This window comes from Oppia nitens, unplaced genomic scaffold, assembly GCF_028296485.1.
Source record: "Oppia nitens isolate AA-2021 unplaced genomic scaffold, nextdenovo-longstitch-racon4-pilon3 scaffold6_pilon_pilon_pilon, whole genome shotgun sequence".
In the NCBI taxonomy this organism is placed as follows: Eukaryota; Metazoa; Arthropoda; class Arachnida; order Sarcoptiformes; family Oppiidae; genus Oppia; species Oppia nitens.
Window position 1 is genome coordinate 2,664,807 of NW_026533250.1, and position 120,380 is coordinate 2,785,186.

Below are 120,380 nucleotides of genomic sequence, written 5' to 3' on the forward strand. Positions count from 1 at the left end.
ATATAATATAATATAAACAAGCTATGTTATAAAAGTTAAAAATTATATTACTTTTCAAAAATAATGTCGCAATTTAATATTTAATTAATTTTATAATTATTAAAAATTTGTTTTTAATTTTCATGAACTGTTTTATAGGATTTATACTAAATTATTTATCATTTGACAAATTTATTATATAATATTATTAATTATATATTATTTATTAATTCAAATGTTCTATAAATATGCATTTTTTAATTATAATTTTTTGTAAAACAATATATGACTTAATTGACATATTTGCACAATTCTTGCTTAAAATTACAGAATTCATATAAATAATAACAACAATAAATAATACAAATAAAATAGATAAATATATAATTATTTAAAACTAATCCAATAATATGTAATATGCAATAAATAATATGTAATTAATATATTATAATTAAAAAGACAGTAAATTGATTTAGAAATGTAATATATTATATAAATACTACAAATAAAAATACTTTAATAATTTTATTCTTTATTGCTTTAATATATCTAAATATATAAACCAATTTTAGTGCAAATTTAGTGCAATTTAGATATAATACTTTTGAGTCAAATGACTTAATCGATAAAATTACTATCATTTCATTCAAATACATTTAATACAATAATTTTTTATTTTCATTATATTATATATACTGAGTATACTGAATATATTGTTGCATATAAATAATAATTGATAATTAATAATATAATAAATAATTATGACGATAAACAGTGATCTTTTTATTAGTTAAGTTATAATTAATGATATTCTGTACAATGTATATGTATGAGTGTACTGTACTGTACTGTATAATACATTGTATAATATTATATGAATAAAAACAGTAGTCGACAATAAATTTGAGCCCAAATTATGAATTTGAAGGTCATATTGATTTTGTCTGCATTTTTGGCGACAATCGATATATATTGGGGTTTGGCTTTTAGCACATCTCAGGTATTATGATAACTGATTATAACATTTAAATTATATAAACAAAAAACTGTTTTTTATTTTCTACTATTTTTTTATTATTTTAGTGACACTAAATGTACTAATCATTAACAGTATTTGTAAAATTTGTCTAATAGTAAACAATATACAGTAATTTATCAAATTAAATATTAATTTTTTCTTTCACTGAGACTTATACTATAAATTAAATTTTATATATTATTTGTCTTTAATTGTTGATTAGATTTGTTGTTGATTTGTTATAAATAAATAAATAACTTATAATAGTAACCTATCAAATAAAATTAAGTACAATTATACAGTTGAAACTTTTGCATTTAAACTATCTTATTAAATTTAATTTGTAAATATTTAAAATATAACATAGCATTAACTGCATTTATATTAATGGTAATTATCATATTATATAGTCATCATATGTATTATATCATTAAATACAACTATAACTTAAATTAGATCAATAAAACTGTTTATTCAATGTTACTCTCATGACTTATAATGCGATAACTTTAACATTAAAATAATATCTAAATAATTACATCTTTTTATATTAAAATAATTTATTATCAATAAAAAATAAAATATATTAAATTTAACAAATTTATACATTAATATAAATAACTATTAATGAGTGCGTCCATTGCGTTCTTGATCTTCATTGGTTAACATAAATGCCGGCCAATAGTAAGTACAGCCGGAATGGGAAATAAATTTCAGTAATGGATTTGGAGTCGTATTGTTAGTCGAACCGATCGATGTATAACCGCAATCATATAACGAACAGTAAGGCACGCGATTGTCGCGAAGGAAACACCAAATTTGGCCGTAAGACCAGTCAAGTAGTGGACATATTCTAAGAAATTGAGGCCAATCCGGATCAGTCATTTGGCACTCCTTAATCATCACATGCTTAGGCACATCACTAATACGAGTTCCCATAAATATAGACCTTATCTTAGTTTCCGTATTTAACTTTTTTAAAGCAAGTTTAAAGTTAGATTCGCTATAAGATATTAAATTCAAATTATATCTTTCAACCGATTGTTGTACAAAGTTATCCAACAGAGGAAATATATCGGGAATTGATATAAAAAAGACATTCAATAAATTGTTCGGATATTTTGTTATGAAAATAGTGTAAACCAAATGTAATAAAGCCGTACAATCTTTACCACCATTAAAGGCAACGCAAATCTCTTCAGGTTTGTAATCGTCTAAAGATTTGTTAATCAAATCGAAACTATGTCTAACATAATCATTATCTGAACAATACTTCATAAGAGTATCAACACTTTGCCTTGAATTCGGTGAATATCTTGAGGTCAATACATTGGCAGGTAATAAGTTACGAAAGATGGCATCAGATTTTGACGTTACAGACTCACTACTTGAAGACAATGTCACTTCAAACATATTGACGGATCCATCAATTGGTGTCATTTTAACTGATATTGAGGGACATTCTTCGCATGTCTTCTCAATAATTGTATTTAAATCCAATTTATCACAGTTTACGTCTAAACTAACTCTAAATGAAGCCATTCTGTCAAATAAATAAATTACTTCATTAGTAACAATCAAATAAAATTAAATTAAGAAAATAATCAAAAAGTGAAATCAGGTGAAGAAATAAACTAATCATTAATCGGCGGGATATTTACAAAATATCTAACAGATCATTGAATTGTCATAAATGTCATCATTTCTAAGTAAACAAAATCATAATTAGATCATAACTTACTATTTAATCTATGATCACAAGATTCAGGTAATTGCAACAAATTTCTGCAAAATATATGAAATCAAACAATAGTTAATCAAATCAATCACATTTAGTTAATAATTATTTTAAAAATAAATATCAGGTGAAGAAAAATAATCACAAAATGGCGGGATATTAGTAATATCTTTATATCATTTGTCCCTATCTTTGTTTGTCATCCTTTAAACAAATTTAATCAAATATTACAAACAATTCATACACACCTTTGATAAAATTGTGAGTATAACCTGAAATTAAACAAAAAAAATATAATTACAAACAAAGACAACAAATATAATTTAACTAAACAATCAAATATAATAAATCAGATGAAGAAAAATAATCATATATTTCGGCGGGATATCTATATATCACTCATTTGTCCCTATCTATAGTCTCATCACTTTTCTTAATAGTTTATAAAATCAAACAATACTTACTCTTAGTGTCACTAAATGCCAACTAAACCACAATTGCTGTCCACATAAGTATTAAAATAACTGAAAAACAATAAAAAAGTAATTATAAGTTTATTAATTTATTGCATTAAACTAATTAAATAATAAATTTATTTCAGTTAATTAATGGAACGGTTGTTAATTTTCATTGGTTTCATCAATTGGCAAAATAAATCATCATTTAATAAATACCATATCATAAAATAATGTTAAAAACTTACAATTATGGTTGCATTCAATCGTTATCTATTTTTAAAATAAAAAATACAATACTTTAGATAAATTAAATTATAAAACTTAAAAAATACTTAATATAATAACATCAGTTAATTTAATTGCTTTTATTATCATTATACAAATCAATGAGATTCCCACTGAGCAAACAATTCATCATTTTATTAAATTAAAAAATAAATTTTAAAAACTACACACCTTTTTGGTAGTACACACCCATCCAGACATTGATACAAAAGGAAAACGGTATTTAACTATATTATGATAATTAAATAAATTACTACAAAATTTATAACAATATATATATATATAAGTAAATTTCAATTAATAGTCAGATAGAGCTAAATAGATAATCATTGTATTGCTCAGAGATCTTGGTGGTAAACAAGAAATATATATGTCATCATTAAATATATCAATATATAATAAAACAAATTGTATTATCAAATCAAATAAATACCTTAAAATATTTAGAAAAATACATCAATTAATGATCACATTGTCTGTAAATTATTAAAACAAAAAATTAATATTCAATTTCAAACATATATAATGACAACTATTCATTAAATTAGTCATCAGTAAGGCTGATATATTTCCTTCACAATCAATAGGTTATAATATTTGGGAAGTCTATATCGTTTTCATCATATATTTAGTAATTTATATATAATTTTCATAAATAATTACCTAAATTACAAAATTGATCAAGTCCATTTGTTCCATGTGGATCATCCACACCAATATCATATGACTTATCCTATATTTGTAATAATATAATCAATTAAATTTGGTCACCAATTATTGAAAACATGTGCTAATGATAATCATCATCAGATAGGGGTGAAAGACAATGGTTTTAGTTATTATCATTGTATTTATCAGTTGAACTATAAAATCATCATTAGATCTTAAGTTACAAATTATATAAATGTTATTATGTAATACATACCAATAATTAATAGGATATATAATATGAAATCTGAAAAATTGCAGAAAAAATAAATATTAGTTAATTAATCAATTGTTTAACGTTTATATGAAAATTAATTAACATTAATGTCTGTAATATCAGTGAACACGTGGTGTTAGTTGTCGTCAAAGAGAAACTCAAGAGTAGCAAATAGTAGTCATCATTACAGACATTATAGTCATTACAGATATCATTCAATTTACTTCAGATAATATCTTTAATTACCATTACTTACAATTAAGTGGTCAACACGTCATACGAGTTCATCAAAACGTGTCCTTTCATATCAAATGATACTTTTCTTAACACAATTATAACAATCAGTTTTAATTTGAAGTAATTATTAATTAAAACTATAATAATCTACTAATAAATACAATTTATAACAAATAATGATAAATAGATAATAAATTAATAAATAATTTTAAACTAATTAATGTAAAACATATTAAATATAGTTAAGTTATAATCATTTATTTGAAGACATGCTTTCATTTAGTGATTGAATTGATAGAGACTTCCGTTGACTAAAAATCATTGCTTTTATAGCCATAGTCTGTATTAAGACATGCGCTCAGTATATGCTATGAGTCTATGACTGATATCAGCACTCAATACTAAATACTAAATATACCGGTATTTGCTTTAGTTATTAATAATAATAAGTCAACTGTACTGTACTTCTCCACAGAATATTTAGAATTAAATTAATCCCTAAACCACTTGTCTTAACATTAGTTGACATTTGATCCGTTTGGACAAAGAACAGGTCAACACAGGTTTAAAGCGTTAATCATTTACTGTAATTATATGGTTATTAAGTATTATCACCACTATTGACACTAATGGCTATATCGATGATAACTTTATAAAACTTTTATTAAATTAAACTAAAATATACTAAACTTTTATTTGAATATAATTTAGAGATATTAAAAAAAATGATTTACTTAAAACAATATTTTGAATGAAATGGATATTTAAATGAAGATAATTTCATAAAAGTTGTCTTAATGTCGATCATTTGACTGAATCAACAAGAATTGGGATAATAGTGTTGCGATTGTTAAGGACATGAAAAGGCAAGGATTGGCAAAATGTTAACATTTTCATCGAGACATCTGATACTTGAAATACTAATGAGAAGTACTCTTGTTTTGGCAAATGTGATGATCTGCCACTTCGGGGCATTGAATTGTGTGAGTTTGTTGGCCACAACTGTCCACACTTTAAACTCTTTGTCAATAGAGCTGGCAGTGACCCGAACCGTGTATTTAAATTTTTGATTGCTATGTATATAGAAACTGATAGATGAGGTGATGATAGGTTGTGCCAAATGAATGATTAGTTGAGATTCAGTGTTGAAATGAAATTCACTGCAAATATTGTTATACTTTTTGAACTCAAACTCGTAATCGTTGATCATTTTGGCGTCTTTACAAAAATTGCCATTAATGATAACGACGGCTCCCTTTCTCTTGGACGCCATATTCTCTTGTGGTTCCCATAAGCCGTTCATCAATTTAATAGGTGTTTGTATGAGACCACACATGAATGAGACAATTGTAAAGTAAAGAGTATTTGAGAAAAATAGTTTTTCACTCGATTTGGTTCCCATTATTCGCACAAATTTTACTAATCGTTGATCAAAACAAATGGTTTGCCACGACCTACAAGAGTATTGGCGATAGTCGGCAACAATATCCCATTGATTGCTAGTGGCCGACAACTGAACGAAGTAACTATAATGTCGTTTAGGATCGGTATCCAAAAGACGAAACCGAATAATATTGATGAGGACAGGGATATGAAATCTTATGATAATTCCCTTTGAATTGACTTCAATTTTGTGTTTTGTTAATGACTTTTCGTCGCAATTGTTTTTGTCGACAAACAATTTTTCTGGATTTATGCCTTCAATAGCAACAGCCGTTCCCAAACCAATGTTTTCAAACCCTGAATGAGAGCTCAGATCTTTAGTTTGGACACTCTTTTGAGTATTGTTTTGCTTTTTAATGTTCTGAAGTTCATCCAAATCTAGTTTCTGTAATTGTTTTTCAATTATTGTAGAAGTTTTAGCGTTAGGTTCAAGAAGTGCTTCAGTCAATCGTTTGATTTCATATTTGAGAGCCAATGACAATAACTCTTCAATGTCTTTATCATCGACACCGATAAGCGACAACTTTCCCGTATAGATATATTTGATGAAACTTTTGAAAGACAGGGCCGAACAGTCTTTGATGTGTATCTCTCGCTTACAGTTTGTGAGAACAGTTTGATTGAAAAACATATCCTTAAATATGGGACTTCTTGCTGACAACACTGCCTTATGGCCCGCAATATGTTTGTTGTCGACTATGAACACCACATCACTTAACTTCTCATTTAGGAACAGTCGGCTCAAGTCCTCTAAGACATCTGTGCTATGATTTATTTCTTTCATTTTAATATTACTTATGATATTATATAAAAATGATTTAATATTAATAACTACTAATTTTATGAACCCATTAACTGTCTAAAAATATGGTTGAATATATAAATTAAAATTTTGTTTTTATATTCAATATCTCGTATAACAATCTCGTGTATCAATAAATAGCAATTTTAATATACTTTAGTTAACTAAATTCGTAAATATTATATACAGTTTTTACATGTATTTTATGAATTTAAAGTATAAAATTGTAAACTTTTATAAAAGCATAAAATATTTATAAATATAATAAAAATGATTTTATGTACCGGTAATTATTTTTAAATATAAGATTATTTATGTTTACCACTCTTCTAGTTTTGTTTTATTTTTTGGTGTTTTATAACTCGTTTTTATCGTTTTTCTGTCTTCAGTGAACCGACATTTTGAGATAAACAATAAAATAATAGCAAACAGACCACTGATGAAAGTGTTTAAAGATATAAAATTACGTATTTATTTAATTGAATTAAAAACAAAACAAAACATATTTAAAATTAATATATTTATAGATAAAATGACAACAATTTTTGTGTCTTTAGAAGAAACGTTAGCTTTTGTGATATTATTTGTTGATTGAGTTGTGATATCATTATCTGGATTCTCGTTCTCATCTTCTTCTTTAGGGTTGTCGAGTGATTGACTTAATTGAAAGGGATGTTCAATAATATCTGACTTATAATAGACTTTGATGTCGGCGACAAACTTTTGCCACGAATTGATATCAGATGTTTTTATCTTTTTGTATTAACCATTTTCATCGACAAATGCCGCGTCCAAATCATTGTGAAGATTATGACTTTTCAGTTTATGATTACAATAACAATTTATAACATTAAAGCAATTATTATATTCATATTGTATTTGCTTTACTTTCAATAATTAATTTTAAGTTTCTATTATTTTCAGTGATATTAGTTATACTGTATACTGTTATACTAACTTATATATGTTGTTACTAATAGATAGATCTCGATGTGTAATAAAATGTAAATCAATAGTTAGCTTTACACGTGTATATTGTTTGCGTGATCAACATATAAACAAACATTTCTAAATAATTAATTATTATATACTGTAGTAATATAGTATAGAACTATACTATAGATACCTGTAACATACCAGTATACTGTTTTAGTTTTATGCAACATTTATGTATAATGTTAAAGTATAATGGTCAATTATCTATAATCAATAATATACTCTTAAAAAATTATAAATTTTTATTTATCATAATTTTATATTATTAAAAAACTAACATTTTAAAAATCAATCTCAGTATAAAATAAATATATTTTTGAATTTGGACTAAATTTCAATATCTAGTATGTTATACAGTACAGTAAATTCATATCAGTAATAAATTTGTTAGTTTTATATTTTCATTTAAAAAAAAATTGTGTATTTTTAATTTATAAATATCAAAATCCTAAATTCTCAATTTAAAATACATTGCAATTTAATCAGATAAAGTGTTTATTTATTATTTAAAAACTATTATTATTATTATACTATTTTTGTTAAATGACATGAATGACACCCACATGTCATCAATAAGTTTACGCTTTATATAAAAAAGTTGTTTTATAAATGTGTTTATTGTATTTATAGTCCATTAAATAGAAACACTATTTTAAAACCTTATTTTTTATCAAACAATTAATAATTGAATATTTATAATAATAAATTAATAATAGTTTGTAAAACAACTTGAAGTTTACTTTTGCATAATTATTAAATATTTTTTATTATTATTAATTATAATATTTGGGTCATTTGATGAACTTATCTTTTATTAGAAATTTTATCAATACTTATCTTTTAAAAAACATTATTAATAATATATCAAATGATGTACTGGATATATGATGAGAGATCAATACACTTTCAGCAATTTTTAATGATTCAAAAAAATTAATGTCACTCTCGTTTTAATTCACTGATTGTTTAATATCTTAAAAAGAGATGTCAAATAGTATATTATATTTATTTCTAACTAATCATTTCATACAAACACATCGTACAAATAACTTATTTTTTTTAGATAAAAAAACATTAGAAATAATGTTAAAATTATTGATTATTTTAATTTGTTATGTAAGTAAATTTAATAACTATTAATTTTAATTAATTAAGTTTTTTATTTTAATTATATTTTGATAAATATATAAAAGATGCTAAATGTGAGTGCATTGGAGAGTACTATAGGTGGTGGTATACCATACCTGAGCAATGGTCACAACTCTTACTATTCAAACAAATTTCAACGCGCTTTTGAAAGCATCGGAAGTTCGCTCAGCAATCAGGGATCCAAAGAGTTAGACATCAAGTAATCTAATTATCTTTTTATTGGTATAGCTATTATTAATTTCTACAATATATTTATATATAGAGATCAGATATATCCCAAATCTGAACCATCGATCGATGGCAAAGAATATGAAGCGCAGACTGACAGCAACTTTAATGTAGAAGACAATCAAAGACGTGTAATACAAGTACAAGAAGGCAATGATTCCGACAGATTTAGGCAACAGTTTTGGAGTGAAATGTTTAAAAAGCATGACATTCAACGACAACAGAAAATTCAATTACAATCGGATTTACAATCAAAACTGTTTGATAAAAATAATGAAAATATTCAACAAAACTCTGGACAACATATTGTTCAAAATGAAGAGCAAATTAAGACCAATCCAATTGAAATACCTGTTGTAACCACTCCGACAGCTCTTTTTGTTATCAATGCACCAAATTATGATAATAAAGATAATGTTTGGAACATTAATAATCATAAACAAGAACAACATCACCAACAAAGCCAACAACAATATGCAGAAATTGATAATAAAAGTAGACAAGAGTTGAATAAAGATTATCAAAAAAGTCGTATATATCCGCAGTCACCGGTTTTAGCCAAACCTAAAATACAGACCATTGAAGCCAAATGTTCAAAGGATACAATTCACGTCAGAATAACATATGACCGACCATTTGATGGTTTAATTTATACTAAAGACCATTACAATGATAAGATGTGTCATTTTGTTAAACCACGATCGGGACAAATGAAGTTTGAATTTGCATTAGAGCTCAACCATTGCGGAACAACACTTCAAGATTCACCAAAAGGAGAAACAATTTTAGAAAATACAATAATCTTTCAAAACGAGCCCGTCTTTCAAGAAATATGGGATTCGGTCAGACATTTGAGATGTGCCTGGAGTGGTGTCTTCGACAAAACGGTTCAGACATCAATCAATGTCGAAGTTCATGACATGCAAACTATTACATATAGAGGCGATTCAGTTGAAAGTGTTATGGATGTCCAATATGGTCACGGACTTCATGCAGAACCAGTTCAAGGGTTTGTCAGAATTGGTGATGATTTAACACTTTTAGTCTCATTGATCGGATCTGATGCCAACAATTTTGACATTCGTGTCAAAGATTGTATTGCACACAACGGAGACGTCAAAAATTCAGTTCAATTAACAGATGAAAATGGATGTGTTGTTAAAAAGAAATTATTGGGTAATTTCCAGAAGGAGAGGAATGCTGATGAATCAACTGTCACTGCATTCTCTTATATGCAGGCCTTCAGGTTTCCAGAAAAGACTGAAGTGTACTTTGAATGCAATATTGAAATTTGTAAATATGAGTGTCAAAACTCATGTCCTGAATTGGGTGATGTCCTCATTAGAAGCCAAAGTCAACAAATTGATGAATCAGTTAAATCTCGGGCCAAGAGATCTATTAACGGAAAACATAAGAATGAGACTCAAGTGGAACCGATTCGACTTCTTCGTGGAATTCGTGTAGTCGTTCCCAACGATGTCGACTATATTGATCCACAAAATCTGAGCGCTGTTTCTAAAAATGAATATCTATTGCAAAGTAATGACAACTTTTGTCTCTCAATCAGTAGTTTTACATTAAGTTTATTCATAGTATTCATTGCCTTAATTACAATGTCTATCATATCATGTGTTTTATGTTTTAAATTTTCTAATTTTAAACATATATCTTATAAGTCTTCTCGTTTATACAAATAAATTTATAAATATTAATAATTAGTATATAATATATAAAATAATTTACATTCACGTATTTAAAAAATTTGTCAATTGTATAATTAGTTATATTATCTTATTATATAAAAATTTTAAGTATGAAATAAATATACACCTATAATGAACACTAGCGTATAAATTGTATAGCAATACAATTCTTTGATAATAACTGTTTCAAAGATTAACCGGTTAACTAGTGTTGGATATGTCCATAAAATATGCAAATATACTGTATATATAATTTTTAATTAAAAATAAATTTATCATTTAAAAAATCTTAAAATAGTTTACTGTATACATTAATTTTAACATAAATTTTGAAACTTAAATAGAGGCAAACAACTAATAATTAATAATATTTAAAATATTACTCGTATTATCTGTAAATTTAAGTTATATCAATAGCTAATTAACTGTTATATAATATATTTAAGATTAATGTATCAATAGTTGATATTAATTATTGTTAATGTAATTGCAAGGAGTGTCTATGCATAGCACCTACTTCCGAGCTAACTGGGCTTAAAGTTGTTTTTTCAATTTACTAATAAAATTAAAATAATAAGTCAAATATACAGTATATTACAGTACAGTAGATTAAATCTAATGATACAAAATATTAATAGGAAATCATAGGATGTGTTACTCTATTAATAAAAAATAAATAGTTTTTATAAGTTGAGTGATTGTGTGTTGACTGCAATAAAAACTACATTTACTTTAAATACACGATTCAAGTGTTTGTTGTTATTGTAATGCATGTCATATGCGATACATTTGGTTAATGTTTTGATGTAAAAACAAAATCAAAATATTTAGTGAATTATTCAATGAATTGATTCATATGGTGACCACCGATGGCAACAAATTATGAGACAATTGAACGACAAAAGGATGAATTGAGTGCTTTAAAGGCTATATTTGGTTCAGATCTTAAGGATTTGCGACAATCGGTCAAACATATGAATGGCGGCGACATCGGTGATGACAAGTGGTCACCGATTGAAGTGATGATTACATTAAAGCCAATGGTATCGATGTCTGAACTGAATCACGAACCATATGTCCAAACAGACCTATATGTCAAATGTGGCAAAAGGTATCCCAATGTGATTCCCGAAGATATTTGTCTCAAAAATGTCAAACGATTGCCTTTAAGTGTTTGTCAACAAATCAAAGACGAGTTATACGTATTGGCCAAAAGTCTTAAGGGAGAAGTCATGATATTTGCGTTTACAGATCACGTGCGACAATCACTACACACTCACAATAAGCCACCGATTCAGTCGTTTTATGACCAAATGATTTCACACAAAACCAAACTTGAATACGAAAAAAATCTTGAAGTTGAGAAACAATTGGAGACCAATAGACGTAAGGATGAAATGAAAAGAAAACAATTAGAGGAAGAAATGAAAAGAAGACATTTGGCTTTTCTTCAGGAATCACGGCTCAGGAGAGAGTCGCGCGAAGATATTGGACAAACTTTGTTTAATTGTGTTACTTCTTGTGACATAAGATGTGATATAAATCATGAATTTGTTTGTTTGACATTTGATGTCAACGGATTTGAAAGACAAATACAAAGAGGAAAATGTCTTTTTCACAACAATTTTAAGCATAGCGTTGAATATTTAGCAATTGATATGAAAAATGGTCAAACATTTGTCATCAGCGAATGGGTTCTTAACGTTGATAGTTATCGTAATAATAGTTTTGATGAATATCAACCAAATGATAGCACAACTATTGATGATATCGTTGATCGGATAACAAAAGTGGAGACATTTTTCAACACAAAACTTAAAAGTCTGAATCATAAGAATTTAATCCGTTATCTTGGGATGACTTATACTGTGAGAGATGGATCTGTTGTCATTGATTTACTTCAAGAGCACATTAACGCCAATTCATTACATAGTTTAGCAAATGTTATGAAAGGACATCCATTTAATTTATCTCTAATTAATTATTATTCAAAAGAAATTCTAGAAATTCTAGACTTCCTTTCTAAGCACAACTGTCCGCACGGAGATCTCAAACCAACAAATATTTTTATAGATAGCATTACCGGTGAGATTAAAATTAGTGGCTATTATTTAGAGAAACAATTTTACGATATATTCTGTGATTTAAACTCTATTGATGTCCGCACCGGTAATTCAAATAGTATTTCAACAAATATTAATCGATTAAAAATGAAAGACATTTATGACTTTGGACTCATTGTTTTTGCCATAAGTAATGACTGGAATTTCGTTAATGATATTAATGGTCAAGAATTGATGCAAAGATTAAAGCAAATGAAATCAAACGATAATTTAAGAAATTTTTTAGATAAATGTCTTGATATTGAAGAGCCCGCTCGTTGGCCTCCCGAGAAATTACTTAATCATTCATTTATTTCATACAAAAAGCCTCTGATGGCAACTATAGACAATAGGAATGATATTGTTGTACAACAAATTGTTTCAATTAATGACAAACCGGAACAATCAGATGATATTAAAAATGATAGAAATATTGAGTCAAACATTTTATTTAATTCAATTGTCTCGTCGTCAGTCTTTTCTAGACTTAACGAGTTTGAAGTATTGGATGAACTCGGAAAAGGTTATTATTATTATTATTTATAAAAACAATTTCAAACATTTGCTTTTTACACATTAGGTGGATTCGGACAGGTATTTAAAGTGAAGAATATTCTGGACGGTAGGTGTTATGCACTCAAGAAGATACACATAAACTCATCAAATAATTCTCTTTACGAGAAAATTAAGAGAGAAGTGAATTTACTTTCTCGACTTAACCACGAAAATGTTGTCCGATATTTTACATCTTGGATTGAAACTGAAGATCATTTAGACACTGATGACAGTGAAATTAGTTCCACTACTAAAACCAGTGATTTGAATCAAATTAGTACTAAAAATAACTCGAAAATTGATAAAAAATCAAAATCTACTGAAAGTAAAGATAAAGCAGATTCTAACGACACTTCTAATGATTCATCGGACACTTCGACAGAAGAAGTAGATTTTGAAGCTGAAGAAGATATATTTGGCACTTCTTTTTTTATTGAAATACCGCAAAAAATGAACACTAATTCATCTGATTCACAATATGTTGTCTTTGAAAGAAGTAATTCTCAACAAACATCCGAAGAAGAAGTGACAGAAGCAGATAATAAACAATCGACTGAAGATCTCGTATTACGAAAGCCTATTTGCCGACAGTATATGTATATTCAAATGGAATTGTGTGAGAAAAGTACTTTGAGAGATGCCATCGATGGTGGACTTTATAATGAAGGACACAGAAAAAGGCGACTTTTTAGAGAAATAATTGAAGGTTTAGTACATATCCACGAACAGGGAGTGATTCACAGAGACCTTAAACCAGGAAATATATTCCTCGACGTCAACGATCACGTGAAGATTGGAGACTTTGGTTTAGCCAAAGAAATTTATTTTATCACCGGTAAGGATGAGAAATCTACAAATACTAACACTGGATCACAAATGAATCCATTGCCAGAAGCGGATCAATTTAAATTGACCGGTAAAATAGGAACTCCATTTTATGTAGCGCCTGAACTAACTGATAATTTAAATATTAATTCAAACAAAATATATTACACACAAAAAGTAGACATTTATTCCTTAGGAGTTATATTCTTTGAAATGTCTTATCCATTTCAAACATTAATGGAGAGAACAAAAGTTGTGATTAATTTAAGAAATAAAAACATTATTTTACCCCTCGATGTCAACGAACACTTCACTGGCAATGAAATTGAAATTTTAAAGAATTTATTACAACACGATTATACCATAAGACCATCTTCTGCTGAATTATTAGCTTTAGATTACTTACCGGCGCCTGAAATGGAGGAAAAGGAGGAACAGAATGTCATTAGACGTGCCGTTCAAAACACGCGAACAAAAATTAATAAATATATGTTAAATATGTTGTTTCAAAAAGATATGTCAGAAATTGAAGATTATGTCTTTGATATCAATGATCAACAATTCGGTACAATATTTAGTTTCAAAAGTGATTTGTATTCATTTTGTACAAAACAACGAGTCTTTCAATATGTTTATTCACAGTTAGAGTATATAATGCAAAGCCATTGTGGAGTTTATGTCTCACTGCCAACACTTTTACCAAAATATTCGACACAAATATATCAGACCAACGATACACTTACCGATGTGTTCTATGCTATTGACAACAATGGATCAGTTATCTCATTACTACATAACTTAAGAGTACCATTTGCTAGATATATAGCTCGTAATAAAATATCTCATTTAAGACGATATTCAATTGAAAAAGTTTATCGACAGAGACGTCCTAAAGGATATCATCCGAAAGAGTTATGGGAATGTGTTTTTGATATCGTCACCCCTAAGCCCACAGATATTCATAACAGTCATATTATGCCCGACTCTGAAGTGTTAAGTGTTTTAAATCATGTGATAAATCAGTTTCCAATGTTAAGTACAACTAAACTAACTCTTAGAGTAAATCACATAAAACTTATTAAAGCCATTCTTGAGTATTGCGATATCGAAGAGGAAATGCATAAAAAAATTATAGGACTTATGGGTGAATGCAACTCAAAATTGAATCAAAACTTAGCCAAAGAGTCTAACGATCCTTTGATTCAAAAGAAAAGTATTTTAGAGAAATGTATTGAAGAAACAAAAATAAATAATTTTTTACAATTAATAAATTTAGAACAGGACTCAGTTAAGAAATTATTGGCTAATATTAAGACACAAATGAGAAAAAAGAGTTCAAAACAACAAAATGCTCTTCAAATGGCTAAAAGTGCTCTTAAAGAGTTAGATCTAATACTTAAATGCGCCGAAAGATTAGGAAGTTTAAGCAAAATGACAATTAAATTATCGCCATCTTTTGTTATGACCGGTTCCTCGTCTGTCTTATATTCGGGGATTATCTTTCAGTTGGAAAGAGAGATCAAACGTAAAAAGTCTACACAACGCAGCGTTTTAGCTGTTGGAGGACGTTATGATGATTTGGTCACCACTTTTGATAATATCAATAAAAATAACGATAAAATTTATGAACCGAAAGGATGTGTTGGACTGAGTATTGAATTGGAAAAAATTATGAAATGTGTTTTGGAAGAAGAAACTAAAGAAAAAACTATTTTCGGACAACTCATTGATGTTGTTGTCTGTTCACTGACTAATGAAAACACAGATTCAGTACTTAAAGAGTTATGTTTTGTGACCAAAGAGTTTTGGAACTCTGGAGTCAAAGTGTTTTGTTTTCCCGAAGATTTACCGAAAAATATCGATGATTTGCACGCTTTCTGTTTAGATAATAGCGTTAGATATGCTGTGGCTCTCAAAGAAGCTTACGATTCGAGTCAATCAAACTTTTATCAAATAATGGCTAAATTATTTGCTTATGAAAAGGAAAGGTATATCGATAAGAAAGGGGGAAATGTTTGCGATATCGTTGAATATGTTATCAGAAGTATAGCGTCAGTCAAAACTGAGTTAAACACTGTTTATAGTAATACTAGTTTAGAGTCGACACCAATCACAAGGAGTGATAGCAATAAATTAATTAATAGTCAATTAATGTATTCAAATGAAGTTAATTACAGTCAGTCATCATCTATTGGTTCAAATATTAAGGTTAGTTTCATAACTGGAGAAAAACTTCAATCAATTATTAGGAAACGACAGGAAAACACTATTATCTCTCATTTGTCGAGCGCTCTGTCATTTGTGACGAACAATATAATCATTGAAGTAATTGCTGTTGACTTACCATTCAAAGTAATTAAGACTATTTGTGCCGAAATAGAGTTGGATGAGGAAAATGAAGTAAAAGATACAAAAACAACATTTGAAAAAAGCAAACTATCTATTATTGAAAAACATTTGCGTCATCGCAAACACATCACACAAATAATTGATACAATATTTGACCTCAAGATTGAAAAGAAATGTCCACTTTTATGTATAATCAGCACAATTGATAACATGAAATACAAAATATTGAGCTAATTATCATTAATTTGGTTTATATTATGACAATTAAAACTGCGATTATAACAGCACGTGATTCTCGTGATTACTTCATTAGTTTCAAAGCACTTCATTTCAGGGCTAAGATTCAAAGTCTTCCTATTTCTGGGTCTTATCATTCAATTTATACTAATATTTAATTGTTTATATTATTATTCATTTACATATCTATATATATATATATATATTAATGGTTAAACATTTTCTCACCAATTAATTTACATATTAATTAATTTTGTTATTTAAATAAATATTTTTGTAAAAAGTTTGTTGAAATTTTAAATAAATTAAGAATTTAAATTAAATAATTTTTAGAAAAACTGTATATTGTATATAATATTTGCGTTATATAAAACTGATTAAAGTTATAGATATTTGAACTATAAGTGATTTAAATCATAAGTCCAGTCAGTGTTTGAATTAAGAATTTGATACACATTTTAATTATTAATATTAAATATATAAACAAGGTTAAATTATGATACTAAACACATTTTTCAAATTTACTAAAGTATAAGCATCTTATAGTATAAATTTATGTTATTTTATAAATATTATTATTTATTAAAATCAATTAATCTTTTGGTCTATAAAGCAATAGTTTTTGTATATTTTCCATAAAAGCTTAATAATTAACCGAAAGGGTAGATAAGTTTGCATAAGATTTTATTTTTATTAACTTTAAAAATTAATTAATAAAAAATGATTGTTATTTATAATTTAATAAAATGGCAAATTAATGGATCATTTATTCAATTGGGTCGCAAATAAGATTTTCTTTGTTCTGAACTATAAGTTATATATAATTTGATAACAAAGAGATGACTTGAGTTTTCACAACTTTGTTTTGAAAGTAATACCGAAATAACAATTATCTTATACTAAGTGTTGTTGTAATCACAATATAATTGGTGTTAAGTATTTAATATTGACATCAAATATCAATTTGAATACTTTGAGCTAAACATAACAAAAAAAATTGTTAATAAATTGTGATTTGATTAGATAGTGAAACACTTGAGTTTCGTTAATCTCAAACAATTGTACACAATGTAGGCATCAGATGAACAATCGCTTAAAAATATTCACATAAATAGTTTTTTACACTTTTCTTATAACTGTTTGTCGAAATGCATTTCATTATTAAATTATGTTTTAGGTTTCAATTAATTTTGTTAATTTATGTCATATTTCAAGTTCAACTAATTTCAAGTTCATATCCAAAATGTATGTCTCATCAAACTATATATTAATACTTTAAAAAATTGTGAGTTTACTTAACAATAGATCGGAAAATAATAAAATCATTTATTTAATTTTACTGATATATTAGATTACATAAGCAATTATTGTGGTATATTGAAGGGGTCGACCATTAACTTGGGTATGCCTTCCACAGAGAAAACAACTTATGCTTTATTTAAACTGAAACGGGAAACATATAAACCTAATATGGACTGTAATGTCACTATAAAAGCGCCGCCAAATTACGGTGTCATCGCTTACGTGAAGAGAGTTAAACTAAGAAAACTGTATTCACTTGAAGACTCTTTGGAAGTGATCTCAGATTATAATATGACTTCTTATCAATGGTTGGGAACAAATGAAGAGCTATTACCAAAAGTGAATGTAGTGTCGAGTGCTTCCAAAGGAGAGATTTATGTGATATTCCGATCGGAAAACTTTGCCCTTTCTTTGTATAGCAAAGGATTCAAAATTATTTTGACTTTATTTACACGTATGGCTTATTATATGACAATTATTATATTAATAATATTATTGATAAATAATTAATAAAAATTATAAAATAACATTACATTTATTTAGTAGTCAATTCTAATGGCATTTGTGGTCACAATTCATCGCTTAGGTTTAATTGTAATAATAAGATATGCATTGATAATATGTTAGGTAAGACTTAAAATTAGTTTTTAGACTTTTTTGGGATTAATTTTTAATTAATTTGTATGCAATATATACAGAATGTGATGGTATTAACAACTGTATCAACTCATTTGATGAGCAAAGTTGCAGTAAATTATTTTTATTTGCAAATAATATAATATTTTGTTAATTAATTATAATTTCATTAATGATTAGGCGCTACATCTGAATCAATGATAGGTTTAATTGTGTTTAGTCTAACGCTTTTAATTATGGCTATACTAGTGATTGTGTTTTTATGCAAAACTGATAAACAAAAGCGCGAAGATATGGCCCGAAGATTCTCAAAGGTCTGTATTAATAGTGGAAGAAGACTATCGACAATATTTTTGAATGAAAGAAGACACGCGACAACCAATTCAGTGACACTCAATAGATTAGATTCTAACGATGGAAGTAATGTCTACAGAAGTGTTCCCATTGTTTATGAATCCAACCAAAACAAAGAGAGTAATCAGCAAAACGTTAAGTTTGTCACCAAAATTAGGCACTCCTCGAGTGATAATCTTAATAAATCTAATGGATCCAATGGATCCACATATTATAATAATATTTAGTAATAGTTAACGAATTTTAATAACAATTGCATTTATTTAACTTTGTTTTCAAAATACATTTCATTAATTGCTTGAATTATAATTTATCAAATAATGATTTTTAATAAAATATATTAAATATTACTCTAAAAATTATGAAAACTTTTGTTAATTATACAATATATTTATGTATAATAAGCTTACAATAATTTCAATATATAATTGTAGACATAAATTATTGATTTAATTAATAATTAGATTTGTCATAATAAGAATTTGATTTTATTGTATCTAAGATATAATATTATATTGTTTTATCATATATATGTAAATAAATTTACTGGCAATATATTAAAAGATAGTTATACAGTATAGTAAATCTATAATTATTCACATTAAAGTTAACAATTTTTAAACTGAATATGTTTATCGTGTATTGTGTTAATTGTATTAATTCTAATAAATTATTATATATTTTATATAATTGATTGAAAATGTTAATTTAAGAGATTATTTTTATTAAAAATTTTTAATTAAAAGATAATAGTATAATAGAGTATAATTTATTAAATTATTATTAAAACATTATCCCATTCTATTGTATTATAGCCTATAAGTTATAAGTTATAACTTATAACTAATAACTTAGAATAATCACATTATATCATATGATAATATATCTGTTGTTAGGTTAGCATAAATATGCTATAAATTAATTAAAAATTATTTAATGAATAATCTAAAATAATTAACAATGTTTATTCTAATATTGCCTAACCAATTTTGAGGCAATAAATTTTTTAATTAAAATTTTTTTTTATATATATAATTGCTATATGTTACAAACAAATTGGCTTTTATTTATAGCACCAATAAGTCCAAGTTTGGTCAAATAGTCCTGGAGGGTGTGGGGGTCAGATTGCTTAAAAAGATAAGTAGAGGTAAATATATGGAATACAATATTATAATTATTATAAATTATTAATATAAATATTATAACCAAATAAAATATATTCATAAATATAAAGAAATTCTATATTGAGTTAATATATTTTATTCATTGACATTAGTTATTGGTTACAAAACATTGCTATTATATGCTATTCTACACAATTTAAAAGTTTAATAACACATTTAGAGATATAGACACACATAACAAATAGAGATTAAGTATAATAGTTGATGATTGTCAAGCATTTAGTTAACTTATATTTAAATCAGGGTTGCTAAAGGGGGGGTAGGGTGTAAGACCTCTCATCCCCCTGAGATGGAGAAATCTTGGATCTTACCCTCCCCTGTCCTAAAGTCAAAAATTTATGGCCCCCCTAGCAATTTTCGGCGCCGAAAGCAATTATACAAAATAAATAGATAAAAATACTTAATTACATCTATTTAACATTTTTTACACTAATTAATATCGTAATATATGTAACAAAACAATAAAAACTTACAGTTTTTATAATTAAACTTAAAAAATCATTTTTTATTTCTAATAAACGAAAAATATATTTTAAAATACTAAATATTATATTAAATAAATATTACATATGTATAGTTCGGGAATTTATTGGGAATTTAGTCAAATTTGGCAAGAATTGTCGTTTAAAAATGCAATAAAAAATTTAAAAAATTATAAATCTAATGAATTTTTGTACTCATATACTCGTTTTGATATAAGTATAGCATTTTTATACTGTATAATATATATATATATAACTTATACACAGTAATTAGTGTTGAAATAAAAAAAATTATAAAATAATAGACAAATTTCTAGAAAGTTTCTAAAAGAAATTTCTATCTAGGTCTTACCAGTTCAGCATTAGTAATACCAAATGAAATATTAAAATATGATTTAATTGACATTAAACCTACATTTACTGTATATTTACTGTATATTTACTGTATTAATTATGAAATAAAAATTACTATAATTACGATGATATTACAAAATAGATCTAAAAATGTTTAATATATTTTAATTAAAATACACACTATTGTTATAAAAATACAAATATAACACGTTATCAGACAAGTTATTACATTAGAAATCAAAATTAAGATATGATTACCAATACATGAAATTAAGGTTTTATTTTTTAAAACATGATATACAATTAATATTAATATACTTTAATTTATATAATAAATATTTTTTAACGTTTATCTAAAGTAAATCGTTTATAATAAACAATAAATTAAAAATTTTAAATATAATATAATTAAATTACAACATATTAGTTTAACACTATATCAAAAATATAGAAATTACAATTATGAAAAATTTAACAAAAATAATTTGATGTAACTTGAATTATTAATAAAATAATGTGATAGATGTCCAATATGTGTAATTATAATTTGATAATAGTTTAGCATGGACACAAACATTTAATACAATTACAAGGGGCACATAATATTTTTCCGCATAACCATTGGGCTAAACAGCATATTAAACATATACCGACGATAACAGCGGCAACAACTGCGCCCACAATAATGCCAATTGTGGTTAAATCCATCAATTAATGTGTCGTCCAATTTCTATACTAAACTTTATGACAGTATTATTAGTCACACAAATGTTAGTCAATTACTTGACTTTTGCCTATACCTTGTTATATAAGAGCAGACAAGTAATGATTATTACTGAAAGTACTTCACATTATTATTAAGAGACTCTTTGTTGTAATTGAATTGTTTGGTCGCAGAGAAACCATTTGTGATATCAATATTTATTAGGATATCATAACTATATTAATACTCTAATCACTAATCGTATTCATTGTAGTCAAAGAAACAGTTAAACTATTAATGTATTAAATTGTTTTATTTATTGACCTGAAACTCATTGTAAAACAGTATAAAAATCTTTTACACTATACTATGTGTGTATGCATTAAATTATGTTTCAATTAAATGTAGAAATTGAAGATAAATGTCATTAAAACTATAAATAATATTATAATAATGCAATTTGTTATCACTAATCAAAAAAAAGATGAATAATAACATTGGTATTGCAGAAACATTGGCAAACAGTTTAAAAACTCAAGTAATTAATACAAACTTCAAATAAATGGTAATTTATTGAAAACACAATCATAATTATAATTGAAACTCACTTTAGATATTTAAATAAATTGTCGCAATTACTCTAATCTATACTACTGTGCTGTATATTATTATTTACAATTTTTAATTTAACACATCAAGTCATGCATTGCATTTAAAATAATTTATATCATATTACCATAGTATGTAATAAATGTAACAAAATATTAATATTAATTATTTTTATAAATATAGGCACAAAATGGATTTTCAATACAAAAATATTAAATAATTATTATTAAAAAAAACCATTACATAATTTATAAAATTAAAAAAAGCTATTAATAAAAATAAATAGCAGTATGTATTTGTGTTAATATTTTATAAAATATTTGACATTAATTAACCATTAAAAAATTACAATAAATGGAGATATAATATATTAATATATAAATTAAATAATATAATAAATTAATATATATTACGATATAATTAAAAAAAATATCATATATCTGTTAAATAAGTACTGACTTGTTATTTATAATTATGATATCTTAAGACTTAAAATATTTAAGATATACTGAACTTTAAATAATAGCTGTAAACGTGACAATAGACAACAAATTGGTCCCAAAAGTCACTTTATTTCATGTCCTCTTCAAAAGACAGATTTATTAGTTATGTTTAATCCTATTGTTTGCAATATAACACTTTTGGTCACTCAAGTTATGCCATCCAATGGGTCCGATATCACACTCAGCACAGGCCAAGTACTTCACATCTTTGACATTCTTACTGAACGCCATATTCTCGAACTGAAACATATCTGAAACCAACCAAAAATCCGACAATAATTCCGATTGGTTTGTGTCTTCACTTCGGCTCATCACTGATGGTAACTCTTTCTAAACAATCAAACCATTCCGTTAATAAAAGTTTAGTTTTGAAAACATTAATAACTTTACCTCAATCTTAACATATAAACCAATGTTTGGTCTCAAGAGAAGACAATTACAGTGAAGACACGACAAGTTCTTTGAGTTTTTGCCTTCGCTGTCAACGAGTGACGAAATGCTAGAATCGATAGAGTTTACGGTCACTAACTCAGTGGTCACCAATTCTGTGGTGGTTTGCGACAACTCTTCTTCTTTTAATTGACTCATTTAAATATCAATTAATTGATCCGATGAAGTGTTTTGAGTGTTAATGTTGTTGTTGTTGTTGTTGTTGTTGTTGTTGTTGTTGTTGTTGTTGTGTTCACGCAATCATTACTTCACTAATAATACAAAACTCTAAATCAAAACATTTTCTCTGTTTTTACAATAATTTTCTATTGTATTTCATATAAGGAGTCATTCATATAAATCGTTAATAAAAATTGTTTTTATTATAATTTTATTTAATTAAACATAAAATTAATAATTTTTTATAAGACATGTAAACATAAAAAATATCAAAAATAACAATTAGTTTATTGACAAACATTAGTGTAAATTAATATTACAATTAATTATAACATAAATAAAACAATATTAATATATAAAGTAATAGTAATGTAATGTAATATATTGATCGTCCAAATAATTAAATGAATGACTGATTTTAAGACATTCAATACAGACATGAATTGAAATCAACAAAAAAATATTGAATTTTATTATTAATTATTGATTTATATAAAAATAATTACATTATTATCAATAATAATAATAAAATCATTATTTAATATCATTTACGACACCACAAGACAGCACATCCAACAATGAGTAACAGTAATGTACCGAAGGGTTTATCGTTTGTTTCTGAGACACAACTCGATGAACGGCGTAAACGAAGACAAGAAGATTATGAGAAGACTCGCACTGAAGACATGCCTTTAGGTTGAGTTTGAGATCACTTTGTGTTTGATTTGAATATATTTAATGTTTTGATTTTCATATGAGTACAGAAGCACCTGAAGAGGAATATGATCCGCGAACTCTTTATGAAAGACTCAAAGAACAAAAGGACAGAAAACAAGAGGAATATGAAGAAACACATAAATTGAAGAATTTGATTAAAAGTTTGGACAGCGATGAGGTTTCCTTTCTTGAAATGGTTGATAATCAGAAAATAGAGATCCAAACACAACGTCTTAAAGAGGAAAAGCAAACGATCGAAGAGTTTAAGAGAGCGGTCTCTCATTTCAAGAATGAAGAGGAAGAAAAACGATTGAATGAAAAAAAGTCAAACTTTTTTATTCAAAATAACACAAACAATAAAACGATGAAAAAGAGCTCACAATCGGCACTATTGGCAAATGTGGTCAGAAAGAGGACACAATCAGATAGTGAAGACAAATCGTCTAAGAAATTATGCACTAATAATAGTAACGATAATAATGAATCCAATACAGCAACCAATGAAACACCAAATAAATCAAACACCGATTCAAATGAAAAAGTGGTGACAAATAATTCAACCGTTGAGTGCATTGGAGTCCTTCCCGGACTCGGCAACTATGACGACAGTGATAGCAGTGATAGTGAAAACTCTTCGAGCAGTGATATGGAGAAAGTGGACTTTAAATTAATAGTTAGACATAAACGACTCAACATTGCTTCAGAAGCGAAGAGTGTTGCTGGCAATCAACCATCTGCTTAATGGATCAAATCATTTATCTATAAATATGTAAAAGTCTGAAAATATCGACATTTTGTTATTTGCTAATTATTATTTCAAATTTAATAATATCTATACATTTAATTTATATATTTGTTTTTTTTTTGAATTAAAACTAAATTATTTTCACACAATTGCTAACAATATATCGTTGGATTCAATGAGTGGCAGCTTTGAGGTCTTCGAGAGCTTTGCCGGGATTTCCCTTTTCCCACATTTCGATGTACTCTTTCTTTCTTTGCTCTCGTTTAGCGAAATAATAAGGATATCTTGCCTTTTCTAATGGATGCCAATGGTCTAAATGCCAGTCCGGGTAATCGGCGTATCGCTCGAAACAGACACCTCCGGGACTGAACGTAAAATAACGCGGAGACGGATGAATATTTTTGAACAAATATCTCTCTCCTTCGTCGAGCAGCGATCGGGCCAATCGCATGTCCTTCACGTGTCGGTGTTTCTCAAACTCCGCCCGAATTATAGTAAGTCTGTAGCGGATTTCATGTCTGCAAATGAAACAAAATGTATTGAAAACAAACCAATAGATGAAACTATTGTCAGACCTCTCGAGAAGCCAAGACTCTTCATTACGACAAATCCTTTTGTAAATATTCTGCACCCGACGGGTGTGTGTCGTCAGCTCGCGCTTCAAGTAAGAGGCAAACTCTGTAATGGGACGACCAGTAGTACAGGCCATCACTTGTTACCGATTTTGACCACCGATTCAATCAAACTAATCAATCGATTGTTTATAACTTTAATGTTTTGATGACTCCATTAGAGTCTATACTAAGGGATCGTTCATTAATTTACATCACTTGACTGTGACATTCAATAGCTTTAACTACAGTACAGTATATTTGATAAATAAATTACAGTTTGAGTTATTTATTGTATAAAAGATAACAATTATATTAATAACATTTACTTATAGTATTAATATGTTTTGCTAATGTATTTGTTTTAATTGTATTTACTTTTATATATTATTTTTTTAATTAAATAACATATAATTTATATGATATAAATAATGTTAGATTTTTTTAGATTTTACTAAAACTTATAGTAGAGTTATACTGAAGTTAAAAATATGATTGCATTGAATTTGGTATTAATAAATAGTATACAGTATTATGTTTTGCATAAATTAGTGATTTATTTATATTAATAACAAGTCTTACTTTAATAAAATATACAGTTATTATCACTTGTTATGTCTAATGATTGCTTATTAAGACAATTGATGTCCAGACAGCCTTTTTTCAGGACATTCAACTCACTTAAGTATTGTAAATAAAAAAACAGTTTTTAAAAGAGTTGACTGTTTTATCACACTTTTAGTAATCACTTTAAAACGAGACAATAGTTTTTGAAAAATTGATAAAATATTAACACTAAATATATAATCGATTCATATAATTGTTATTATTAAAAAAATTTTTAAACTGTTTTATTAATTGGTTGTTCACTATAAATGATATCAATTAATATGTAATAGTATTAGTACTGTATATTGATATGTCTTATACAGTATAAGTTGTATGTCCTGTAGTATAGACTGTATATTACTGTATGTGTGAGTGGGAGGGGATGTGAAACCCGTTTAGCTTTACATACATTGACTGTTGTGTTGTGTTTGTGCTATAGCTATGTGTTTGTCAATAGTCTATAGCATTGCATTCATAGCATTCAATAAGTCAATTGACGACTAAAAAAGTGACTCAAATGTAAGCCACAAATAAAACAATTAGTTGTTTGACATCAATAGCTAATTGTTGAGTAAATTGGCCGCACATTCAATAGTGATTGACTAACTGTTTGTTTAATTGTTTGGTCACACAAACGAAAATGTCGACCAAAGGGTCGCTCACTAAAGAGCTCAGCGGTAAGTCATGTCATCAATTGATAGATATATACAGCCATTGATGGCATCAATGGTTTTATCAAATGTTTCCGTATTTGTTATCATATGTTAAGTCTGTGGCAAACCTGTACTTCCCATACATTAGTGTATTGTTTATGACATTATAATTATAGTGTTTGTCTCATATAAGTTATAGACTATAACATAATGTAAAGCATTTAATTGATTCAACGTTTAGTTTACTATTATTTTCCCTTTAATTTCAAATGAATAGCATTTTTGTGACATTTTTTTAAAAAAAAGGAAACAAATGTTTGTTTGCATTGAATTGTTAAGCAATTAGTTATAAATTATTCACTAATTAATGCTTACATGAGTGTCACTAATACAGTCATACAGTGTATGACAAATAATATTAATTATTAGCAATTGATTGATATATTATTATTATTTTAATTATTCAATATTTTAATCATAATATCAATGCTTTTGTTGTTCTCATTAATTCATTTGCATTACTTGTGTCACAAATATGTGCTAAAAATTATTTTAAAAACTAATTTTTTATAGTAAATATAGTAAATATTTAATTTATATATAAAACGATTAGTAATATATTGACAATGAATTCAATTGAATTGATGTCATTAGAGAGTGTGTCAACACTTCTGGGCCAAAGTGTGAAGATATCGTTGAAATGTTTGGTCAAAATGGAGATCAAGAACGACAAGACAGAGAACAAGATCTTAGCGTTCAGTGCCTGTCGTCTCTTCATTTTGACGGCTAAAGTGACGACAAAGATTGAACATTCATTTCATTATCTCGACATTAACTCAATTGAAAGCAAACGCAAGAATCAGTTGACTATTGGTGTCACTTCCGAAAACAAATGTTATACTTTTTATTCAATTGATGCTAATAATGGCGAAGAGATTAATTTAATGGTAATTCAATTGGGAACAGCACTCAAGACTATATTTCCATACATTTCTCTTGACTCCTTCATTCGTCGTCTTGAAGTGGAACCGATCTCTCGATTGCAGTCAATGATTGAGTACAACCAAAGTGTTGAGCAAAGAGCGACTCTAAACACGATTGAGAGTCCGTGCGGAGGATTCTCCACACAATACGCATGTCTTTGTGATTACTTTAATGCCGTATATCGTGAGGAAGTGGTTTGGGATGTGGACACCATATACTCGACGCACAACAATCAAGAGTTTTCTCTTCTCGATTTTGAACACTTGGATCACAAAGACTTTATTCCAATAATAGCTGCCCTTTCATACAATGGTTGGTTCACTCGTTTTAGAGCCAGTAATATAAAAGTGTTCGGACATGTCATGCCTGATGTTTCCGAACAAATCTTTAATTTGGTTAAGAGGTCCACTGTTTTGGAAGAAATATATTTAGATAATACTGGACTTAAAGCTGATTCTGTAAATAAACTTTTTATGGCTATTCTGACAAATAGTCAAACTGTTATTCATTACATTGATTTGTCAAACAATGTGATTGAAGACAAAGGTCTTAAGTATTTGAATGGTTTTGTCGCTAAATCTTTTCTCAACAATGGTGTTAGCGATGAGTCGATTGTTAGTAGTATTTCATTGAGACTTAATAAAGGTTTAACTCATCTGAATTTAAGCCACACATCCATAACAAGTAAAGGAGTCTCAGATCTCTCGGATTCGCTTTTTCTCAACAAATCTATTTCACAATCACTGACTCATCTTAATATTAGTGATAATCTTCTTAAAGATGATGTAAACGTAAGTTATATTAAGAATAATACATATAATATTCAATTTGTAATTATTATTATTTTTTATTTATTTTTTGCTTGAATATAGAAATTATACAATTTCTTAGCCAATCCTAATTGTATTACACATTTGGATCTTTCGGGAACTGAATGTCTATTAGAAACAATATTTGCTGCACTGTTAAGAGGTTGCACTCAAAAATTAGTTCATTTAAATCTTGCACGCAATCAGTTCAATAACAAGAAGAGTCATAAAGATGTGAACCCTCCGCCGTCTTTTAAAACCTTTTTTTCGTCCACCATTGCGCTCAAGACTTTAAATTTGTCGTCTAATCGATTGCCTGCCGAAGCACTCAAAGCCATGCTATTAGGGTTTGCTTGCAATGAAATCGCATCCGATGTTCGCATAAATTTAAGTTCAAATGAATTCAAGTCGAGCGGAGCCACAGTTCTGGAGTTTGCCTTAGGAGGTATTCGATGTATTAGTGGATTAGATTTGAGTGATAATAGCTTCGATGTCGATGTTATGAATGTCATTAACTCTGTGGGTAAAAATAAATCGATTAAATATTTATCAATCGGAAAAAACTTTGCAAATATTAAACCAAAGTATGATTTTATTATTTTTTAAAATTAGATTATTTATTAATTATTTTGAAAATTTTCTTATCGGTAGACATATTCCTCGAGTTCTTGAATCTCTCGTTCATTTACTACAAGATGAAGATTCTGTATTGGAATCACTTTCATTGGTTGACTCTAAGCTTAGGAATGATACTTGTCTTGTGATAAATGCTTTGGGTTCTAACCAATCTCTTGTCAATATTGATGTGACGGGTAATATGATGGGACTGCCAGGGGCTCGAACTCTGGCTAAAGCTCTTCAAGTAAATTCAAAATTGGAAACAATTTATTTGGACCGCAATTTGATACCAACCGCTGGTTTTGTAGATATTGCGTATTCTCTCGAAAGAAATTATACACTGAAATACATGCCGGTGCCGGTACAGGACGTTCAACAAGCAATGGTTAAAATGGCTGAACGCACTGAAGCTGCTATAACTAAAATACAAGAACTTTTGCGACGAAATCATTTGCCACAAACAATATTAAAGAACAGTCGTCTGCATAACCATCACATGCAGATTGACTCTAATGTCTATCATTCAGTCGATAAACTAACAATTAATTTGACTGATATATTGAATAATAGTTCCATAAATGAGAACAATAAGTCTGTATTTGAATTAAATGCCAAAGACGAAGAAGTATTGAGAGCTGAAAGCTATTTGAAAGACGCCGCAAATGCCAAACACTTATTAACTCATTTGAATCAAAAGTTGATATTTCCTGAAATTACAGAAAGTGGTCGCCGTTTGTCTACACTTTCCATTTGTCGGCCAATTGAGGCCAAACTTATAGAGACATCCGTAGAGTTGAAGAAAACATTTGAAGCGCACATAAATAGTGTCATCGCATCAATGATTGAAACAATTCAAGAACAGTGTCCACATGTTATTGCTGACAGTGAACGTCTTCAAAGTGAATTAAATCGTATATTCAATAATACAAAAAATTCTCCATTACTTCCTTCGCTTAACTTTTTTCAAAGTTGTCTCAGCGATAGTGTCGGTGCTTTACTTACCACTAAAATCGAAGAAATACTTCTGGGAATTGCGGCTCAAATTTGTGATAAAGTTTTAGTTGAAGTGAATGATTGTCTTGTTATGAGTCAAAGAGCACTTACAGGACAGGAACCCATCAAGTCTTTAAGTCAACGGAGTTCTACACCCGATGTCTTAAGGAGTAGGACTTGGATTGAAGATTCTCGAGAATCATCTTCTGAAGCAATACTTTCCAGTGATGGACATAATGAGGAACCGACTGATGTGAGTATAGTTTATTTATTTATAAATTATTTAATACTAAAACTTAATATTAACTGACTATTACTATCAATCATTATTATGCTGCCAGTGGTTAGCGTGGCTTAACTTAGTGAGTCTTTCAATAATACTCTGTATTTCCCTTTTGTTAATAAATGATATTATATTTTGTCGGAATTACAGCAATATTTACACATCATTTCAATAATAAAATCCTTTATATAATGTAAAGTATTACTGTATATGAACTTTATATATAAATTAGTATTGTATTAAATACATACCGTAATGTGTAAATGTATAATATGTACAATATTTATATAATAATACAAATATTATTACTTCCCGTTTGTACAGCATTTACATAACTAATCATTTAGTAATACATTGATTTAACATTTTTAGATCAATTTAACAGAGCAATTGATTGCATCGTAATATTTAGTAAAAATAGTATAATAGTATAAATAGTATAGTAAACAAGTGATTATCAATAGTTATTTTTGATAATGTTTGAATTTTTGATAAATTGCTTTAATTCCTACAATGTAATTATCATATTAATAATTTTGATTTTTAATTTAAATTTATATTATTTTGAAATAGCATTATTTAATTTAATTAATTTTATGTATTTTTTTAACTATATTTAGGCGACGCCTAAACAATCAAATCAAAAGAGACAAAGTCTTTATGTCCGTAGATTAAGACCACAATCAGTGATGGACGGCATCAGTCCCGACGAGATTCCCGATCTGTTACCAAAAGCTGACAGTTCTAAGAGTGGCTTAATTTCAATAGATTCTAGTATTTTGAAATCAACGAGTAGTGATAGGTTAGAGCATTTGGCAAAGACTAGACCTAAGAAACCCAAGACTCGAGCACCAACTCGAGTCACTACTAATACACAGTTAGTTAAGACTGAGACTATTAATCCAAACGCTCAACAAAGTGGTGATAGAGTTGAGAAATTAGATGAAGGGTTGGATTCATTTTTTACGAAAACAACTACTTCTGAACTGATAAACAAACCACAGGTTCAGCCCAGAGTTGGTCTCTTTAAAAAGCTTTACACCAAACCATTGGACACTTCAAAGCCTAATTCAAGTGACAAAAGTGGTCTAAACAACGAATCTAATGTAAGCATAGGTTGTGCTCCAACTTCCCTGTTGTCAGCCCGTATAGATGAAGTGACCCGTTCCCGATCTTCACCTAATTTGGTGAAAAAGACCTCCCATTCCATACCAATTTCTCGAAACAACTCTCCCGGTGCTGAAGAGATAACTAATATTCTTGATTCAAATGAACGAACAACAAGTCCTTTGCCTACTGAGCGCTCAGATCTTTTGGCAGAGATGAAGGCCAAACAGGGAAGGCGTTCATTAGCACCTACTCCTACCACACCTCCACTTTCCATAGTTGATTCAAATCCTTTAATTAACAATTCTAATAATGGATTACAAGGTGTCAAACTAAGAGCCACTGTTTTCGGTGACATTTTGAAATCTCCAAACAAAATACCCAACACTGCCATTGAAGACACGCCTTCTATGAGTATATCACTGACTGATACAAATCGCTCTTCAATACGACAATCACTTCCTCCGCCATTAAAGCAAAGACCAAAATCGGTTGTCGGTATGATTGGCGCCAAATTCGAGTTATCTCTTAATAGTAAAGATGAGAACATCGATTCCGACATCGATGGTAAACACAATTCAGAATCAATTAAAGGCGACAGAAGTGGAGCCAAAAAGTCGTCCATTTTGTCTAAGTCTCGCTCCAACTCTTCTTCTTCAAATTCTTCACTACAAAAATGATAAATTTATTTGAAGTCATTTTAAATTGATTGCATTCATTCATTGTGTAATTCATTTTTGTGCCAATCATTTAATATTTTTGGTTTCATTGTTTTTAATTATTATTTGTTATAATTTTATTGTGTTTTTAATTTATTTGGAAAATTGTATATTTATTTTATATATATATAATTGTAGATTTCAATTATAATCATTTGATACATTAATCTTTTAAAATCTATGCATTTTATTGAGAAAATTATATTACAAATATAACAACAATTAAAATATATTATAAAAGTATATAAATAAATATTTGAGATAAATGTTTATTTAATAAATTTATAAACAAAACAATGTCTTTCATTAGTCACTTGAATGAAAATTTATTGAAACTTTTATTAGAGATTGGATTAGAAAGAGAGTCTCAAAAACCGAACCAAAAGCTGTATTTGATTACAAATACAAAAATTATTACAAAAATATATTTTTAAAAGATTTATAATATTTCTCAAAACTCTCAAAAATATAATTCCGTTTTCGGTTCGGATTTTTGTTAATTGTTTGCAAACCGAGAAAAGGTTTATTCAATGGTTGAGTTAACATTTGGTACATTAATTTTACTATAAATATACAGTAATATCATTAAAAGTTATGAATTTTCAAAATAAATATTACAAAATATAGTGAAATATGTGATAAAATAAAGTCTAATAAAGTTTTACTAAATTTATATGAATTAAACTAAACCTTTAAGAATAGCAGTCTATAAATGAGTGAATCAGTGAATAAACTTTTTGTTGAAACTATAGTATTGTTAACACATTAGAGACAGACAGACAAGACATGCGCTAAAAATGAGTGAAATGAGTGAATGAGCTCTTAATCTATTGAATTGATGTCTCATTTGAATAACACTTCAAACAAACAAATATTTGATTTTAAATTAATAATACATTTGTTGACTATTTTACTAATTTTTTGGTCACATATTTGACATCAGCTATGAGTTTACAACTATTAATATTTATGATCAAACTTTTATCGCAACTTTTGATTTGACTTAACATTTGTTTATTAAACCAAAAGTTTATGTCAAGCTATTGTTGTAATCATTATATGATATATTAATCACAATTAAATTGAATTGAATTGAAGTCAATACACAAGTGTTTGCAAAATGAATGAAATGATGAAAAGGATGTCTTTAACTAAACTTAAAGAAAGACTAAACAGAAAGTCAAAGAAGAAGAGATGCAAAAATCGCACCGAAGATAACAAACAAATGGATGACTTAAAAGATGACGACTTCGATGACGATAATCACACCAAACATGAGTTTGATATCACTTACGATCGATTGTCAACCAATTCAGACAACAATAATTCAATTATAGACTCAGAAACCAATCATTTAATGAAATTTCCGACAGTTTTATTGCAATCTTTTCGCAAAAAATTTAAGAAAAATAAAAACAAACAAAAAACTTATCAAATCTCTGATTTCAAGCCATCAAAAGCTGAGTTTGGTTACGAAGAGACAAAAGATGACTATAATTGTAAACTAAATGAAGTGGACTTAAGTGAAGAATTTAATGAAGGAATAGCAACTTTGGTCGACACTAGTGATGGACAACAAAATCAAAGTACTCCGCTTAAGACAAGTCTTATTAAAATTGACTCACTTTCAGAAGACTCGCAATCTTTGTCGTGTCTTTCAAATCAATTGTCAATTGATGACAAAAGTCTTGAAAACAGGGGTTCATCTAAAAGAAATGCAACCGAAAAGAAATTTAGTTTAGTTGAAGAGATTGACCGAATTGTACGCAACGGTTGGTATTGGGGACCAATTACTAGACGAGAAGCTGAAGAAAAACTTCGCGACCAAATGGACGGATCATTCTTAGTGCGCGACAGTTCTGATAATCACTATTTGTTTAGTCTTAGCTTTCGATCATTTGGTCGGACACTTCATACACGTATTGAATACTCAAACGGAATGTTTAGTTTTTATTCCAACGGTTCCAGTGATGGAAACTCGTCGCTCATTGATTTGATTGAAGAGTCATTGTCTAACTCGGAGAAAGGGATATTCTGTTATTCGAGAGGTCGTTCGCCAGTTTCGCCATCATTTCCAGTGCGACTGACGCGTCCGATCTCCCGATTTAGCGAAGTCCGGTCATTACAATATTTATGCAAATTTGTTATCCGACGGACCACTAGTTTCTCTCAAATTCAATCACTTCCGCTCCCGAAGAGTATTAAAGGTTTTATTGAAAATTCTATTTTTTAGTGAAGACATTGATTGTTGTTTTTATCATTTAATTTCATTATATTTATTATAATTTTTATAAATTTTATAATCATTTTTTAGAAAGAAGTTTACAATTTGTAATATAATTTTAAGATTTTCTGAATCAAATATAATAAACTATTTGTGTGCCTTATTGCTTGATTTTGACTAATAAAAGTGTTATTATTTAAATAAATATATATATAATTATTAATCGCTATTTTAAATAAATCTAAAAAATATAAAAATTTAATTAAAATTATGAAGTTTTGATGAGTATTACAACAGATGTACACTAAATGTAGGCGTTTGTCATAAAAAAAATATTATTGAAAACACGAGACAAGAAATGGCTAATAGTCTAACATTAATAATATGAATGCAATTCCATTGATATTGTTTTATCATTTGATCTCTCATCTGATGATAGGATAACTCAAAAATAAATTCAAAGATATTTTTTAGTTAATTGTATGCAATATTTATTTACAAATAAATTAGTTTAGTGTTTAATGAATTCAATGAATATGAAAGAAAAATTTAAAGCTTTAAAGTCGCAAATCGGGTGTCGATTATCGCAACAATTATACGATTGTTTTGTAATTTATTTAAGACCGGTAACCACTAAGACCAGAAAGTCACCGCCGAAGAAGCTATTAATTAGTGAAATGTGGCAAACAATGAAACTGAAGCAAAATGCAAGCTATAAATCAATTCACAAAAAGTTTCGTAATTGGAGTAAACGTATGCAATATTTAACAAATGGTTCACTAATACACAGACCAACAAAACTGGTCATAATTCCCGAGAATTGTTTTCGTAAAACAATTAAATTGATTCACGAGTCCAGTGATGGCCAACATCTAAATCTTTCGCAAACAGTTCGACAAATTAAATCACTCTTTACTTGGAGTTCAAAGAACTTTGGAATGAATTTAATTGATGTCTTAGAAGTGTTAATGAATTGTCAAAACCAATGCTGTCATCAAAAGGCTTCAGAAGTCTATGAAAAGTTTGTTTACAATAACAGCGATTCTAATTTGAAAACAAACCATCAAATTATTGCAAAGTCAAGTGATAATCACCACATGTTAACTGATAAATCAAACAATCAGTTTAATAATAACAATTATAACCTCTTAAGTCAACAATTTCTTGAATTATTTGATGAATTGGTTTTCGGAATTTCATTTATTAAAATACCGATTGAATTAACAAAAGTCTATAAATTTAGAAAAAACAAAACTTTGAAAGAAAGTAAGTTTGATTAATAGATTTTTAATTATTTTTGTATCATATTTTTTGAAACGATAATTATATGTTTAATACTTTCTCTCTGTTTTATATTTAATTTTATAGTTTTATTCTCAGATTTGGTTGTTTGCGAACAATTGGTTAATCAATTGAAGTACTGTTTATCAAACTATTCTTTTAATTTATAACTTACTAATTAAAAAATTTTATGTCAATTATATTTTTTATATTTTATTGTATTATTTAAGAGTATATAACAGTAAATCGTTAATACGATTTGATAACAATTTTTAAAAATTTATAGATTTTATTACAATTAAAAAAATTATTTTTTAACTTTATAATCATCGTATCCGTATCTATCATATCCATAAGGTCTGTATCCATAATAATCATTATATGGAGAATAACCTCCATATCCACCATAAGGTCTGTGTCCATATCTATCATATCTATGAGGTCTAAATCCTTTAAGTTTTGCCTTAACTTTCAAAACAATCTTTGATCTAAGTTTGTCGTAACCGATTCCTTGATGTCCTAAACCATATCCTCCTACGAGACCGTGATCACCATATCCTCCGAGACCATAACCACCATATCCTCCTAATCCAGAACCTCCATATCCTCCTAGTCCATAACCTTTATATGATTCATATCTCTTGTATTTATCTGTCAATTAATATAAAATAAAAATTAAGCAAAAATATTCAATTTTAAAATAATTTATATCAATAACTCACCAGCAAAAACATGTATTACTACAACCAATATCAGTGATGAAATGAACTAATATTATAAATACATTATAATAAATTACTAAATTTTTAAACAAAAAAAAACATAATAAATTTATATAAAACTTACAAATATTTTCATTTTTAAAATATTTTCCAAACAAATTGTATAAAAGACAATATATACAACAGTATTAAGATTAATATACAAACAAATGCAAAGATATTGAAAAACTTTTACTTTCATCAGCTTTTATATACCTGTTTCATGTGTTGTGACCCTTAAAGTGACACAAATTATATGAGTATTGCATAAAGTTTTGCAAACTCATTGTAATCAATGGGTTTCCCAAAAAACTATGTATTGACCCTCAAAATATGGTTTAATTTATTTTGCAAATTGTTTAATATTATTTACTTTCTTATAATATATTTATATAAAAAATTTTATATTATCTAATATACCTAAATAACAATTAATTAATAAATATACCGTATATGTCGTTAACAGCGATAGTTTGCAATTTTAATATTGCATACTGTGTTGTAGATAATTTAGGTTTCATCGGTATTATATGCTGTCTAATGGGTATTATTTATACAGTAATTTTAACTTACATCACCTAATAAAGTTTTAACATTATCTAATATTTATTTATTTTATAATTATTTAAAATACATACCTTTTAATATAATGGCTTTAATTTATATAATGGTTTTATAAATAAAACTCAATTAGTTATTTTAATAAATATCTTATTTATAAATATATTTAATAAATATATTAGTTATTTAATAAATATTTATAAATATAAATTTTTATCTATTAATAATATAAATAATAATAATATAAGATAAATACACTATAGAAATGTTATAAAACTTATTATAGAAATATATTATTAATATCATATTATTATTTGAATTTTACAGCAAAATACTATTATATTAAAAATAATTGTTGCCAGAATTGATCAGGGCACTTTTTAAAAGTAAATACTTGGTATAATTTATAAACATTGATGTACTATAAGTAGTTTACTACAAAACTAAATTACTCAAATAGCCATAGATATGATTTAATAGAAATCAGATAACAATTTTTATTTTAACCAACTTTATAATATAATATTAATAAATTATAACCTTAACTTATAATAATATTGTTTTTATAAATATTTATTGATGGATGTTATTTAATTATCCAGCATCTTATATAAAATTTAATAAAAAATAAATCATTATTATATTATTGTAAAAACAATTAAAGTTAACATTCAATGCTATAAAAAAAGTAATTATATATAAAGTTAAAAACAAGGCTTAAACTTTGTGTAATAGTTTTATATCACGAAAACATCTTTATATTATAATACAGGTATAAAACTACTGTATATTGTGTATAAGTATATGTTTTTACTATATATACATATTATTAAATTAATAATAGTAATTATTAACTTAATATAAATATTATACATGTTAATTCAATAAACAAATATATTTATTTATTTTAAATTACTAATTAAATTTTAATAATGTCAAAAATGTCATTCACATCCTTTAAATCAATAACTTTACTTTTAAAACAATAACAAATCAATTAATAATGACTTTGAATAATATATCAGATATAAGAAATATAATTTTTAAGACACTCTCATCAATTGAAATCATTTCCGGACCACAAATATATAAATATAACAAAAATTTGCATAAATATTATACATTGCAAAAAAGTGTTAAATTTTATTATATTAATATAAATTTTAAATTATAAAAAATACAATCATGAAATCAATGGTATTATAAAATTGTGATTTTGTTTTTGTGATTTTTAAATTATATTATCATTATTTTAAAAAAAACAGTTTTACATTCTACTGATGATCATTGCATTATTCAATGTATCGTTGGCCACATATTACAGTGGATATGGAAGCTATGGTGGGTATGGAGGTTATGGAGGTTATGGAGGTTATGGAGGTTATGGTGGCTATGGATATGGAAAATACTATAGCGGTTATGGACACGATTACTATTCAGACTACGATGACTATTATAATTATTATGATCTCTATTATAAATGTTCAGGTAAAAACAAACAGATTTAATTTTAATTGACCATGATAATTTAATCATTTTTACAATTAACATGTTTTTAGATTATTACAAAACTGGTAGTTATTACAAATACGGATCTTATACTTATGGAAATTATGGAAAATATTATTATCCCTGTTATAAGTATTATGGACAATATAACAAATATTATTATTAAATTTAATAAAATAGTCAACTATTGAGTAATTTAAAAAATTATTTACTAGTATTATTTGTAAAGATTTTTACATTTATTAATTTACAAAATTTCTTTTTTATATTTTTTCCAAAGAAATAAATACAATAATTTAGTACTTAATTAAGATCACAAATTTTAAGAAAATTATTTTGTCTAGTTTTAAAAATTATACAATAATTTAAACTGTATATATAAATAAATATATATATTGTTATTTTTAAATTGTATATAACTTTAATTGCAAATAAGTTATAATAAAATAATTATGTAGTATAAGACAATAATTTAAAAATTAACATTAAAATCAAAAATTTAAATTTCTTAAAGCCATAAACTGATCGACCATTTCGTCGGTTACTTTTTTACGATTTTCCTGATGTTGTGACACTATTTTTTGAATTATACCAATCAGTTCTTTCTTGAGATCACCTGTCAATAGTTGTCCGCTGCTATAATCAGTTCTATATTGTTCCAAACGATTGTCATCCTCGAGGAAAAACTTGAGATATTGAAACGCTATGTCAATATCACAGTTGCCTCCATTTGCCCGGTGCTCATCAATAGTGGCACCGCCTCCAGAAAAAGCATATCTATTGATTTTATTTTTGATTTGGTTTGCACTGTCTGTGAGGAAAATCGAGTTGTTTGGGTCAGAGGCACTCATTTTGGTCTGAGCACCGGTCAGTGCAGGTAAAAATGTCGAATGAATTAATGCCGGCTTCGGTTTCGACAGTTTCGGTGCCACGTCTCGAGTCATACGGAAGTACGGGTCCTGATCTATAGCACACGGTATCAGAACCGGTATGTCCTTCTTTTCTTTAAAAATAAAAGGAAACGATGAGCTAAATGAAGGCGCGGCCTGAATGGCCGGAAATCCAATTTTGCCGATACAGTCACTGTCGCCGAAACCAAATATTCCCTTAACCTGATTGAAGGTTACACTCCTCTGAACTTTAATTATGTTTTCATAAAAAGCCGGACATTTGCTGTAAATAAAAATAATAAATATTAAGATATTTATCTTTAAATGAGTTTTTAGTAAAAATAAACAAAATTTATATAATATATCATAAGTTATATTAATATAAAAATAAAAACAAACCCAATAAAAGAGAGGTCGGAAAAGATAAATGTTTTATTGACATCAAAACCCATTGCAATGATGTCTTTGATGTTTTCTTTGGTCGCTTTCTTGATCTCATCGATAGACAATCCTTTCCATAAATATTTCTCGTCGTCAGTCATTTGTATGACAAGCGGTACATTGAAGGTCTCCTGAAGCCATTTAGTGAATATAAATGGTATCAAATGTCCCAAATGTAAAGCTGAAGATGAAGGACCTCTTCCTGTGTACAAAAAGAATGGCTGTTTCTCTTCATATCGTTTTAAAATCACGTGAAGATCGCGATGAGAGAAGAATATCTTTCTTCGCAAGAAGTGATGTACCCTTTGGTTTGTCAGTGTTTCCATTCTTTGGAGAATATCATCCGTTAGTTTACTGCAACCAAATCGTACTAAAAGACAAATTAAATGATAAGTATTCATTGGATCCAATTGTCTTCATTATTATTATTACCGATCAGTTTGTCGTAGTCGACACCCGTCGCTGAATTGGAGCACACATTCCACGGATCAACTTTGTCTTCGTCTCCGTTCACGTCATTATTAACTTCTTTACTTAACTTTTGATCACCCAATTGGTCACTAATAACCTCAATGTTGTTCACTTCAGACATCATTTATTTGTTTCGACAATTAATGACAATATGTTTGCCTCTAATATCAATCAGTGCTTCAAATAAGTGATAATAAATTGAAAACAATATATGAAAACGTGTTTTAATGACTTATCAGTTGAATAACACTATAATTATTAGAAATTGAATTCCAATTGATTAATAAAAATGTATGAAATATATAGATATTAAATGAGTTAAACATTCACTCAATTGACGGCTATTTCACATCCAATGCATTAAAATAATGATTAAACTGTTGTGTAATGCAATCACTGCTATAATACTGTACTAAATGTGATGTCAATGATGTGCCACATGTTTGCACACAAATACCGTATAAATTGTTTGTTTCGTTTACTTTATCATTCAATTCACACACACTGTATGTCTGTCTGTACTATATGTGTAATGCATTAAAACTGCAATACTATTAATATTAATACAATGTAGTGATAAAAACTTTTTAATATTTATTGCAAATTCATTAGAAAACTTGTGAGACATACAACTGATAGATAAAAGACATCCTTTATATTACAGTATAATTAATTAACATTTTATCATAAGTTAAAAAAGTTTTTATAACATTTAATACATTTAATACAATTAGAGTTGAGGTAACTTTCAATTATACCATAGTATAATAAAGTATTGAATAGCAAACTTTTATTAAGTATTTACTTATTTTTTAAATTAATTATTATTAATAATATTTAAATGTGTTTTAAAACAAAATTTAAGTCTAATCTATTTTTAAAATAATTTCTTTATAATCAATAAAAAAAACTTACAGAAAATTTTTAAGAAAGTTAGGACTTTCCTAAAATATTTTTTAAAACTTTTCATAGAAATAGTCAAAAATTGGTTAATATTGTACATTAATATCTACATTATAAAGTAGACTTTATTATAAAATTTTAAGAAAATAAGCTGAAAATTTTATGAATAAACTGTCAATAAATATAATAAAATATATAAACTTAAATTTATATACCGGTAATTGAAATTAATCATTAGTTGTGTTTATCAAATTAATTATATAAAATTTTATTAAATAAATTAAAAATTTAATACAACTTTGAAGTAACAAAAATAACTGTATTTTTGATAACAGAATATTCTGCAACTGTTTTGTCTCTCAAATGTCTATTTACGTCACTTATTGATAACATATTATATAATATGTTTGACATTACTATAGAAATCTGTGAAATATTTGTTAAATGCATTGAATTATCGTTTGGAGACAACATTAGCGCTAAAACAGACAAACAGTGCGTTAAAGAGCTGTTCCTATGGTTTGTAACGATAGATGTCGTTAACAATGGATTCTTGGAATATATAAAACCCAATTGATGTGATAATTGTAGTTATTTGCGGTCAAGTGATTGGTTATGTATCGGTAAAATTGTAATCAAATCATCAAACAGATAAACGGATCAAATGAATGCCAAACAAGTGTTTGAATGCTTGTTATGGTTATGTATCACTCAATTGGTCTCAATTGGTAGCAATCGGGTGATTGAGTTGAACGAGCGCTTCCTCGAAGTATTGAACCGGGAGGGCGAGTGGCGATCGTTTTTAGTATTGTTTTATGCACCATGGTGCTATCATTGTCAACAACTAGAACCAGTTTGGGGTCAAGTGGCACAACAGATCCACAATGAAGATAAGGAAATTTATGTGGGAAGAGTTGATTGCACCAAATATACCACACTTTCCACTCACTTCAACATTAAAGGCTTTCCAACCATTTTATACATTAATAAAGATAAACGATTTGAATTTCGAGGCGAAAGAACTAAGAAGGAAATGATTGACTTTGCCCTCCGAGTCAATGGTCCGCCCGTCAGACATATCACCGATTGCTCGCATATCGACGCTCTCAGACAAACACACGATGTCTTGTTTGTTAACTTTGATTCCACTGTTAATGAAAATTACACTAAAATTGCAACCAATTATCAAAGCATTGATTGGTTTTATTATTCTTCACTCAAATGCAATCCATTTTCTGACGGAATTTATTCATTAAAAGCCAAAAACTATTATAAAAAATTTGGTAACAAATGAAACAATTAGTCGAAATATTTTTATTATTAAAAAATATATAATTTGTTATTTAACTATTAGATGAAAATGAAGCCCAACTGGAGGAATGGATAAAATTACAACGATTTGCACAATTTGTTAGGATTACTAACAGTAACTTCAATTTACTTCTTCAAACTCGTCAGTATATTAATTGTTATCATAGTTTAAAGTCTATAATATATTAATTACCGGTAATTGTTGATAAAAATAGGAAAATATTTAGTGATTGCTTTAATTGAAGAATACAAGTCATCCAATAAAGTGAATCCAAAGCACAAATGGTTTTATGATTTGATGGAATCAATTGCTTATAGTTATCCCAATATCAATGATCTCATAATTGGTTGGACTCCAGATGTGGCCACAATTAATTCGATAGCAATTCGTACGATAACACCATTGCCTAACATTATTGTCATCAATTCAACTACACTTCAATATTACTTAATTGATGGCCAACTAAACAGTCAAAATATTATATCGTTTTTGGATAATTTAACAAACGATTCGTCCAAAATAAATGTAATTTTTTATTATTTTTTTTAATTACTGTTAACTAAAAAATAACACCCGTTTGTTGTGATAGGCTTTGGGTGGCGATAGGTTTTGGCATCGAATTCAGAGAATGGCTTTCGACACCATTACCTCATTTGTTAGTATGTATTACGGAAACCCTGTCCTAACAATTCTACTTTTTGGAGTTCCCGGCGCTTTCTTGTCAATCATTATATATACAACTTGTTGTTCCGATATTTTTGACGCTAAAGATGAAGACAACGATGAAGACGATGATGAACATGAAAAACAAGAATAAGAAACATTTTATACATTTGTCTACCCTTTAAATATTTGTTTGTTTTATTTTGTTGTAAACTTTTTATTTATTAATTTACAGTACTGTAAGTCGTATTTTAAAATTTATGTATAATATGATTGTTTGTATTATAAGTTTTGTGAATATATTTTTTAAAAACGAAATGAAATTAAAATAATTTAATATTTCGTAAGACTAGTGTTTTTGAGAATTATTTTAAGTCAATTACAATCAATGATATATCGTCTCTAAAATTACGGACCACTGATTGCGGAAGAGTTAGATAAGTGACAAGCCGTGTGTGTCGTTGCAATTGTTGCTGATATTGATCTAAATTAGTATCATTTGAAGGGATGTCACCCAATGATGTCCTAATTAGATGTGTGGCACAGTTTGTGTCTTCAATTAAGTCATCGTCTCGAGTGATTGTGTCAAATGAATTAATGACAGGCTTTGCTCTGTCCTTCAAGAGGTCACATATATTACTAAGTAATGTGTTTTCTTTAAAACTAATTTTATCATTATTAGAGTCACTTGACTTTTGTTTATCCAATCTTTTCATATATTTTTTAACACATTTGACTACTTTTCTATTGGCCTCAAAGTGTTCCCAAAGACCATCCGTGGCTAATACGATAAATTTTTTATCGTATTCTTCAATCTCTTTGAGTTGTAATACTTCAACATCAGGTTTACAGGTCAGATAAGGAGGTGTCATATAATAAGATGGTATGATATGTGAGCCAAAAGCACGGGTCAGACCTAATCTTTTAAGTTTATCAATACTCCATTTAAAGCTAAAGTCACCGAAAGCTCTTAATGGCATTAATTGCCCCAAAAGTCTCTCATTTCTAATAATATTATTTTGTTCACTCTTTGGATGTTCTGAAAAGACTCGTTTTAGTTCAGAAATGTTGTCACTGTTATGCTCTTTAGATAAATCAATTGTCTTCACCGTTGGTTTTCCGGTTGATAAACCAGAAGTTAGACCAAGAACTGCTCGACAATCGCCTAAAATATTAATAATCTAATTAATAAATATTAATTAAATATTAACAATCATCAAAGTTTAGATCAGAGACCAACCGGTGGATGCAATGTAAACAATATTGTTATGAATAAGAATAAGAGTAACACAACAACCACTGACAGCAAGAGATAGATAATAATGAAGTAAAGTGTTAGACGAAGAACACAACAAATTGTGTTCAATTTCATCGCTTAAATCACTGTCACATCTGAGGAAAGCAGTTTCCAAAGCACTCGATATATCATCTCTTGGCTTAAAATCTTTTGTAAATTTATCTAAAATTCTTTGTTCTGATTCTAAGAGATGTTTCTTTAAATATTCAGCCGCTCTGTCCTCATATTTGTGAGTTATATTATGGTAAGGATTGGGACAATAGAAAAGATCTTCAACCAAATGATTCAATTGATTTAAGTCAATTGATTCTGTCTTTGCATTTAATGCCAAAGCTATATAATGAAAGAGTCGACGAGATATTATGTCAGCACAAGAACCACCTCCGTGTCCATCAAATACTGCCATAACTATAGAATCTGAAAGACGGCATTCATTGCTATTGCTATGTATTCTTGATATTCTTAGTCGATCTTCAATCGGATGATTTGAAGCCAATTGATTGCATTCAATAAGTTTAACGTTTGAAACGCTTTTCTCAATTCTCGTCTCATTTGTCCTCAATATTGTGTTCACCTGTTTATCAATCAATCCGTTTATTAATCAATTTATTGAGTATTATATGATAAAAAATATATTTGTTTATGTAATCCACTAATTAAGTGACAAATGACTAAAATAGTTATCTTATAGAATATAATACCTGTTGAGGACTGAGATCAGGTGGCGGTTCATCAGTTTGACCACCGATTGCACTGAAATAAGATTCAACCTTTTTGTCGCTATATCTGTAGACTTGGATGGCTTGGATTGCATTTAATTGTCTCACTTTGGACACTGTCTTTAAAGACAGTAATGTTTGATTTAATTTCAACAACATTTGCAGTTAATTATCACTTAAATGACATTAAATTGGTGTAAAAGGACATGAAATTGTTTACTATTGAAAACACATTTATTTCATCATAGATCAGCTGACTTTCACCACATGAGTGGCAAAGGAGATGGTTGTAGAGCACTGTTATGCGCATCCCTTCCCACAACACTAACGATCAGACTCTCAGTGAAGACTCTGAGGCACTCATCATCTCATTGGTAGTCATGTGAAGCCTTACTTAACGAGTTTGTCGGCATTTATTTGGTCCTTGAATTGTGTCTTATCTTTTAAATTTATTTGATATTTGCATTCATTAAACAACTCTTATAATAGCATTGGTTTGATAGCAACAAAGTTACCACAAATTGTCTCTAAGAATGTCAATTGTCAGCACTTTCTGTAGAAGTCGTCTCTGGAAAACAAATGTAAATCAAGTGATAAAAGTTTTGTCCAATACTTATAAATTACACAACAATTACAATTTGGCTGCCAATCAACAGATCAGACTTTTGTCAGGTATTAATAATTATTGATTTGTAATACTAATAATTAGTGACTATAAGTGTGGGCATTGATAGCAAATATTATAACAAGTGGTCAATAATTTGAAAATTATAAAGTTATTTAAAATTATTATTAAACTAACATAACATGTAACCTACAGTTATATAAATTATACAAATTGTATGTAAATTATACACTGTATACTGTAATATACAATATATTTTTAAAAATAAGTAATACTTTAATAAACTTTAATTGCCTTTAATTTTTGACCACAAATAATATCTTATATATTGTATATATCTGTATACATAACACCAATCCATTACCGATAATTCAATTTTTAATAATTTTTTATTTCATTTAGATCTTCGTTACAGTGATAAACACGAATGGGTTTCATTAGACTCAACCAAAAAGGTAGGAACCGTCGGAATCTCAAAGTATGCCGAAGAAGCACTCGGAGATGTAGTGTACGTACAACTGCCAGATGTGGACACAAGTTATGATCAAAATGGTTGGACTTTTTTTAATAAAAAAATACCGGTTTTAAGTAACATTTGAATAAAATATCAATTATATCTTTGTAGATGAAGTGGGAGCCGTCGAGAGTGTTAAGGCCGCGTCAGAGATATTCACTCCCGTTTCCGGTCGTATCGTTCAAATCAATGAAAAACTGGAAGACAAACCGGGTTTGATATTGTTTGCGATTGTAATCAAATAATTGTTAATTAATAAATGTTATTTGAATTGAAGGTATGGTCAATACTTCGTGTTATGACGAGGGATGGCTTTTTAAAATTGAATTGTCTAAACCTCAAGAAATAGACAAACTTATGGACGAACAATCATATCAAAAGTTCTTAGAGTCTATTCGTGAGGAATAGTTATCATTTCATAATTACATGTAATCAATAAATGGATATAAAAAAATTGGATTTTAGTATAAATAAAGTATTAACAGTTATTAATCTCAGTAATAATTGAATTATTTAATAAATGATTATTTAAAAATAATTTTCGCCAAAATATTCACACAAAAAACTAAATTTATAAATACAGAAAACTAATAAAAACCAAGATTTTAGGCGTTGGACTCGTTTGGATTGATTACTGTTATCAACACATAGTCCTTATCTGTTTAAATAAAAAATATTGAGTATTAAATATCTAACAGTATATTAAAATTAAATAGAAATAAAAAATAATATCAATAAATATTTCCTATAAATATTAAACATAAGGTACATAAAACTTAAACATAACATAAAACTTAAGGTACAATTAAACATTGAAATCCCAAAATGTCTTCAATTTTTACAATAATTATTAAAGAGTCAATTTTGGGTAAAATTGTCCAATGAATCCAAAAGTAAAATCAAAATTATTGTAAACGATAATTAAAATTTCAGTTGTTTTTAAAGACTACCGTAAGTGCAAAGTTGTAAAAACTAATAATTAATTTTAATGTCGATTCGTTAATATATTTTTTGATTTAAATTTTGGTTTCAATGTTTAATTTGACATAATATTTGAAAATTGTTATTAAATAAATCATGTATTAAAATGAGTGTTAATTTTACGAGTAATAACTAAAACCAATACCGGGAACGACAATGAATTCATGTTTTTTGGTCTTAATCTTGAGGAATGTCAGCTCATCGTTGTCTTTGAGGGCCTGTTTAGCCCTATCGACCATTTGACTGATTGTCACTCCATATAATTGTTGGATGTCTGGACTATCAGGTATTGTTGCCTTTATGACGACACCCTCCGAGTCGACCACAATCGTCCCAATCACACCTTTATGTGACGCCTGGATCCGCTTCAATATCTCATCTGTGTCTGCCTATAATTAGTTAAATTATAAATCTTGTGGTTAATTATCATCAAAGATATATCAATCATAGATTATCGGCGATAAAAACAAAAATTGTTATTCAAATAAAAATTAAGAAAACAAATCACTTTTAAAAGTTATTAATACAAAAATCATTGACAATTGTCGAGACATACCATAATTATTGATGTGAGAAGTGGTGAAAGTTTTGTCGACAAATGGTTTGAGACGTCAACTGATTTGTCGGACAATAATTGAGAAGTGGTTTGAATGCAAACAAACAACAAATGATTGTTTGAGTGATCGACGCATGCGTTCAACCAATTGGTGTATCGCTTGTCTACTTTGGGATCACCTCTTCATGAGATCATAAATACGTCAAACATTGACCACTCATGTCGTCATCGAATTCAAGTCGAAACCGTCGGTCACACAATAGAAAGGACAGTCGTGTCGATGAAGATAACAATACCAAGAAAACAGGTTTCGACTCAAAACTGGTTGAAGCCATTAAACATTACAATACATTGTATTTTTAAAGATATTTGTTTATAAATTGATGTCAACTATAGATGTCATTGTTTTATATCAATAGTTACGAAGCGCCGCCACCGGGTTTTATCAAAGAGGAAGAGGAACGACCCGAAGATTGCATTCCAGATCTGCCCGAGAATTCGGCCGCCCGTGACTTCTTAGCTCACGCACCGAAAAAAGGTCTTTGGATGCCATTAGGCAAAGAGGTTAAGGTTATGAAGTGCTGGAGATGTAAGACTTATGGACATCGAACCGGAGATAAAGAATGTCCATTGTTTTTGAGTGGCAATAAAGAATCGGAACAATTCAGATATATACACGAAGACCCAATGTATGATTATATCAAACAAAATGAAGATAAAGAAAAACAATTATCAAAAGTGGAACAATTGAAGGCATTACTCGATGAAAAATCATCCACTAGTAGTTCCAGTAGTGATACTAATAGTTCATCCACTTCATCATCATCTTCTTCTTCATCGAGACATAAAAAAAGAAAAAGATCGACACATAAAAAGAAACGAAAGAGTAATCACAAGAGTAATCATAAAAAGGACAATAAAAGAAAACAAAGAAGAAAATAATTTATAATAAATTTTGTTTTTGAAATTATTGATTAATTTAATAATGATTTTAAAAATAAATATAATTGTAATTATAATTAAATTTTATTTTATTATTTTATATGACCGATAACTTAATTTACAGTATAAATAAATTACATAACATAAGACATATGGTTTAATAAAAAAAATAATTTACAGAAAATTAAATATACAAATGAATACAAGTTGTATTATACAACTAAAAATTTTATTAATAATATTTCAGGTAATTTTAGTTTTTTAACTAATATTAAGAATATTTTTGTTATAAATTTAGTGTATTATTAATTTAATATTTACAAATGATTATCAATTAATTAATAAAATATTAAATATAAAATACTGTATATTAAGTGATTGTAATGTATTAACAATAATTGCAATCCAAGTGCAATGTATTGAATATTAATAATATTATTATAGAATAATATGAATGAATATACAATGTATAGTAAATTTAAATGTTTTGTTTGAAGTCATCGTTAGAGGCATTACTGTAGTGACTGTTAAGCACTGCTTATGTCTCAGTCGTCAGTCTGTCCTTGACTTCAAACTTGAGATCAATTTTTTTGATAACTATTTCAGTAAATATCAAATAAATTGCTTTCAATTGAGTCTATACTTGTCTTAACTATTGAGACAAACTGTTTGTTGAAAACTTTCCACACATTTGACACAATTGATTGTCTCATTTGTCCGCAAAGTCAACCAAACGCTCAGTTATGGCAACTCTGAAGTTAGTGTCGAATATGAATACAAGAATATCGTTGGCAGCGATAACACCGACTGTCAATCTGGTCAGACATCAACAGTAAGTAGTAACACATTGAATGACAAGTTTTGGTTTATAAAATGATAATAAATATCTAATTGATTAGCTGTTGGTGGTCTCACGTCGAGATGGGTCCGCCCGATGCCATTCTTGGTGTTACTGAGACTTACAAGAAAGATACCAATCCTAAGAAAATCAATTTAGGTGTCGGTGCTTATAGAGATGATAATAGTAAACCATATCTATTGCCATCTGTTCTGAAAGCAGAAGAAATATTAAAAAGTAAAAATTTGGACAAAGAGTATTTGCCGATCAGTGGTTTGGCTGAATTTACTGCCGCAGCGGCCAAACTAGCCTTTGGAGAAAATAGTCGAGTTATTAAAGAAGGATTGGTATGTTGTTTGACATTTCATAATTGATTGACTAAAAGTAGTTAATATCTTAATATCTCAAGAATGCTACAGTTCAAGGCATCTCTGGAACCGGTTCTTTAATGTTAGGCGCAAACTTTCTAAGAGATTTCCACAACGGACCCAAAGAGGTCTATATGCCGACCCCAACGTGGGGTAATCACATCCCATTGTTTAAAAAAGCGGGATTTGCAGTCAAACAATATCGATATTATGACCCGAAGACATGTGGATTTGATTTTAACGGTGCACTTCAAGATATGGCTAAAATACCCGAAAAATCTGTTGTTCTTTTGCATGCATGTGCTCACAATCCGACGGGAGTCGATCCAAAAGTGTGTATAAATATTGTATTTATTGGTAACTATTAATGAATTAAATTTGATGAAAAGCCGGAACAATGGAGAGAGATATCCAAAGTTATGAAACAGAGAAATCTGTTTCCATTCATAGATATGGCTTATCAGGGATTTGCCACCGGAGACATTGATAGAGATGCCACTGCTTTGCGACAGTTCATTGATGACGGACACCAAATAGCTTTGGCTCAATCTTTTGCTAAGAATATGGGTTTATATGCTGAAAGAGTAGGTGCCTTCAGTTTGGTTACGGCATCTAAAGAGGAAAAGGAAAAAGTGATGTCTCAGATCAAAATCATTATTAGACCGGTATTTACATCTGATAAACAATTTGATATAATTATGATTATTATGGGTTTCCTTAACAGTTATATTCAAACCCTCCCATTCACGGCGCAAGAATAGCAGCACTTGTTATGAATGATCCCGAACTTAGAGCTCAATGGCTTAAGGATGTCAAAGGAATGGCTGATCGTATAATTTCGGTCCGAACTAAACTTAGAGACGGACTCAAGAGAGAGGGCTCGACAAAGAATTGGCAGCACATTACCGACCAAATTGGTATGTTTTGCTTTACAGGTATGGATAAGGATCAAGTGGAACGCCTTACCAAAGAGTTCAGTGTTTACCTGACTAAAGATGGACGTATAAGTATGGCAGGAGTTACTTCAGGAAATGTAGATTATTTAGCACATGGTATGCATAGCGTCACTAAATAGGTTCATGTATTAGAATTAATCTAATAATATATATATCAGTTATTTAAAATAATGATATGATTTGCGAGTAATTAATATGCAATATAAAAAGTAATTCATTTTACCGGTAGTTTTAAAAATCATGTTTTCAATACACAATTGTTATGTTTTTTAGAACTAAATAAAATGTATTATAATAATACAATATAATTAAATTTTATGGTAATAGAAATGAACCATCGGTTGTATTGATAAATCAAATCAATGTACCGGTAATTTGCAATGAAATTATTTAATGACTAATTTGTAAGTTTGTGTCAATAACTTATATAATGTATTTAATTATACTATAAATTAAATGTTAATATTACCACAAAGTAATAAACTTTCTTCAAATCAAATATTGACATAAAATTAACGAATTTTAGCGATTTTAGCCTTTTTAGTGGCTTTGGCCGCCGCTAAGGCTGCCTTACGCTCTGCTTCTGTCTCTTCAAATATAATGGTCGGCGAATCAAATGATTGTAAATCTTTATCATAAAGATCTTCAGGAAGCTCTTCATTACTATGTTCGGCATAATATGTGGGAAATGGCGGCGAATTTTCTGCCGTTAATTCTCTATTCAATAAAATATTTTTAAAAATAAATAAAATTAAATACTAATATATTTTTTATATTACTTGTCTGGGATTCGTGAATCATATAAGTAGACCCATCCATGACAAGGACCAGGTATAGCAGGTCCGTGAATCCAAATAACATTATGTTTAGTATTAATTCTCCAAATTTTTAACCCTTTAAGAACCCGTCGTTCATTGCCCATATGTCCAGGCATTTTACGGCCCTTCAAAACCATCAATTTTCTGCTTCTTCCTATAGAACCAATTCTTCTGTGAGCTTTGGTGACACCTCTATATTTGTCTTGTCCTTTGAAACCCCACCTAACTATAACCCCTTGAAAGCCTCGATCTATGGTTTTGCCCCAAACATCCACATAATCGCCGACCCGATAGTGCATTGCTGTTAAAGAAGTTCCCGGCGCCAGCTTTGCATTTGGTGTGACAAAGAATCGGGACAGTCGTGACTTAGGCATAACACCGGCCTCAGTAAATAATCCTCTATAAGCAGCGGTAAAATTTCGGGGATCAGTACTTTCGGCACCGACTATACAAACACCCATTCCAAAGTTGCGATGATATTTATAAAATGATCGACTATTTTGCTCCCATTCCTCAGGACTGTAGTATTTAATTACATGATTATCCACTATTTGTACAACAGTGGTGAGCAATCGTTTGCCACTCTTTGTCCACATCGGGTAGTGACCAATCTTTCGGGCAATAACTCCACATCTTTGTGATTCTTCAGTCCATTCTTCTCGTTTCAAATCGATTCCTTTGAGTGGGCTTTCAGTTGAATCAATTCCATATTTATCTTTGATATACTCGTCGACAAACTTTTGATTTTCATGAGTGATATTAGTTTTAAAAGGAAAGTCAGTTCTTCGTCTAACTCTTGGCCACCAATGAAAGGGATGTGTTTTGCGTCTCTTCACAGTCTTTGCATTTTTAAAAGCATTTCTTTTCTGTTCAATAGTGACCATCGATGGTAACAAATATGTTTGTCTCGTTATTTGCCAAACATTTCTTATTAGTTGTGAATTTAATCCCAAAACAGATGAAAATAATGACATTTTGTCGGCTTTTATATCAAACTCTTGAATATTAATATTAAAATAACTTTTGAAAGCATTTGTTGACGTTTTGCACGCAATTCAAGCATTGCTTTCTATAAACAAATACAACTAATTGTAAAACACGTGACTTTGTTTTGGTTTTGTTTACATTTTCTCACATTTAGTGTTCATTTGAAATCTTATGAAGTCTTCAGACTGAAGATGTCTTTAAATCAAAAGAACAGATTGTATGAGAAAACCAATGAAGATGTTAGCATTTGTGACCAAAAGATACAACAGTGGAACAAGTTTTTGAAAGATTATGAGGCTTTAGATAACAGATTGACCACAATTACCGATCGGACAACACATGAAGTGATGGTACCGATTGCCGGATCAGATCTGGCTTTTATGCCAGGATTTATCAAACATACAAATGAAATATTAGTTTTATTGGGTGATAATTATTTTGTTGAGAGATCAGCAAAACAGGCCAAAGAAATTGTTAGCCGAAGACTTCAAAGTTGCCATAAAATGATCGATGATTTGAATAAAGAGAAAGACAATCTCAAGAAGTGGTTGGAATTTACACAACAAATCAATGAAGAAAATCAAGAGTTTGTTGAGATTGTCGAAGAATATGATGAAGAAAAAGAAAAGAAATGGAAAGAAGAGCATAAAAGACGTCTTCAGGAATATAAGTTTAAACAAAAATCGATGAAACAGACAGAAGATAAAGAAATAAATGAAAGATTAAGTAAAATGGAAATCGAAGAAAAAAATGAAGTAAAATCAGAGCCGAAGTCAATACTTAAAAAAAGTGTCTCTTTTGCACCAAATGTTAAAACTTTCGACACGTTTAATGAAAACAAGTCTTCCGTTAAAACAACAGAATCGCCAAATTTAATAGAAAAATCCGATGAAATCAGTGATGAGTTAGCCTTTAAAAATGAGGTCAAAGAGCGTAATGTAGACATTGATTGGTCTCAAGTGATGAATACAACAGAAAATAAGTCAACAAAGAAAAGTGTTTCACGTTTTAAAAGCAATCGTATGAATTGATAATAACTTCAATTTAATGTTTGGTTTTGCATTTATTTTATTATTTGGATTAAATATCAAAAATATTGTGTATAATAATAAAATAAATTGTATAAAATTAGTCCCAAAAATAATAAATTATTAAAATATACGGATAAACACCATAACCGTAAGTTCAGTCTTAATATGATATGTCTAACGTCTTGAGCATTAATGGCAGTATTCATTAAAACTTTAATTGAAATAAAAGCTCATAAAAACTGAAATAAATATTAAATAGTTTAAAAAGTCTTAAAGACCAAAGCCATTATAAATACCAATTGAGGACAAGAATTAAAAAGTTTGTAAACATTTTGTAAATTTGATAAAAGACTAGGACTTTGAGGATGGCTTTGACAGCGATTACAGTATAAATAATAAATTAAAAATAATTATTTGATTTCAAACACAAAATTTGGTGTTAAATTGCAATCAAATGATTAGCAACGTTTTGAACTACTTCTTGGTGGTGTCAAAATAGTGGACCGACGGGTACGGGTGGCCACTGGACTACTAACTGATGACGACGACGATGACAATGACTCAGAATCGTCCAAATATTCACATTTTGTTTGACTTTGCTTCAGATGAGCTTTTTCCTAGTGTTTCAACAAATCATTACATTTAATATACAATTGTTATAAATGTCTTTCTTATCAGACAATCATAATCAATAAAAAGTCAAATCATTAATTTACCAGAAGTTGTAGATCAACGCTATGGCATTGAATGTAATTAAATGGTTGCGAGTCATCGCTCTTAGTTTGCTGAAGAAGCTTTGGGTTTTCAAAGCCATCCTCTTTGACAGCCAATGCAAACGGAATCATCCAAATAACACAATCGCGCATATCTTGCATCTTAATGGCTGTTAAGAAGTGGTCAATTGAGTTAAACATCAATACAATAGAAATGATAAAAAGCTATATACCTGTGCACTGAAAGACAACTTCTTCACTTGTAAAGTGATAGAGCGCTGCGGCGGCTATTATTGAGTACTGATATGTCAACGATCCGATGTCGAGGATACAGAGGTCGACCAGATGTGCGATTTGGGCGAATAGTTTTGACTGATATTCAGGGATAAGAAAGGCGTCGCCGTCTCTTCGCAAAGAGTTTTCCTTTTCGTGAATAGCGTAGAGTTGCATATAAACGGTGAGCCAATTGTTGGCAGTCATTGGACACAAATCCCATTTAAGAGACTTCAAAATGACTAGTTCTTTGGTTGTGATCTCTGGTTCAATGCACGCACCGTCCGTTACGTACGCAAATTCACTCATTTTTGGTGGATATATCTCCTCAACCTTAGCGGCAATGAATAAACAGGTAATACCTATCAATTGGAGCTGTTGTTTGGGAACTTCCGATTGATAGGACAGATAGCGATCAATAAAATCAATGCACAGATAATAAGTGTCGCGATTAAGACGATATACTTCGCACACTTCACTTAACCAATCCATAAGAATGGATCTCATTCTTGCCTGAAGTGAAGGATGTCTGTGAAGCATCAGTGCGTTTCGCGTATAAACAGTGTCTTTATTAATCATCAGATCCCATACTTCTCTAGCGTCGGCCCAACTAAAGTTCGGCAACGGAGAGCACCGGGAAGTGTGACGACTGGTCGGTGTCAACAAATCAACAGACATCGTCGGTGTCGACAACTCTTTGTTTTTTGTCTTTTGCCTCTTAGGTGTCATATCTTTGTTAGACTTTTGTCTTTTGGTACCATTGACTTTGGGCGCCAAAACGTGTAACATGTTTAACAGTGACCAAATCAAGTGACAACTATTTATATGATATAATTGACACTTCTTAGTGATCAATAAAGTCTTTTGGTATTAAAAACCCGAAGTCTTTAACTATAAATTAAATCAAAACTAATTCAATTTGATTACATGTAAAGTGTAGTCAATCATACTCTCTATGCTATAGTCGTGTAGTACTAAACACTAACTAATCGCTAATAAGACTAACATCTCATCAAAACTATTGTCATTTATAACTTAGAGCGCAATCATATGTTAGGCCTATTTGCCACTCATTTTCACTATTGGGTTATACATTACGTCTAACATTGAACTAACAAATTACGATTAGTTATAATAATATTTAAATCAATTTAGTTATTCAATTAAATTAAATATCAATCATTTTGTCAGTATAAAGCATTTATTATTTATATTACTTAATCAAACTTCACATAATATTAAGAAAAAAATGTTTAATAAAACAATCATATTTATCGGATAACAAAAAAATTATTATTTAAAAGTTTATATTATAATAAATACATTAATAGATAATAATTTTAACTTCTCATAAATAATAACAATTAAAAAGTTTTTCATTCAAATAATGATACTTTTTATAATATTTAAACATTAAGTTGAAATCATTGGATATAGTAATAAAAAATTACATTATAATAAAATAATGTAATTTTGCAGTTTATTTAGCCTCAAGTAACCAATATATACTATATATATATTAATGTTCTCCAATCCAGGAAAGTTATATATAAATATAATAATGTATTATATACAGCATACAAAAAATTAACCATACAAAATAGTTTTTACTTTTCATAATTTTCATCATTAACTCAGATTGTTTATCAAATGAATTGTTGCAAATATTTGTTGGATTATTGGAAGTTTAAATTATTAAAATTTAGTGAATATTTTTAATTAATTTACAATAATTATTATTTAATAGCCAAATCACTTAGTTTTTATCAATTTTTTAAACTTGAATTTTATAAATTAATTTTTTAAAACTATTTTTATATAAATATTTAGTAATACTAATAACAATAATATATAATAATGAGCATTAATTCAATTTACTTAATTTTATTATTATTCTATATATTTATATATATAAATTTAATAATTAAAAAATATAACTTTTATAACTCTTATTAATTTTAGTTAATTATATAATAATTAGATTTTAAAAGTTAAGTTTAATTATATTTTTAATGTCTTGTCAATTTTTTAGCTTTTTAATTATTAAAATAAAAAAAGTACTTTATCAAAAATAATATTAATATAATAGATATATAATAAGTTCAATAAATAAATATATATAAATTTTTGATAAACAATCTGAGTTAATGATGAAAATTATGAAAAGTAAAAACTATTTTGTATGGTTAATTTTTTGTATGCTGTATATAATACATTATTATATTTATATATAACTTTCCTGGATTGGAGAACACTGATATATATATACAGTATATATATTGATTAATAAAAGTTATATATAAATTATTTACTAATTAAAATAACTTTTTTTTTATACCTGTGGGTAACAAGTATTAAATTTTAAAAATGTTATGAAAAATATAATTGTTAAATATTGACTATAATTTTAGAAAAATGTCTAATTAAAAATATTTATTTAGCAATTTTATCACTTTTTTAATGTGATATTAATTGAAATTATTTTTAAAATTTTTATTTTCATTATATTACTTATATTTTAATTTCTTAATTTTTAATCGTTTTTATTAAATATTTATCTATAATTTAATAACTATTATTTTAATAAAACATTTATTTGCATAATTTTATAACACGTTTTGTTTTGTCATAATATAATTTATTTCATATACTGACTAATTAATTATTTCTATTAATTTATATATTTAATTACAAATAAATTTAGAAATTAGTGTTCAAAACAAACAATTTATTTGAAAAGTTAATTAATAGTAACTAAAAACACAATTTTTAGACATATATAATATATTGACTAAAAATCAAACATTAAAGTCAATCAATTTGGAGACAAATACTAATAAAATAATTGTTAATTAAGATTGTAATCAATTAGTCTTTCAAATTAATTGAATCCAATTTGATTTCTGCATCAAACTTGAGGTTAAGATTTGACAAATTGTTTTCATCTTTAATGTTATAACTTCTGGCCACGCGATCCATGTCTTCTTTAAGTCCTTTCATCACTCGTTCATTTGCATCAACTAATCCATCTGCAGTTGACTTTGCCTTTTGATTGTATTCACGTATTTTGTCGACAAATAACTTCTGGATTGGATCAGATTGAGAGGTCACCGGTGTTGTCGACAATAGTCGTCCGCTGTTTCGGTAAATGGGAGCAAATGATGGACTCAATCGCATAACATTTGACAACATCTTTGTTTAATTGTTTGATACGATTATAGTATAAATGATAACCAAATGAGTGATCTCTTGAGTTATCACTTAATGGCAAAATCAAAGACTAATTGATGTCAACACTGAATGACCTTAAATGTCGATCACATATAACGTTGTGTTATATATATATTGATAAACCCTCTGATAATTCATTATATATTTAATACAACATTTGATTTACAATATATTTGTTCCCTTTTTGTACTATAGTTTGTGAATCAAATAATGCAATATTCATATCATTGATAGCTATGATATGAATTACGTAACGTTTAATTAAATAATTATTTTTCGTAAAAATTAATTAAATAAACAAAACATTCAAATGGTTTGATATTTTCTAACAAACAAAACATAAATTTCAATAATCAATAAATATTGCATTGATTTTAATAGACTTAATGTTATTAAATCAATAGTTTATGAAACAAACAAATGACGTAATAAGTGGACAAATATTATAATATTAATAAACAATCTTTGGATTGAATCAAAAGTGATATCAATTATTGACATTAATTTGTGACCAACGATGGCATCCTTAAGATTATTACTACAGAAACCAATTCATATGATATCAACACCAATGCGGCGACAAGTGTTACCATCACTGGTATCTCAATTTCGATCGCAAAGTACTACTGCACCGCAAACACCAATCGAAAAGCCGTTACACCCGACAGTTCGGCCACAAGATATGGCTACAAGACAACAATTGATTGAATTTGGTCGCTATGTTGCCGAGTGTTTACCGAAGTTTGTCCAGAAGGTGCAGATAACACATAGCAATGAATTGGAAGTATTGATAGCACCCGAAGGTGTCGTTCCTGTGATACACTTCTTAAAGGACAACCAATCGGCTCAGTTCACAAACCTGTCTGACATATGTGGTGTCGATATACCGACTCGTGAGTACAGGTTTGAAGTGGTATATAATTTGTTATCACTTCGGTATAACTCAAGAATCCGTGTCAAGACATACGCTGATGAGTTGACACCACTCGAGTCTATCACTTGTCTGTTCAAAGGCGCCAATTGGTATGAAAGAGAGGTTTGGGATATGTATGGCGTCTTTTTTATTAATCATCCGGATATGAGACGTATTCTCACTGATTATGGCTTTGAAGGACATCCGTTCCGTAAAGACTTTCCATTGAGTGGTTATACAGAGGTCTGTATACAAAACTATTTTTTCACTTTGTTTTACAATGATATTCAGTGTATTTGTCTTAAGAAGTGTTATTCAAAGTGAAACAAAACTCTAGTGTTATTATTCCGGTAATCATTAGTACCGGTATTTTATAGATTACAGTAAATCCATATTATTACTGACTATTTGACATGAATTTTAGTGTCGATATGACGATGAAGTTAAACGAGTGGTTATTGAGCCTTTGGAAATGACACAAGAATTCAGAAAATTTGATTTGCAATCTCCGTGGGAACAGTTCCCCAATTATCGTGATGTAGAGACACTGCCTGTTGAAGACGTGCCGTTACCACAAACTGATGCAAAACAATCAGAAAAGGCGAAGTAGTTTATAGTTATCATGAATTTAATTGCTAATTATTATAAGATTTTATTCTCATTTTATTTGAGAAAAGTTTGATTTTAAATCATTAGCTATTTGATTGCTTTAGATTGTAAAATATGTTTAGTTATATTAAAATAATAATAAAAAAATTCATATTTAAGCCAATTTTTATAAAATTTATATTTGCAAAAAATAATTCAATCATTGGATATGTAATTCATTGATTAAATTTTTGAACTGTTGTACAAACTTGTCGTACGAGAAACTCTTGACGACGTGTTCGTGTCCAGCAATACCCATCTCTCGGGCCAGACTTCGGTCGTCGACAAACTTTTTCATTGCTTTAGCAAAATCTTTAGGTTCAGGTTTACAAAGAAATCCGGTCTCATTGTCAATGACTGTCTCCCGCGGACCACCGCTATTGATAGCTATTACTGGTCGATTCATATACATGGCTTCCAGTGGAACGATACCAAAGTGTTCGTTATCAGGGGTATACAGAACTGCTGTACAACTATGGAGAAGAAGTTGCTTTTTATCATCTGATGGTGACTTCAAAAATGAAATCTTGTCTTCAATTCCCAATTTCATTGCTTTATCATGGAGTTCATCATAATATTGTCGATTCTCTTGAACTAACGGATCAAATCCGCCGACAATTATTAAGTGTACCGTCTTTTTTAAGTTAGGGTTAGTTGAAATCATATCATCGTAAAGCTCTTTAAGCGCCTCAATGGCCAGACCTATGTTTTTCTTGCGCTCGTATCGATTGATCGATAAGAAAACAGTTGCTATATCTTTGAGTTTAAGATCATTGAGATCTCCTTCAAGTTTACGATCAAATGTCGTGAAGTGAAGTGAAGGATAGATAACTTTTATATCTTTATGTGACAAACGTGTAAACGTCTGCCTAAAGACTTGAGCCGTAAATTTAGAGTTCACGACAATAGTGTCGGCCAAACCTGTTGTCCACTCCTCGAACCAATCTATTGGATATCTGTATAGTTTTTTAAGGAATGTTTTTCGGTCAGTAAGTAACTGATCCGGAAAGTGACAGTAAAATACAATTTTCTTTTTGGATATTCGTATGAAAGGAATACACGCAGAGATTTGGTCGCAAAATATGAGATCAAACTCGAGTTTCGAGAAGAATACCACATAAATGGCGGCAATAATCATACGGAAATACGCGCACAAAGCGTAACACTTATTAAATATTGAACGCGGCATCCAATCGGCCACTACTGTCACCTTCAGAGTACCATTTCTTGTCTCTTCAAAGCAGTGATTCTGGTCGTGATGTGTGGTCACGATATGTATCTCATGAGACAATGACTTCATGGCCAGAGCCGCGTCCACTACCAACCGCTCGGCGCCGCCAATGCCTAAGTCTGGATGAAGAACAAGAATCTTCATCATCAAGAGTTCTCTTTGGTTTAATTAACTCCAATTGTCACCAAATGTCTTAAAATATCATTTGATTTTAGTGTTTGAAGTGTTTGTTGTTATCATCACTATTGCGAAACACACGTGTAGTTCATTAATAAAACAAATGTTGTGAACAATACAAAGCATTCAATGCATGAACTTTTCACAATATTTTCTACAGTTTTGTACTTAAGTTTCACTTTAAATGTCAATAAAAAAGGCGTTTAAAGGGATAAACGTTGAGATAAACAATGATTTGTCAACAACTAAGACATGACTTTTGATTGATCCAAATCAGTAACAAATTGATTATTATTATTATATTATTAGCATTTTATCAAAAAGATAATCTGCTTTTAATTGATGTCAATTAACAATGTTTTGTGTCAAATGATTTGATTTGTAACTAAATGCCCATAAATTCAATAACAAATTTGGTTGGAAGTGATTGAAGATAATCTTGTGGAGAGATGGCAGACAAAGACTATTCACCATTGAGTAGTGCATGTGTTCGGGCATTGAATGACAAACTGTATGACAAACGCAAAGCCGCCGCTCTTGAGATCGAAAAGTAGGTATAAATTGACACTTAATTGAAGTTAATGTTTGATAATTATATATAAGACTTATTATATTTAATAATTTAAAGAGATTTTGTGTTCATATTATTGATTATAATAAATATAATAATCGGTTAATTTGTGTGATTATAATAATTTACATAATAAATACAATAATTTCATTTTTATCGGTCAAATACTTGATAGAAATTATTATTAAATTTTTATTGTTATTGTATATAATATTATTTTCTAAAATAATTAATAAAAACTTAATTAACTGAAAAATAGTTAATAATAAATCTTTTTTTTAGTTATTTACAAAAATATGATATTTATAGTTAATTAAGTAATTGGACAAATTTGCTGATTGTTAAAATGTGTAACTGATTGATTGATTGTTTGATTAATATTATTTTTATTAAAATTATTTATAATTAACTAATTTGTTTTATTTACTGATTATTTACTGTTGAAGAATGGCCAGAGATTTCAATAATATTAAGAATGAAACACAACTAAAGAAATTGTTGAAAGTCTTGGGTCAAGACTTTACTTTATCTAATAATCCAAATTCAAGGAAAGGAGGTCTTATAGGGTTAGCTGCGATGGCCATTGCGTTGGGCAAAGAGTCTCAGCCGTATATCGAGGAAATGTTACGACCGATGCTTTCATGTTTTTCAGACCAAGACTCACGTGTCCGATATTATGCCTGTGAAGCGCTGTATAATGTGGTTAAAGTCAGTCGATGTGATGTTTTGCCACTTTTTAATGAAGTATTTGACTCTTTGTGCAAATTAGCAGCTGATCCCGACCAGAATGTCAAGAGTGGTGCCGAACTATTAGACAGACTCATGAAAGATATTGTCACTGAGAGCCCAACATTTAATTTGATTGAATTAATAGATTTAATTAGAGACAGAATTCATGGTACAAATCAATTTTCTCGTCAGTTTATAATCTCATGGATTGCTTTACTTGATTCGGTTCCCGACTTTGATATGATAGTCTTTTTGCCTAAACTTCTCGATGGTTTGTTTCATATACTATCAGATCCGACACCAGAAATCAATAGAACAACTGAGAACGTGATGGCAGAGTTCTTGTTTAAAATAATTCAAAATCCATCCAAAGTTGACTTTCCTTCAATGATCAATATCCTAACTATCCATTCGCAGGTCAAAGATGAACCATTAGTTCAATACACTGCTCTTACATGGCTTAAAGAGTTCATTAATTTGGCCAATAGTCGAGATTTATTGCCATTTTCAGCCAGCATTTTGACAGCAATTCTTCCTTGTCTAACATCAACTTCAGATTATGGCGACGATTTTGAAGACAAGAATAAGAGCACAACTAATATAAACATTAGAGAAGTGGCAAAAGTTTTGAACTATAGTCTCATGCAATTAGTGACACTTCAAGATAATCAACACGAAGATGGTTTGAGTCCCACTCATGCCATTAACAATGAATCACATAATACTAATGTATCAGATTTGGTACAGAACTCATTGGATCTGACGAGTGTTTTGGAGATATTAGTCAGAGAACTAAAGTTAGGAGAAAATGCTTCGACTTTAAGCAAATTAGCTGTTCTTCGATGGATTCTTCATCTGTATTCTAAAGTACCACAAAAGATTGTCACACACTTAGAGAGCGAACTATTTCCAGGTCTTCTTAAAACACTATCGGATAAGTCAGATGAAGTGGTTTTAATGGATCTGAAAGTTTTGGCTCAAATATTTTCTGCGCCAACAGTATCATCAAATTCGGTCAACAATATAATGGATAATACCTCGTATTTTAATAAATTTATGAGAGAATTATTGAAATTATTTCACAAGAATAGCTCAGTTCTTGAAGAAAGAGGATCTTTCATTATAAGACAACTCTGTCAGCTCATGACAGCTGAAGATATATACAGATCAATGTCTGAAATACTTTTAAATTATGAAGATCTTCGTTTTGCGTATACAATTGTTCAAACATTGAATACTATTTTGCTGACTTCAAGTGAACTGTTTGAGCTCAGGAACCAATTGAAACATTTAAAAACTGATGAAAGCTGTGCTTTATTTTGTTGTCTGTATAGGACGTGGTGTCACTCACCAATAGCTACTGTCTCTCTTTGTTTTCTTACCAAAAACTACAAACATGCCAGTGATTTGTTGTTACTATTTGGTGATCTTAATCTGACTCTTGAGTTTCTTACAGAACTCGACCAAATGGTACAACTGCTGGAATCGCCTATATTTGCATGTATTGTATTTTTTTAATAATTTATTTCTAGTTTATTTAAATATCAATAAATTTTTTTAATTATTTGTATTTAATCACATTTGAAACTTGAATTACAGATTTACGACTAGATTTATTAGATGTTGAAAACAATTGGGATCTAATAAAGAGTTTGTACGGACTTTTGATGCTTTTACCTCAAAGCGATGCCTTTGATTTGTTACGCAAACGTCTACAATGTGTCCCCAATTTTAGACTTACTTCTTCATCATCTGATTCGCAAAAGTAATACAATTTACGCTTAATTTATTACAATTTGATTATTTGATAATACTATTTATATAATTAAATAATTAGGAAAAATAAGACCAAAAGTAGTCCAATGCAACCAAATATGGATTTTAAAGAACTTCTTCGACACTTCCATTTAGTACAACAAAAGCATCAAAACTGGAGTCGAAATTCTGAGACATTAAATAGAATTAACGACAGATCTTATAATGTATAACATTATATATTATTGTTTAATAAAATTTAAAAATTATTAATTAGTAAAGAAATATTTTTTTCGAATATCTGTTTAATATAAAATAGTATTTCTCTGTTTTATGTCATTAACTTTTAAGTATTGGATCTAAATTTATTGATGAATATTTTTTTGGTTACAATTCGACATTCATTAGTAAACATTAGAGTATATCTTAAAAACTACAGTAAAATAGTATATATTTTTAAAATAAATAGATTGCCAGTTGATATAGCAAACTACAGTATATTTATTTTTAAAAAGTAAACATGGACATTTTATTTGAAAACTGTTTATTATTGTTGAAATTGCAAGAATATGTTCAGTTAATTTCTATAATGTATATAATTTTTGTACTAAATTACACTATTATTCACATTTTTCTATATATGACATATCTCTATGACAGCATAACTGTGCTGATACACTATACTAAAAATAAATTAATTTGTATAATGATTTAGTTTGATAGGAAATCAAAATTAATTATAAAATTTTATTTGAATTTAATTTATAAATAAAATAATAGATTAATCTTTATATTGTCGTATACGGTATACAATCCATTAAACTACTGTATAATAGCAAAAACATTTTAAGCTTTAATTTTCCAAAATTTTTTAGTTGTATTAGTTAAATAATAGTTGTTAAAACTTTTTTATATTTATAAAAACTAAAATAAATTCAAATAAATATAATAATATCTTATAGAAATGGAAATAACAGACATTGAATTCATTTGATTAAAATCTAAAGTTTTAAAAAAATACAAATATTTATTACTAAATATACATTTAAGTCGTCTTTATATGGAGTGAGAGATCCCACACTTTGTATATCAATGAATAAGACGCCCATAAATAGTGATGAGATATAATAACAACTGGTTATCTCAACTACTGATCCCATCATATCTTCTTTAACTATATATTTGTTGTGTTATTGACTAAATAGTTAATGCATTTGACATGTAGTCGATTAATACCATAGATATTGTAACCAAAAACTAATTTATTACTTATACTTTATATTGTATTTAGTATTTTAAAGAAAAGTCAAGTAATACTTGTGTAAATAAATCTAACTCTTATATTATATAAGTTTTGTTTTACTTATTTTAGAGGTCATTCACATAGTCTCTCTCTCTCTCTCTCTCTCTCTCTCACACACACACACACACACACACACACATATTATGTAATAATAATATTAAAGCTGTAAATACAATGTCTAAAACTCTTCAATTTTATATAATATGAGTTGAAAATTATGGTACACTTGATATTTGTTGAAAAACTTAAAAAAAATAAAACTTGTAAATTGTGTAAGAAATATGCAATCTCTTTTATATTCATCACTTAGTACTGTATATATATATATTTATAAATTTTAATTAATTGATATACTAACCTGAGTACATACATTTTTATATGCTGTATGTGATATACTGTACTAAAATAGTTGATATTATTTGAATTTATTAAATAATATACATTATACTGTATTAATAACAAATGATTGAATACGAAACATAATAATCTTAGTTCAAAGCATTGAGTGTTTGCTATTACTTTTGACACAAATATGTAATACTATTTCTACTACAATATACTGTACCATACAGTAGATTAAATAACATTACCGTACATACCATTGCATAATACAGTATATTATAGTACTGTATGTGATAAATGTATTTATAACTCATCATAATATGCATTGTATGCAAACCGTGTCTGATCTCAATCTTAACCTTTAATTCAATAAAAATCAAATGAATTGCTATCTAATTGTTATATATATTAAGCCAACAAACAGCAGATTCAGTAATTATTAATATAATAAGATATTCACAATGAATAGATAAGAGTATCAAAATTCATTATAATTTAATACAAGTATTTATAAACCCATTATATACTGTAATATACAATACAAATGTATTTTTTAAAATACTAATCCGACAATAATCTCATTGATATACAGTGTAGTGTAAATCATAGCTATTTTTTGCACCGTTAGATCAATCGCACACGTATTGCTGATACGCTTTTAAAACAGCTATATTTAGCAATAAGTGGTTTACCTATATATACAGTATATATGATCCATGTATGATATATAAGATGAACTGTTTATTTATTAGTCAACTTATAATGCTATTTAATTTTTTTTGAAACTAATTTATCATTTAATATGGTTTAAAATATTAATGAGTTATATGAATAACTATAAATATCATACAATGATAATGTAAACTGTATGTCACTGTATTTGATGCCATCATTGGTTTTGTTGAAAGTGTCAAATCAAGTGCCACTGGTTGTCGCTGTAGAGCCTGTTATGGATGTGAAGGTAGGCGTCCATACATTGGTTGTTGTATTCAAACAACATATTATATATTGTATTACTGTTTGCAATATTTAGAAAAATCTAAAAATGTTGTAAAAATATAAAAAGTTGACTAATAATAAAAAATAGTAGTTAAGTAAAGTCCAGTTTTAGTTTGTTTCGTGGATAAGGTATCTCATACTACAGTAATAGATGTGTATTATTACCTCTCTTTCTCTATCATCAGTTGTAGAGTTGCTCACATCTCTTCAAGTTAGGTCTAACCCTAAATCCCAATCCCAGAGCCAGTGTTTAAATGTAGGAAAAGCTAGAAATACAGCTTTTTTAAAATACATTACTGTCGTTGCCATTCATGCCTTTCCATGTAATTCATATGAATCTCTCTGTTATAGTCGACTCCTCAGCTCTGGTAGTACTGTAATTGTGTGACAGTCTCTCTAATATTAAACTCAATGTATGTGCGAGTATTGAATGTGGATATACTGTACAACACTCACAACACACACACACACTGTAGGCCTAACTACACATGAATTGAGTATATTTTCGATGCAAATATCGATTCAATAGTGAAGTCATTGTTTTGTCTTCAAGTCATTCATTCAATCAATTAAATGCTGCTTACCTTTGGATCCATTGGGGTGACAGTCACCCACAGTGACCACCAATTGGTGTGATAACAGTGTTAACACATCTAATCATTTGGTGTGTCTTATAGTGAAAGTCTGTTAAAGACATTATAGTGTATATGAAGTGTCGTCTGTGAGTTGAGCCCACACTTTAAGCAATGCATCGATGACTTCAATACATCTCTCGTTTGTCTTCACCGGAAGTCATTGCCATTGTCTCGACTAATACACACTTTTATCTTCACTCATAAAATAAACCAAATCTAATAGATATCTTTGTCATCGATAACCAAACCAATTGACAACAAAATTTAATTACCGATTTGATTGATCCGATTTGATTGATTATCACCGCAATTGACATCAAAATTGAAGACCAAATGGAGCCCCAGTTTGTCGTTGAAAGAGATTGCAGTGCATTGGGTGGTCTCTTCCAGATAATCATCAACGACATGAAGGTATGTCACTATTAATTTGATCCCATTTTTATTGATTATATTATTAATAATTTAAAAATAATCAATAGATTAGAGAACTATTTGTTTGATACAATCAAATGTATGTTTATATTAAATATCATAAATAGTGTAATAGTTTTGTAGATATAATCAAAATAAACAATGAATTGCTATAACAATAAACAATAGATATATTGATTATTTTGCAAATGAAAATCAAAAGTTTTTGATCCATAATCTGATCCCTATTTTTGAGTGACAGTTGTCTAATCAATTATAGTCTAAACATAACCTAAATTTCGAGTATTTTGCAATTTATTAATATATACTAAATTATTATATATTGATTATCAATATATAAATTAATTTAATTTATTTATCATATACTTTACAATCGGACCGACAGTCGGGAACTGGAAATTGGGACGACTTTGTTGTTAAAGCCACCAAATTTCAGACACAACTCAAGTAAGACCACAGTTTTGATTGTTAATTAACTTTTTATTATAATTTGATTGTTTGTTTTCATTTGATTTGTTTAACGAAAGCGATAAGCATTTGATTAACAAATTAATAATTTAATGCATGACTTATAGAGAGAGAGAGAATGTAAAACCCTTTCTTGCGTTCAAATTGTTTATCACTTGCGATACTTTTTTTTTAGTGACAATTTTTAAGGCAATTGTTTGTATCAATTGATGCGAAACCAAATTCATTTCGACTACTTTTTTCTCATAGCAAGCGGTTTAACATTAATTTGAGTTATAATTTGTTATTAATTATGTGATATATCTACTGTTTTTCAAGTAGTTTACCGCTAAATATGTTTTTAGTGTTTTTGATATTATATTTAATTGACACTAATTTAACTCTTTTACTCCCTTTCCAAATGATGTGTATCTACCAGAGCAACGATAGCCGCGTCGACAGCATTTCTCGATGCCTTTCAAAAGATTGCTGATATGGCGACCAGTGCTCGAGGTATGGCTTATAATCACGACTGTTGTCTTGTTTTTATTGTTACTTAAAACAACTTTTATATGAATAATCCAGTTATTGGACTCATCTCTCATTGTTATTATTAGTATAACAACACCACTACTATTAATACTACTACTTAGCAATCTTTTTGCTATAATTAACCCCTTTTTATAGGGCTTTAAAAATAAATGCCTGCAATGTCTTCAAAGTTTAACCGCTTCTTTTGGCATCTATTTAACTCTTAAATTGTATTATTTTTTATATTACTTATTATTCAATCATTTTTGAAGTTGATTTGCTTTATACTTCCAAATTTGTTTGCATTTAAACAGATTATCTTAATAATAATGGTTAACAATGAATAGAGTTTATTATACTATAGCACAAACAATGTACAGTAATTTATTTTATGAGTTATTAAAATATATTTGTAGAAATAACAAATAGTAAAAATATGTAAAAATTAGTGAATACTATGAGCGTATTAATTAAAACTTATTATTATTAGTACTATTATTGAGCTTAACATAAAGTTATTTCCTGTATTGTCCTGAATAGTCTTTTTTTAAATGCTTATGACTTATGAGTTAAGTTATATATTAGTATAAATATATACAGCATTTGTGATAATCCAGATTGTATTTAATTTGAATTTTTATTTTCATTTGAAATTTCAAATACTGTATATAAATTTATATGTACTCATATTTTATAGTTTTAACATAATTATCATAAATTAAATTCTTAAATATTGTATATATAATACAAGTTAATTTGATGTTTAGAGCCTACACTTAGTTTACAATTGTAATGTAAATTATTAAGTGTTTACTCCAGAAAACAGTTAATATTTTTGTTCCACTTTTTATACCTTATAATGAATATATTATATGACTTACATATAAAAAATATTAACTGTAGGACTGAGAGGGCGGTTGACTTGATTTATTAATTAACATTACCTTTTAAATTTAGTCGATATATTTGCTTCACTATAGCAGCAAATTATGTAGATTTTGATAATTTATGGTTTGACGTTTAGGGATCATTTGTTTTACATCAAATTGGTTATAGATTTGAACTCATCTTATAATTAGATATTTTTTTGACTAAAAAATATTATAATTTATCAAATGATAGCACCAACCTATATATATGCTAAATAATTAATGGTTTTGAAAGTTAGCTTAATATCAGATTTCTAGTTCTAGTCTTATATTCTTTAGATAATAGATTTCAACTATGCTTTTGGCCACTCGTGTTGTTGCAATACTAACTTCAATTAATTATTAGTAAATTATATATTTTTATGGCATTTAATTTAATTTTAATGTTATTAATTGTTTTAATGTATTTCAAAACATTTAATTTTATTTATTGAAATATTAATAATATTATACAGTACTTTATGATACATCATATGGTATGATAATGTTTCGTAACATATGATGTCATATATTTATTATAAATTAATATAATTAACACATATAGGACAGAGTTTTGATGATATTATTAACAATACTTTAAAATAAAACAATGAGATGATGGGTATAATAATTGTTGTCATACAATAGTATTACCTATAATAACAAATGTAATTATAATAAATAGGTGGCACTAAAGAGATAGGAACGGCATTAACTCGTATATGCCTTCGTCACCGATCAGTTGAGGCCAGACTTAAGACATTTACGAGTGCTATAATGGATTGTCTGATTTTACCACTTCAAGACAGAATTGAAGAGTGGAAGAAGACATGCGGACTGTTAGATAAAGAGCACTCAAAAGAATACAAACGTTTGAGACAAGAGTTGAAAAAGAAAACTCTTGACCCCATATATGCCTCAACTTCTAATACATTAAGATTTAAAAAACATGTGAGAAATAAGATGAAAATGGATCCAAACAACTGGAATAGTCTTAACTCAATGTCCCGATCCATGGACTCTATGGAAGCCAGTGAGAAGTTGTTTATTTTTGAGGAAATGGAGAAAAAAGCAGTCCGTCGGGCACTTATTGAGGAAAGGAGTCGTTTTTGTCTATTTGTTAACTTTTTGCGTCCTGTTGTTGAAGAGGAGCTGGCAATGCTTCAGGAGGTAACACATCTCCAAGAAATAATGGACTCACTCTGCAAATTGACTGCCGATCCATATTCACTACCGACTGCCAGTGAATTAGTTATTTCAGATTTAAGACTCAGTACATCCGATACCATCGCGTTCACACTACAGACACCTCCCAGTAGTCCTTCATCCTTTGGTTCCCGCAAATCAAGTATGTGTTCAATCAGCAGCTTTAACAGCTCTTCCAGTGGTAGCACTCATTCACCGTCACATAACTGCCGATATCGTTCCCTCTCTCAGGTATTTTTATATTTAGATTTAATTAATTTTAAAGTAAATACTGGTATAAGCATATATATATAAAGTATAATATCTAACAGCAAATACATTAAATAAAAATACAATAAAATTACTTACAGTCTGTGTTATGATATTATATATACATATATTGTATTATTCGCATAATTGCTTAGTAATAATAAAAATAAATTAGAGCTATTGTGTTATAAATATAATGAATGAATTCAACTATATATATAAAGTTATGTAATTGAAAGCGTGATAATTCATATAATTTTCATCTTTTTTGTTGAACTTATTTTTATTGTTATAAACTTGCAATGCATTGAATTATTTTTTATGCTTTTCTATTTATTTGTCAAATTATATTTTGATTGCTTCAATGAATATATTATGTTATTATATTTGTTTTTTTATAGCAATCCTTTATATACATTATCCAAATGTAATCTATTTTTAATTTTCTTACTTTTTTATTTGCATTTGTTTTTATTTATTTTTTTTATTTATTTATTATTATTTTATTTATTTTGATTGATGGCCACAAAGCCAAGTGTAGGACCGGGTCCTGTGTTTCGTCACACTAGTATATCTTCACAAGATTCTGGGTTTATGTCACAGGACTATAATGTTATACATTACGCACAGTTACCATTTATATATACCACTCCCATGACATATGTCAATCAATTTAAGAATAATGAGGTTTGAAGTCAATTGATTTGATAACAAATGTATTAATAGTTTAATACTATTGAAAACAAATATTTATTTACAAATAGGTTTCGAGTCTCTCTGAACAAAGTAGCGGCAGTACTTCGAGCACATCCAGTATTCCTGCCTCTAATAAACGCACCGATACGATGGCTAATAGATCCCATAGTATTAATGCTTACGATACAAACCGATGTCTTTCAAAATCATATGATTCACAATCACTTAAAATAACAAATGCTTGTGAAGAAAGTGTGGTCCCACTTCTGAACAATCAAAACAATTACAGTTCATCAACACTTGTATTACAGACACAAAACAATCAAAGTATTAGCGCACAGCCAGACCTGCCCTCCAGAAATATAACGATTGAAAAACCAGTACTTCCTATTAAACCTCAAACATCTTATATAGATTCAAATCAATGTCAGATAACAACAGATATATCGCATTATACAGAATGTCAACCAATTTATGCCAATTCGATGGAACTGCTGAACGATGAATCAAATGTCGCCTGTTCTGAGGGATCTATTACTCCAACAAATGCCGAACGATCTAATAGTCCTACATCTGAGATGTTGCCCCAAAATAGCAAAAATTCATCACTTAGTGCATCGACATTAGCTATTCCCGTGCGTCCATCGAAACCCCCTCCACCGCCTCCACTTCGCCGAACGTCAACCATTTCCAATCCAAATGCCATAACATTGGGAACTTTAAAAAGTGTTGGCCTTAATACCTATGAAGAGATCCAAAATTTAACGTTATCTCTACAGAATCTCAGTGCTATTGGGACTACAAATCATCCCATTAGTCCCTATAGTAATTGTCCTCAAGAGGTTATATATTGTAATACATCTCACTTAATGTCAAACTCTACTTTGCAAACAAATGCCAATAAGAATAGTGAATATCGAGCGGCGAAAAGTGTCTTTGAAAGTGTCTCTACACGTGATCTACAACAACAACAACAACAACAGGCAATAATTCATACGTCAGAAGAAGATTCATCGATGCCATTACCAGCGCCACCACCCGAAGCTTTTTCAGACAGTGAAACCAATCATCACAGTCATCATTACAATAAGATAACAAACGTTCACCGACAGTTTCTTGAAACTCTTAACACTAAATTAGGACAATTCAGTCCCGGATCACAAGTCAGTCCACGTTTACCTAAAAGACGAAGTATTTCGCTTTCTCGAGAAGATGAATATAACTCAGAAAGTAATTCATCGAATCGGTCCGCAACTCAAACCATTCAGCAAACATTGATGTCATTTATGTCTGGCAATCATTCTCGTTGTTCATCCACTTCCTCCACGTCGTCACGCCTTAGAAGACAATCCCCAGAAACAGGACGTAAAAAAGGATCTTTGACTTTGGCTTCTTGTGATAGAGAGAGTCTAATGGCTAGTCTTAATGTAAGATTAGCTCAAAGACAACAAAATGAAATCGCAAAGGCGGCCGCAGCTAATGCTATGCAACGAAAACAATCCGTTCCTTTAGTTAATGTCAATCAAAACCATTATCCGACACAAAACACATTTAATGTTTCAAATATATCACAATCCAGTCAACAGCATAACCAAGCAATCAGTCAAATGTCTTCACATCAAATGCATCAACTTATGCAACAACAACAACAACAGTTACAACAACAACAACAGTTACAACAACAACAACAGTCGCAACCACAATCACAACAACAGATTTATGGTCCAGTTCTTCATCAGCAACAACTTCAGAGAAGAAGCTCACAACCATCGATGGGACTCAAGATAATCAACACAACAACTAGACAACCAACGTCTGAAAGCTTATATGAAAAGCAAAGTACCGGCAGATCTGCGATGACACCAAAGACTAGCTGTGAACCGAATGGACGTCCTTTAATCGCCCAGACATCTAGTGGTCAGCACTATATGACTGATGTTTACGTCCGACAAACAACTCCAATGATTTCTGAAAACAATAATAATTCTTATTTATCTCAAAATGAATCCACTAAAGACATGAAGAGGTTGCCATCAAATACTGAAACCTTTGATAACGCCATTACCGCTCGTGTAAACTCTTGGTTTAATTCGGTTCAATTGCCACAAGAAGTGAAATTATATCGCGAATCACTAATGGATCAAATAAGGCGAGGCAAGCAATTACGTAAAGTATATTCTCCTAATGATAGGTCTGCGCCTAAGTTGACCTAAAAATGTCGGTTTCATTATGTTTTTTAGTGTTCAAACAAAATACAAATCAATAATAATTAATGCATTAATTAGTTATATTTAAAACCTACTAATACTCCATTTAACATATCACACTTCATATCTATATAAATATTGAAAAAAGTGGATTAAATATTTGACAAATTGCCTTCAATTTTGCTATTTTTAACATAAATTTTTAATATAGTATTTTATCAAATTAAATTTTTTAGCATTTCATTTTTATAACAAGTGAATGTAATGTAATTATAATTATTTTTAACAGTGGTATTCAGCAACTAATAATTATTTATTAATGATTGATTATTTTGTATTAAATAATAGAAATATTTTTTTTTATAAATTCTTTATTTAGTTAAAGAATTTAATAAGAAAAACAATTTTGCATAAAAATGTTTTGTACACCAATTTTTGATTTGATTGGTATCTTTTAAGTCATTTCATACAGTAGATTATGTGATCAACATTTTAACAATTATTAAATGTATATAATTTATTCAGATGTACAACAAAAACAATATAACAAATATATATATAAATAATATTTATTAAATGATGAAATGACAAATGTATTATACAATAGAAAATAATTATTTCATTCCTAACATTTGTGTTAAATCATTAGATTAACTGAATTAAAGCACAAACTTATTAATAATATATTATAATTACTTTGAAAATAATTATAACAAAGGGTTTTGTAATTAATTGATACAAAAAAATTATACTTTAAAATAGATTATTATTAATTGAGATAACCATTCAAGTCTTTTTTGATATGCAAAGTTATGTTGAAATTAATTTATTATTATTATTGTATTTATGTCTTATGGCTTTAAATTGATTTTAATGTCAATTATATGAGAGATGAGTGAGAAAGGAGAGCGTGTGAACAGTCCGTAACAGCCCTTTCTAGTCATACTATTATATATAAGACAACAAATGATTTTTATTATACTCTATAATATCAATCAATTTAAATAAACCGGAACTTTAAGTTCACATCCAATAACAGTAATGATAGTAACAAAAGTACGGTTATATTAATTATAAAAACCCCAAGTCTTAAATAATACCAAAGCAAATAAAAATTATTATAAAATTGCTATTTATAAAAAATATAAATTATAGATTTACTATTTTATTGTAATATTTTTCACAACAAAATAATTGCAATATATGTATGTAATTCATTGCGTGACAAATGTATTTAATAAAAATTATTTATTAAGAGTTTGTTTGATTATTATATTATATATAAATAATTGGTAAACCATATTGATTGATTAATCCATTATTTAATTATTTGATGAAATTTAGTAGTGAATCCATAGTGACATAATCTGTATCCAAATGATACATTGATGGTAATGTGATAACTGATCTCATCTCATAATAATCATTATTTTTATTGTTATTATAATGCGAATCGTTTTGTGGCAAATGTATTGAATTCTCACAAATGACTGAATTAAATATTTGAAAATCTGTTTGATTTTTCATTATTTCACAATATTTATCACTATTTAGACTGTTATCTGTTTTGATGTGAGAATTGGGACAAATAGTATCACTGATTGCATGTGAACATTGGTTATGCTTGGATGTCATGGATTTGTCATAATCATTGATATTTGTTTCTATATTAGATCTAACGGTTTGTGAATTTATGTAAATATCATCCATATCTTGATTGAAAATTTGTTCATATATTTTATCAATTTCTTCATAATAATGTGTGGATTCTCTATTATTAACAGCATTTGAATCAAATGGTAGGCTATAAATATTATTTTCATTGTTGCCATCAGTTATCCCATTTGAATCATCTGATGATGTAATGGATGTGTTGAGCATAGTTTCAGGTATATCATTGATAGTACTTATTTGATATGTGTTTTTTGTAATAGCATTGTATGAAATGATATTTTTAGTATTATATGATGGGTTCACAACATATCGGTCACCTTTGTCTGGGAAGTGACTTATAAAATGATTAGAAAAACTTGATTTCTTAGCTCTTGTTTTGCCTCCAGTTTCAGTGTCTTCAAGACTTTTGTTATACATATGCAGCTCTTTATTCCGGTTCACTCTTTTGATGACTTCATTGGTTTCACAGCAATAAATAAAAATTGCATTATTTTTAAAGCAGTTTGGCGTACAATGGATCCACTCATAGCTTTGGATATTTCTTGTAATTTTGAGCACATTTTCATCTGATTTTGTGACATTATTTTGTAATATCAGCCACTCTTGTATAACGTGTCCCGTTTGGCAATGAGTTAATACTATATTTGTCTGTGAGATCTGTAGATATCCATAAACACCTAAAAGACCACTTCTGTAAGTTTCCTCGTTATCGATAATAGAGGCATAAAAATGACCCCTAAGTGTAGCTGAAAATCATTAATAAAGTTAATTATTAGTTGTTATTATTTTGATTACTTATGTCTTTATTTACTCTTTGAATACTAATTATTGAAAAATTTATTTAATATGAACTATAAAATTAAAAACATTTGCAAATCTTTTTTTTAAAAAATAATGTGTAACTATTTTACGCTAATGTATTCATTATTATAATGATATTTTGAAGTAAATTTTGAATCAAATTATTTGATTGATTATGCAATATATACTACAGGTATATATAAATTATATATATATATATATATATATTAAATATTTACTAAGATAAGTATAGTTTATTTATATATTTTTAAATTATATGAAAAAACTCAAAAATTGATTACAATTTTCAAATTCCATTAAAGGATTTGGAGGCCAAAGATGGTTACGAAGCCATTGCATCCATAACTGACTTTCGGTCTCACAATCGGCTGATAAATGAATGGCCGACTCTTTATTATTTGTATTGTATATCGTAAATGAATAGCTTTGAGATCGTGATCTAATCAATCAATTATTATTATCAAATAACAAGAAATTAATAATCATTTAAATAATAAAATATTTGAAAATATTTTGAATAATTTTAAGTATGACAGACCTGCTCCTGAATATAGCAGTATATCTCCATTTGAAAGATTTGTCAAATATAATTGTTACTGATTTTTGATTTCTATATATTAATACATTAATAAGTAAATTATTTTTGTCATCACATTTACATATAAAACAAGTCCATCTTCGTGTCCAACTTTTGTATTTTTTGCTTAATGGACCCAAATTGATGGCTAGTTTAACATTAAGATAACCACATTTAACATCATCACTACAATTATGACAACTATTTTTACATTTATGTCGATTCATATTAATAAAATTGATTAATAATAGTCAAAATTATTTATATAATGAGAAAATATTGTTTATATAATTAATTAATTTTTTTTATAATAATATGATTATTAAATTTATTGTATTTGTAATCCTGAATTAAAAAATGTATGAAACCCCACATTGTTTTATCAATTGTTTTCAGTTAATCTGCTTTTTATGTGAGATCTGATTAGTGGTCATATGAAAAATAAAATATAAAATTAACATTGATGTCAATAAACTATACAATACATTAATTCATATAATGTTAAATTAAAGAAAATACATAATTTTTGTTTATTTATTTTTAATTTTATTTTTTTAGTGAAATGAAATAATAATATATTATGATAAAATATTTATTTATCTAATGATAAATTTTAAAATTTATAATAATCTAAATTCAAATACTGTACATACCATTTTTATTCATAAACACTAATTATTTGAAATAATTAAAATTTCAAAATTAAAACAAAATTAAATTAACTTTTGAAAAATGTAAAAATTAACGGTAAACCAAAAAATACCAAATTTTGATTTGAAGTTTAATTAAAATTGTAAATATTGTTATGTTATATCTTTTAACTTGTTCATATTTTATTGTATACTAGTTTAATAAATCACATTATATAATTGAAATTGATTTACTAATATACTTTTGATCAACTTTTTTGTTTAATTTCGATTAACAAATTAAATTAGAATTTTTATAATAAACAATTCGATAATGTTTTAAAATTGATAAAATATAACATTAATAATAATAAAATTATATAGTATTTAGTGATCCATTTTTAAACCAATTGTACGATATTTGTGCCGAATAAGCAAAAGCCACGGCTCCCAGAAATCCTAATATCTGTTTGAATAAACATTTTTAAAAATTATTTTATATATATAATAATTTATACTAAAATAACCTAAAAATTTAAATATCTAATTTTAACTATATTAATGTTGAACAAATTATTATTTTTTAATTTGATAAAATTTATAAATAAGTATTATACTATTGTAGTTTATTTATAACTTATAGTATAAATAATAAAATGAAATATATTATATTAAATTTTATTAATATTACACTAAATATACACTATATAATCGATTATTTACAGTTAATTATTGTTATATTTTATAAGATAATTAAAAACATAAAAATTGCAATTTTTGAATAATTATAACTAATTGTAATTATAGTGTGAGTATCATATTTGGTATTCATCGTCTTTTTATTTATAATTAAACTAAAACTTAATTAAAACTCATATTTATAAATAACTTGCATTTAATTTCCTTATTATAATAATATTTATTATAATATTTAACCCAATTTTGTGTTAAATTAAATATTTGCAAAATTTCTCCAAAAATTTTCAATTTGTTAAACACTTAAGTACTGTATATTTAGCAAATATTTTCATTAGACTATAATACATATAAAATATTTTTACTTAAAAACATTAACTAACAACAAACAATTTAATAATTTATAATTTTAATTTAAAAATAAAGTATGCAATAGATAAAATTTGATTTAGTGAGAATGTTTGATATACTGTACCGATATATTAGATATATTATTAAAATTATATTAAACAATATATACAGTATAGAAATTTATCTGCTATAAGTAAATAAATTAAATAAAATATTTTAAATAAAAATTTAAAAAATTAAATTGAAAATTGAATAAAACCAACTCCGGCTAAAATGAAGGCAACTTTAGGTCCCGATCCGTCACAACTGACAAATACGATTAGTAACGACGCGATTGTCCATAAAATTACAGCAATTGCTTCATTTACTAATAACTGAAAAAATATATTTTTTGATAAATAATAACTTAATTTTTAATAGTTTAATAAATACCGTGAGCGGCATATTGATGTATTTGGCCACTTGTTCATGAAATCGGGTGCAAAATAATATGAGGATAACTACCGAAAATACTAATGAAGCCGAAGCTATGAACACAAAGAAACTAACACTTCGTTTCCACGAACAGCTCGGGATCTCCACTAAAATCAAACTCAATAATGCAATCGCCTGTTTGTTATTTAATAATAATTTTATTAATTTTTAATTATAATTTATTATTAACTAATGGCTACAAAAATAAGTTATAATGAATTAAAGAATAATTATAAATTAAGATTATAGATAACACATTTTATTTTATTTTTTGGATGTAAATATACCCATAAAAATAAACAATATTTTAAAACTTTAAATTACACTCAAATTTAAAATATATTATTTCTTTACGGTGTTTTATATACTATAATATTAATATTATAATCATTATAATTAAATTTAAATTGATATAAATAATAAAGTCTTACAAATTGTGAAATTCTTGCCAATCCATACTTAGTTGTAGCAAATTCTGTGTCGAAGAATGGACCCTCAGATGTATAAGTTGGTGGATCTGCCATCTGTTCCAACACTTATCTTCAGTAACTTCTAATTAGTACTGAATAAATAGTTAAACAATTATAATTATATGAAATATTACTATTAATTAAAAAATAATAATAATTAAGAATATAAATACTTTAGACTTAAGCAATATTTAGATAAATGTAAGCAATATTAATAGTTTATTTAATATTAGTGGTCCTTCATATCATAAATATTAAACTTTTGGATATTTACTATGATTTCCATAATTGGTAGTAACACAGGAAAGTGTGTGAAAACAAAAAGTGAATACATTTTTTTAGAAAAAAAATAAACTAAAACTAATTAATTTTTATTTAACTAAATTATTTTTATGTAAAGCATAATTATTTCTATATTAATATAATATTTCAAATATATTTATAAATAATATTGAAATTTCATATTTTAAAAAATGAGTGAAAATCTAGTACTTACCTAATGAAGTACAGTGTAAGACACCGCCCTATCTGAGTATGTTTTGTATACTGTATTATATATAATATGAGTATCCATTGAATCTACTGTTGAAACAAACTTAAGTCGTGGGCGCCTATGGATGGAGTAAAGGTATATAAATATCTTGTCCTCAATTATTTAGAAAAAAGCATAAGTGCTGTGAATGTTATTTAAGTTGAGACAACATTTTAAGAGAGAGAGAGAGAGAGAGAGAGAGAGAGAGAGAGAGAGAGAGAGAGAGAGAGAGAGAGAGAGAGTATTAAAAACAATTGCTATTAACATCTATTCTGTTCACATATTCTGACAGATGTCTCACACATAACAGAATTATTCAATTGATTTGCTTTTTCTAAAAATAACTAACTTTTGTGTCCCAATGACTACTCTGTCTACTAATAAATAATTATTGAACTCATAAACATTGAAATACATAAAACAAATCAAACAAAAAACAATTATTATGATTATAAGCAATAACAACAAGTAGTAAGAAATGAATGCCTGTATGTGAAGTTAAACCATATTTTCTTAAAATGTAAAATATTTTGGTTTTTTAGTTTAAAAAAGTACTGCCATATCAGCTACAAGAATACAATCCATTAAAATTTAAAAACAGTATTTATTTTGAGCGTTAGTTTGGATCTATGAGAGGGATCACTCACTTGTTGTAAAAATGTAAACAAATTTATTAACTTTGCTAAACAACAATAATAGTAAAATGTTATTGAAATAATTCAAATCAATTAGTTATACAACTAATGGTATAATTGAAATAATTTTTATCTAAACAATCAAAGTTTTGATAATTCAGTTATAAAATTAAACAATAGATAAGTTGATGAATATATTGGATCAGATTTATAGTTAAACTTAACTTTTTCATTCATTCATTCATATTGTATATATTACTGTAAATTATATATTATACATGTATAAATTATATAAATTTATATATACTGTACATATGCATTATATCCGATTTGAATGATAAAATAGCCCATAAGTTATGTAAGCAATGGTATGTTTAAAATATACAAATTAAAGTTCTGAATATATATAATATAAATTATATAACCACACAGACACACACACACACACACACACATAGAGAGAGAGAGAGAGAGAGAGAGAGAGAGAGAGAGAGAGAGTACAATATATGCATAAGTTTTAGACCTTTGTGTGTAATACATGTTTTTGATGAAACATTATGTAAACTATATGTCGGTTTAGTGTCAGTTTTTGGTGTATATTCTGGTTGATGGGTATATCAGACAAATGAAATGAAGCGCTTCATAATAGCGTACTTTTAGTGAACTTTATTTAATAGAGTAGAGCCCAGGCATATGTCCGCTATGCGACCTTATGTCTCGAGTGATGTGTTTCCCCACAAAATGATGATATACTGTAATACTGTATACATAATGCACTGAATTAGTTGTATTAAGAAGTGTATGTCAGTGTTGTGGTGTTGACTCTTACAAGTCGCACAACTGGCACACGTGTGGCACCATAGCTATAGTCAGATTATGCTGAGCACAGCATCCAATGTATAGTTTGCTGTGTAGGCACTCGTAGTCGGCATAATCGCACCCATATATAAATAGACCCGTGATTTCTCATCTCCCTTTATCTCTCTTTCTCTCTCTCACAAATACACACACACWCTCTCTCTCTCTCTCTCTCTCACACACACACTCTCTCTCTCCTGTTTCCTGTCGTCTACATAAAGACTACATTCCAGTTTCACGCAACTGTTGCTCATCTCTATAGCCTTAATATTTCAATACTCTATACTCTAGACTACCGATCCTTTTAAGTGAAAAACAAAAGAAAACTCTGCATTTTAACTCTTATTTTTGGTCACACTTTAAGCCATACACTGAACTTCCCGTTTGGAAAACTTTCACTTTCATTATGTAAACCAATACGAGTTCATAATATAGTTATAGATAAATGAGTGAAATCGTTAAAAGATTGATAGAAATACTGCAAACATTGCCTTATGTTTTGTAGACAAACAAATACCGAAAATAAAATGCATTAACTATTGTTTTGAAGTCCAAAATATTTATATAATTAGTTAAGTCTTGTGGATGAAAACCATTGATTAACTCGTTTATATGCTTTTGGTTGTCTTAATGTCTACCATATCTACCATATCTACCATATCTGTCATATTTTTGTATTATAATTGTTTTGAGCAATAAATGCAATGATAAGAGACGTGTTATTATTTTTAGAGATGTAATACTGTTTTTCATTTGCTGTCAGTCTTAGTGTTTGTGAATTTGTTGCGCAAAGCAATAATAAAAACTAATGAATTATAAACAGTATGTAATGTAAAACATTAGTTTGATTTAATGAATTTAATGTAAAAGCAATGGTAATGCTGTGCACAGCAATGTCTAGTTCAAGGATAACATCATATATTATAAGACATAACAGTGTTTAAGATATGGATTGCAATCATATTATTCATTCATTTGATGTGTTTTGCAGCAAATTCTTCTTTTGATTCACTTATTGATCACTTCATGACATTTCAAGCGCTAACTCTTGACAACCAAAAGAAAGATTCACTTTCATTAGTAAAAGGGAAAGTCATCAAAAGGAACGGCAGACAAGAGAGTCAAAGGAGAAACTGTAGCTCTTTTGGGTCATTCATATATTTGGAGTGTTTGTTGCACTGGTATCTGGTTATGGTATGGCATACGTGTGCCGTTCGCGTGTCTCGTCGCGCGTCCCAAACCACAGAAGTGCACACATGTGTGACTTGAGAGCCCTTTAAAGCCATTTGAGTCCCCCTTTCAAGCCGTTTATAACTTTAAAGACAACCTTTGACTGCAAACAACTTCACTGTCTGTCTCTTAACTGTCTTTAAACTATTTAAACCCTTAAACCCATTGAATTTTGAACTGAGATTTGAAACGATGTGGCGTAAGACATGACAGTATAGGAAGTGAAGTGATGTACAGTACAAGTGATTTAAAAACAGTTATGGCCCTCATGTAGACCATCACTGTTTCACTACTACTGGCCATTAGATTCCATCGTCTCTCTTACATCCGGCCCCACCATTGACCCGACAGCACAGGCAGGTCATAGGCATTGACCGTAGCCATGGCAACAATACCCATCTCATGTTTAAGACACTAGAAACAGGTGGACATGACTTTCATTTAGTCTTAAAACATGATACGGACGCGTGTCAGAGGAAATAGTGGTTATATATATCACCAAAACTTACACATTTGGAGGCCTTTCTATAATAATGAGCACTCAATGCATCCGGTGTTCACTACATATCATTTGACAGTTGTGTTTGTGATGTCCTTTTAAATGCAAATGCAATCTATTAACTTAAATGTCTCACTATTTTATATTTATATTAAATTACACCATTAAAAACACAATTTACTAAATCTTATGATTTAAGAGTCGACAGTTTTATAATAAAAAATAATTGGATAAAAAAATGTTATAAATAGCAAAATTTTATTTTAACAAAATACATTTAAAATATTATTATTAAAACACAGATAATAGATACGGACTTTTAAAAATTATTATATAATCAATACAATGCAATAAAGCTATAATTAATATGACATTAGAAATATATGACTAAAATTTAACATAAATTTAAGCAAAATTTTTGATATTAATTAAATAATACACGACTAGAATATTTAAAGTTTTTGGGATTATGGCACCTTTAATATACAAAAATAGGGGTAAATTATACCGGTATATAAGTGACACATTGAACTAGTATTCACACTCAAACCATGTGATAATTTGCAATAATTGACTGCAAATTATTTATTCTATAAAATAATAATCATTATTGTTATAAATATATTAAGTATAAGAATATTTATATAAATTCATTGAAAGATATATATATATATATGGATTAAGAGAATATAAAATTAATGCATTTATGTTGAAATATAATTACAAAATAAAATCTATAATATGTAAATATATGTGTTACTAAAAAAACAGCAAAAATATTTTTTTACGAAATGAAGTAAAAATGTTTCTAAAAAATTAGGAAATTTCTATAAAAACTAATATTTATTGTTAAAAATACAAATGGAAAAGTAAGATATCTGGAAGAAAAATAGGAGTTTCATGTCTTTAGATAATACATTAGGCCGAAGAGGTTGGCGAAGAAGAGTCGTCATAAAGAGATAATACAGATCTCTGTTGTGAGTGACCGGTGTGTCGATGCAAACGCATACACGAAGACTCTTCGTGTTTGTAGAGATAGCTTTTCAATGCAAACGCTTTACCACAGCGTTCACAAACATATGGCTTAGTAGACGAGTGTGTCTGGACGTGAGCCCGAAGATTACTATACCATTACAGTGATAATCATATTAGTTATTGTTATATAATTTTGTTATATTTATTATTGAATTTAATTCAAAAGTTGTTATATAACGGACACTAACCGTATATCTAAAAATAATAAATACAAATATCTATACCTTTTATCGGCGAAAGCTTTCCCACAGATCGGGCACTTGAATGGCTTTTCGCCTATAATAACATGTTTTAGCACCAGATTAGAAACCAGACATCAATTGATGATAATTAACAAATGTTTGAAAACTAACAAACCTGTGTGTGTGCGTATGTGTCCCTGTAGTAGCCAAGGCCTGCTAAAACATTTTCCACAATAAGGGCACTGACAACCCTGGCTATGAGTGCGAACATGCATTGAATAGGCGGGCATTGAGACATAAACTTTGTCACAATGTGGACATTTTCGGGCCTTTTTATCGGTAACACTGCGATGAGTTTGTCGATGTCGGGCCAGATTACTGGATGTGCTGTACCTTTTGCCACAATCAGGACAAACATGAATATCATTGGATATCGTTTGTTGTTCGCTTTGGTCTTCATTTAACTTTTAAAAAGTGATTTATTTATCAAAGTTTGTTATAAATATTTGTTTTTAAAGACTAATGTTTAATAAACTTACTTTTAAGTCATCGGTCATACAATTGACGACATTATAAGAATCTGTATTTTCTTTCTTAACGACAATCTCTGTTCCACTCCTTAAGTGATGAAGAGATAGATCTTGTGGTTCAGAGATATCAGTATTGTAATCAAATTCATCGAATTGGGATCCATTTGAAGAATTTTCTAATTTTTAAATTTTTAATAAATATTTTTAGAATTTAATTTCTAAAATACTATATAATCGCATGAAATATGAATATCCAATAATAATAACAATAAGTTACCGGTATTTGCGGGACTGTTAAGTGTAGATATAGAGTCTGTGTGAGACAATACTGATATCCTATTGTATAGTCGTGCCGGTGATCCAGGACTCGAGGCTTTCAATGTTAACAAATCAACATTTGTTGGGATTTGGTACTCAAAATCTTTGGTGTCTTCTGCAGTATATACGCTGTGTTCAGGACTACCCTCTAATAAATGTAAAACACTTTTTTAGTCTAAGTATTATAGAAATACTTGAAATGTTATAATTGTTATGTAAATGAAAATGTTATGCAAAATATGCAATGAAATTGAGATTAAATTTGAAAAACAAAGCAAATATGGCCCAAAAACTGCAAGACTGACACTACATACAAGTGCGCCGAATGGGCCACAAGTCTACTGAATCTCATTATAACTCATTTCTTGGAAAGGTTTGCAAAATATATATTTAACGCACGATTGATATTATCAACTAATTTCAGTGAATTAATTTGAATATCAAGTTTTTATTTTAATTATATAATAATATAACAGATAAAGCAAATAAAAGACATAATTATAAATTATATTTTACTAAATTTTATTATCTTAACAAATCAAGAGTTTATAGTAATTAATAATTAAATTAAAAAAAATGTTATTAGATATTAACTAATAGTGTAATAAAGAGTTGAATAATAGATTACCTCTGGAATGAATGGTTTCAATATTATGGTCCAAAGTGTTGGCATCATATCGTTTATTGGTGATGAGGAAGGCCCGGGGCATCTTTGTCTAACCATAAGCTGATATATAATATAGTGGCTATACTTGTGATGAGCTGTTCAGTCACTGTTTAACTTTTAGATGAAAACGTTTTAACTTACAAATAGACTTTAAAAGAGAGCACTGAAAGTACAAGTGATGAGGACAGGGATGATCACAGAAATGAGAAAGAAAAGAGAGAGAAGGGAGGGAAGGGAAGGGAGGGCCTCATTGAGGAGTTATATGCCAGTAGTGTAGTGTATCTTAAGTTGAAAACATGTGGGTTTACGTGCATTTCATTTCTCAATGCATACAAACCTAAGACATTTGGAGTGAATCTCCATTTGGGAGAAGAGGTTATAAATAGTACGGCTTTTCGGTTACATCAGTGCTCTTACAAGTGCTCTATAGATGTCTTGATCTACACATCACTATCTATTGCTTTCACTTTGAAAAACTCAATAAATATAAACCTATAATTAATTAATATTTTGATTAACTTAAATAAATATATAAATTTATTTAATTAAATCTTTCTATACTATTTAAAAATTATTTTGACTGCTCGTTGTTTAATTTCAATTCAATATAATATGCACACTAAAAATTAAATTATTTTTTTGTCTTTATTTGAATTTTGTTTATTATATTGTATTATATCTTAGTTGCAAATTCAAAGATTGATATAATAGTTTAATATAATAATAATATGTAAATTTAATTATAACTATAATAATATTATTATTTATATAAAATTTTTATTTTAAACACAATATGTTTAAAGTAAATCTACATTTGAATAATAATTACATAAAACAAATAATAAAATGTTTTATAACTAATGTACAGTATTTTGAATGTTTTGATAAAAACTAAAAGTTTAAAGTTTTGTAGTTATAAGAGTTTGAATGTTAGAAAAAAATAAAATTAATTTAATGAACATTTGCAGTAAAATCAAGTTAAAGACATCAATATAACAAATTGTATGAATGTTTGTATTGAAAAACGGTTGTAATATATAGAGAGAAGAGTCAAAAGCTAAACATTGATTTAACTGTTGTTCAAAAGCCCGTTATATCTCTCAACAGTGGAGGTGCCAGTGATCACCAGTCTCTGACTATACAACTACTACCAGTGCTTTTTTCATACCAATACTATCTCTGGCAATACAAACAAATGGTTTTTAACATAACTTGGTTTTCATCGACAGTTAAAGCAAAACACTCAATGAATTAGTGTTGGAAACTGATGTAAGAGAAACAGGTGTCGGCCTATCATTTAAATACAAACTTATGTTTATCGAGATATGTATATGTTTTGTAGTGATCCTGTAGTGATGCCAACTCAAACACCATACAGACCTTAATATGACTACAACTTTATATCTCTAAGCTTTCGGACTCATAACATATTAGTATGCCTTTCCTTTCCTAATATTAAATATAATACATTTTCATACACATTGTATTGAATATATGTCTGAACGTAATGTAGTTGAGTTGTGGATCAGTTGTGATCCTATTTTTCTCCAATGACTGAACTTTGAGTGATAGTCGTGTGGACGCACCGGAAGATATACAGCACTTGAAGGGAGTCACGAGTGTCTGAAACCGCAATAAATTCAAAAACAATTTAATGGTTTTGTCTTTTTCTCTTCACTACTGATACTAACAAATTTTTTTAATGTGTTTATCTTATAAGTAAAACACATTTAATGCATTTATTTTTACTTCAATTCAACTAATTTATACAAGTTTTTACAAAAAAGGAAATTTTATTCATAATATAAAGTGTAAAAACAGATTTTTATTTTAGTGTCACAAATAACCATTTTTGATGTTATTTTTAAATAAGTTATATCACATGTTATTTAGTAAAAATAAATTCTCTAATTATAAATATTTCTTATATTTATCATCAATTACTGTAAGTTATTAGTAGCGGTAATTGCGTTAAATATAATAATACCATTGTAGTAAATTTACAATATTTTAATATTTAAACATTAACAATTCAATATTATTTTTTTAGTAAACTTTTAATTTTATATTTAAATATTACTTATTTACTACAAACAGTGTTATAATAATCAAATACCAAAAAAACAGACCCGTATGTGACCTGACCTGCCCTTAGTTTTAGTAAATTACCTGATTTGACCTAATCTGCAAAATCAAGTTTTCTGTCTCTAATGTTAACACTGTATTATAATTACTTTTAATTGTRTATATATTTTATATATATACTGTAAATGATAAATGTAATTTATTTGTGTTTGTTAATATAATTAATGTTAATATTTATAAACTTTTTAAATTAAACAAAATAATAATTATTGTATAGTTCACCTGAATTTCATAATAAAGTATTCAACATTTATGTAAATATAAATAAAAATTCATTTAAAATAATGCTATTAATAAAAAATCTATTTAAAAAAGTATTTAAAATTATATTTAATTAAATAACTTAAGGAATTAAAGTTAAGTATTAGATGTAAATTATAAATTGAATAAAACGTGAATTTCAACAAATATATAGCAAATCTCTATTACAATAATATCTGTATTAATAATAAGCGATAAGTGTTGCTATGAGTGCAACCCATTCCTCCCTTTCCCTCATTCCTCAAGTAGTCGTTATTATTGGAGTTGAGACCGACTTCAAGCTATATACCAGCGAATGAGATCCAGTGACTGGTATTATAAAACTGGTCCAAACCTGATATTTGTTGTCCCAAGAGATGGCTTATCTGAACCACTAATCTGAATGTGTTGGCGACGAGTGTGCGAACTGTTGAGGACGAAGAACAAGAAGACAATAGTTATCGTTTCAATAGTGTTGGCAATGGTGTTGATTAAGCTCTTCGTTCTGTTTTTTGCATTTATTTTCTTTACTCAATCGGAGGGACGCGAAGTTGAAGTCACACATGAAGTCATTTTCGATATAAGAATTGGCAATAAAAATGTTGGAACTGTTGTGATGGCTCTCTTCGGCAAAATGACGCCCCGAACAGTTAAAAACTTTGTCACTTTGGCTGATCCTAAAGGCTTTAAGGGAATGAGTTATAGGGGCACCAAATTTCATCGGGTCATTCCTAATTTTATGATCCAGGTCTTATTGTTTTATCATACATTTGCATTCATTAAATATATTAATGTTTTAATTGTGTCCAATAGGGCGGTGATATAACCAGCGGTGACGGTCGCGGATCATTCTCTATATATGGCGATCGATTCCCCGATGAAAACTTCGAGCTTAAACATACAGAACCTGGTTTACTAAGTATGGCCAATGCAGGCAAAGATACCAATGGTTCCCAGTTCTTCATAACAGTAGTGCCCACTCCTTGGCTCGACGGAAAACATACGGTATTCGGTAAAGTGGTTGAAGGCATGGATGTCATCCACAAAATTGAAAACTTACGAACTGTTGACGACAGACCAGTTAATGAGGTCGTCATTGTTGGCACTCGTGTCGTCCAAGTGTCCAAAATTTTGAATTTGAGTCAACAGTAGATTGATTATCAGTATTCAAATCAATTAAAATATCATTTTAAATATTTTATATTTTAAAACTTATTTTTCGATTTTTATTTTAATTATGTTACGGTTAAAGTAAACAAACTAATAAAACATCAATTAAATTATATTTTCAATTTTGTTATAAAATATATCCTCTGGTAAATAGAGGTACACTCAATGGTATCACCTATTGATAAAATAGGATTTAAAACTGAATTGTCATTGATTTGTAGATTAGCCTAAATTTTGATATACGGTATGTTTATATAAATGAGTGAAAATTTCTTAATTACTATTATTATTATTATTATTTATTATCAATTGTTAATTTAAAAATTAATTCCTAGAGTAAGTAACAATTATTTTGTTCCTTGAAAGTGATAGTTGGTGTGAGTATTGGTAACAAATTCATCACTTATACAACGTTTTGCATTAACTGTTAACTCATCAACACTTTTAACAGTCTTTTGTGTCAATTCTTGAACTTCACAATTAATTTTACTAATAACCCATTCCATGGCCTGCCGTCCCTTTAGATAATTATAGATGATATCAATTAATAAAATTATAAGTCCTTTAATTAATAGACGTAATAAAATTATATCAAACCTTATTAGCATTGGATGATATATTTCTGGACACAAAGTCTTCAAAATAACTGCTAAGAGGAATGCCGTGAACAGTGATCACCGCTTCTTGTTTTAATAATGTACTGTTAGGTTGACTCGGGTGTGGACTATATGTCAACTTCTCCATAATGGATAACTCGTTACAAAATGATAACTGTTTGATATAAAAATAACTCAAATTAATATACAGAACTAACATATATAGTATGATAGCATTTAATAACAAATCAATAATACATTTTTTGATTGTAAAGTCATAGTTCTGTTATATGGATCAACTTCGCTGTGTTCACTGGCATAACAGGTCTTGTCTTTGCCTAATATTCTTTGAGCCCAATTGGGAAGACCCCACTCACAGCTGATCAGTCTATGGGTTATCATTACACCACTTGACTCTACCTGACGATCAATAACATCAATGCCGACCACCGCTGGATTCATTGGGTTCGGGTATTTGCGCCAAACGGCTTGAACTACGGTATCCCATGGATGGCTACAGTGGTATATCATGTGATATCAGATAAATCAATTAAATTAATATTAATTAACACTTACGAAAAAATATGCTCTGAGGTCCAGATCTTCATTATAATTGTTACTTAATTAATATAACCTTCAAATCAAACAATAAAATATCTATTAATTCATTCAATAATATATTTAAATGACATTCAATTCAAAGTCATGTCATTTCACTACTTATTATGCAATAATCACAACATTTTCATCTCATGATTACCACTAATATGACAATCATTTCAATCAAATAATAATAATATATTTATACATAAAATAACAATCAAATTATTAAAACAATAAAAACAATTATAACTCATAATTAATGATATGTTTGAATGAAAATCAAAACATTAATCATTGATTGATTAAACACACCATTGATTGCATCATATAATGGGTTATAAAACTTACCGATTATTTCAAATATCTATTGATTTATTGATTATATTTACTTATATTTTACATAAATTTATTTAAATATAAATAAATAATGAATTTTTAAATTAAATAATACTTAATATAATCATAAATTTGGTCACAATTTAGACTAAACTGCGAATCAATTGACATTCAGTTTCATTGAGATATACACTAAGTAACAAAACTATTTTAACTAAAAGCATTTGACACCATATTTATTATAATATATAATTTATATATTAAATAGAGTATTAAATATTTCAAATTTTAAATAATCTGTTTATATAATTATATTACTTCAATAATAAAATTAATAAATTATAATTGATATCTTATTTCAATACTTATTTATAATTCATAATTAAATAAAGTATTAACAATGAAAAAGTTAAGTTAGTTTTGTTGTTCACTGTATTTATAACTCAATTATTGTAAAGTAAAAGAATTGACGTAACGATGACCTACAATGTGGTTGTAAAGCCCTTTTCATATGTCATTCCATAACGTTATGTATAAAAAAGACCAAAGTTTTATGTTAATTGACAAAATTAAAACTACTTATAGGTCTTATTATTTAATGTTTCGATTAGTAATAAAATTATAATAAACTAAAAATGTTGCATGGTACTATTTCAATTATATCCAAATGTCCATGCTAGATTTTATTATGACATAATAACATATATAAAACTAATAATAACAATAAAATTCAATTATCAATGATATGTTTGATGTTATTGTAGACATCAATCGCGCTCTAAAGCTATGAACAAATGTGTGATTTGAGTATAAAAACAAATAATGTGAACAATAATTGCATTCAAATGAATAACAATTGATTGCATTATTGTTGACGTTATTTATGAAATGCATTGAATCACTATTTAATGCATTCATTCATTTATAAAGACTTTGAGTTATTGAATGAATGCAACAATTGTTTAGTTAATTAACATTTAAGACAATTGTTTGTGTGATTTGTTTAAGTGATAATCACATCTTAAGATGTCTGGCATAGCGTTGTCGCGTTTGTCTGAAGAACGTAAAGCGTGGCGAAAGGATCATCCGTTCGGGTTTATCGCCAAACCAACCAAAAACACGGACGACAGCCTTAATCTGATGTTTGTATAGAATTGAGTTGTTTTGATATAACCAGAGATGACCACCGATGACCACTAATAATATGATTGTTTTTATCATTTTGTAGGAACTGGGAGTGTGCCATCCCTGGCAAAAAGGGTACAATGTGGGAGGGGGGGCTCTATAAGATTCGTATGATTTTCAAAGATGATTATCCGTCGAGTCCTCCGAAGTGCAAGTTTGAACCGCCGCTCTTTCACCCGAACGTATGACATATGATTAGAGTAGTAATCGTTTCTTTAATTTTATTAACTGTTATTATTTCCTCAACAATAGGTTTATCCATCGGGAACTGTATGTCTTTCACTATTGGACGAGGAGAAAGACTGGCGTCCGGCCATTACTATTAAACAGATTTTAGTTGGAATTCAGGATCTGTTGAATGAGCCGAACATCAAAGACCCGGCACAGGCAGAGGCCTATACTATTTATTGCCAGAATAAAGCCGAGTATGAGAAGCGAGTCAAGGCTCAGGCAAAGTCAATGGCATCTCAGGACTGATCGCCGAGTATTTTGGATTATTCCCACAATATTTCATATAAATATCATATGCTTATCATATGTTCACTCTTTTTTCATACGATATTATCTCTTAAAAATATTTTTGAAACTCTAATTGAAATTCATTTATTTTATAATTGTTTTAATTAATAAGATATAATAATATGTATTAATGAAAATTTAATAAATTACTGAATATCTTATTAAGTCATAAAATTGATATACTATTACTACTCAAATTAATTAACTTTTTATTGTATTCAATTATATCTACATTTTTAAGCAAATTTGTGTCAATTCAATCTTAATAATAATATACTATTTCCTTTTATTGTCAATTAAATAATTGTTCATCACTTACCGTACGGTAAATGTTTTAAGTTTTGATTATTGGTTTCAGTAATTAATGGATATTTGTTATAACTATTGGGCGTCTATTATACTAATTTTCATAATTGTATTATCAATAATTAAAATTAAATCAATACATAAATATTTATTATAATTTTCTATGAATATCAAGTATAATATATTTTTATCTTTCGTATGGTTTGTATTTAAATCTGAGAATGAGTTCAATAATGAAATTATTGTAAAACATTGTTTCTATTAAACATTATCTCAAAGTATTTTCAAAATTTCTTAATAAAAACATTACTTATACTTTACATTTAAAGTTAGCAAAAACACAAAACTTTGAGAGAAAGTATATTTCAAATACTTAATAAAAACCATACAAAATATGAGATAAAGCACATAAGTTTAGCTCATTGTTTCATATCAATTGACAAATAAATGTATAGTTTCTTGAAATAAAATTTATAAATACATAACACATACATGTCATACATTTGGTTAGAAAACTATAAATACTTTATATTAATGTTTAAAAAACTTAGAAATTACCGGTTTATGTGAATTGCAATTATAATATGTATAATAAATTTAATATATTATAATATTATAATACTTTACACAATAACTATATTTTTATATAATTGCAAACAATTTAGATATGTATAACATTCTGTATGTTATGTTAATTAAATCAGTATTTAATAAATACTTAAATATCTTTAGACGACTTTAATCCATGGCATTAGATAACAGATGGCGACAAATGTTTTGTTAAAGTTTTTTAAATTGTCATCAGATTTGTCAACAAAAGTAATCAATTGTTTAGTGATAACACTGAAGACATGAGTGTCACCATTGACTTGATTGCTGTGACGGCTATCGGAGGACTTCCACTCTTTATGAGACATTGTTCTCAGTCTGTGACCAATTCGTCACTCAACGGCAATACCACTTCTGGAGACAATGATCTGTCATTTGCCCGAATGGCTGCTCTTAACGGCGTTAATCTCTTCTCGCGATTAAATGACTCCAATTTGATGTATTGCTCGACAAAAGAGTCTCAAATTAGATGGAAAGTCTTCAAAGGATGTCTTGTTTTAATAGTAATCGTTGAACACATGACAGACGTTATTGAGACTCATTTGCATCAATTGTTGGATTTGGTGTTTGACTCTTTGGTTATGATCTGCGGTCTCAACGAAATCATGAGTCAAAACATTGAAAGATTAAAGCGATGTCTTCGACATTCATATCAATTGATTGATCACATCTTAAATGAATTCATATCGAGTCCACTCTCAAGACTACCGTTTATAACGAATAACATCGAGTATTCAATGAGTTGTCAAAGTTATCAACATTTTATGCAATCGTTGGTCGAAAGCGGCGGACAATTGTCTTGTAGTGCCTTTTGTTGGCTTCAAATTAACCGAAAACTGGTGGCCGCAAGTCATGCCTTTTGGAGTCGACTCAACACATCTAAAGACGCTTTATTGGCTATAACTTTAGTCAACTCATTATCGGACACCGATTTACTTCAGACTAAAGAAATACCGGTGTATTTGCCCGATAACTGTCCGACCAGTTTGTCTCGTCTTATTGTATGTCAATTGGCAAAGAATGTTGTACTTTGTCTTTTGTGTGCCGAAGAGCCGTCAATTGATTTCATTGATACTGAGATTGCCATACCTTTGATTGACTCTAAAATACATTCAGAAAAGTTTTCAATATATCTGCGAAACGAAATACAGATCTTATATCCAATAGATCCAAATGTTATCGCATTTATAATATTCAGGAAAGACTTAAAACTATATTTTACTTTTGGTCCAATAGATGATAATTTCAATGTCTTATTGCAATCAATTAATTGGCAAACAAGTGATAAATATGAATCATATTTAGTTAATGAGACCACAAAAGGATATATTATTTGTAATGATTTGATGCAAATATATCTATCATTTCGTTTCAATGCATCACTTAATCAAATGCAATCAATCAGTAATAAAACTCTTAACATTATTTCAAAAGATAAATATATTTGGCCTCAAATTTAAACTTATATTTATAAAAATAAAAATAACATTTATATGTTAATAAGTTCTAATTAGTTGTAACCTTGGTCATATTTTATGCTCAGTTTTTTTTAGTTATTATTTGTTAGATAGTTAGGTTCGTAATACACTGTATGTAAGGTTATTAATATAAAGTTGTTTTAAACTGTTTTATACCGATACTAAATTTATTTCTAACAATTATTTATGACTAATAAATGCCTAAAAAAATATCATAGGACTACCTTAACTTATAATATTTATACACATAAATATTTAGATAAATGTTTTTAGTAATGTTAAAACATGTGTAAAAGAGTTCGTGTTAGGTTAGCTTTTAACTAAAAATTTATATTTATTTTAACTAATGTAAGATTACCAATATTTTTATAGCTTATTGTTTAAAAAAGTATGTTTTTAAAATTGTTTAACTGTTTTTATATAAGAAATGTTAAAAGCATTATATTTATAATAATATATAATAACAATTCTTTAACTGAGTCTTACTTTTGAATTGATTAAATGTTGCAATAAATTGTTAAATTTATTACAAAAACTTGTAAATGCATTACTTCTTCATAAAAGATACCGAAAACTGTTTTTTATTTAAAGGTTTTTATTTACCACACGAGTAGTTGAATATTATTTTGTGTGGTTTTAATACAAGGATTACAACTAATAATTAACTATAAATACATTTACAGTATAACTCTTTCTAAGAAATAGTCTAAAAGCAAATTTAATTATATTAATGAACTCAAAAACAAAGTTTACGTCAAAATGAAAGAAATGAGATATGCTTTCAAATAAATATTATGTTATTAATGATTTTCAGGTACTTATATATCGCAAAACTAAACATTGTTGCCTTATTCAGCAATTTTAAGTCAAGTTTTACCTAAAAAATTAAAGTATTATTTTTTAGAGTTAATGTTTTCTGTGATAATATATTTAAGAAATAGTTGTTATTTTGTTGAATTTGAAACAAATCTTTTTTCCTAAAACAACATTCATTCAATTGCAAAGTTTTTATTACCCAACAAATGATAAATAGTTATGTAATTCGCCTCAAATGTTAGCAGTAGTGCTATATTTCGGAAGACTATCTCTCAAAAGTAAAAGCAATTCAATGTAATTATCCACTGCTTTGACCCAAAGCTTTAAGTTTTACATTGGACTCGAGAGTCTCTCTCTCTCTCTCTTTCTTTCTTTCTAAACATATATTTTAAAGTGTAGTCTTAGATAGGAAAGCAATGCGTACCCAACGGGGCTTTTGTCTGGTCGTTCAAATGGTCAGAGGGTAGGCAGTGGTAGAGCTGTCACGGTATGGCAGGTGCAGACACGTGGCGTTCCTCTGTATAATTGAACGGAAGCTTTTTGATAGACAACACAAAAATGGTTTTAATCGTCAAAATTATATTTAATTCGACAGTTGGACAGCGCTTTTATATAACATTATTTTTTGTTCACTTCAATCAATTTGTTTTGTTTTATGCTTTTATTGTCTGATAATAAATACATTAGCAATGTGTACCCAAACAGTCTATACAGTATAATAATGATCCTAAAATATGTTTTACAAAAATATTTAAAATAAAAGTTTATAATATTTTTTTTTATTGATTATTGATATATGATGATAATGATAGTATTTATAAAACAAATAGATATTTTAAAGAAATTGTAAGAAAATGTATTTCTATAATATCAAGGATTTCAACAAACTTTAAACATTTAACACAAACTTTTAGATCACTTTAAAAAATTCTTACTATAGCTTAAAGCATTCATTTGTGTCAACAATGATTTCTTAATATAAGTTTAAATTGTCATTAAAGTTATTGACAAAAATCAATGTAAAGCAGGTGTAGACACACTGACTGATTGTATAGTATATTATACTTTATATATTTATAACTCAATAACCAGTTTCTTGTTATTGTGAAACAAATGAATTGATTTTTATATAAAAATTATATTTATATAACATAATAGAAAATGTAATTACATTTTATTCAATACTAACACCTGCTATACATTTCCGAGCAAAACACACAGTATTAAAATAAATTGTCAAATACTTAAATGTGTTATTAAAGTCAAACTTGATTATCAAAAACATTTATTAATCTATTGATATTAAAAAAAAAGATTATTTAATACACATTAATTTTAAATAAATATAATTTAAGCATTATACAGTATAATTTATACCAATATATAAATATATATATATATATATATAAAAGTTTACAGTATTTACTATTATATTTTAATATAGAAATAATTTCCATTATTGGAATAAATTGTATATTGATTTGTTAGAATGTAGCACTTGTTTACATATTTGAATTATAAGTATATTTTGCATATTTAATCAATTATAAAGTCTAGTCAATTATTAAATTGTATATTATTTGATATTAGCAAAAACAACATTTTTGTTAGATTTGAATAATTAGATGTTTTGTCTTATGTTATACTTTAATAATATGTTTAGATTTGAACTAATTTTAGAAACAAGTTTAAATGTTAAAATTTGTATCGTTTTTTTTAAGTAAAACAAATGAATATAATAAGTTATGATTAATAACTAATGTTTTGGAAATGTCTTTCTAAAAGTAATCATTAATAGACTATTTGTTTGAATGCCACAAACATAGGCAACAATTTAAGTTAAACTTTTACCCATATGTTGTTCATTAAAATAATTCATTCAAAAAATAACAAAACCAATGAAAACTAATGTATTTATAGTTTATAATATCAATTGTCTGGCAGAATGTGTTGGCTGTTAAGGTTAACCTAATTTAAAAGCAAAAACCATTCAAATGATTGCTTCAATTAATTGAATGCTTTTATAGGGGATGTCAGCCGTTAATCGCTGTTGACATCAATTGCTTGAATATCAGGTTTTTTAGCTTTTGGTCATCACTTGACTTCACTTTAAGGAAAACACAAAACAAAGAATATTTTTTTATTAATAAATATAGTAATTAGTGGCATAAGAAAAGCACCTGACATTTGTGGATAAAATAGTAAACGATTGAAGCAAAGTCAAGTCAACCACCACCTCCTTGACCTGTTAATGCATAGTTGGTTAGCTATATAATATAGACGCAGGTGTAGTCCACAGCGTACGGCTTTTTTCGGTCGACGCAAACAACATGTCGTTCCTATTTAGAGACAACCACTTCCTTTCAAACAAATACATGTCAGACAAACTATTAATTTAATAAAAATTCCAGTTATGAATACATTAAAATATTTTAGGAAATAATTGTTAGCTATTATCGAAACGTTTGTCAGCGAACTCATGCCTAACCACGTGTAGGGCTCGCCCGGCGTGTGTCATGTGTGTCAGTCCCTAATATCTGATACTTATATCAATGCTTAGCCAACTTTTTTTACGCTTCCACTTTATGCTACAAATAATATTACTGTACTTTTTTAATGTTATGCCAAACATAACAATGAATAACAGTTTTTATAAGACTTGAACTAAGAATTTTAAATTACATTCACTTTGGTTTAGTTATATACAACACAATTGATTTTTTGCTGGTCTTACCTATTATGCTATCAAAGCGTCGACCAATTTTTTTAAATTTAATTTTTTTTGGACAGTCAGGGTTTGGATCTGTTTTCTGCCTTACGGTTAAAAAACAAGTAAACAAGCGATCCATCTGTTGTAATGCTGTCCCTTATGTGGAGTGTCTATACTTTTTTTTACACAAAAATTTGAATGTTGGACATTGGGTTGAAATTGTTCAAACTTGATGATTAATCAACCATTGAATACAGTTAACCAAACGCTACAATTGAACCATTGGTTAACCATCTGGTGTTGCATTTAAAGACATTGAATCCTCATTTCAAACCTGTGATACCTGTGATACACCTCTTTCTCTATTTTTAAAGTTTAATTGGACTTTAAATTATAGCTTATATTTTGTAATCTTTAATATATTATATACAAGTAAAGTAATTAAGCATAAAATTAATAATTGATTTGTTAATACCATATTCATAGATATAGTTTATTATAAACTAATTGTTTATTTTGAAAATTATTATTATTTAATTTATTTATTTTAGCCTAACTTACAATTATAAATTTTTAAATATTTAATTAAATAGTTTTATTTTGCTTTATTTCTTATTTTGTTTGAATGAATTTAAACATTAATGAAATGATGAATAACAATTAAATGTAAAATTACAGTAATTTTATAGTTAAAAAAGTTTATATTATTATAATTTCAATTATTGTATCGATATATGTTTATGTTGTACAATATATAATGTTAATTCAGTAGTTATAAGCAAATTACAATTTTTTTATTTTTAAAAATTTACATAATGTATCGAATATATTCAGAAATATACAGTGTATAAACATTATGAAACATTGGCAAACTTGATGCTAAGTTTAATTTAATTAATAGATTCAATACAAATAAATGATGTGAACATCAGTTCAGTGTTGGATATGTTCAATAAAACTACACATTTGATGAATGATATGTTATTAGTGATAATCGGACGCAAACACGAGTCCATAGAGTCATGTTGTGCTGTACTGCAGGTGTGGTAACTGAGTGGCAGTTATTTTAGTTAATAACAAAAAAGTGGGGGAAAACTCATTGAATGTTATAAATTGTGTGTAATATTGTTGGGGTTCATGACTTGAGGCATACCGTGATTGAGATAACGGTCGAACTGTATATCATATTATTTAGAGAGCAAAACATTGTTTAACAAATCATAGCTATGTTTGGATGCAAAATGCTTTTTATTTAATAATAATAACAACACATAAATTGCTTTTGAAAAGTAAACCTAATTTTGATGGCATGAGATCACAAATAAAAGATTAAACGGATTCACTGTTACTATTTGATCTAAACGTTTATCAAGTAATGAAAGCTATGAACAATATTGTGTAGATTATGTAGATTTGTTGGTCATCCAAGCAGATCGCTTGTTACCGGATGCATATGGAGGCTAACTATCCCTACAAACTCTAAATTTATAATACATATATATATTTGGTATATGGTATGTACAGCAAAAAAAAATGATACACAAGTGGTCTAATGGTAGATATATTGTACAATATTAATATACTGGTATATACCGTACAGTATATGGTACAGTAAGCTTCAAATACTACATATATAAGGACAGCATATTGCACCAGTATTTCTGTTGGGATAAGCCTAGTGCTAATATGTTGTGCTCAGTGATGTTCATATACTTTTATGTTACAGTATATACTAGATATGAGTTCTTTATTGATGCAGATGTCGGTGCCATTGGGTGCAGTTGAGGGCAACAATTATGGTTGAAAATGATTGGACGCGTGCCGTTGTAATGAGGAATCTTTGTGTAGATATATGTGCAGTATGTATGTGTTGTGTGCAACTTGTGCTCCCTGTGCTCTATTCTATGTCTCAATAGTAAAGCATCCCTTTTTCTCTATTGTTGTGTTTAGACAATCTGCTGGTTTATAGTATAGTGAAAATGCATTTCATTACAATAGACTTCAATAACGGCATTCATTTGAAAGTAGGAATGTATTGCATCTGTGGTGGCGTTGGCTATACTCTCTTCATAAGTCTAGCCGTCAATACAGACTCCACTAAATAGTCTAAAGTTAGGCTTATCATAGCTCACCCGCTCTCCATTATGAGCACAGTTAGTGCACAAACTGCTAATGTTAACATTGAGAGCGCGCGTGTGGGCACGTAGTAGACTGTAATAGTCGCGTGCCTTAGCGCACCTGCCATACTACCATACTCTCAAAACTTTATCGCTTGTTTCAACGTTCAGCTGCCCCTCTCTCTAGACTCTACTCCATATACTCATAACATCACCAGTTGAGAGCAGGTGAGAGTACAGTCAACCAAAGTTTATGGTAAATATAATATATAACACAATTGATTGCACTTACCATTTATGAGCCCATATATATATAGTTGCACTGTACACCAAAACACCATACTATACGGCACTATACCATATCAACCCTCAGCTTAGCATATATTCCTCATCTCCTGTTCTCTCATTCCGTCGGTAATGCATCCGTTCAGTTGTATTGACAGCTATGACATACAGGCTAACAAAAATTGAAGGAAATATATGAACAATAGTCAAATTAACGACATGTGCCGCAAATATGATATTTGAGATTTTAAATAAATTAGATATAAATTCATATTTGTTTGTTTCCAGTGTCTAATGTTTTTTAATGCATTTCCATGTATTTATCAATAATACATAATATCAATATATTTATGTATTTCTTCTTTGTAATTGCATTAATACACTGTATTGTATTGACCTATCAATTAGGGATATTATGGGATACTGTAATACAACTAAAATTAATCTTAAAATGTATTTCTGATTCATCACGACTGCTAAGAGCTGAGCAATTAGGCCGATATGGCGAGACATAGACCATAGACATAGTCCATACCATTCCCGGCTATATTTAATAGTAATTTACAGTTGTTTTTGAAAGCATCTTTTGTTTTGGGTGTTTCAATCATTTAATAAATTGTGATTTGTTTTACAACAATATCACGCTTTTTAAATGAAATACAAGTCCTTTGACACTGTATTATCATTTGTATAAAATTCAAGGCAAAACATTTTAAGTGTAAGGTTATCAATAAATAGACTTTAAGTTTAAATAGATAAGAGATATATACCGTATATATATAAAAGAGATGCACCTGGTATTAGCACTCAAATTAATACATTGAGAGGCAGTGCTCTACTGGTGCACTAACACAACAGTGACGGCTTATGACTTAAAAAACTAATAATTGATTGAAGCATAAGAAGTGAAATGTTTTCACCTGGTTTTGGGTTAGATATGAGACAACATATCTGAATGTGTATAATATGAGCAACACGTGGCCACTCTTTATTTCAATGAATGGTTGGAACTGTGGCCACGCTTCCGATCGTGACATATGGAGCCAAGTGTTTGCTTCTCCAACTAATTCATCCATATTCTTCACTAGACTACCGGTGCAACATTGTTAGTCTATGTACTATATAAGGTATAAATATATATTTACTGAATGTACACAGTGTATACATTATGTTTATTTGTTGCACGCATTTTCTTGGTGTTTCTGTACGTGCCAGTGCTTACAAGCACTGCTTGTGTTAGCACTGGGCGCGTGCAGCAGCTGTAGCCGACACAAGACTTTCTTGAGTGTACACTGGAGGGGCTCTCATTATACTACTTGAGCCTCAAAGAAAACCACCTGTCAGTGCAAGTCCTGCCAAATGCTCACATATAGCCCTCATATACTGTATATATATATATATATATATATTATTACTTTAATATATATATTGTAATGTATTTATGCACTCAATAGGAATTTCGCTTCATTTGTCCCAATAGTTAAGTCTACACTTCATTTGCTTTTGTTTTCCAACAGATATTGTATTTTCATTTAAATTACATGATATCCAATGTGAGCATCACTTGTATAGCATATGGGAGTGAAAACTTGATATAACCTTAATTTGTAGGTCTGTGCGCCTGTAAATCACGCTTCTGGTGCGCAACGCTAACGTACTTTTCAGACCAAACCTATGTTTGTTCAATGATTTTATATAACTAACCGTTTATGATATTCACACTATGCTTAATATCTAAACTACAAACTTATGAATTTAAATCGATAAATAAATATCATAAATATAGATTAAAGCTAAAACATTAAATTATATATTTAATTTTTAAAATATATTTTTATGTATATATCTATAATATAGAATTATATTTCTTAATGCAGTATATATTCTGTTATATATACTGTATATAACTTCTGACTGATGGCATTATTTGTGCTCAAATGACCTCACATTGAAGCACAAGTATGAGTAGTGCCTTAACTGGTTATTCAGTAGAAAAGGAGTTATCGTAACTTTGATAGTGAGATGACTTAAGGACTAAAGGAAATATAGGAGTCTAAGAAAAAACTGAACTGATGTTTGTCTGGCTATAGATGTAGTGGTTATTTGAATGCAAATAGATATGAAAGTATAGATTATTGAAGACCACCTGTTTTGCACGCGTCAACATGACTGCCCTCATGAGTGACTGGAATCACTAATTATTTGCCGAATTTATTACTAAAATTTAATGAATGCCTTCTCTTTATCAGTAATACAGGTTGACTCTCAAAAAACAGTATAAATTGTATGTATTTTTTGTTGTCATAAGAATTTTATGACTTCTCTTGAATCACACAATCATCATAACATGAGTGCCATTGAAGACGTCGGCCTTGTTTGCAGAGTCCAACTATAGCTCAGTTGTACCCCTGCCGTGACTGACAAGTATTTTCTCAATTATTGAGTTTAGCCTTTAAATCTCCAAACCCTAAGACATAACACTATAATGACTGTAATAGAAGTGCCTAAAACACTATTACTACTCTTTGAACACCTGACCATCAAATTGCAAAATATGAGGCGCACCACACACTATACTTACTCACTCACACACATAAACACACTCATTGATACCCTAAACTATACTCGTTCTCTCTCTCTATCCCGGGGAGCGACAGGTTGAGAGTATAAGTATAAAACAATGAATTATTTTTATTAGTTAACCAGAATTTGGTTAAAACTTTTTTACTCGCTTAAGGTTTTTTTGTATATTAAGCGGTGATTAGCCCTGACCTCAACTATAGTTTTCTTAACTACTCATAAGCTAATGTTCATAACAATCACATATAATATAATATGTATCCGTAAATCGGGTCGATTGCCTTTCAATCGTTTTCTTTGTGCTTCTCTAAGAAACTTTGCTTTAAGTTATTGAACCATAATATCCGGAAAAGGAATGGGAGTACATCTATAGATATACAACAAAAGGGTCGCCAAATTGAAAGCCAAAAACAGGTGAACATTACTTCCAGCGGAAGACTTAAAATACTTATTTTTACCTCAAAAACTAAAGTATAGTCAGTCTATGTCAGACCAACAACTTAAACAAATCAATAATAAATTCAAATAACATTTACCAATGCATTGGTCAAACAAACTAAAGCTAACACAGTTTGAAGTTTTTTTTTATTAAATAAAAAGAGCAAAAACAGGTTAAGTTTAAAGATTGTGTCCCAATCCTTGTCTTGTGATTGTTATTTGACTGTGAGGTCCACTTATGAGACTTTGCTTAACAATAAGATTGGTATTAAATTTTGTTGTTTTCTCGAGTAATTTTTCTCGAAGATATCGATCGCACACAAGTATATTCAATGCCAGTATTATCATCTTAAGCAATGTTGACTGTATTGGTGTGGGGAGGGGAACGCCATCATCGACAGGTGCGCTCTTTTTTTTTTAAAGCATACAAATTCTTCTATTCGAAAGTATTATAAGTTGTTGTGAAAAACCTCAAATGTAAGCACAGGTAAGCTTTTCACTTCAGTCATACACTTTGTCCTTCACATATACCAACATATTGTTCATGTCCTGCCTCTACCTGATTGTGACCCTCAACTCAAACAATCTTATTGTAGTTTCAATACATAAGTTACTCTTCCGTTGGACTTAACTGAGGAATGCTATGCACCTTACAGTCCAATACAGTCTTTCCAAGTAATGCATACAATATATTATATATCTTATATACAGTATATTTAGTGTATAAATGCAGTGCACTGCCTATTGTAATATCCTCCCGATTGCCTCACATTTAGCTATATATCTATCATAAAAAAGATATGTCTTAACGTATATAACATTTTTGAATAAATCTTTAGGGAAGTAATTTAGATAATGCACCGACTCTTTAGGGACCATATGCTACACTGAATCTGTGTCCGCACTGATTGTTAAAGAAATATTTCTCAACGTTTTACCAAAAGGTTTGTCGATAAAAATGTGTGATTAATAAAGATAACCGTTTCAATGGTTATATAACCCATGAATTGCAACAAATAAAATAATTTTTTGCTTCAATCTTTTGCATAATAGCTGATATGCAAAGTGGAGAATATAAACCGTATAATACTAATACAGGTATTAACTGTATTAGAAAATATTAAAGTTATAAAGTAAAGTAAAATATAAAAATTGAAAACTAATACATTGAAAATATTTGTTTATAATGTTGGTGTCAACAAAAATTGATAGCAAATATTTTTTGTTTAAATATCCACTTGTTTTCTAACTTGAGTCTAGAATCCAGCAGTGATTCCCTAAATTGAAATAAGAAATATTTGATGTCATGTCCATTGGTGACCACTCTCTCAATTGTCTATTTCTTTTATATGACTAAAAAAATCTAACATATATTTCAATATATATCTGTTGTATTGTCGTGTAAATCATTGACACACAAACACACAACCAAGAAATCTTTTAGCTTTTATAATGATGGAAAGGACTGGGAGGGACGGTTAGGTATGTATATGTTAAATAAAGAATTGAAATTCCAGTGCCGAGAATAATAGAATAGCAGGTTCTCTACTATTTTTTTGACGACATACCCACTCAGGAATGCCTGTGAAAAACATGATTTTTACTATTATAACGACTGAATTATAGCACATAATATCTTCAAATTATTTATTCTTTGTACTACTCTATCGATACTTTAGCCTCTTTTTAGCCGTTTGTATAGACTTTCTGATAGATTATTTCGACCACATATTAAGTAAACATTCAAAATATACTTAAAATTTAGTGTTCAGTATTTTATGGGCTTTAATATTACAATTGTAACATTATGTTAGGTTAGGACTCATTAAATTGTAATGTTAAAATATTTTTGTTAATTTTATTTAATGAAATATAGTATTAAAAATTATAATAAAATACCACCTGTTATATACCTGTATATAAATTTAGTTGTTAGTTACTGACCACTAGTCTAATATGAGATATATATGTTGTTTCAGTTGCCTATTATTAGTCCATAACTATAATAATAATATCATTAGTGTTCAAAGGAGTACTTTCCTCTCTCTCTCTCTCTCTCTCTCTCTCTCTCTCTCTCTCTCTCTCTCTCTCTCTCTAGTGTTTGATCAGACCAGTGGCCACTCCTAACAAAAATGTCGAAACCTGTTAATTCATTGACCTTTTTCTGACCCTTACCTTGAAAAGTAAAAGTAAATTTAGTAAAGTTTTACTACATTTTGTGAGACAGTCGAGAGATATATTGGCGAGTCTTCTCACAAAGATTTAAGATATACACTGTTGTTGCTTAAGAAAAGGTAAGCACCGTATAGTAAGGGATAATTGTGCCGCTTTTCTACTGTGTTGTGCCTCTAATACACAGGGATGTGCCAAACACACACACACACACACACACACACACACACACACACACACACACACACACACACACACACACACACACACACACACACACACACACACACACACACACACACACACACACAATGCAATAGTGCGTATAGTGTATACAGTAATGTCATATTGTTGTGTGTATAGTGTTTTTGTTCATTCAATTCATGTGGAAATGACTTGAATGGCTTGAGATGAATATTGATCACTGAATTCAGTCATTATTCGTCTCTTTTTTATACTAAAGAAATTGTGTCATAATGTGAAACAAGAAGATAATACTTACGCCATAACATGAGACCATCTGTGCAACCATTTTATAAAGTAAACTCTTTTTATCATTCACTTTGATATGCATTTTAATATACATAACTGTGCTGTCAATAAAATGATGGATCCCTAAAGGGTTGACTACTACTACTAGTAGTAGTAGTATTATAGTAATAGTTTGTTCCACATATCGACGTTTGGATCCAATAGACCGCAAATGCCATCAAATCTTAGTCAAAGAGTGTTCATATAATAAAATGCAATGAATTTATAAAACTTCCCACGGATTGAATAAAGGTATTCATAAAAATCAATATATTGTATATTTAAACAGTAATTCGTATAAAAAGTGACATTTATTTTGTTAACCGTTGATTAGTCAAAAAAAATATAATATAATAAAATCCAATAAAAGCCTAACAGATTGGTATAGAAATGCTAAACTTTATTTAAATATTTGCTAATAATGTTAAGCTATATTTTATGCTTATGTAAAATCTTTTAATTATGGTTTATTTTAATTATAACAAATGAGATTTTGCACCTGTAGTTTGACGTAGTAATACTTATTACTAACTTATCAGTCAGTATTGAAAGTTATAAATGTAATTGAATGAGACTTATTGCTGTTATCCCAATAATGTCTCAAAAGTATTACCAAATACTCTATTGTCACTATTTTTGGTCGCTTTTCCATTACTTTCCTCTCAGAAAAGTAAGTTAAAAGCATTTGCTGTGATGTTGTGTGTGAGTGAGTGAGTTAGTCAGTTACTGGATAAATAAATGGGTGAGTTAGTGAGTGAGTGAGTAAGAGAGAGAGAGAGAGAGAGAGAGAGAGAGAGAGAGAGAGAGAGAGAAAAGAGAGCAGCTGTTATAAGCAGAGAGGGATAGAGGAGAGTTGTTTAAGGGGCATAAATGAATACCTGAGTGGTGATTGGATCGGCCTTACAGTGAGTTGGGATGTGGTTGGGCCAAACATGCCGTCCACCTGCCTATGTTACTGCTGCCTGTTTTATGAATACCGCTGGACTCAGTTGTTATTCAGTATATATATACACAGCGCCTACCGATTGCAGTCATCATTTGACTCTCACATCTCAAAGTGTTCACAACAGTTGTGTTTAAACAAATTTATTTTATATACGAGTTGTGTATCACTATATCTATTAGTGATTATAGTATATAAGTTAATCACATCATCCCATATACTTCTAGTGCCAAAATTGTGTGACCATTGATAGCACAAACCTACAGTGCCAACAATGCCCCGTTCATTTCTAATCAAGAAGAAGTCCTCTAAACTGATGGGCACCTCCACGGCCAACGCCAATACCTCACCAACCAATGGATGTACTGATGACGAGAATAGTCTTTCCAAATCTAACGACACTAACAAAAATGTCATCGATTTTTCAAATGGTATGTAATATATATCAAACATTTTGTTCATTATTTATCTATGCTTTGCGTCACTACTTTATTGTCGAAGTACTATAAAGTGTATTAATGCTAAACTTTATAAGTGTTTTTGCAAATGTTAAATAAACAAAGATTTTGACAAAGTTTAAGATAAATGTTGACCTCAATAGCGAAGGACAGTCATATTTACGCTAATAGTTGTGCCGACTTTAGTCTAAAAGCCAGCCTTACTCTCTTGTTTTGTCACATTTGTGACCATAATTTTATATAGAAATTAATTTCAATAATTTTAATCTAAATATATAAATAAAAACACAATTTTATAGTAATTTTTTTGTGAATATCATATAAAACTGTTTGTTATATGACATTCAATGTAAAATCGTTAGAATAAATTCAAAATTTTCAGTAACCCATAGCACACTCACATATATTACACATATTAGAGATCAACCAACACCTGCCTAACAGTTACCAGTCCTAAACAGTTTAGCTCTGTTTCACAAATAAATACCACTTGAATATACTGTAATCAGTGAGTGAGATGAGAGACATATCAAAGATATTAATACAGTTAAAAGTGTAGACAGATATTGAGTATAGCATAAAATTTTGAGTGACAGGTAAATCTTAACACAGGCGGCACAGGCAGCTGCCAGACACACGTCTACTACAAGGTGTGAAACATAACTAAAATAACCAAAAAACAACTGATATATTTCAAAGATAATTGTATTTAATGTGATTAGTTTATTATTGCCATTACAAGTGTATTAGTCTTTAGTTAGAAATTTATTGCACTTTTAGTTTACAGCACTTTATACTTTTAATTTATAATAAAATATGCAGCAATTTATCTAAAGTAAATATAAATATAATAAAATATGTTTCTAAATATACCATAGTTTAGCTATGATTTTAATATGTAATCATTTTTAGCTAAATTATTACAAATTAATTTATATAGTTTATTAAATAATATATAAATTAAGATAATAGTAACTTAAGTATTAAATTATAAATTATTGGTTTATTAGATGGAAAGGGACCCTACGATCTGAGCATTAAAACACATTTATTAAAAGAGACAAACATTGATGTAAAACATGAAAAAACAAAAGATATCAAATCATATCCAAGTCCTCATTACCGGGATATCCCATATATTCATCCCCTGAGCACAAAGTGTTTGTCTCCATACAATTATTCACCAAATGGTCAAATTGGTACCGATTTGACAAAACCAGCGCTCATACCACTGGAAACAATTAATTCAAATCATCGTTTGTCTCCCTCATCACCGCATCATATAAGCCGACATTTGCCGACATCCGCACCATTTGTTACATTTGGTTTTGGTTATAATGGATATAATGAAAACAAGAACATATTGTCCACTTCATCATTATATTACCAGAACAGACATCTCGATTACCCGATATCACCGCCACAAACACCTATTCTTCGTTCAGAACGTATAGGAAATGCCAATAATTATAACCCAAGTATTCTTGAGTCGAGTCACAGTAGAAATGTAGTCATATCTCCAATTCATTCAGAATATAGACCGCAATACTTATCCAATTGGACCGAACAGTTGTCTCTTAAGACTACTATGTCTTCTCCCACACCCAGTCTTAATGGATCCGATGATTCTGGAAGAGGAAGTGTTCACTCTGGAGGTTCAGTTGTTTCAAATGAATCCCAAAAAGTAGACAAAAATTTAAAACAACGAAAACCTATAAATGGATCAGAAGTTAGTGCCACCCGATATCACTGTACGGATTGCAATAAAAGTTACTCAACATTCAGTGGTCTCTCTAAACATCAAGAATATCACTGTTCAACTCAAACTAAAAAACAGTTTAGTTGTAAACATTGTGACAAAGTATATGTTTCATTGGGTGCACTTAAGATGCATATCAGGACACATACCCTTCCCTGTAAATGCAAACTATGCGGTAAAGCATTTTCTCGGCCGTGGTTATTGCAAGGTATTTGATTACATATATTTATTAAATAAAATTGATTATTAATATTATATGTTTATGTAATTATAGGTCACATCCGTACCCACACTGGAGAGAAGCCCTTCCAATGCGAGTTCTGTAGCCGTGCTTTTGCCGATCGCTCTAACCTTAGAGCACACCTACAGACTCATTCCGATGTGAAGAAGTATAGCTGTAAAACTTGTAGCAAAACATTTTCCCGAATGTCTTTGTTGACCAAACATGAAGACGGCGGATGTTCTGGTGGTGGTGTCACTGGTGGTGTCGGTGCCAATCATAAAATATTGTAGTCCTTCAAAGTATATATACAAACATATATACAAATACAGTATATATACAAATATAAATACATATATTTTATGATGACTAGTCTTAAACATCAAGTGCTACTATATTTTAATAAATATTATTTTATTCAATATATTGTAATATAAATTTCAAGTAACACAAATCATTTAATAATTTAAATATTTTATATTATATTATGCACATTTAAAAAAATTTATTTATTAAGTTTTAAATTAATGTTTATATTATAAATGAATTATTTGAATACAATATCTAACCATAACTGAGTGAATTCATTGTGCCATCCATTATAAACATTTAATTTAATTGTTTTATATAACTATATTTTTAAATATTATTCATTACATTTTATATAAGTTATTCAATTTTTGTGGTCACAATTTTATATTGAATTAACACAATATACTAGAAAATTATATATTATAAATATATAAAATATTTTTAAAAATATATGTTTACATAATTAATGTTATAAAATGTCGTATAATTTTTTTAATATGTTAGAAATTTCTTATTATAAGAAAATGTTAAAAGAAATAATAAAATTGTAAAGCAGGACATGTTTTAAGACATAAGTTGTTATACACAATGACGAACAGCTCATGTATGATAAGGAGCTCAGATTGAAGAATGTAAGGCCTTAGGAAGGACTGGCTGAGCACCTGTCGTTAAGGTCACGATGTTTGGTGTTTGTGAGGCACTGACCATAGTCTCCACACAACACTACAGTATAATATCAATATATTTGACTGAAAAACATTTTACATTAACTTTAAGGTCATTATATTAACACTGAAAATCTTTGGCAAAACTTTGGAAAGTTTTTTTAGAAAACATATAAAAAGAAATGTTTTTAAATATCTTGCAGTCAATTCATATAATCATAAAAAACAGGTTAATTTCACACAAAGTTTATATTTGTATTGATATTACATAATAATTAAGGACAGGTGTGATGCCTACAATGTAATGACAACTACTTTAATGTTTGTCTCATTCATATATAAAATATATAAACAACATATTTATTTAATGTTTATTTTTAGTTTTTTTTTGTTTTCTAGTCGTTTATTTTATATTTTTATATAATTATTTTAATAAAGTTAAAAAAATTTATATATTTTTTGTAAAGCACACGGTTATATAAGTGCTTAACAATTACTTGAATTTGCTCAATATGTTTGTAATATAAGTTTGATATAAATTATATTTTTATTTGATTTATTTGGCATTTTATTTGTATATCACTAATAGTACATTAAATAAAAATGTTTTTAAAAAATGATACAATTGAAAAATTTATTTAATTTTTATGTAATTATCTTTTATATTACTATTATAAACATTTATATAATGTACTACACCTGTGGGTCTAACAGCTGGTCATATAAATCAAAAGGCGTCCAAAATTTATTAAGTCATAGTCTCTGTACTCATATTTTCATATTATAGTATTGTTTCCTTTAGTCTATTATTTCCTCTCATCTCATACTTGAGTTTGGGAGCTAACAGAGCTAAGAAACTCTGTAAGGGTTGAATAACACACACTGAGATATATTGTTAATATCTTATAAAGTAATGTATGTTTTGATTGAAAGGTAGGTCTAAAATAGACTCTTATATATACTTCATATGTATTATATATAAATTCATAAATATTAAAAGCCTAAAAATTTAGTTTTGATTTTAATAAATGAATGTCAAACAAATGTTAAGCAAATATCATACAAAAGCAATACTCAACCCTTTCCTCGGATTGCAATTGAAGTGTAAAACGAAAAGATGTCAAACAATATAAGACATGAGTTTTCTCACAAATTGTATATTCATATACACATATATATATATATATATATATATATATATATATATATATATATATATATATATATATATTATAATGTAGTTTATTATATATTTTTTTCAAATATTTTCCAATCACAGTTTGAGTGCTTGTTATTCAATGTCACAAATAATATAAGATATAGAGATACAGCAAATGAGATATCGTATTCAATGATAAAAAAAAACTATACAACAATTGTGTTTATGTTGTTTATTCTATATGAATATGTTTTGTGTTATGTCATTCAAATAAATTATAAAGTGCTTGTAATTTAATCTTATTATATAGTATGGTACATATTTAAAAATTGAGATAAAATTAAAAAACTCTATTAAATTGTTTAACAATATTAATTTTATTTAAATAAAATCAAATATATTTTTTAAATAAATTATGAATTCTATATTTATCAATCAATAAATCAGTTTATTTAAGGTACAAATGTGAGTTTTGCTAAATTTTAGTATACCGGTACTTTGTTGAATGTTGAAGTTTTTTATACAAAAATATGTTAAAATGCAAATACTGGTTATTTGGATTAAAATATAAAATGAAAAATATACCCGCATTTCCTTTAGAGCCAAAATGACTCAAAAGATAATATTTTATTTATAATAAAAAGGAAGAAAATCTTTATTTTCAATATCCCGTTGAGGTATTGAATAATCAAACGATTTCTCAGATGAGACACATTTTGTTGAGAGTGTGAGTCAGTCTATGAGAGGACTCTTCAACACTGTATTTGTCGAGTTTAGCAAACATTGAATACCTTTTTAGCATAATTTGCATTTAACTTATAACAAACACATATCGGGTGCCCTTATAGTTCTATATTTATACAATCAGACTCAAAAAGTTTGATTAATTTACCTAAATTTATCAATTCATACACTTATATCTACTTTTGAATCTTAAATTATGTCCTATACTATTGTATATATAGTATAATATGTCACAAACAGTTTATGATATTATATCAATTAATTGGTTGTTAAATACTACATTCATTCATACAACCATAAAGACATAAGAATAATAAATAATTATAATATTTTATTTATATACAGTTTAATATATTTTTTAATTAACAAATATTCAATCCGTTATTAAGTAGTATTTTAAAAAATAACTAATTATACTGTATATAAATTATATTAAAAAATTATATATACTGTAGTTTGATGATTGATATATTATATAATTTGTGATTCATGACTACAGTATTTGATGACCAGAAAGTTATAACGGATACAAAAATTGTTGTTTATGTAAACGCTATTATCAAAAAATATACATAATCTGAAATGTAATATACAGTATAATCAGTGCATATATGCCATTAAAGTGTGTCATAATTTAAAATTATAGACAGATTTGATAAGTTAAAAAAATGTACTTAAAAAGTAATCATTTATCTATGATATCAATGGTATCAATGGTATCAATGGTATCGTATAGTAGATCTTATTATTGTTCGTAACTGTCATACGATAACGTAATTACAATAACAAAACAAACAAATTACAAGCCATTAGTGAAAAAAGTGGTTTTAATGTCAAAATTCTCATAGAATTAGTGTTATTCATAAAGCATTGGTCACAAAGTTCATTGGTATGGAAAGTAAATGAGAGACAAAACTTATAATCAAATATAAATTATTGCTATTATTGTTCATAATTTTTGCCAAAAACGAATACAAACAAAAAAATTAGGGATAGTTTTTATCACACAATACCGGCCCTCATATATGACCGGAAACTCATTTGGATATATTTGTTCACTTTCTCCTATGGGTTTGGATACGTGTCGACATACAGGCAATAGCTTTGTGTATATCACCCACATATCTATAATACATACATATTGTAATAACATTGAAAATCTATAGTATTTCATTCAATCAAAGAAAAGGAAGTGGTTTTCCTTTTTTCCCTTAATTTTTAAATACATATAGAATTAAACGTATTTTAAAGGCTAAGCAACGTTGAGGTCAGGGTGTAAGCGACCGGTGCCGTCAAATGAGTATATTTCTGATTCATCTTATGTAATGCAAAGACCCGTCCGTCCCTTCATAAGGTGCAGTCAGTCAGACAATCACAGTCAATATACCGGTATATTGAAGATAAACTGTAACAAAGTATGATTATAACATTATCTAAATGTTTAAACAGTTGATAAAATTATTAAATTATTACTGAATTCTGAGCTTAATTGTCATCAATTTTGATATACAAAACTTTATTTAGTAAAAATATTATCTATGAGTTAACAGAATATTTAATAAAAAAAATATTTGTTTACCATTAGCACCGATCACCTGCACTGACATCACTTACTATATAATAAAGTTAAAATGTTTTTGACCCCAACTATTGGAATGAATTTACATTATAATAAAAATATATTTCAAGAGATTTTTTTTTAACATTTTTGTATTACAGGACACTTTCATTATACTGTATAATACTCTATGAATATAATATTTGTAAAGATTTGGTCCACTTCTAGAGTAGGTTTTATAATTGAACACAACTGTCCTAATAAAAGGACACAACTTTTTATATATCAATAGTACTACAGGAGACCGCTATTTCATCATTATTATTATATATTTAACAAACAATTTGTCTATAAATGTTTTATTATATTTTTCATAAAATGCTAATATAATATGACTTATTGTCATTATTATAATTAATAGCATAAGTTGACCATAATATCTAACAGTGTTTATAGTAGTATAAACTATGAATTATTATACTAATTCATTATATAATATATTGAATTATTATAATTGATAAAACCATAAGTTTTGTAAAAAATGGATATTTAATTTATAGCCTTAATTTATGTTCAAACATATTGAATACAAATAATGTATACCAAAGGATTGCGTGATTTTCTATTATATGGTATAAAAATTGAACTTAATTTGAATCAATGGACTGAAAATGAAGCAAATATTGTGTGAGATATGTTTTTCTTTGATATCTCGTATAAGAAAAGGTAAGGCATATGCTATTTGAAGCAATTGTATGAAAAGGTAGTATAACTGTGCAGATGGTTTGGGATGCGTTATGTTATGCAAAAAAGATGAGACTATACTTTATCATCATTTCCCCCTTTGCCTCAAATTGTAGGTAAAGAATATATACATAAATATGCTTATGATTGATGCGCTTCAATGAGCTTTTTATTGTAAATATCAAATATTGTATTATACTTTCACATAAACCATACTCTCAACTATACATACATAGCATACATATAGCTTTATATTTATTAATATTTGTAGTTTGAAAATATTTTTAAATTTTTCCCATAATTCACTTATAAATGAGTATATTATAAGTAGTATTAGTATTATATGTCAAATCGGTTAATTGACAACACATTACTACAATATTTATTTTTGAAATTAAATTTATTAAATTAATATTATATAAAAAACAAAATACAATATAATTTACTAAATGTTATTCACAAACTCACGAATTTATGATAATTTTATTTACTTAAACTTGACTTTTAAAAGTAATACATATTTTTATTAATAGTTTGATGTATTAATATATTTGTAATTACAGTAATAAATGATAAATACATTTATTATGTTCTCATTTATATATATATATATTTACAAAAAGTGCCAGAAGTGGTAATTTTTAAATAATATGATTAAGTATTCAGTTTAAAGTCACGACATTTGGCGCACTATATTTTGATCGGTTATTAATCATTTTAATTAACATTGAAGATACTTATTTTACTATTATATCAAAAATTATATGCTTTGTAAATAACTTTATCAAAATTAAAACAAATCAATTACAGTAATTTGTGTTAGAACTTATTTAAGCATTAAATTAGCAATTTATTAAACAAGTTTGATATCATAAATGTAGGAATTACTCATTAAATTTATAAATAACTAAAAGTGATACAAAACTATGTAATAATTAAAAGAGTGTATAACTATAAGTAAATGACAGAACAGATATATATATAAACTTATTTATTAGCGAATAAATGATGACTACTGTATAATCAAAAGTGATGATATACTGAGTATATTAAACCATTGAATCTATGATCACTTGCTGACCGGTAAGCAGGAGATACAGTGACCTCTCCCTGAGTCCTGTTCTTTAAAAATATGTCCAAAAGTGCTTTTGAATGGCTCTGACCCTCACAAGAGATACACAGAAAAGGGAGAGAGAAGTGGTGTTTGTTAAGATTTAGTGCGATTTTGGCTGAACTACACCTGTATATTGAAAGGACAGGTTGTGATTGACAAAAGGCCCCGAAAATAATACAAAAGACAGGGAAATCATTGGGAAAATGTATGAGAAAATGTCAAAAAAGTGTTTTCATGACAACCAATACTGTTTTGACCTTAAAATTCACTTTTTCTTCGGATCTCAATTTAGTTTACTTAAAGAAAATTGTTATAAGAGTTGCCACTCTAACTATTTTTTCTTCTATTATTTAGTCAATGATATTCCTTTAAAAGTATGATATTTCAATGAATTTGTATTTATTTGCTTTCAATACATAAAATGATAAATTTTTATTAGAAATGGTTTAAATAGTTTTTAAAAAGTGATAAATGTATTCTTTCGTTATGCTCTTTGCTATTATTGTATTAAATAGTGTTAAAGTCATATAACTTATGTATTGATAATTCATTAAAACTGAATTTTTATTCATTTAAAGCATAAAAAGATTATTAAGAAAGCAATCAATGAATGTCTTCTATGAAACATATATTTTACAATATGTTATGTATCGGTATTTATGTTGCTATTAAAGTGTTTCACTGATTATACCATTGAATTATATAACAAATAAAGTATTGCATAACAGGCGTGACTCAAACATTGATTTATAGATTTGGGATGTGTTTTGGTCTCATTGTATAAATGGTACATAATGTATATGTATACTATAAATATATATTTGTAAAATATGAGTATATATCAATATATATATATATATGTGTGTGTGTATGTGTGAGTATCATAGATATTATATGTGTTAATGCAATGAAATGAATGCTCGCACGAGTTTCAAAAGTTTTTATGACATAATTTATAGAAAGGGCTTCAATAAGGAATTTCAATTGCTTTCTATGACTTTATGCACACATTTATATAACATTTGCTTTATATGAGAAATTTATATAAGAAAATGCTTTGACATCTGCACTCTTCTAACAAACACAAGGTTTGATTCAAAATCCCTGATAAGCCGTTATTTAATCTCACATTTGGCGACAAATTTTCTTAATTTCTATCAAAACCTAATGTTTTGCAACTAATCCTACGATTAATGTGCTTTAAAATACAATCAATGAGTCTCTTTGAGCCAAAACGATGTGTTTAACAAATTTGTTTCAACTGATTAATAAACTGAATACCAGTTTCCTGTGATTATTTGTGAACATGTTTTACAATTACAAACAACTTGACATAACATGTGATAAAAGGCACAACAAATGTATGGCTTATTGAAGAGATAGCGCATCAATAAATTTGGTTAAAAAGTTTAAATCAAGTAAAGTTAGCACACAATAGATTAACAGATTCTCAAACATATATGTATAATACATTTTGAATATATATTTTAAGAAAGGTATCCATCATTTATGGGAAGGATATGTAGAGATGTGTGGTATTGGCATCAGAAAGAGCAACACTTCGGACAAGAATGCAATGGACGGGTAGGAAGTGATTGATTACAGCCTTTTAAGTGTTATTTCGAGCATCTAATTTACATTACATTACTTATATTCACTCATCCTATGAATGGCACATCTAATATAATAACAACTCAAATAGTTATTTATTGTATTTTATAGGTATTGGCAACAAAATAGTCAAAAAAGCAATGCAATGATGCCATTGAAAATCATTGTAGCGATTGACCAAACATTGGTTCACCGACTGGTGACCTGGACTCGGGCTCATCCATTAATTCCCACTTATTCTAGTCATCATATTATAGTCATTTCTATTTGATTTCACTACTTATATTAGTGGTAATACATGTAAATTCATACAACATTACCTATAGATAGTGTCAAAATTGATAAAAAAAAGTGAGAGAGAAATGTAATGACAATAAGAGAGAAAGAGAATACGACAACCCTCTTGTTATGGAATATGAGAACAGCTGCACCGTAAGCACCGTAAGATCTAAGCACCGACACTACTATAAGATATAACACGAAAAAGTGCATTCAATTCTCATGTTATATGTATTGAAATCATAGAACTATTTTATATACTATACTATAATAAATATAGGTATATATATATATATATATACTAGTATTTGTATATCAAATTTATATACAGTAGTGCACTTCAACTCTTTATGACATTTCTTTAACTTTCACTCTATATATATATATAAAGTTTATATATTATATGAATATATAATATATACTATACATAATATACATTCACACGATTCACTCAATAATGTTTTTTATATCTACTCTTATTATTATTATTATTATTTTAGATATATATGTGTACATAACATGAATTCCTACACACAAATATTACTTATATAACTACCATAACATTGACTACACAGATGTCCCCCTATTTTTTGAGAAGTCGTCATCAACAGTGACGGAGAAGAGCACTCATGAATACCAAGAATATACTATCCATTCATACGACTATTTATGTGAACATTACTTGTCAGGAAAGGACAGCTTATAACAGCTGTTTATATATATATACTACTCTTCCCAAAGTAAGTCATATCAACATAAAGTGCATCAATTAATGTTTGCATCACATCCTTAACAATGCAGTCAACATTTGCACACTTTAGCTTTATATAAACATTTCCACTGATTAGCCATACATATAAAGTTTATATACTTTTTTTCATTTGTATATTATTTTTTTTGGTTTTGCCTATCTATGGACAGCACAGTACAGTACAGTATGTTTATTTATTTTTTAATATTTAACTAAATTTAGTTAAAGTACATGACTATTATACCGTATAAAATGACAACTATTAGACCAAAACATAATTGACCCACTATTAGATTAACTATATTTAAACATCATATAACACCTGTGTTGATTCAAATACATTTTTTTATAACAAACCATTCATTTGATTATAATATACTGTCAACAGTTGTGTTTGAATGGATGTTAAATGATAAAAACGGATTCAAAAATATGTTTGAATTGATTTATTCAATGATATAGAGTTTCATTTCAACACATTTGAAGCCATAATGTCATTGAGTGAATGTATTGCAACTGATTTCTTAAAATCTTATGCAAGTTTTTGCAGACAATTTTGGTGTGCAATCAAAATCAAAGAGATTTTTTGTG

General features: G+C 28.1%; 33 protein-coding genes and 1 non-coding gene across 38 annotated transcripts; 18 read left to right on the forward strand and 16 right to left on the reverse strand.

Annotated features, from left to right (window-relative positions):
- Positions 1–1,594: 1,594 nt before the first annotated feature.
- LOC128962137 (FAD synthase-like) lies at positions 1,595–4,763 on the reverse strand. 2 transcript variants are annotated; one of them, XM_054308487.1, is made up of 10 exons: positions 4,660–4,763; positions 4,404–4,433; positions 4,142–4,211; positions 3,912–3,954; positions 3,650–3,705; positions 3,439–3,463; positions 3,200–3,259; positions 2,984–3,007; positions 2,739–2,782; positions 1,595–2,540 (listed from the first exon to the last, which is right to left on the reverse strand). In XM_054308487.1, exon 10 carries the CDS (start codon positions 2,537–2,539, stop codon positions 1,622–1,624), a length of 918 nt encoding a protein of 305 aa, XP_054164462.1. In that variant the 5' UTR covers position 2,540; positions 2,739–2,782; positions 2,984–3,007; positions 3,200–3,259; positions 3,439–3,463; positions 3,650–3,705; positions 3,912–3,954; positions 4,142–4,211; positions 4,404–4,433; positions 4,660–4,763; the 3' UTR covers positions 1,595–1,621. The 2 variants fall into 2 exon arrangements, with proteins under 2 accessions (XP_054164462.1, XP_054164463.1); XM_054308488.1 differs by lacking the exons at positions 4,404–4,433; positions 4,660–4,763 and having other exon boundaries at positions 4,142–4,228.
- On the reverse strand, positions 4,277–4,365 carry LOC128963031 (small nucleolar RNA snR60/Z15/Z230/Z193/J17). Its single transcript, XR_008484653.1, has one exon. It is a non-coding gene; the product is annotated as a small nucleolar RNA snR60/Z15/Z230/Z193/J17 (small nucleolar RNA).
- A 708-nt stretch (positions 4,764–5,471) lies between the features above and the next one.
- LOC128962129 (BTB/POZ domain-containing protein 9-like) lies at positions 5,472–6,941 on the reverse strand. Its single transcript, XM_054308478.1, has one exon. The coding sequence runs from the start codon at positions 6,865–6,867 to the stop codon at positions 5,491–5,493; it is 1,377 nt and encodes a 458-aa protein (XP_054164453.1). The 5' UTR covers positions 6,868–6,941; the 3' UTR covers positions 5,472–5,490.
- Positions 6,942–9,074: 2,133 nt separating this feature from the next.
- LOC128962478 (uncharacterized) lies at positions 9,075–11,499 on the forward strand. Its single transcript, XM_054308852.1, has 3 exons — positions 9,075–9,229; positions 9,293–10,797; positions 11,456–11,499. Exons 1-3 carry the CDS (start codon positions 9,075–9,077, stop codon positions 11,497–11,499), a joined length of 1,704 nt encoding a protein of 567 aa, XP_054164827.1.
- A 206-nt stretch (positions 11,500–11,705) lies between these two features.
- Positions 11,706–17,125, forward strand: LOC128962479 (eIF-2-alpha kinase GCN2-like). The gene is made up of 2 exons (XM_054308853.1): positions 11,706–13,586; positions 13,644–17,125. Exons 1-2 carry the CDS (start codon positions 11,831–11,833, stop codon positions 17,024–17,026), a joined length of 5,139 nt encoding a protein of 1,712 aa, XP_054164828.1. The 5' UTR covers positions 11,706–11,830; the 3' UTR covers positions 17,027–17,125.
- A 1,133-nt stretch (positions 17,126–18,258) lies between these two features.
- Positions 18,259–19,548, forward strand: LOC128962481 (neuropilin and tolloid-like protein 1). Its single transcript, XM_054308854.1, has 5 exons — positions 18,259–18,274; positions 18,381–18,785; positions 18,875–18,958; positions 19,030–19,080; positions 19,148–19,548. The coding sequence occupies exons 2-5, from the start codon at positions 18,434–18,436 to the stop codon at positions 19,546–19,548; spliced, it is 888 nt and encodes a 295-aa protein (XP_054164829.1). The 5' UTR covers positions 18,259–18,274; positions 18,381–18,433.
- A 3,610-nt stretch (positions 19,549–23,158) lies between these two features.
- Positions 23,159–23,907, reverse strand: LOC128962345 (guanine nucleotide exchange factor MSS4 homolog). The gene is made up of 2 exons (XM_054308720.1): positions 23,547–23,907; positions 23,159–23,486 (listed from the first exon to the last, which is right to left on the reverse strand). Exons 1-2 carry the CDS (start codon positions 23,742–23,744, stop codon positions 23,256–23,258), a joined length of 429 nt encoding a protein of 142 aa, XP_054164695.1. The 5' UTR covers positions 23,745–23,907; the 3' UTR covers positions 23,159–23,255.
- A 237-nt stretch (positions 23,908–24,144) lies between these two features.
- On the forward strand, positions 24,145–25,282 carry LOC128962029 (PSME3-interacting protein-like). The gene is made up of 2 exons (XM_054308347.1): positions 24,145–24,461; positions 24,530–25,282. The coding sequence occupies exons 1-2, from the start codon at positions 24,344–24,346 to the stop codon at positions 25,222–25,224; spliced, it is 813 nt and encodes a 270-aa protein (XP_054164322.1). The 5' UTR covers positions 24,145–24,343; the 3' UTR covers positions 25,225–25,282.
- Positions 25,283–25,299: 17 nt separating this feature from the next.
- On the reverse strand, positions 25,300–26,086 carry LOC128962030 (NADH dehydrogenase [ubiquinone] 1 beta subcomplex subunit 9-like). The gene is made up of 2 exons (XM_054308348.1): positions 25,803–26,086; positions 25,300–25,745 (listed from the first exon to the last, which is right to left on the reverse strand). Exons 1-2 carry the CDS (start codon positions 25,934–25,936, stop codon positions 25,400–25,402), a joined length of 480 nt encoding a protein of 159 aa, XP_054164323.1. The 5' UTR covers positions 25,937–26,086; the 3' UTR covers positions 25,300–25,399.
- Positions 26,087–26,759: 673 nt separating this feature from the next.
- On the forward strand, positions 26,760–32,636 carry LOC128962682 (F-actin-uncapping protein LRRC16A-like). Of its 2 annotated transcripts, XM_054309078.1 has the most exons (6): positions 26,760–27,124; positions 27,755–28,875; positions 28,957–29,477; positions 29,545–30,757; positions 30,846–30,866; positions 31,408–32,636. In XM_054309078.1, the coding sequence occupies exons 1-6, from the start codon at positions 27,088–27,090 to the stop codon at positions 32,572–32,574; spliced, it is 4,080 nt and encodes a 1,359-aa protein (XP_054165053.1). In that variant the 5' UTR covers positions 26,760–27,087; the 3' UTR covers positions 32,575–32,636. The 2 variants fall into 2 exon arrangements, with proteins under 2 accessions (XP_054165053.1, XP_054165054.1); XM_054309079.1 differs by lacking the exon at positions 30,846–30,866.
- Positions 32,637–33,451: 815 nt separating this feature from the next.
- On the forward strand, positions 33,452–34,928 carry LOC128962217 (uncharacterized). The gene has a single exon (XM_054308575.1). The coding sequence runs from the start codon at positions 33,734–33,736 to the stop codon at positions 34,844–34,846; it is 1,113 nt and encodes a 370-aa protein (XP_054164550.1). The 5' UTR covers positions 33,452–33,733; the 3' UTR covers positions 34,847–34,928.
- A 1,497-nt stretch (positions 34,929–36,425) lies between these two features.
- Positions 36,426–37,400, reverse strand: LOC128962482 (shematrin-like protein 2). Its single transcript, XM_054308855.1, has 2 exons — positions 37,328–37,400; positions 36,426–36,769 (listed from the first exon to the last, which is right to left on the reverse strand). The coding sequence occupies exons 1-2, from the start codon at positions 37,398–37,400 to the stop codon at positions 36,426–36,428; spliced, it is 417 nt and encodes a 138-aa protein (XP_054164830.1).
- Positions 37,401–39,438: 2,038 nt separating this feature from the next.
- Positions 39,439–41,116, reverse strand: LOC128962978 (tryptophan--tRNA ligase, cytoplasmic-like). The gene is made up of 3 exons (XM_054309432.1): positions 40,713–41,116; positions 40,239–40,650; positions 39,439–40,122 (listed from the first exon to the last, which is right to left on the reverse strand). The coding sequence occupies exons 1-3, from the start codon at positions 40,873–40,875 to the stop codon at positions 39,441–39,443; spliced, it is 1,257 nt and encodes a 418-aa protein (XP_054165407.1). The 5' UTR covers positions 40,876–41,116; the 3' UTR covers positions 39,439–39,440.
- A 995-nt stretch (positions 41,117–42,111) lies between these two features.
- LOC128962541 (protein disulfide-isomerase TMX3-like) lies at positions 42,112–43,806 on the forward strand. The gene is made up of 4 exons (XM_054308917.1): positions 42,112–42,937; positions 43,009–43,107; positions 43,181–43,491; positions 43,556–43,806. The coding sequence occupies exons 1-4, from the start codon at positions 42,319–42,321 to the stop codon at positions 43,781–43,783; spliced, it is 1,257 nt and encodes a 418-aa protein (XP_054164892.1). The 5' UTR covers positions 42,112–42,318; the 3' UTR covers positions 43,784–43,806.
- A 115-nt stretch (positions 43,807–43,921) lies between these two features.
- LOC128962539 (pyruvate dehydrogenase [acetyl-transferring]-phosphatase 1, mitochondrial-like) lies at positions 43,922–45,919 on the reverse strand. Its single transcript, XM_054308915.1, has 3 exons — positions 45,628–45,919; positions 44,870–45,500; positions 43,922–44,794 (listed from the first exon to the last, which is right to left on the reverse strand). The coding sequence occupies exons 1-3, from the start codon at positions 45,802–45,804 to the stop codon at positions 43,995–43,997; spliced, it is 1,608 nt and encodes a 535-aa protein (XP_054164890.1). The 5' UTR covers positions 45,805–45,919; the 3' UTR covers positions 43,922–43,994.
- A 106-nt stretch (positions 45,920–46,025) lies between these two features.
- LOC128962544 (glycine cleavage system H protein, mitochondrial-like) lies at positions 46,026–47,271 on the forward strand. The gene is made up of 4 exons (XM_054308920.1): positions 46,026–46,317; positions 46,673–46,822; positions 46,896–46,997; positions 47,062–47,271. Exons 1-4 carry the CDS (start codon positions 46,179–46,181, stop codon positions 47,190–47,192), a joined length of 522 nt encoding a protein of 173 aa, XP_054164895.1. The 5' UTR covers positions 46,026–46,178; the 3' UTR covers positions 47,193–47,271.
- A 10-nt stretch (positions 47,272–47,281) lies between these two features.
- Positions 47,282–48,382, reverse strand: LOC128962546 (dynein light chain roadblock-type 2-like). The gene is made up of 3 exons (XM_054308921.1): positions 48,322–48,382; positions 47,911–48,154; positions 47,282–47,442 (listed from the first exon to the last, which is right to left on the reverse strand). The coding sequence occupies exons 1-3, from the start codon at positions 48,322–48,324 to the stop codon at positions 47,390–47,392; spliced, it is 300 nt and encodes a 99-aa protein (XP_054164896.1). The 5' UTR covers positions 48,325–48,382; the 3' UTR covers positions 47,282–47,389.
- Positions 48,383–48,472: 90 nt separating this feature from the next.
- Positions 48,473–49,287, forward strand: LOC128962543 (retinitis pigmentosa 9 protein homolog). The gene is made up of 2 exons (XM_054308919.1): positions 48,473–48,674; positions 48,741–49,287. Exons 1-2 carry the CDS (start codon positions 48,541–48,543, stop codon positions 49,261–49,263), a joined length of 657 nt encoding a protein of 218 aa, XP_054164894.1. The 5' UTR covers positions 48,473–48,540; the 3' UTR covers positions 49,264–49,287.
- Positions 49,288–49,792: 505 nt separating this feature from the next.
- On the forward strand, positions 49,793–51,618 carry LOC128962540 (aspartate aminotransferase, mitochondrial-like). The gene is made up of 5 exons (XM_054308916.1): positions 49,793–50,095; positions 50,163–50,448; positions 50,511–50,801; positions 50,859–51,134; positions 51,194–51,618. The coding sequence occupies exons 1-5, from the start codon at positions 50,007–50,009 to the stop codon at positions 51,542–51,544; spliced, it is 1,293 nt and encodes a 430-aa protein (XP_054164891.1). The 5' UTR covers positions 49,793–50,006; the 3' UTR covers positions 51,545–51,618.
- Positions 51,619–51,826: 208 nt separating this feature from the next.
- Positions 51,827–53,293, reverse strand: LOC128962542 (39S ribosomal protein L3, mitochondrial-like). Its single transcript, XM_054308918.1, has 2 exons — positions 52,205–53,293; positions 51,827–52,142 (listed from the first exon to the last, which is right to left on the reverse strand). Exons 1-2 carry the CDS (start codon positions 53,215–53,217, stop codon positions 51,938–51,940), a joined length of 1,218 nt encoding a protein of 405 aa, XP_054164893.1. The 5' UTR covers positions 53,218–53,293; the 3' UTR covers positions 51,827–51,937.
- A 17-nt stretch (positions 53,294–53,310) lies between these two features.
- LOC128962483 (unconventional prefoldin RPB5 interactor-like) lies at positions 53,311–54,261 on the forward strand. Its single transcript, XM_054308856.1, has one exon. The coding sequence runs from the start codon at positions 53,422–53,424 to the stop codon at positions 54,259–54,261; it is 840 nt and encodes a 279-aa protein (XP_054164831.1). The 5' UTR covers positions 53,311–53,421.
- Positions 54,262–54,295: 34 nt separating this feature from the next.
- On the reverse strand, positions 54,296–56,308 carry LOC128962615 (G1/S-specific cyclin-E1-like). 2 transcript variants are annotated; one of them, XM_054309001.1, is made up of 4 exons: positions 56,198–56,308; positions 55,208–56,138; positions 54,978–55,144; positions 54,296–54,878 (listed from the first exon to the last, which is right to left on the reverse strand). In XM_054309001.1, exons 2-4 carry the CDS (start codon positions 56,034–56,036, stop codon positions 54,720–54,722), a joined length of 1,155 nt encoding a protein of 384 aa, XP_054164976.1. In that variant the 5' UTR covers positions 56,037–56,138; positions 56,198–56,308; the 3' UTR covers positions 54,296–54,719. The 2 variants fall into 2 exon arrangements, with proteins under 2 accessions (XP_054164976.1, XP_054164975.1); XM_054309000.1 differs by having other exon boundaries at positions 55,208–56,308.
- A 1,693-nt stretch (positions 56,309–58,001) lies between these two features.
- LOC128962616 (ATP synthase-coupling factor 6, mitochondrial-like) lies at positions 58,002–58,600 on the reverse strand. The gene has a single exon (XM_054309002.1). The coding sequence runs from the start codon at positions 58,437–58,439 to the stop codon at positions 58,116–58,118; it is 324 nt and encodes a 107-aa protein (XP_054164977.1). The 5' UTR covers positions 58,440–58,600; the 3' UTR covers positions 58,002–58,115.
- Positions 58,601–58,931: 331 nt separating this feature from the next.
- Positions 58,932–60,001, forward strand: LOC128962484 (NADH dehydrogenase [ubiquinone] iron-sulfur protein 3, mitochondrial-like). The gene is made up of 2 exons (XM_054308858.1): positions 58,932–59,634; positions 59,816–60,001. The coding sequence occupies exons 1-2, from the start codon at positions 58,996–58,998 to the stop codon at positions 59,999–60,001; spliced, it is 825 nt and encodes a 274-aa protein (XP_054164833.1). The 5' UTR covers positions 58,932–58,995.
- Positions 60,002–60,106: 105 nt separating this feature from the next.
- On the reverse strand, positions 60,107–61,614 carry LOC128962614 (alpha-1,3/1,6-mannosyltransferase ALG2-like). Its single transcript, XM_054308999.1, has one exon. The coding sequence runs from the start codon at positions 61,415–61,417 to the stop codon at positions 60,200–60,202; it is 1,218 nt and encodes a 405-aa protein (XP_054164974.1). The 5' UTR covers positions 61,418–61,614; the 3' UTR covers positions 60,107–60,199.
- Positions 61,615–61,641: 27 nt separating this feature from the next.
- Positions 61,642–64,735, forward strand: LOC128962485 (protein VAC14 homolog). The gene is made up of 4 exons (XM_054308859.1): positions 61,642–61,997; positions 62,465–64,248; positions 64,347–64,512; positions 64,585–64,735. The coding sequence occupies exons 1-4, from the start codon at positions 61,897–61,899 to the stop codon at positions 64,733–64,735; spliced, it is 2,202 nt and encodes a 733-aa protein (XP_054164834.1). The 5' UTR covers positions 61,642–61,896.
- A 2,679-nt stretch (positions 64,736–67,414) lies between these two features.
- Positions 67,415–74,660, forward strand: LOC128962911 (alpha-protein kinase 1-like). 2 transcript variants are annotated; one of them, XM_054309317.1, is made up of 6 exons: positions 67,415–68,192; positions 68,599–68,660; positions 69,100–69,173; positions 70,785–71,536; positions 72,086–72,241; positions 72,319–74,660. In XM_054309317.1, the coding sequence occupies exons 1-6, from the start codon at positions 68,115–68,117 to the stop codon at positions 74,461–74,463; spliced, it is 3,267 nt and encodes a 1,088-aa protein (XP_054165292.1). In that variant the 5' UTR covers positions 67,415–68,114; the 3' UTR covers positions 74,464–74,660. The 2 variants fall into 2 exon arrangements, with proteins under 2 accessions (XP_054165292.1, XP_054165293.1); XM_054309318.1 differs by lacking the exon at positions 72,086–72,241.
- Positions 74,661–78,535: 3,875 nt separating this feature from the next.
- On the reverse strand, positions 78,536–80,700 carry LOC128962486 (CKLF-like MARVEL transmembrane domain-containing protein 4). The gene is made up of 5 exons (XM_054308860.1): positions 80,647–80,700; positions 80,112–80,242; positions 79,639–79,815; positions 79,470–79,580; positions 78,536–78,625 (listed from the first exon to the last, which is right to left on the reverse strand). Exons 2-5 carry the CDS (start codon positions 80,202–80,204, stop codon positions 78,536–78,538), a joined length of 471 nt encoding a protein of 156 aa, XP_054164835.1. The 5' UTR covers positions 80,205–80,242; positions 80,647–80,700.
- Positions 80,701–84,822: 4,122 nt separating this feature from the next.
- On the reverse strand, positions 84,823–86,728 carry LOC128962487 (protein escargot-like). The gene is made up of 6 exons (XM_054308861.1): positions 86,598–86,728; positions 85,929–86,117; positions 85,661–85,827; positions 85,297–85,585; positions 85,164–85,215; positions 84,823–85,027 (listed from the first exon to the last, which is right to left on the reverse strand). Exons 1-6 carry the CDS (start codon positions 86,677–86,679, stop codon positions 84,823–84,825), a joined length of 984 nt encoding a protein of 327 aa, XP_054164836.1. The 5' UTR covers positions 86,680–86,728.
- A 2,539-nt stretch (positions 86,729–89,267) lies between these two features.
- Positions 89,268–90,177, forward strand: LOC128962531 (uncharacterized). Its single transcript, XM_054308907.1, has 2 exons — positions 89,268–89,769; positions 89,835–90,177. The coding sequence occupies exons 1-2, from the start codon at positions 89,425–89,427 to the stop codon at positions 90,171–90,173; spliced, it is 684 nt and encodes a 227-aa protein (XP_054164882.1). The 5' UTR covers positions 89,268–89,424; the 3' UTR covers positions 90,174–90,177.
- Positions 90,178–90,267: 90 nt separating this feature from the next.
- On the reverse strand, positions 90,268–91,421 carry LOC128962191 (PRELI domain containing protein 3B-like). The gene is made up of 4 exons (XM_054308544.1): positions 91,364–91,421; positions 91,046–91,301; positions 90,789–90,962; positions 90,268–90,709 (listed from the first exon to the last, which is right to left on the reverse strand). Exons 1-4 carry the CDS (start codon positions 91,393–91,395, stop codon positions 90,539–90,541), a joined length of 633 nt encoding a protein of 210 aa, XP_054164519.1. The 5' UTR covers positions 91,396–91,421; the 3' UTR covers positions 90,268–90,538.
- Positions 91,422–92,606: 1,185 nt separating this feature from the next.
- Positions 92,607–93,539, forward strand: LOC128962877 (SUMO-conjugating enzyme UBC9). The gene is made up of 3 exons (XM_054309282.1): positions 92,607–92,868; positions 92,955–93,093; positions 93,164–93,539. The coding sequence occupies exons 1-3, from the start codon at positions 92,753–92,755 to the stop codon at positions 93,386–93,388; spliced, it is 480 nt and encodes a 159-aa protein (XP_054165257.1). The 5' UTR covers positions 92,607–92,752; the 3' UTR covers positions 93,389–93,539.
- Positions 93,540–94,484: 945 nt separating this feature from the next.
- On the forward strand, positions 94,485–95,859 carry LOC128962488 (protein fuzzy homolog). The gene is made up of 2 exons (XM_054308862.1): positions 94,485–95,792; positions 95,850–95,859. Exons 1-2 carry the CDS (start codon positions 94,588–94,590, stop codon positions 95,857–95,859), a joined length of 1,215 nt encoding a protein of 404 aa, XP_054164837.1. The 5' UTR covers positions 94,485–94,587.
- Positions 95,860–108,689: 12,830 nt separating this feature from the next.
- Positions 108,690–111,145, forward strand: LOC128962489 (zinc finger protein SNAI2-like). The gene is made up of 3 exons (XM_054308863.1): positions 108,690–108,846; positions 109,884–110,840; positions 110,907–111,145. Exons 1-3 carry the CDS (start codon positions 108,690–108,692, stop codon positions 111,143–111,145), a joined length of 1,353 nt encoding a protein of 450 aa, XP_054164838.1.
- Positions 111,146–120,380: the final 9,235 nt, after the last annotated feature.

Excerpts from the sequence above, each read along its gene's own strand:
- LOC128962129 (XM_054308478.1), bottom strand. The coding sequence starts at position 6,867 with ATGAAAGAAATAAATCATAGCACAGATGTCTTAGAGGACTTGAGCCGA.
- LOC128962345 (XM_054308720.1), bottom strand. The coding sequence starts at position 23,744 with ATGAGTCAATTAAAAGAAGAAGAGTTGTCGCAAACCACCACAGAATTG. Across the intron at positions 23,487-23,546 it reads GTTTATATGTTAAGATTGAG|AAAGAGTTACCATCAGTGAT; the intron begins GTAAAGTTATTA and ends TTGATTGTTTAG.
- LOC128962531 (XM_054308907.1), top strand. The coding sequence starts at position 89,425 with ATGTGTTGGCGACGAGTGTGCGAACTGTTGAGGACGAAGAACAAGAAG. Across the intron at positions 89,770-89,834 it reads TTCCTAATTTTATGATCCAG|GGCGGTGATATAACCAGCGG; the intron begins GTCTTATTGTTT and ends TGTGTCCAATAG.
- LOC128962543 (XM_054308919.1), top strand. The coding sequence starts at position 48,541 with ATGTCGTCATCGAATTCAAGTCGAAACCGTCGGTCACACAATAGAAAG. Across the intron at positions 48,675-48,740 it reads ATTAAACATTACAATACATT|TTACGAAGCGCCGCCACCGG; the intron begins GTATTTTTAAAG and ends TTATATCAATAG.
- LOC128962546 (XM_054308921.1), bottom strand. Across the intron at positions 47,443-47,910 it reads TGAATTCATTGTCGTTCCCG|ATAAGGACTATGTGTTGATA; the intron begins GTATTGGTTTTA and ends TTATTTAAACAG.
- LOC128962483 (XM_054308856.1), top strand. The coding sequence starts at position 53,422 with ATGTCTTTAAATCAAAAGAACAGATTGTATGAGAAAACCAATGAAGAT.
- LOC128962682 (XM_054309078.1), top strand. The coding sequence starts at position 27,088 with ATGTCGACCAAAGGGTCGCTCACTAAAGAGCTCAGCG. Across the intron at positions 28,876-28,956 it reads TTCTTAAAGATGATGTAAAC|AAATTATACAATTTCTTAGC; the intron begins GTAAGTTATATT and ends GCTTGAATATAG. Across the intron at positions 29,478-29,544 it reads TTTGCAAATATTAAACCAAA|ACATATTCCTCGAGTTCTTG; the intron begins GTATGATTTTAT and ends TCTTATCGGTAG.
- LOC128962481 (XM_054308854.1), top strand. The coding sequence starts at position 18,434 with ATGCCTTCCACAGAGAAAACAACTTATGCTTTATTTAAACTGAAACGG. Across the intron at positions 18,786-18,874 it reads TATTTTGACTTTATTTACAC|TAGTCAATTCTAATGGCATT; the intron begins GTATGGCTTATT and ends ACATTTATTTAG. Across the intron at positions 19,081-19,147 it reads ATTTGATGAGCAAAGTTGCA|GCGCTACATCTGAATCAATG; the intron begins GTAAATTATTTT and ends ATTAATGATTAG.
- LOC128962485 (XM_054308859.1), top strand. The coding sequence starts at position 61,897 with ATGGCAGACAAAGACTATTCACCATTGAGTAGTGCATGTGTTCGGGCA. Across the intron at positions 64,249-64,346 it reads GGAATCGCCTATATTTGCAT|ATTTACGACTAGATTTATTA; the intron begins GTATTGTATTTT and ends CTTGAATTACAG. Across the intron at positions 64,513-64,584 it reads TCATCATCTGATTCGCAAAA|GAAAAATAAGACCAAAAGTA; the intron begins GTAATACAATTT and ends TTAAATAATTAG.
- LOC128962486 (XM_054308860.1), bottom strand. The coding sequence starts at position 80,204 with ATGGCAGATCCACCAACTTATACATCTGAGGGTCCATTCTTCGACACA. Across the intron at positions 79,816-80,111 it reads TGGCAAGAATTTCACAATTT|GCGATTGCATTATTGAGTTT; the intron begins GTAAGACTTTAT and ends AATAACAAACAG. Across the intron at positions 78,626-79,469 it reads TTGCCTTCATTTTAGCCGGA|ATATTAGGATTTCTGGGAGC; the intron begins GTTGGTTTTATT and ends TTATTCAAACAG.
- LOC128962217 (XM_054308575.1), top strand. The coding sequence starts at position 33,734 with ATGAATGAAATGATGAAAAGGATGTCTTTAACTAAACTTAAAGAAAGA.
- LOC128962478 (XM_054308852.1), top strand. The coding sequence starts at position 9,075 with ATGCTAAATGTGAGTGCATTGGAGAGTACTATAGGTGGTGGTATACCA. Across the intron at positions 9,230-9,292 it reads TCCAAAGAGTTAGACATCAA|AGATCAGATATATCCCAAAT; the intron begins GTAATCTAATTA and ends ATTTATATATAG. Across the intron at positions 10,798-11,455 it reads AAATGAATATCTATTGCAAA|GAGTGTCTATGCATAGCACC; the intron begins GTAATGACAACT and ends TGTAATTGCAAG.
- LOC128962616 (XM_054309002.1), bottom strand. The coding sequence starts at position 58,439 with ATGTTGTCAAATGTTATGCGATTGAGTCCATCATTTGCTCCCATTTAC.
- LOC128962191 (XM_054308544.1), bottom strand. The coding sequence starts at position 91,395 with ATGAAGATCTGGACCTCAGAGCATATTTTTTC. Across the intron at positions 91,302-91,363 it reads ACCTCAGAGCATATTTTTTC|CCATCCATGGGATACCGTAG; the intron begins GTAAGTGTTAAT and ends ATACCACTGTAG. Across the intron at positions 90,963-91,045 it reads TGACTTTACAATCAAAAAAT|TTATCATTTTGTAACGAGTT; the intron begins GTATTATTGATT and ends TATATCAAACAG.
- LOC128962489 (XM_054308863.1), top strand. The coding sequence starts at position 108,690 with ATGCCCCGTTCATTTCTAATCAAGAAGAAGTCCTCTAAACTGATGGGC. Across the intron at positions 108,847-109,883 it reads TGTCATCGATTTTTCAAATG|ATGGAAAGGGACCCTACGAT; the intron begins GTATGTAATATA and ends TTGGTTTATTAG. Across the intron at positions 110,841-110,906 it reads TCGGCCGTGGTTATTGCAAG|GTCACATCCGTACCCACACT; the intron begins GTATTTGATTAC and ends ATGTAATTATAG.
- LOC128962030 (XM_054308348.1), bottom strand. The coding sequence starts at position 25,936 with ATGGCCTGTACTACTGGTCGTCCCATTACAGAGTTTGCCTCTTACTTG. Across the intron at positions 25,746-25,802 it reads GAGTCTTGGCTTCTCGAGAG|ACATGAAATCCGCTACAGAC; the intron begins GTCTGACAATAG and ends TTTCATTTGCAG.
- LOC128962479 (XM_054308853.1), top strand. The coding sequence starts at position 11,831 with ATGGCAACAAATTATGAGACAATTGAACGACAAAAGGATGAATTGAGT. Across the intron at positions 13,587-13,643 it reads ATTGGATGAACTCGGAAAAG|GTGGATTCGGACAGGTATTT; the intron begins GTTATTATTATT and ends TTTACACATTAG.
- LOC128962488 (XM_054308862.1), top strand. The coding sequence starts at position 94,588 with ATGAGTGTCACCATTGACTTGATTGCTGTGACGGCTATCGGAGGACTT.
- LOC128962615 (XM_054309001.1), bottom strand. The coding sequence starts at position 56,036 with ATGTTACACGTTTTGGCGCCCAAAGTCAATGGTACCAAAAGACAAAAG. Across the intron at positions 55,145-55,207 it reads AGTTGTCTTTCAGTGCACAG|CCATTAAGATGCAAGATATG; the intron begins GTATATAGCTTT and ends ACTTCTTAACAG. Across the intron at positions 54,879-54,977 it reads GCGTTGATCTACAACTTCTG|GAAAAAGCTCATCTGAAGCA; the intron begins GTAAATTAATGA and ends TTGAAACACTAG.
- LOC128962484 (XM_054308858.1), top strand. The coding sequence starts at position 58,996 with ATGGCATCCTTAAGATTATTACTACAGAAACCAATTCATATGATATCA. Across the intron at positions 59,635-59,815 it reads CATTGAGTGGTTATACAGAG|TGTCGATATGACGATGAAGT; the intron begins GTCTGTATACAA and ends CATGAATTTTAG.
- LOC128962541 (XM_054308917.1), top strand. The coding sequence starts at position 42,319 with ATGAATGCCAAACAAGTGTTTGAATGCTTGTTATGGTTATGTATCACT. Across the intron at positions 42,938-43,008 it reads AAACTATTATAAAAAATTTG|ATGAAAATGAAGCCCAACTG; the intron begins GTAACAAATGAA and ends TTTAACTATTAG. Across the intron at positions 43,108-43,180 it reads CAATTTACTTCTTCAAACTC|GAAAATATTTAGTGATTGCT; the intron begins GTCAGTATATTA and ends TGATAAAAATAG.
- LOC128962482 (XM_054308855.1), bottom strand. The coding sequence starts at position 37,400 with ATGAAACCTAAATTATCTACAACACAGTATGCAATATTAAAATTGCAA. Across the intron at positions 36,770-37,327 it reads CGCTGTTAACGACATATACG|ATAAATACAAGAGATATGAA; the intron begins GTATATTTATTA and ends ATTAATTGACAG.
- LOC128962487 (XM_054308861.1), bottom strand. The coding sequence starts at position 86,679 with ATGCCCCGGGCCTTCCTCATCACCAATAAACGATATGATGCCAACACT. Across the intron at positions 85,586-85,660 it reads GTATGACCGATGACTTAAAA|TTAAATGAAGACCAAAGCGA; the intron begins GTAAGTTTATTA and ends ACTTTTTAAAAG. Across the intron at positions 85,216-85,296 it reads ACACATACGCACACACACAG|GCGAAAAGCCATTCAAGTGC; the intron begins GTTTGTTAGTTT and ends ATGTTATTATAG.
- LOC128962137 (XM_054308487.1), bottom strand. The coding sequence starts at position 2,539 with ATGGCTTCATTTAGAGTTAGTTTAGACGTAAACTGTGATAAATTGGAT.
- LOC128962539 (XM_054308915.1), bottom strand. The coding sequence starts at position 45,804 with ATGTTGTTGAAATTAAATCAAACATTACTGTCTTTAAAGACAGTGTCC. Across the intron at positions 45,501-45,627 it reads CTGATCTCAGTCCTCAACAG|GTGAACACAATATTGAGGAC; the intron begins GTATTATATTCT and ends ATTGATAAACAG. Across the intron at positions 44,795-44,869 it reads TGTTTACATTGCATCCACCG|GCGATTGTCGAGCAGTTCTT; the intron begins GTTGGTCTCTGA and ends TTAATATTTTAG.
- LOC128962544 (XM_054308920.1), top strand. The coding sequence starts at position 46,179 with ATGTCAATTGTCAGCACTTTCTGTAGAAGTCGTCTCTGGAAAACAAAT. Across the intron at positions 46,823-46,895 it reads CACAAGTTATGATCAAAATG|ATGAAGTGGGAGCCGTCGAG; the intron begins GTTGGACTTTTT and ends ATATCTTTGTAG. Across the intron at positions 46,998-47,061 it reads AAAACTGGAAGACAAACCGG|GTATGGTCAATACTTCGTGT; the intron begins GTTTGATATTGT and ends TTTGAATTGAAG.
- LOC128962614 (XM_054308999.1), bottom strand. The coding sequence starts at position 61,417 with ATGATGAAGATTCTTGTTCTTCATCCAGACTTAGGCATTGGCGGCGCC.
- LOC128962029 (XM_054308347.1), top strand. The coding sequence starts at position 24,344 with ATGAGTAACAGTAATGTACCGAAGGGTTTATCGTTTGTTTCTGAGACA. Across the intron at positions 24,462-24,529 it reads CACTGAAGACATGCCTTTAG|AAGCACCTGAAGAGGAATAT; the intron begins GTTGAGTTTGAG and ends ATATGAGTACAG.
- LOC128962540 (XM_054308916.1), top strand. The coding sequence starts at position 50,007 with ATGGCAACTCTGAAGTTAGTGTCGAATATGAATACAAGAATATCGTTG. Across the intron at positions 50,449-50,510 it reads GAGTTATTAAAGAAGGATTG|AATGCTACAGTTCAAGGCAT; the intron begins GTATGTTGTTTG and ends TAATATCTCAAG. Across the intron at positions 51,135-51,193 it reads TCAAAATCATTATTAGACCG|TTATATTCAAACCCTCCCAT; the intron begins GTATTTACATCT and ends TTTCCTTAACAG.
- LOC128962877 (XM_054309282.1), top strand. The coding sequence starts at position 92,753 with ATGTCTGGCATAGCGTTGTCGCGTTTGTCTGAAGAACGTAAAGCGTGG. Across the intron at positions 92,869-92,954 it reads GACGACAGCCTTAATCTGAT|GAACTGGGAGTGTGCCATCC; the intron begins GTTTGTATAGAA and ends ATCATTTTGTAG. Across the intron at positions 93,094-93,163 it reads CGCCGCTCTTTCACCCGAAC|GTTTATCCATCGGGAACTGT; the intron begins GTATGACATATG and ends CCTCAACAATAG.
- LOC128962911 (XM_054309317.1), top strand. The coding sequence starts at position 68,115 with ATGGAGCCCCAGTTTGTCGTTGAAAGAGATTGCAGTGCATTGGGTGGT. Across the intron at positions 68,193-68,598 it reads TAATCATCAACGACATGAAG|TCGGGAACTGGAAATTGGGA; the intron begins GTATGTCACTAT and ends TCGGACCGACAG. Across the intron at positions 71,537-72,085 it reads GATATCGTTCCCTCTCTCAG|CCAAGTGTAGGACCGGGTCC; the intron begins GTATTTTTATAT and ends ATGGCCACAAAG.
- LOC128962978 (XM_054309432.1), bottom strand. The coding sequence starts at position 40,875 with ATGATGTCTGAAGTGAACAACATTGAGGTTATTAGTGACCAATTGGGT. Across the intron at positions 40,651-40,712 it reads CGACTACGACAAACTGATCG|TACGATTTGGTTGCAGTAAA; the intron begins GTAATAATAATA and ends TTTGTCTTTTAG. Across the intron at positions 40,123-40,238 it reads TCCGACCTCTCTTTTATTGG|CAAATGTCCGGCTTTTTATG; the intron begins GTTTGTTTTTAT and ends TTTTATTTACAG.
- LOC128962542 (XM_054308918.1), bottom strand. The coding sequence starts at position 53,217 with ATGTCATTATTTTCATCTGTTTTGGGATTAAATTCACAACTAATAAGA. Across the intron at positions 52,143-52,204 it reads GATTCACGAATCCCAGACAA|AGAATTAACGGCAGAAAATT; the intron begins GTAATATAAAAA and ends TTTATTGAATAG.